Consider the following 144,179-nt stretch of genomic DNA (forward strand, 5'->3'; position numbering starts at 1 on the left):
CAATGACTACGATTTCGTGATCACATTTCGGCCAGGGAGAGAAAATGCCAAGGCCGATGCCCTCTCGCGGATGGAAGAAACTGACAACGAAGCTGAGAACACCGAGCCTGTTCCTATCCTTGCCGAGAAACACTTCCAGGGTGTGGTGACGTCTTCGGGCTTCTTATCTCAAGTACGGAAGGACACGGAGCAAGTCGACCTGGAGGGACTGACGGATGGACACACAGACGTGTCATACACGGACGGATTGCTGTTTCATGGAGACCGGCTGTATCTACCTGGGGGGCCCAGTCGGCAGGAAGCGGTCCGCCTATGTCACGATCACGTTTTGTCCAGCCATCCCGGTTTCCATAAGACACTAGAGCTCTTGCAGAGACAATTCTGGTGGCCGACCATGGTGGCCGACACAGGACTTCATGTGAGGAGCTGTACCATCTGTCTCCTGAGTAAGAACGCTTCCGTGCCTCCGGTGGGCCTTCTGCGTCCCATTCCGATACCACCGTATCCATGACACACCATCTCCATGGACTTCGTGGTGGAACTTCCTACCACCAAGACAGGGCACACCACGATTCTCACCATCGTCGACCATCTCTCCAAAACGGCGCATTTCGTGCCTTTGCTGAAGGTGCCCACAGCTGTGACCCTGGCCGGAATCTTTGTGCAAGAAGTAATCCGCCTCCATGGCATTCCATCGGTGGTCATAACAGACCGGGGATCGCAATTCGTGTCCCACTTCTGGAGAGAGGTGTGCAGAATCCTCGAGATGGACGTACGCTTGTCCACAGCGTACCACCCACAAACGGACGGTCAAGCGGAAAGAACAAACCACACCATGGAGCAGTACCTCCGTTGCCTGCTGCTCATGGTTGACAAAGACTGGTCCGAGGTCCTATGGATGGCTGAGTACGCCTACAACAACAGTAAGCATTCTGCCATCGGAATGTCTCCCTTCTTTTGCCTCCAAGGCCGTCACCCCCGCACCTCTGCCTGGGAAATACCCCGGGACTGCTTCTTGCCGTCAGTTCGTTCCTATCATGCTGCCTTACGTGCTATCTGGCAGCAAGCTCGATTTGGGTTGGCCAAGGCAAAGGACACCTACAAGGCGCATGCTGACGCCCATAGACAGAAGGAGCCCGAATACCGCATGGGTGACCGGGTGTGGTTGTCTATCAGACATCTCAACGTGCATGGCCCCAAGAAACTGTTACCCCGTTATGTGGGTCCCTTTGTCATTGAGAAGGTGGTAAATCCGGTGGCTATGAAACTCACGCTCCCTCCGCACATGCGGATCCACCCCGTTTTCCATGTCTCTCTTCTGCAAGCGGTCCGCCCGGATGGCGGGGTTCCCTCTCCTCCGTCTCCAGTGGTGGTGGAGGACCATGTGGAGTACGAAGTCCGGGCCATCCTGGGTTCTCGTCGTACCAAGGGGAAGTTGTTCTACCTGGTCGATTGGAAGGGGTACGGCCCGGATGAGCGGTCTTGGGAGCCTTTGTCCCATGTTCGCCATGCTCCTGTTCTGGTCCGTGCCTTTCATCTCAGTCACCCCTGCAGCCCTCGCCCTGCCGTCCCTTTTTGAGCCCCTGGGGGGGGAGGGGGGGACTTATTTTTGAGGGGGGGTTCTGTCATGTTACGGCGCTTGCCGTCCCCCTCCACGAAGACGCACACACAGAGACGACCCGGAATACTCACTTCCGGGCGGAAGTCGAGGTACCGGTCTAGTCATCCACAGGGGCACTAGGGTCAAGGAAGCGCTTCCGGGGGAAACGCTTATACGCCGCGTTTCCCGCCGGCTCGGCGCTTCGTATTCTTTGGAGTTCCGAGCTGCGAGGAGCGAGATTGACCGTCCTGAAGCCGAACGGAAAAGAACGCCGTCCCTCTCCACTGGAACCAGTTTCTACCTTCGTCCACGCTTCGGAACCAGTCCTGGCTTCTCAGGTTTTTTCTAACCCTTGCCCCCTAGCCTTCCCGGGCTGTTGAAGGGTTCTCCTGTGCTTGTGACTGTGTGGGAAGTGAGCCTGCCATTGCTGATTTTGCCTTTGATGTTTACCACAGTTGGTTTTGCCTAAACGCGCATAGCGCCATTTCTGATTTTCCATTGCTGATTTTGCCTTGATGATTTTGCCACAGTTGGTTTTGCCTAAACGCGCATAGCGCCATTTCTGATTTTCCATTGCTGATTTTGCCTTGATGATTTTGCCACAGTTGGTTTTGCCTAAACGCGCATAGCGCCATTTCTGATTTTCCATTGCTGATTTTGCCTTGATGATTTTGCCACAGTTGGTTTTGCCTAAACGCGCATTGCGCCATTTCAGATTTCCATTGCTGATTTTGCCTTGATGATTTTGCCACAGTTGGTTTATCCTAAACGCGCATTGCGCCAATTCTGATCTCCATTGCTGATTTTACCTTTAATGATTTTGCCAATTAGTATGTGCTGAATTACTATTGAGGAGTTCCATTGACTTTTTCGCTGTAGCGCCTTGCTGTTTGTTTTCTCTACTCGGAAGCAGGGGTTAAACTCTCATTGCCGCTTCCAGGGTTATTATTGGGAAACTAGATTGATTTCCACTGTCCACGGTGTGAGAGCACCGACATTTGCTTTACTGCATAGCCTGTCCTTGGCCTTTCACCTGCGCTACGGCCGTGTAGCGACCGGCGTTCCGGCAGTACGGGTGAGTGCTTTGAGTCTGGGACAGGACATAGCTCTGTGTGTGCTTCCATTGTGGTTGTGGGTTCTTCACTGACCATAGTCTTCCTCTATCGCAGGTCATTCCGAGATACCCTGCACCCCTACCCACCGCTTTCATTCAGGCTCCTTTCCCTGCGTCCATCTCATCCCTGCTGGGCTCTACGGTCCACGAGGGTCAGGTGGGTGCGGGGACGGGCGCTCCTGTCGTCTCTGCGGAATCGCTGCACAAGCAGAGGTAAGTCTTGTGGAGCAACTTGACACCTTCCTTTCCCACGGTCTCCGCCACTGGATTGTGAAGCCGATGTTTCCTGTGAAGAACGAGGAGAGCGTTGTTCAGAAACCTTAAACCTATCAGGAGACTTAATACTAGATCGATCGCGCAGATCATATGTGCGTTCACTAGACGACTGTACTGGTGAGGCAGGACGAGACCCCTGTTTCTGTTGCTGCTTCCCCTGTTTCTTTGCTCGTCAATTTTGTTTAGGAAAATTAGGGCGTTCATCTTTAGTAGACTAGCTCACCTTAGTTTGCTGTACTATATCAGGAATTATCACAGTAGGTTTAACACCTAAGGCACTGCGGCCTATTGTCCTATAGGCTTCCGCAATTATTTTACCGAACTCCTTAGGCCTGTTGAGTTCGTCCACGCGGTCCATCTTATTAGCTACTTGGAACTGCATGGCATCGCCTTTGAGGTTGGCCATTACCATGGAAGCAACTACATCGAACACTCCAACAAGCCTCATTCCCAATTCAACAGCAGCCTCCGCTCCGTGATTCTCTTGAACACGTTTAATGACGGAGGGTAGTACAGACATAGACGGAGTGCCGAAGCACTTCGAGTAGGTCGCGGCAAAGACCTTGCCCCAGTTTGCGCAATCGGCCATATCTGGGACCAAGTCTTTCGGCAAACTAATGGTGAGAATCCTGTGTTTCTCCACAGGAGAGGTATGCGGAAAAACCGCCTCCAGTTGGTCAAATTTCTCAGCAAGCCAATAAGGTAAATCATCTTTATTTTGGGGGCGCTTGCCCATCACCGAATTAACCATAACAGGACTAATAACCACCGCGTGGTGGTCCGTTGGTTGTCCCGCAACAGCAGGTGCCCCCACCTGCACATTGCGTCACACGTACTGCACTAAAGCCCTATGAACTGTAATCAGGGCTGTGTGTAGTACCCGCAACTCAGCCACCGCCACCGTGAGATAGCGGGGATGAGGCGTAAATCCGGCTAGCACCGGCCATGTGGCCCCTGCAATAGACAACGGGCCCATTCTAGCCGGTGCAACCGCATGGGGAAGGGCGCCATTAAACCAAATGGTATGCTGCCAGGCAGAAATAGGAATTTCTTGTGTCCTATACGGCGTATAGATCGCAGGTAGCTGCGTGGGAGTATAGGAACGAAACGTATCATCGTCTGCATCCACCGCCGGAAAGGTCACCCAAGAGTAAAACAACTCATAAGGGTAAGACGCATCAGCGCTCACCACAAAAATAACAGCCATCCCATCATCCGGCACCCCATACGTCGTCAAATGACGGTGCAGAGGTGCACGACTATGTGCGGCTATATCAACCGCCATAAGGACACACTAAAGAGTATCAACGATATCAACAGTAGCACTGGGGTTCAGGAAAAATAACCTTTTTAATGATCAAGCTTGAAAGAACCTATTAGTCGAAACACAGGTAGGTTAAACCTGTCACTCCCGTTAACCGGAAACAAGAGTAAGGGGGTTGTGGACTAATATAAGCACTACTAAGGCGTTTCAAATCAATCGACCAAACGTTAGGTGCGCCATGTTGCAGGGATTCTGCTTATGCACAGAACTATGCACAGGAAACCAGGACCTCAGTGAATTGTGGTGTACCAAAAACTCACCTCAGAACCCAGAACCCCTTATCCGACCAGCATCAGTGTCCCATTCGTTATCCGAGTTTTATCTCGGCGGTCCCAATGTATAGACAACCCGAACAAGCGACTTAGGGTATTTTCAGGAATGGTGGGAATCGGAAATACCTGTTCGTAATTATTCTCATATCAGTCCACAACAGAATAAACAGAGACACAGTAAAGTTTAAAGAGTTTATTTTATAAACCTCGTGTCCTAAGATGCAGTACTTTGGCTAACATAAGCAGACAAATGATTAAGATCAAAACCATCAGCATAGTTACAATACCATAGAAAATGAAACGAGTAATCATAATAAAATGACAGTGGATGTCAGCCACCTTCCTTTCGCTAGTAAACTAATATTATTATTATTAGACTAATAAAAGGTCTCTAGGCTTGAATGGGGAACCCCATACCGTAAATATCAGCTTAGTGGAATCACATCACAGGATCAGCTAGACTCTGCTCCTGGGAAAGCTCTTCTTCCGAATGTGTCTAAAGCATGCAGCCTGCAATATTAAAAGCCCTCGACTTTCAGGTATTTGCAGCTGCGTGCGTGTTATGGCTAAATAGTGGGCCAATCAACCCGAACCCAACAACATGCACCGTCTAGCGACCCAGACTGTTTCTTTACACAATGTTCAGACCAAGGTTGCTGCTCACTGTTAGGGATGTGAACAACAGACAGTTCTCATGTGAAGCAAAGGCGAGCAATCATTTCTCAATTAATAACATGTAACTACAGTGTCGTGCGCAAAAGCAGCAAAAGTGGCAAGATGGCTTTCTAACATCTAACGCGGTTGTGCTAACTTAGCATTGTACGTATATAAATAGCAGTCTTCACTAAAACTGCCCACCACACGGTCCCCTTACAGTAAGCTTTTTTTTTTTTTTTTGCCACAACGACAGTCTACTCGTCAGTGAAGGGAAACCCTCCTGCGTGCAACACCAGTCATTACTGGTGTCCCTTCTCGACCACCTTGTTTGTACCAAATATCAAAGCGCTTTACATGAGCACGAACTGTGTTTCCTACCGCCACCAGTACCCAAGTCCGCCCAGATCATTACACGACCATCCTCTACCCCACCAAACAACAACGTCCTACGTAAACCTGGTTCTAACTCGAATTGGAACCAGCCCTAGCCAGTGAGCAATATTATCCCCCATGCCTTTATCCCCTTATCCCTTTAACTTTCACCTGTAGTTGTACTATTTGTGTTCCCACTATCTTTCCGCAGCTTTTTTTGTCTCCACATGCACCCAACTGTGCTGCATTATACCGCATACTTTGCAGTTTTTTTGCCGCATAATTTTTTATCCCTGCCGCATAATGTTGCCCAAACCATAGTTGCTGCTTGTTTATCTTATGCAACTAACAACCATTGACAACGCCAATAGACCCGACTTATTGTCAGAATGCTGCTACTTCCTGTATCATCTATCTGGATGCAATGATAGAAACAGCAAAATACAAGTCATGCGTCACAATCTAGCTTTTCCGTTAGCTTCTCTGTCACGTGACCCGAAAGTATGGCGGGCCCTATGCTACAGTGCTGGATGGATCTTTGGCTTACAGGGCAAAGGAAGTACAGATGCTTTCAAATTAAGTCAATGCTTTAGCCTCTGTTTCTCCCGATCTGCGGAAATAACAATAAACTGAGGTAAGAGAGTACCATGGGCAGAACCGACCAGGCATCCCGAGTGTAAAATAAAAGGGGGGGGGGGGGGGGAGTGCTTTTTTATCAGGGCGGAATGGGGGGGTTCTAAGTAAGGCATTCTATTCCTGCGTGCACCAAGGCGGGGTCAGCAGCAACTTGTCACAGCATACATACAGCAAGTTTTAAAGGGTTATAGTAGTACTTGGCCTCGGAATGGGTAAGAACTGCACCACGATCCCTAAGCATAGTCGCTTCGTGCTGTAAAAGGGGGCTGAGTGGAGAGTAATTATTATTTATTTATTTTTTAGTGGTATGTGTTTACTGGCAAAAGTAGCTCGAGCAGAGGTAGGAAAAGCAGAGCAGCGCATGCTGCACTTGGACCTACAGCGGACAATTGTAGCTCTCATGCAAAGTGCAGGAGCGAGCAGTGCAGCATTCACTGACTATCTTTCGCCAGCTTGCGCCTCTTTGGTCTCCCCCTGCCCCCAATGTGCTGCATTATACCGCATAACTTCTTCTCTTTTTGCCGCTTATCTAACGCTCTTTGCAAGGCACAGAAGGCATGTGTGCCGACATGACAACCCTCCCGATTCCGGCGGGAGACTATCGATTTCACGGCTAGACTCCCGACCTTCTTTTCATGCAAGCAAAACCCAATTCCTTGGGGGTTTAGGCTGACAGGGCTTGTTATTGTGTAACGTGCTAATGCTTCAAGCAATAATCCGTGTAGCGATGCAGGGTCTCTAGAAAGGGTGAAAAACCAACAAAGCCTCATTAACCAGTAAATGGTCAGTTAAAGACCTGTGAAGTACTCGGGGTGGCTGTGTGTCTGCCCGGGAAGCTGTTTTAGCACGGGCTGTCACACTGGGGTTGGGGGCGGGGGGGGGGGTATGCACTGCCAGCAACCCACCAGGCGGGTACACAACACTTTGCATCACCCGCTCTCTAACTGCGATTGCACTCCATGATGTTGCCGACTGGTGCCTCTATGCCCTCGTGAGCAAATTACTCCAGCCATTTAAGAAATGGCGCCAATCCCTGCTTTCTGGAAAACAATGTTGATCCGCAGCAGCATCAAGACTCTCCTGGAGCCCCCACCGCCCAACTGGGTGCAGCCTCTGACACCCCTGCATCCCCATCTTCACCGCCTGGACAGCGGCAATTACCACGACCTCAAACTCACTCAAACACCCCATCGAACCTGTCCCCTTAGCACGCGATGCACTCTCAATGCCCCTGGACCACATCGTCCAACCTCCACTGTACCCGCCGCTGCATGCGGACCGCTGGCGGCAATTAACACGGCCTCAAACCAGGCCCGGCTCCAGGAATTTTTATTTGGGTGGGCCAAGGGTGCATTTGGGTGGGCCACTGCGGGCTCGATTTGTCGCATATATGTCTGGGCAGGCCTGCTTCAGGGCCCTCCTTTATCTCTCCTTAGTCTTACAAGGCCCAGTAAAATGCACTCTTTTCCAAATCTTTTTCTAAATATTATCACTCTCAAAAAGTGTTTTTTTTCCGTGTAATGTTCCTTTGATGGGAAGAGGAGGTTTCTGTGGTGGTAGGTATCAGGCAAGAGACACTTCTCGGGCTCCCTCTGTGCGAGCCCGAGGGAGAATCCCTCTTCAATACTACCTCCGCCTGACCCCGGACTCTGCAATGCACTCCCTTACAGGCTTGATTATCCACTACTCCTCTCCAGTGCACCTTATCTCACAGCTAACCTTGGGCCCTAGCCCCATATCAGGCACCATCGGGCTCCACTTTCATTTTTCCCGGTAAAAATCTTAGTAAAATCACCTTCAAACTTAAAACATTAGATATAGCAGTGAATCTAATTAGCACACGCTTTAAAGTACGTTCCACAGTAGCCCTTATGACCCAACTGCTAATTAAATCAACAAAAAACAGAAAGGTCATGACAGGGCCAGCTTTAGCGCTGATGTGAAAGTATTTTTTGGCGCCTCACCAATAACCTCTTTCTCTGTAAATACCTTTATACCACCTTCCAACAGTGCCCCTCATCCCTCCATTGCCCCCACCTATTGACCTCCTCCTCGGATTCCCTCACTGCCACACACAAGTGCCCCTCATCTCCCCATAGCTCCTCCCCTCATGACCTCCTCCTCGGATTCCCTCACTGCCACCCTCCACCAGTGCCCCTCATCTCTCTGTAACTCTTCCCCATCATGACCTCCTCTTCAGACTCCCTCCCTACCACCCTCCACCAGTCCCCCTCATCTCTCCCTAGCTCCCCCTCCACCCCATGACCTCTTCCTTGGATTCCCTCACTGTCACCCTCCAACAGCACCCCTCATCGCTCCATAGCCCCTCCCACTACCTCCTCCTCGGATTCCCTCACTGCCACCCTGCAACAGTGCCCCTCATCTTTATGTAGCCCCTCTCTCATATGCATTTCATTTGTTGTATAGCGCTACTCATATCATTGCAGTGTGTGTCAGTACTTTACACCACGCACACATTATACAGAGACAATGAGTCATACAAGTATGTAAATCAGTCTACAGGGAATGTCACATAAGCCAATGAGGATTACAAGGTGTAGGTATCACATGTCATCCATACTGGTGGGCAGTATATTTTAAGAGGGTTTGGTCTGGGGAAACGCAACCTTAGGATTTAAAGAGTATTCCATGGGGGTCAGCTTTACTGATAAAAATGTATATCTGCCCAAACATACTCATTTTAGCAAAATTAGAATAGTGAAAGACTGAGGAAGTTCTAACTATATCACAAAACAAAAAAAGCGAAGTTTTAACTATACCATTCATGTTTGTATGCAGCTCTTTGATGACAGTTCATTGGTCACTGTCCTATGTTAGGATTGTAACTTCTGAACTGCAAGTAACACAAGGATCTCTGTGACAAAGGCAGTAACCCACTGAGCTATCCACATAAAATACAGTTCATCTGCATTTAAAAACTACTAACAGACAAATGGTTGCTCTCCAGCAGGATCATTAATCACCAGCGTTATCTGGGCATTTTGTATTGTCTTATTGTTGTCCTGCATCAGCCATAATAATGATAAAAACTGTTCAAATGAAGCACACACGAAGTATGTGTCCTGCTGGGCCTGTGCAGGTTTTAAAAAGAAAAACAAATAGTAACACATTCTCTTACCTACTCCATTAGTCAAACTTTGTGTCACAGCCTGGTGTAATAAGCAGCTGCAGGGGTCAGGAAAGGTGAATATGAATAAACAGACTTCTTTTCTCCTGCGCTGCATAGAACAAGCATTTGCAATGCAATAGGTCTCGCATTTACGCGCATTTGAGCTATTAGCATTGTAAATGACAATGCGTTTTATTTATGTTTTGGTTTTTAAAACATAAATAAAAGGCATTGTCATTCATAATGCCAAACTCGCGTAAATGCGAGACCTATTGTATTGCAAATGCTTGTTAAACCCGCCCTGAATTATATCGGCCACGCCCCTATGAGAGACCCGCCAGTTTTTTCATCCCACTTAAAGCCCTGATGTTAATACAAAGTCTCTGACTGCAGTGCCTTTGGGCTGATTTACTGTTTCACCCTGAGAGCCGACTTCAAAGCAGGAATGTCGCTCTTCAGTTGAGCTGATTTTCTTTTCCCCTTGGGAACTGCGAAGGCTGGCCTTGAATTGCCGAGATAAATCAAGCACAGAGGGTGGAACGAAAAAAAAATAACGTGAAATGTAAAATTAACACAACACTGGAGCCCCCGGCACAGAAGAAACAGGACAGGAAGGAATTTTGTTCATAATTCAATATGTATGGAGTTAAATTAAGAGAAAAGGGAGAGTAAGAACGAAACTGAAATGCAGAGGGAGGAAGTATTAAATATGCCAGAAGGAAGAACGACCGGCCCGTGCAGCGATTGAAGAAAAGCCAAGTGGGCCTGCTGGAGAAAATAAGGCTACGACAGCGTGCTGAGAGGAGGAGCGCGAGAGACCTCAGGCAGATGCTGTCCGTATAGTGTGAAGATAGGAGACGCGCTGTGGAAATAGGAGATCAGCTTGGATGCTGGTGCATTTTTGATTGAAAAAAATATTTAACAAACAAACAAAAAATTATCATGTGCCCAGAAAAGGGAGAGAGGAGGGACGAAGGAGAGAGGAGGGACGGGGGAGGGGGCGGGAGCAAAGGTAAGACGGACGGGTACTGCTCGCGCACGGAGCACATTAATGATATTTATAAAGGGAATGAGCAACAGCGGGTAAGCGAGAAACTAGTTTTATATAGCGCTAACTACACCTGAAGGTATCTGTGTGCTTATATGAGCACTAGTTGCATTATCGACACGTTGGACGGCCCTGGCAGCGCCTGAGGGAGATGGCGACAGGAGGATGCGGCACCGTGCATGGGGTACGTAAACAAGCTGTCGCCATTGTGAAACAAGCAGGAAGTGGGATAAGGGAGGGGGTGGCAAATGGTGTGCACTTTCGCGGCCGCTTTGATGTTCTCAGTGACCGCGCGGCTCACTGAGAACATCAAGGCGGCCGCAAAATGATCACGCAGGCTGCCAAATGGTGCGCGCGCCCGTCGCACATGCACTGTAGTTGGCGGCCTGAAAGCACTAGTTTGCACTTTCAAAACCCCGTTTACAAAAGCTCTCGCGAGAGCAGCGCTAAAGCGCTGGCTCGGGCGAGACCTAAAAGGAATATCCACGCAGCACAGAGGACAGTAGGCAAAGGTTACCGTTGTCAAAGTAAACAAAGCCTCGTTAACATGTAAATGGTCTTTTAAAGACCTGTGAAGTACTCGGGTGCCGCTGTGATAATCTCTAAAACTGTCTGTGTGTGTGTGCGCCGGGAAGCTGTCTCAGCCCGGGCGCACACACACACAGACAGCCCTTTGAGCCCAATAGCGTTGCGCGCCTGCCTTCAAGCCCTCACTGCGAGGGACAAGATTCCTGTTTGGGTGGGCCAGGCTCATGTTTGGGTGGGCCTGGCCCACCCGCTAGAACCGGGCCTGCCTCAAACTCACTCAAACACCCCACCGAACCTGTCCCCTTAGCACGCGATGCGGTCTCAATGCCCCTGGACCACATCGTCCAACCTCCACTGTACCCGCTGCTGCATGCGGACCGCTGGTGACATCCTCACAACTTTTTTTTTTTTTGCATATTTATATAACGCCGACTCGACGAAGGTATCGGAGCGCTTTACTCGAGCACCGTATTTACCTTACACATTCAGGCATGGGGAGATAAAGTCATTTGCCCAGAATCACCGGATGTGGACGCGACCCCGAGGCTCGAACCCTGGTTTCCAGACCAGCACCAAAGTCGGCAGTCTAGCCGACGGACCACATCCCCTCCATTTCACACCTGCTGCGCTCGCACAATACATGGACAACTCCCGTGCCTATCTCTCCCCTACTGCCCAACTCCGACCTTAATGCGCCCCCCTTGCCTCACACCAGGACGACATATTCTCTCCAATTCCCTTCCGCTCCGAAGTCGGCCGCTCCGAGCACCCGGCCCCCACTCTATACCGCCGTACTAGTGCCGCCATGCCCCCCGTGTGTCCCCTGACTCCTGCTACCAAATTAATGGCGCCAACCACTAACTCTGGGAGCCAAGCCCCCTGCTGTGCCCCGCGTTGCAATCCCCCCACCCGATGCGAGGTAACGCCAATTGGATCCCGGGCATGGCCCTACCCATCCACCCCTCGCCCAAATTCCTCCTCCTGGGCAGGCCAAAGACCTCCCCCCTTACCTTCGCAGTGAAACCTCGCGCCGCCCCCCTCCCCCATGCTACCGAGCCATGGGGTCGGCTCCACTGGCCCCCGCCACCATCTAGGGCCCCAACCCTTGCACTTCTTCAACACCACTGCATTGTGAGCATAAACCGACCACCTAACCCTGAGGGCCCCTAGCCACCAATGAAGGAACGTACCCCCCCCCCCCCCCAAAAAAACCTCTGTCGCCTTGCCCACTCCTGGAGCCCAGCATGTCATTTAATCCTAAATCCTCCAAACGCCATCCGTCAGACCCACCCTCTTTCACAAGCGAAGGCACCCCGAGAGCCCTGTAGGAATCAAGAGCGCCATGCCGGCCCCCCCTCCCTTTCACGAGCGGAATAAGGAAAAAAAAAAAAAGATGAGACGAACATATTTGCATACAAACGTTTCTTTAGCTACTTCCTGGATATACTATTGCCGTGTACGTGCGTACTGCCTAGTCCCGGCAGGCTCCGCGCTGTTCTAAGATGGCGGCGCCCGTGGCCGGTACTTTCGGGGCCATAAGCATGGCGTTTCGAGTTTGGCTATGCCGCACCTCGGTGATGAGGCCGGGTCTCCGAGGCCATCTGAAATACTGTACTAACTCGTCCGTTCCGCTAGTAACTTCCTGCCCCGCTGTACTCCCCCTGCTCCTCCCCGGGGGTGTACGGCTGTTCCGAGACTTTCTGAACCCTGAGGAGGAAGGATCCCTGCTGGCGGAGCTTGAGCGCCCTCTGGCAAAGGGGCGATACCAGGACGGTCACTGGGATCAGGTGAGGGAGATAAGATGCAATGATAGAAACAGCAAAATACAAGTCATGCGTCACACTCTAGCTTTTCCGTTAGCTTCTCTGTCACGTGACCCGAAAGTATGGCGGCGCCCTATACTACAGTGCTGGATGGATCTTTGGCTTACAGGGCAAAGGAAGTACAGATGCTTTCAAATTAAGTCAATGCTTTAGCCTCTGTTTCTCCCGATCTGCGGAAATAACAATAAACTGAGGTAAGAGAGTACCATGGGCAGAACCGACCAGGCATCCTGAGTGTAAAATAAAAGGGGGAGTGCTTTTTATCGGGGCGGAATGGGGGGGTTCTAAGTAAGGCATTCTATTCCTGCGTGCACCAAGGCGGGGTCAGCAGCAAGCTGTCACAGCATACATACAGCAAGTTTTAAAGGGTTATAGTAGTACTTGGCCTCGGAATGGGTAAGAACTGCACCACGATCCCTAAGCATAGTCGCTTCGTGCTGTAAAAGGGGGCTGAGTGGAGAGTAATTTTTTTTTTTGTGGTATGTGTTTACTGGCAAAGGTAGATCGAGCAGAGGTAGGAAGAGCAGCGCATGCTGCACTTGGACCTACAGCGGACATTTGTAGCTCTTATGCAGAGTGCAGGAGCGAGCAGTGCAGCATTCACTGACTATCTTTCGGCAGCTTGCGCCTCTTTGGTCTCCCCCTGCCCCCAATGTGCTGCATTATACCGCATAACTTCTTCTCTTTTTGCCGCCTATCTAACGCTCTTTGCAAGGCACAGAAGGCATGTGTGCCGACATGACAACCCTCCCGATTCCGGCGGGAGACTACTGATTTCACGGCTAGACTACCGACCCTCTATTCATGCAAGCAAAACCCAATTCCTCGGGGGTTTAGGCTGACAGGGCTTGTTATTGTGTAACGTGCTAATGCTTCAAGCAATAATCCGTGTAGCGATGCAGGGGCTCTAGTAAGGGTGAAAAACCAACAAAGCCTCATTAACCAGCGAATGGTCAGTTAAAGACCAGTGAAGTAGTCGGGGTGGCTGTGTGTCTGCCCGGGAAGCTGTTTTAGCCCGGGCAGTCACACCGGGGTTGGGGGCAGGGGGTATGCACTGCCAGCATCCCACCAGGCGGGTACACAACACTTGCATCACCCGCTCTCTAACTGCGATTGCACTCCATGATGTTGCCGACTGGTGCCTCTACGCCCCGTGAGCAAATTACTCCAGCCATTTAAGAAATGGCGCCAATCCCTGCTTTCTGGAAAACAATGTCGATCCGCAGCAGCATCAAGACTCGCCTGGAGCCCCCGCCGCCCAACTGGGTGCAGCCTCTGATACCCCTGCATCCCCATCTTCACCGCCCGGACAGCGGCAATTAACACGGCCTCAAACTCACTCAAACACCCCACCGAACCTGTCCCCTTAGCACGTCATGCGCTCTCAATGCCCCTGGACCACATCGTCCAACCTCCACTGTACCCGCCGCTGAATGCGGACCACTGGTGACATCCTCGCAACTTTTTTTTTTTTTGCATTTTTATATAGCGCCGACTCGACGAAGGTATCGGAGCGCTTTACTCAAGCACAGTATTTACCTTACACATTCAGGCATGGGGAGATTAAGTAATTTGCCCAGAATCACCGGATGTGGACGCGACCCCGAGGCTCGAACCCTGGTTTCCAGACCAGCACCAATGTTGGCAGTCTAGCCGACGGACCACTTCACACCTGCTGCGCTCGCACAATACATGGACAACTCCCGTGCCTATCTCTCCCCTACTGCCCAACTCTGGCCTTAATGCGCCTCCATGCGCACCCCTTGCCTCACACCAGGACCACATATTCTCTCCAATTCCCTTCCGCTCCGAAGTCGGCCGCTCCGAGCACCCGGCCCTCACTCTATACCGCCGTACTAGTGCCGCCATGCCCCCCAGTGTGCCCCCTGACTCCTGCTACCAAATTAATGGCGCCAACCACTAACTCTGGGAGCCAAGCCCCCTTGCAGTGCCCCGCGTTGCAACCCCCCCACCCGATGCGAGGTAACGCCCATTGGATCCCGTTCATGGCCCTACCCATCCACCCCTCCCCCAAATTCCTCATCCTGGGCAGGCCAAAGACCTCCCCCCCCCCCCCTACCTTCGCAATGAAACCCCGTGCCGCCCCCCTCCCCATGCTACTGGGCCACGGGGTCGGCTCCACTGGCCCCCGCCACATTCTAGGGCCCCAACCCTTGCACTTCTTCAACACCACTGCATTGTGACCATAAACCGACCACCTCACCCTGAGGGCCCCTAGCTACCAATGAAAGAACGTACCCCCCCCCCCCCCCCCCCCAAAAAAACCCTCTGTCACCTTGCCCACTCCTGGAGCCCAGCATGTAATTAAATCCTCCAAACGCCATCCGTCAGACCCACCCGCTTTCACAAGCGAAGGCACTCCGGACCCCCTCCCCCCGAGAGCTCTGTAGGAATCAAGAGCGCCATGCCTGCCCCCCCCCCCCCACCCTCTTTCACCCGCGGAAGAAGGTAAAAAAAGATGAGATATGAACATATTTGCATACAAAAGTTTCTTTAGCTACTTCCTGGATATACTATTGCCATGCATGTGTACATGCGTGCTGCCCCTAGTCCCGACAGGCTCCGCGCTGTTCTAAGATGGCGGCGCCCGTGGCCGGTACTTTCGGGGCCAGAAGCATGGCGCTTCGAGTTTGGCCGTGCCGCACCTCAGTGATGAGGCCGGGTCTCCGAGGCCATCTGAAATACTGTACTAACTCTTCTGTTCTGCTAGTAACTCCCCCTCCCCCCTGCTCCTCCCGGGGGTGTACGGCTGTTCCGAGACTTTCTGAACCCTGAGCAGGAAGGATCCCTGCCGGCGGAGCTTGAGCGCCCTCTGGCAAAGGGGTGATACCAGGACGGCCACTGGGATCAGGTGAGGGAGATAAGATGCCGAGTGGGCGTGGAGGTGTAATTGGGTAATGTTTATGTAGACGGTTGTGGCACTGGGGGCCAGTTATGGGTGGGTTATCAGGATAGTACTATCAGATGACGCCATCATCAGGGGCTCCCTTATTCAGTGGCCGAGCAAACAAGGAGAGTCGGGCCAGTGGTTTAGCTTGGCCCGTGCACAAGCGTGTTACATACTATGGTTAGTTAATATGACTGTTATGCAGCTTTATGATTTACTGTTGGGGTTATATGTTTAAGGTGATGTGATTTACTGTGGCAGCGAATGATCATTGTCATAGCACTCTGGATTTCTTCTGTATGAAAAATTCCACGCAACGGCTTTCTGTGGCAATTGCCTTGGGACTCATACGGGTGGTTTTTCTCCAGTCGGCTCCTTATTTATGTACGAATAAACCCATTTTAACTACTACTCGGTCGTGGGCGAATTTTAACTATTACTCGGTCGTGGGCTTAATGTTTCATAACAGAGCAAATACATGATAATGTTTGGTATGTAATTTTGGAACAAACATCATGTAAAAATTCATGTAATTGTTTGAAATTTCCCCCAATGTTTTTTTTTTTATATATTATTCTGAAGCGTTTCAGATCAGATGATATCACTGCTGTTTACTGGTCATCTGTAACACAATGTTTCCTTATGTAAAGCGCTCTGATACCTCCGGGTCTAGCCAGCGCTATATAAAATGTAAATAAATAAATCTTTGGCGTGAATTCCCCTGTCTGTTTGGTTTAGACGTCCTGTTTAGGTCAAGCCTAGCAGTGTGCGCTGCTCTATAAGGCATGTTGTACTCTGTACATGAGCTTCAAGCCGGCCCATCGCTTGTCATTGGTTGTTCTGGGTGCCCTTCTAAACTCCCCACTTTTGAATGGTAAATTGTGCCCATTTGTCCCTCTTGTTGGTATGTCGTTCCCTCCCATAGCTACTGGCCCTTTTACAGGGCTCATTTCGCTTCTATTTCAGTTTGTTTCACGCACTATTTTTCCAATTGCCTGCCTCGTGTTCTGGAAATGTTGAAAACTCGAGCAGCTGCCCATTGCAACTGCTTTCCCCTCTCACCCACAGTTTCTCTGTGTGTTCTCCCCTTCACACCTTGGCTTTCATTTATGAGCTACAGAGTCTGGGTCACTGAAGATAGAGTTGAGAAGTCACAAAGTTATAATGTTAGAAATGTTACTTTACCCGCTAGCTCTCTTTCACCCAATCTTTCGTTTTTAGCATTAATTATATTTCACTCACTTGGACATTGCTCCTGTTCTTTAAACAGGGATGTAAATCTTGTCCCTTATCTGTTCTCAAATGAGGCTGCTGTGTCTCTGTTCCCAGTGGTAATTCCCTATTCTTAGTTCTCTAGGCAGTGCTGCAGCTGCGTCTCTGTTCCCAGAGGTAATGTCTCATTCTTATTGCTGTAGACAGTGCTGTAGCTGCTTCTCTGGTCTCATCGGAAATTCCTCATTCTAAGTCTTCTAGACAGTGCTGCAGCTGGTTCTTTGGACCTGTCAGTAATTCCTCCATTCTAAGTCCTGTAGACAGTGCTCCCTCCAGCTGTGCCTCTGTTCCCATTGGTAATTCCTCATTCTTAGTCCTCTAGCCGGTGCTGCTAGCTGCTTCTCTGGTCCCAGTGGTAATTCCTCGTTCTTAGTCCTCTAGACTGTGCTGCAGCTGCTTCTCTGGTCCCAGTGGTAATTTCTCATTCTTAGTCCTCTAGTCACTACTACTAGCTGCTACTCTGGTCCTGTCTGTAATTTCACATTCTAAATCCTCTAGGCAGTGCTGCAGCTGCGTCTCTGTTCCCTGTGGTAATTCCTCGTTCTTAGTCCTCTAGGCAGTGCTGCTAGCTTCTTCTCTGGTCCCATTGCTAATTACTCCTTCTAAGTCTCCCAGACAGTGCTGCTAGCTGCTACTCTGTTCCTGTCGGAAATTCCTACATTTTAAGTCCTCTAGGCAGTGCTGCAGCTGTGTCTCTGTTCCCAGTGGTAATTCCTCATTCTTAGTCCTGTAATCAGTGCTGCCAGCTTCCTCTCTGGTCCCGTCTGTAATTCATCATTCTAAGCCCTCTAGACAGTGCTGCAGCTGCTTCTCTGGTCCGAGGTGTAATTCCTCATTCTAAGTCCTCTAGGCAGTGCTGCAGCTGTGTCTCTGTTCATACATCCACTACACTCCTAACCAAAACATAGATGAGACATCGTCAGTTACAACGCCAATAGTTCTAACTGACAAATCCGAGACCTATTGCATTGCAAATGTTTGTTTGACTGCGTGCTGAACTTCGTTTTTGCTGGTTTTAGGGCTTTGGGCACTTTACCACTGCTTACCAGTGGTAAAGTGCATGTGCTCTGTGACTAAAACGTAATGACATATGGTTTCTCCATGATTAGCGTATCTGATTTACTAGTAAGTCCCTAGTACAGTGCACTATGTGTGCCCAGGGCCTGTAAATCAAATGCTACTAGTGGGCAACAGCAAGCATTGTGCCACCCACATGAGTAACCCTTCAAATATGTCCCAGGCCTGCCACTACCGCGCCTGTCTGTGAGTTTTAAGCTGCCCCGTCGACCTGGCCAGTCCACCTACTTTCCAGGCCGAAACCTTAACTTTTATTACATGTAAGGCACCCTAGGTAGCCCCATGGGCAGGGTGTAGTGTATTTAAAAGGTAAGATATGTATGCATCGGTTTTACATGTCCCGGTAGTGAACATCTGCTAAACTCGTTTTCGCTACGGCCAGACCCATCTCTCCATAGGCTAGCATTAGAGCTGGCTTGTAACAGCTTCCTAACGTATCTACCAATTGGGAGCAGATACAAAATTGGGGTTTGGTGTCTCTGGACTCACAATTTTAAACCATATTTTTGTTGTGAAGTTGGTTTATAAATTACAGGTCTGAAAATGCCACTTTTAAAAAGTTGACGTTTTCTTACTTAACCATTCAGTGCCTCTGCCTGTTCTTAGACTACACATCTGGGTTGGATGACGGTTGGGCTTTATGAATTCACTCTAGACAGTTGCACACCAGGAGCTGAAGTGTGCCTCACATATCTTGATGGCCCATTACCAGGCTGATGAGCCTTCCTGAGCTAGAGTGGTGGGAGGGGCTGACACTTGCACCTGAATAAGGCTATGCCTATCCTCACACAAATAAGTTGCCACCACATGTAGTGTGTCTGGAGCCAGGGCAAGGAACAGCAGGGTCCTGTGCACCACAAAGACCTTTCTTTGAAGTCTCCATAAGTACTGGCCCTCTGACACCAAATACTCGGATCACTTCTGGACTAAGGACATTCTGCCAGAAATAAGAGCTGTTGAGCTGCCAGGAAGGCTGCCAATTTGCTGCTTGCTTTGCTGTGTTTGCCTGCTGTTTCTGTCCTGGGAGGGAGAGAACTGGGCTTTGCTCTCTACGTTCTGCTTTCTAAAGGTTCTCCAAGGGCTTGAGTTGAGCTTGCCTCCTGTTGGAAGTCTTGGGGCCATCGAAGACTTCACCTGTAGCAACTGGGCTCCTGTGCAGGGAGTCCGACTTGCCAAGTGGGGCCAAATCCAGTTCCTGGGCCTTTGGAAGTGAGTGTCTGTGCTACAAGAGGAAACGGATGTCGAGTGACTTCGGAACTGGCGCCTGTATGTAACTTTGATGCAGTGCCGCTGCCTGCACCAAAACCGTGATCCCTGCATGATGCACAACCGCAACTTACTATGCAGGTTCTGATGGCACCGCGGTAGTACAACCACTGCGAGAGTCTCAAGCACCGCCCCCCTACATCCATGATACACAGCTCTGACTCCGGCGCTTCAGCTGTGGCCCAGTGGTTTGACTTTGACGTCGTACACCCAAAACCTTGCGGCTTGACCTCTGGCTGCATCATGGACCCCGCCGAGGGTCATCCTGGCACCCGCCACATCAACTTTCCTGTGCCCCTCAACGTCCCCGGGTGTCAGTGACTCCCCGATCTGCACTGTTGCCAGGAACCAACGCCTCACTTGCTTCAGTGAGGCATCCCCTCCTTCGCGCAACGCACTCTCCTTGAGTTCCAATGTGCCAATGACCTGCATAGCAGTAAGGAACCGATGCTGCACTTGCCTCTCCAATGCCTCGCCTCCCCTGCGTCTTGCACAGTCTTTGATATCTTGCTACTGCAAGATATAGTACCCGGGTCTGCGTGAACCCCCCCCCCCCTCCTCCGAACACCAATCCTCGCTCCCTGAGGTCAGACTGACTTTTTGGAGTAGTCAGTGTCAATCGCAACCAGATAGCCCAGTTGGAGCGATTATGTTTTTCAAAGTCATACTTGATCTAATCTTGGAAAACTCGTATTCTGATAGGTGTATGTTGAATTCTTTTTTTTTTTGTCGTTTTTGGTCTTGTTTTACTCAGATAAATAATAGCTATTTTTCTAAACTGGTGTAGAGTACTTTTTGTGATTTTTTTCACTGTATTACTGTGTACATGCGCAAATACTTTACATATTGCCTCTGGGAATAAGCCTAACTGCTCTTGCCAAGCTACAAAGGGGGTGAGTCTGGGTTATTCTTAGCATGTACCTTACTTACCCTGACCTGAGTAAGGGTCCCTACTTGGACAGGGTGCAAACCACAGCCAACTAGATACTCCATCTCTAACAACTGTGTTAACAGTCATTTATTAAAAGGTATAGCTTTTAAACATGAATTTAAAAATATTCTCCCTAACTCCTCCTCATGCGGATGGCAATGTTAATAGTGAGTTAAGAGGCAGCCCATTTGCACTCTGAATTATTATGTGAGGAAAAATGTTATAGACTATTAAAACAAACACACGGGATATTTTTCTACAGCCCACATCCTGAAATAGCATGTTTGAAGATGCGGTCATCTGGAATATTGCAGAAAAAAGAAATGGTCAAACAAAATATTTGCTTAATATCACAAAGTTTAGTCAAGTAGAGAAGCTAGGACTGATCCCAGTTTTTCTGGTTTCTTGTGTGCTTAAAGAGAACTAGTAGTCCCCTAAAAGCTAGTAATAGAAGCCAGTCATTCAAAGCGATATTAACTCTATGCTCCTTGGAAGGGACAAGCACAAGATTGACTAGCTGGGACATGAATAAGAAACGAGGAAATCAGAGTAACAGTAAAACCTCTCAATGGTAAGCAGTGCAATACCTGCAAGCCCCTGTATGTTGTTTGTTAGCCCCCGAAGCCTTTTCACACCTAGAAAACTTGAGTTTCTGCTAGGCTCAACCTAAAAAGGCGTGAAACTGGTATCCCAACTTTTATTTTAACCCTAGTTTGATGCTATCAATCAATCACTCACATTTATAAAGCGCGCTACTCACCCGTGAGGGTCTCAAGGCGCTGGGGGGGGGGGGGGAGGGGGGGGGGGTCACTGCTCAAAGAGCCAGGTCTTGAGCTGCCTCCTGAAGGAGAGGTGGTCAGGGATGGCGCGAAGGTTGCTGGGCAGAGAGTTCCAGGTCTTTGCTGCCAGGAAAGAGAAGGATCTTCCTCCGGCGGTGGCTTTGCGGATGCGAGGTACGGCTGCCAGGGCATGTCCGGTCGAGCGTAGGGTGCGCGGAGGAGTGTAGAAGGAGACGCGGTGGTTGATGAGCTTTGGTCCGAGGTTGTGAAGGGCTTTGTGTGCCTGGGTGAGGAGTCTGAAGGTGATCCTCTTGTTGATTGGGAGCCAGTGAAGTTTCTTCAAGTGACCGGAGATGTGGTGGTGGCGGGGTACGTTCAGGATGAGTCGTGCGGCAGCGTTCTGGATCCGTTGAAGTTTCCTCTGCAGCTTGATGGTGATGCCGGCGTACAGAGTGTTCCCGTAGTCCAAGCGACTGGTGACGAGGGCATGGGTGACGGTCTTTCTGGTATCGGTGGGGATCCAGCGGAAGATCTTGCGGAGCATGCGGAGGGTGTTGAAGCATGCCGAGGTCACCGAGTTGACCTGTCTGGACATGGAGAGGGATGAGTCCAGGATGAAGCCGAGGTTGCGTGCGTGGTCGGTGGGTTGGGGAGTGCTGCCTAGGACGGGAGGCCACCAGGAGTCGTCCCAGGCGGAGGGTGTAGGGCCGAGGATGAGAACCTCCATCTTCTCTGTGTTCAGTTTCAGCTTGCTGTCTGTCATCCAGTTCGCTACTTCCTTCATGCCTTCGTGTAGTCTGGTCCTTGCTGAGGTGGGGTTGTTGGTGAGGGATAAGATGAGCTGGGTGTCGTCGGCGTAGGATATGAGGTCGAGTCCGTGTTTTCGTGCGATGTTCGCCAGGGGGGTCATGTAAATGTTGAAGAGGGTGGGGCTGAGGGAGGATCCTTGGGGGACGCCGCAGATGATCTCCGTGGCTGTAGATCTGAAGGGGGGGAGGCGGACTCTGAGTTCTTCCGGAGAGGAAGGAGATGATCCATTCCAGGGCCTTGCCTCTGATGCCGGTGTTGCTGAGGCGGTGTATCAGGGTACGGTGGCAGACCGTATCGAAGGCTGCATAGAGGTCCAGGAGTATGAGGGCCACGGTTTCTCCCTTGTCGGTCAGGGATCTGATGTCGTCCGTGGCTGCGATGAGGGCGGTTTCGGTGCTGTGGTTAGCTCTGAAGCCGAACTGTGTGGGGTCGAGTGAGTCGTTGGTTTCGAAGGCAGTGGTGAGTTGAGCGTTGACGATTTTCTCAATCACTTTGGCGGGGAACGGTAGGAGAGAGATGGGCCGGAAGTTTTTGAGTTCGGTGGGGTCTGCTGTTGGTTTCTTTAAGAGGGCGTTGAGCTCTGCGTGTTTCCAGCTCTCTGGGAAGGTGGCGGAGGTGAGAGATGCGTTGATGACGTCTCGGAGATGGGGTGCAATGATGTTGTCGGCTTTGTTGTAGATGTGGTGTGGGCAGGGGTCGGATGGAGATCCAGAGTGGAGCGAGTTCATGACGCGGGTGGTTTCCTCGGTGGTGGTTGGGTTCCAAGTGAGGATGGTGGTGATGTCGGTGGCGGGTTCCGGGGGTGGGTTCGTGTTGGTAGTGGTGAAGCTGTTGTATATGTCGGTGATTTTGTGGTGGAAGAAGGCTGCGAGGGAGTCGCAGAGGTCCTGTGAGGGTGGGATGGAGTTGTTTTCTGCGTCGGGGTTGGAGAGCTCTTTGACGATGCCAAAGAGTTCCTTGCTGTTGTGGGCGTTGTTGTCTAGTCTGTTCTGGTAGGCTGATTTTCGCGCGGAGGCGTTGGTGGTGTTGGCGGGTGGCGTACTTGAGGGCTGACATGTTCTCCTCGGTCTGGTTGAGGCGCCAAGTCTTCTCGAGGGTGCGGCATTCTTTTTTGGAGTCCTTGAGGTCGGTGGTGAACCAGGAGTTTTTCTTGTGGTTGTTGGTGTTAGCTTGGGTCTTCAGTGGGGCCAGGAGGTTGGCGCAGTCTGAGATCCAGCTCGTGAGGTTGTTGGCGGCTTCGTTGGGGTTAGTGGTGCTGGTGGGTTGGTTCTGGGAGAGGGTCGATGCGAGCTGTTCTGTGGTGACTAGATTCCAGTGTCTTCTGGGTGGTTGCTGGGTGTGGTGGTGCATGGTGGTCTTCTTGAAACTGAAGTGGACACAGCTGTGGTCCGACCAGGTGAGTTCGGTGGTGTGGCTGAAGGAGATGTGTTTGCTAGAGGAGAAGATGGGGTCGAGCGTGTGTCTGGCGTGGTGGGTGGGGGTGTTGACTAGCTGTTTCAGTCCTAGGTTGGCGAGGTTGTCCAGTAAGGCTGTGGTGTTGTTGTCGGTGTGGTTCTCCAGGTGAAAGTTGAGGTCCCCAGACTAAAGTGAGAGGCTTCTTAGGAATTACAGGCTACTACAGAAACTTTGCTGCAAACTGCAGGGCAATAGTTGCACCATTGATGACTCCGACATCCACAAAGCATCCTAAGAAAGTGATCTGGAATTCGGAGTGTCTGAAGGGCCTTAGGGACTGGAAGACAGAATTATATAACACACTCGTGTTGAAAGCACCTGCCTATGGTCAACCCTTAGTCATACAGACTGATGGCTCAGTTAAAAAGTTGGAGCAGTACTGGCTAAACTTGATGTAGAGATTCGACAGCACACAGTGTCCTTTATGAGCTGCACACTATCTCCTAGACAACATTACTGGGCTGCCATTCTCTTTTTTTATTGAAAAAGAATCCTTCGCAACTGTGTGAGCTTTGGGGAGGTTCCAGCCTTACTTGTTTGGTGCCAGGTTTGTAGCTCCAGGGAGGTCACAAGCCACTCAAGTCATTGATGGCAATGAAAGGAAAGAATCACACATTTCTGAGATTGTCTGTCTCTTTACAATGCCAGAAAGAATCATTGTTTTGCAGATGGACTTTCATACAGTTCTCCCAATCTGACAACTATACTTTTCCAATGGTGGAGTGAGCTTCTGGGGTAGTCTGATCTGGGAGGGGCATCTGTTGGGACAAGAATGTCTGCTGCATGGTAAACATAACAGTGAATCTTTACCCAAGGGGGTCAGTAAATTATGCTCTCATTGACAGATGAAAAATAGCTATAGCTGTGCTACAAATTCACAAAATATGGCATGCTGGTGTCCGTTTTTCGTGTTGTACGAAGGGCTTGAGCATCAGTCCCCTGCTTTCTATGAAGGCAGCCTTGGTGCATTCGTGTCAGGTCAGGACAGTCCCAGGACCTCACATCATCAAGGACAGGCCTAAGCCGCTGTGCACACACTGTTAGTGAATTATTAATTGGGCTGGATGGGGGGGGGGGGGGGGGGGGGGTCCTTCACAAGTAATATAGTCACTAAACTGTTATGTTCTGACAGGTTTCCGTAATTTTAACCAGAGCTCAATCCATGGTAGCTATATTGCGCAGAGCAGACCTATTTAACAAAAATGAGAAGCACCAAAACAGTAACAGTCAAAAATACAACACAATAAAATCCCACTCCAATTTAGAAAAAAAGAATACATTTTAATAAACAAAAGGACACCCTAATAAAAAAAATCCAATGAGGGGAATCTGAGATATTAATTTTTAAAGATGTAAGTTAAAATAGCACCCAGAAGCACCAAGCACCAATGATAGTCTATTGAAGAAGTAGACCAGGATCCAAGTGTGATTTCAGGCCGACTGCGATGAAGCACGGGTCGACAACACTAGGCAGGTCATCCCAGTCTGAGGTTTTACATTAGAATTTGATCTCTGAAATGGAAGTGGAAATCCTTCAGCGGAGCAAGGCTGCAGGCTGTATCAGGGAATGGGTTCCACTGGCCGGATAACTTCTTGAGAGCCCGCTGAAACAGATTTGCTGCTGCTGAGAAGCTACAAGCGGGAGAACCCTGGTTCTTCAGTCCAGTGAAGTCGCTTCTTTGATGGATTGGCTCGAGTGGTAGGTCCCCGTCCCTTGGTGGCTGTAAGTTCGAATTCCCACCGCTTTTCAGAGATTGTAGGAAAAGTCCATTTAGGCACTGCCAGGAGTCCCAGTACCTCAGAGACAGCTCTTGGAGATCAAGGCTCGTTCCAGTCAGCAATGCCGAGTTCAGGTCCAGTTACAACTGGTCAGGTGGCCACTTCAGGGAAAAGGCCTCTTGCTACTTTTTATGTCCCTGTAGCCACAAAGGATTTCGGCCAACTGATCCTTAGAGACCACTTCCTTGTCCTATGCACTAGGGCAAGCAGGTCCAGTACTTTAGGTCTCCTCACAGCTCTGTGGGTAGCTCCCCTCCCACTGGGTTTGGAACCAAACGTTCTTGAGGTATAAAAGTTCGCCTTCTCCAGGTCTCACCTTGCATTTACTTGTGAAAGGGTGGGTCTGTTATACGTTAATGAAGTTCCTGGCCCACACTACTGGTCTTACTTCAAGGGGAATTAAAATACTTCCCATACCCAATTAAATATGCCAGTCGGAGATAGGCCAATTTCTACTTGCATTAGGGGGTAGTACACATACAATGGGAACTGGGCAAGTGCTCCAGTGTGCAGAATTTAACAAGCATTTGCAATGTAATAGGTCACTCATCACAAAAATGTTGAGCTATTGGTGTTAATAATAATGCAACAGCAATAGCGCAAACATTCAGCAATGCAAGACCACTTGCATTGCAAATGGTTTTTTATGTAATGCGTGGTTAAAAGAATAAAAAAGACCAAACTAATTAGCATGTCACGCACCCTCGGCAGAAATACCATTCCTGCGAGTAGCAGGGTATTTCAGTGAGTTTTATGAGTCGTTTTCTTTATAAAGCCTTTGATAGTTTGTCCACAGGTGAATAATACCTCATACAGGAGCCTCAGGCTGAACTTAGTGTAATTGAACCACTGTTTAATGGCTAAAATACAAGGAGTTCTGATTTGTTGATTAGAAAAAAAGATTGCCGTACTTTTTCCATTAAAACGTGTGTTTGAGGGCAGGGTACATAAATCGTGCGGGTGGTACTCCATTACGAACTGGTATTACCCTATTACATACATGTAATTGCATTTATATAGCGCTTACTACTTCCAACGAGGGTTTATATGTGGAAGGATGCGTTGTTTTCTTGCATTTCTTTTTGAAATAGCAATTTCATTTTATTGAAAAACTGATTTATATTTGCTGGTGCAAAAGAAGAACGTAGTGGTGCAATAATAATTGAAACTATATAAAATCCTGCCCTTACAATACGCAACATAGTGCTAAATAGTATCTTGATGTAAATATGCACCTTAGTGGTTGATATGATGGCAGCTTGGTGCTTAAGAGCGCTCGCCTGCAGATGCCTTATTTTATGTTTTTTTTAACACTTTATTATAAGAGCTTTCTCTGCAATGCAACAGGAGCGAAAATGCGTCGCAGTTGCAATTAACATCTAGCATCTACAAGTCGATGGTAAATGATTTATAGTGTATAGTTAATTAAAACCATTACACATTTTGCCTTAAAATCAACAATTTGACAAAACATTCCTATATACATTTTCAGTATCCAAAAAAGAGAGACCTAAAACATCTTAAAATCCAAGAGAGATATAGGCTATTATACTGATTGATGCCAGGTACTAATCCTCCACTATTTCCTATTTTGAGTTTGAGTGCAAAATTGCAAATAAACGTACTGCTGTAAACATGATACTGTCTAAAGTCAGCTGAACTCTAACACAATTTTAACAAATACAAAGCTATACCACTTTGTTGATCCCTCTATGGCTACCAATAAAAATGTGTGAAAAATTTTACAGGTATTGCGATGACCAAATATTAATACACACTGAGATGAGCATTATATAATTGTTCTTTGTAATAGTGTGCTGACTAGTTGCAGAAATTTAGCTGCCCTACGTGAAAACTGCAAAGTCTGGCTGTTTAATAGTGCCATTACAGCTGGTCGGCACGATCTGACTTGAAGTGAACGGAAAGCATGGAGTAAAAAGTGCCGCCTCAGGTTGCTCACAGCTGGGCAAATCCACAAAAGATGTACGAGTGTCTCTTCCGCATGTTCGCAAAGTCTGCACTGGGTGGTCGGCCACGTTTGTTTCCATGCTGGAACTAAATCTTTTGAGCAAAAAACTCCCAGCCGGATCAGAAGTAAACAGTGCTGAATGGATGGATTTATGTGTTGGACGAGATATGGCTGTGGGGTGCCTGTTTCATATGAGGATAAAACCATCCAACCGTGTTTTTTCTTTCAGTTTAGCTTTATCCATTAGCCAGGCTTTTTGTTTTGCTGCCTTGTTAGCTATTTTTAGGTCTCGCCTGGCGTTGGAGCGCATGCGCTCCTAGCCTGCGAGGGCTATAGTAAACAAGTTACTTTTGAGAACGGGACTCAAGCCCCGCCCCTCATTTCCATTGGGTAGCGTCAGCGTTTATGGTAAACGCTGGCTTCCCATTGGAAAGGAGCGTTTTTCATTGCCTCCCTTTCGCTTTTTGCTGGACTGGCTCGCCTGATTCACGGCTGTGGTGAAGACTTTTCTTATCTGCTTGTTTATTTAACAAGCAGATAAGAAAAGGCTTCACGACAGCTGTGAAGCAGGCATGGAACTCGGAGGCGCACCGGGAGGACAAGGCAATGGCGAGCGCTTGTTTTTCCTGCCCCTGTTTCCTTTCCTGGAATGCATCTCCCTTAAGTGAAGGAAAAGGAAGTAAGGCTGATTTTAAAAAGCCCCTCTATTGTTAGTTGAACTTGAAGGCTGTGTTAATTGGTGGTGATGGGTAAAGGAGTGCTTGCTGTCTGTCTGACTAAAAGCAGCGCTTTGCCTGAGGTTTAAACTGCGCGATAGCTGTGAATGCCACATATGTCGCTTCTCAAGAGGAGCATAGGAAGGTACTATATTTTTGTTATCTCTTCTTGAAATTTCATGTCCGGCATTTCGCAAAGACTTTCTGCACATGGAATTAATGGAACTATTAACGGAACTATTAACTTGGCTTGTATTTGGAAGTACGCCTTTACTCATTGGGGCATTTAAGAACTGACTAACAAATGTTTGTTACCCGATTTAAGGACACACATTTTATCGACTTTGGAAGAATGAAAGGCTAGGCTGTGGGATTCGAATCTGTGGCCATAGGGTCAGCATACATTCCTCAGTAGTCTGTAGACAAAACAGTAGATCTCACGACAGACTAAAAACCCTGAAGGGTCAGTAGGGCTGCTACAGAGTTAGTATTATGTGACGGACTCCATACCAGTTCTTCTTGCCTCTCCGGTTTGCTTAATTCCGATATAGTTTAATCATAGTAGTCCATGGCATCCTGCATGACTACTTCCATTGCTGTTTGCTCCTATGCGCCCCTTTTTATGCAGAGAGTCCGTCTGTTCGTCCGTTCTAGTCTCTTTTCTCCTGCAGACCTTTTAATGGTCACCAAGGTCCTTATAATTTCCGACCGCCACCTCCCCCACCCCCAGGGTCCTCTCTCTCCCCCCTTCTATTTAATTTGTACATGGTCCCTCTTATCCACTCCCTCCGCAACTTCGAGGTAGCTTGTTTTAACTACGCTGACGATCTCCAACTTGTGTTTAACATCAATACCTTCCCTACGTCGGTTGCCAGCTTTCAGGCCACCTTATGTTTCATTAGGGATTGGATGAACGCCAGCCAACTCAAGCTTAACCCGGATAAGACCGAGCTGATTTTGAGCGGTACCTCCAATCCCTGGAACAACAACTTTTGGCCTCCTACATTAGGCAACCCCCCGTTACCTACTAAGTCCGTCAAAAGCCTTGGAGTGACTATCAGTAATGACTTGACCATGAAATCTCAGATCAGCGCTGTTACATCTTCATGCTTTTTCCATCTTCGCAGAATCCGCAAGATCTCGAGATTTCTAACCACCGAGGCTCTTACTGTGGTCCTCATGGCTCTAGTCATTTCTCGGCTAGACTATGCCAACTCACTCTATGTTGGTATTCCTGTGTATCAACTCCACCGCCTTCAATTGGTCCAGAACCAAGCTGCTCTGCTTATCTTTCATCAACCACGCTCTCCACACGTCCGTCCCTTGCTGAAACGCTTTCATTGGCTTCCAGTGGCCAAGCGCTGTCTGTTCAAACTGGGCTGTACCACCTTCAAAGCCTTAGTCGGTCTTGGTCCGGCCTTTATTTCCTCCTTAATATCTTGCTACATTCCTTCTCGGGCCCTTCGCTCATCTCATGCTAACCTTCTCACTATTCTACGCTATAACCAGAAAAAACACGGTGGACTCACATTTTCTTTTTTGGCTCCCCATATATGGAACTCTCTTCCCTCGGAGCTCAGACTTGAAACATCTCTTCTGCGTTTCAGAACTCTCCTGAAAACTCTTTTATTCAACCAGGCTTACCCATAATCTCTTGGTTCAGTACACTGTTGCCACAGCGCCATGAAACCGCTTTGGTGTACGAGCGCTTTACAAGTAATTTTAACATAACATAACATGACGAGTGGTGGCAGCATTTGCAGAGAGGCCAAGGTTTGAATGGGCCTTCAGAGTGCTGAAGTTTATCTCTGAGTGTTGTGTGCTCTGTGGACGAGTGTGGCCCGGGGGCAGTGTGAGTAGTTGGCAATGCTTTGACCAACACCAAAAAGCATGAACTGATTCTGGCCAGCTCCTCGAGGCGATTCTGCTCTAAGTCCGCCTAATGAAAGAAAAGTAATAATTCCTTATCCTGATAGCAATAACACCATGCTAGCAACAGCGCTGTGCCCCAGGGTTTTTATTTAAGCGCCTACGGCATTCTGAGAGTTGTAGATAACTGATTGTTCATGTATGTAATCCAGTGTAAGTCACGGCAGAAAACCAATCATTTGCTTAATAACAGCACAGCCTTTCGACCGGGGACATGCAGCGGTGCTGACGCAGTCATAGATGACTGGCGTCATCTGCAGTAGTTACGCGATGAAGACACAATCCCATAAAGTGCATTAAGATAAAAACACTCGCACTCGTCGAGAACCAGGTCAGCAGAGCCGTTCTGTAGCCAGAGAACCAGGTCAGCAGAGCTGCTCTAGAGCCAGAGAACCAGGTCAGCAGAGCTGCTGTAGAGCCAGAGAACCAGGTCAGCAGAGCTGCTGTAGAGCCAGAGAACCAGGTCAGCAGAGCTGTTGTAGAGCCAGAGAAACCAGGGCAGCAGAGCTGCTCTAGAGCCAGAGAACCAGGTCAGCAGAGCTGCTCTAGAGCCAGAGAACCAGGTCAGCAGAGCTGCTCTAGAGCCAGAGAACCAGGTCAGCAGAGCTGCTGTGAAGCCATAGAACCAGGTCAGCAGAGCCGTTGTAGAGCTATAGGACCAGGTCAGCAGAGCTGCTAAAGAGCCAGAGAACTAGGTCAGCAAAGCTGCTCTAGAGCCAGAGAACCAGGTCAACAGAGCTGCTGTAGAGCTAGAGAACTAGGTCAGCAGAGCTGCTCTAGAGCCAGAGAACCAGGTCAACAGAGCTGCTGTAGAGCTAGAGAACTAGGTCAGCAGAGCTGCTCTAGAGCCAGAGAACCAGGTCAGTAGAGCTGCTCTAGCAGAGCTGCTGTAGAGCCAGAGAACCAGGTCAGTAGAGCCAGAGAACCGGGTCAGCAGAGCCACTCTAGAGCCAGAAAACCAGGTCAGCAGAGCCGCTGTAGAGCCAGAGAACCAGGTCAGCAGAGGCGCTGAAGAGCCAGAGAACCAGGTCAGCAGAGCTGCTGAAGAGCCAGAGAACCAGGTCAGCAGAGCTGCTGTAGAGCCAGAGAAACCAGGTCAGCAGAGCTGCTGTAGAGCCAGAGAAACCAGGTCAGCAGAGCTGCTGTAGAGCCAGTGAAACCAGGTCAGCAGAGCTGCTGTAGAGCCAGTGAAACCAGGTCAGCAGAGCTGCTGTAGAGCCAGTGAAACCAGGTCAGCAGACCTTCTCTAGAGCCAGAGAACCAGGTCAGCAGAGCTGCTCTAGCAGAGCTGCTGTAGAGCCAGAGAACCAGGTCAGCAGAGCCGCTCTAGAGCCAGAGAACCAGGTCAGCAGAGCCGCTCTAGAGCCAGAGAACCAGGTCAGCAGAGCCGCTCTAGAGCCAGAGAACCAGGTCAGCAGAGCCGCTCTAGAGCCAGAGAACCAGGTCAGCAGAGCCGCTCTAGAGCCAGAGAACCAGGTCAGCAGAGCCGCTCTAGAGCCAGAGAACCAGGTCAGCCGAGCCGCTCTAGAGCCAGAAGACCAGGTCAGCCGAGCTGTTGTAGAGCCAGAGAACCAGGTCAGCAGAGCTGCTCTAGAGCCAGAGAACCAGGTCAGCAGAGCTGCTCTAGCAGAGCTGCTGTAGAGCCAGAGAACCAGGTCAGCAGAGCCGCTCTAGAGCCAGAGAACCAGGTCAGCAGAGCCGCTCTAGAGCCAGAGAACCAGGTCAGCAGAGCAGCTCTAGAGCCAGAGAACCAGGTCAGCCGAGCCGCTCTAGAGCCAGAAGACCAGGTCAGCCGAGCCGTTGTAGAGCCAGAGAACCAGGTCAGCAGAGCTGCTCTAGAGCCGGAGAACCAGGTCAGCAGAGCTGCTCTAGAGCCGGAGAACCAGGTCAGCAGAGCTGCTCTAGAGCCGGAGAACCAGGTCAGCAGAGCTGCTCTAGAGCCGGAGAACCAGGTCAGCAGAGCTGCTCTAGAGCCGGAGAACCAGGTCAGCAGAGCTGCTCTAGAGCCGGAGAACCAGGTCAGCAGAGCTGCTCTAGAGCCGGAGAACCAGGTCAGCAGAGCTGCTCTAGAGCCGGAGAACCAGGTCAGCAGAGCTGCTCTAGAGTCAGAGAACCAGGTCAGCAGAGCTGCTCTAGCAGAGCTGCTCTAGAGCCAGAGAACCAGGTCAGCAGAGCCGCTGTAGAGCCAGAGAACCAGGTCAGCAGAGCCGCTGTAGAGCCAGAGAACCAGGTCAGCAGAGCCGCTGTAGAGCCAGAGAACCAGGTCAGCAGAGCCGCTGTAGAGCCAGAGAACCAGGTCAGCAGAGCCGCTGTAGAGCCAGAGAACCAGGTCAGCAGAGCCGCTGTAGAGCCAGAGAAACAGGTCAGCAGAGCCGCTGTAGAGCCAGAGAAACCAGGTCAGCAGAGCAGCTGTAGAGCCAGAGAAACTAGGTCAGCAGAGCTGCTGTAGAGTCAGAGCCAGGTCAGCAGAGCCGTTGTAGAGCCAGGTCAGTAGAGGCGCTCTAGACCCAGAGAACCAGGTCAGTAGAGCTGCTGTAGAGCTAGAGAACCAGGTAAGCAGACACCAACAGCACCACCAGTACAACAACCACCAGTACCAGCAACACCAGTACAAACCCCATCAGTACCACCACCACCACCAATACCAACACTACCACCACCAATACCACCCCACCAATAACACCACCATCAGTACCACTGCCACCAGTACCAACATCGCCATTACCCCCAATACCTACTCCACCAGTACCACCACCACAAATACCACCACCACCACCTCAGTGCATGTTATTTACTAATAATAACAGGGGCACTATAGAAATCCAGAACTACAACCAAAACAATACATTCCTCCCTCCAACCATTCAAAAACATAACCCACCCTGCAACGAAAATTTAAGCCAGGACCATACTACAGCTTCAACATTTATTAAGCAAAACATAGCAATAACATTACATATTTTTTTAAAACACATAAATAAAATGCATTATCATTTACAATACCAATAGCTTCAACTCTCATAAATCCAACACCTATTGCATTGCAAATTTTCAATCCAATAGGTCTCGTATTTGCCACACTTCCAGCTACTGACATTGTAAATAACACACCTTTTATCTAGGGGAGAAAGTGAAAGCGCGCGCGTGTTACGGCTGACGTCGTGCAGGGTCCCTGGCTTATGTTTCTTTTTTTTTTTTTTACACTTTATTATAAGAGCTTTCTCTGCAATGCAACAGGAGCGGGAATGTGTCGCAGTTGCAATTAACATCTCGCATCTACAAGGCTTGCATTCTAGAGTTAACACCTTTTTTATTCTGTCGCATGAAAATATACACTGCATCCTTCACAGAATTGGTTTGCACACATAAGACCGGCTGTACAGAAACACAGAGAACAACAAAACATGTTCAATACAGAAGCTACGTGGCTATTTATTTAAAAAAAAACTAAGCCACACAGACAGACAGAGAACAAGGTGGAAGAGACGGGGATTAGTGACTTGCCCAGAATCACAGAACAGTGAGCCAACTCCGAGACTGCTGACACCGTGCAGGGCCCCCGGGAGCTTCCAAGATGATCTGGAGCAGACGGGGGGGAGGGAGAGAAAGTGAAAGCACGCCATGCGCGCGTTACTGCTGACGCCGTGCAGGGTCTGTACGCGTGCACATCTCCTGTCCCCCGGAGGAAAAATAGACGATAATAGATCTCGCCAAGCGAGCAGCGCATGCTCTGCATTGCTAGGCGAGACCTAAAAAACAAGAGGGAAATTCAGGACAAAATGGGGTGACCATAAAATAAGGGACATTTTCTCAGTTTGATTGTAGGGTCAAAACAATAGTCGGGATACCAGTTTCACATGCAGTGGAGCACTCAAAGCAGTAGTACGTGCCTGTTTGCTATGCAAGAGACATTCCTGTCCCAACAATGGTGCTAATCAGTTGTACAATTTTGCATCAACTATAGTATATACTCTGAGGAGGCCATCTACGAGCCAAAAGGAGGACCCAATAAAAATGTTTATTGTACCTTAGGCTATTTTATAGACTCTGAGAAGTCAGCCTAGGAGAGATAGGAGGTGACCATTCTACGACCAGTTGCAGTATGCCTTCTGAAGGCTCAAAAGCAAACAAATGGAGATTACACCACCAATCCTAGTATTTGCCCTCATTGGTCCAGTCCGGATTGTTAGGGAGCAGCAACATGGATGGGAATACAACCAGTCATAATCTATGATGAGGAGTCCACTCTGCAGTGGCAAGGAAGCAGCCCATAGGAGTTGGCACTACGTATCAAGCTATAGTGTATACTAAGATGAGTCCACCCAGGAGTGGCAGAAGAGCCACTCTTACAAATTGCAAATTATACAACCAGCTGTGATACAAACTCATGAATCTGCCCTGGTGTGGCAAAAGATCAATACTTTACAGTTGCCATTAAACAACTAGTTCCTAGGTGTGTCAGAGGAGAAACCCTTTAAAATGGACGTTAAACAAATAGCTTTCGGGTTAAATTTCAATCCCTGTGCAAACCGAAGCTTGTAGAGGGATCACAGTTTTTTCCCTTGATAGATTCCTGTAGGTCAGACCTGTCGAAACGTATCTGGGAGGGAAGGGCCAGGAAAAAAACATGATAAATACAGCATGATAAATACTGAATCTGTATGTTGTGTCTCATTTTCAAGTTGAATACTCGCAAGAGGAGGTATTTACCACAGTTGGTAAATACCTCAGACCGTAATATTGGTATTTACTAGTTGTGGTGAGATTCTGCACAACTTGCAATTAAAGTCTTGGTGTACGCTCAGAGTGGCTCCGCTAGGGTCGGCAGGCAGGGTCGGACAGAGATAGAAATTAGACACGGGCATCAAAATGGGAATGGCCCACATTGGTGAATTACATAGCCAAAAAAGAGGCCCATGTTTGCAAATTGTGGCAGTTTTGAATGTGCAAAGGCACACTGACTGTGTAAATGTTCTGCAAGTTATAGGAGACTGCATGGACTTATGCTTGCTGCATCACAATGCTTGTTTGAATATCAGGAAAACCAACAGTGAAAACTTATCCAGCAGACCTTAAAACAGGCCCACAACCAGCCAAAACTAGGATTGACAATGCCAATAAGTTTCACCTATCCTATGCGAAATCTACTGGCTTTGTCAATGTGTTTTTAGACCTGTAAAAAGAAAAGTACTATAATGCGGCCAGCGCAAACTGTCATAGCGCTTTTTCTCCTTTAAGCCATGTTCCACAGCAGCACCTGCTGCTGTGTGATGTGTGTAAAAACAGCACGAGGGGGCAAGCAGCAGGAGGGAGGAGGGCGGGTGTGGAACCAAGCTGCAGACAGTGAGAGGATAGCGAGGAGGTGGGACAGCGGGAGAAGCGCAGGGTGTGGTTAACCGAACAGCAGAAGAAGGGCGGGGGGATTGGACAGTAACAGGGTTGCAGAGGTTGTTGAACGATGGACAGCGGAATGGGTGAGGGCGAAAGAAACAACATTAGTGGGAGGAGGTTGGGGGAAGAAACATGAGGGAGGGAGCATTAACAGCAGGAGGAGAGCAGGGGAAGGAGAGGGACTGCAGCGACTTGCACTGTATAAGAGTGCTTGTTAAAAAATAAAAATAAAAAATAAGAGTACTGCAGAGGCCTGTGGCCAGCGAAAGAACACTGGCCAAAGGCAGGGAGCTGTGCTTGGTCCATGCTCCACAGCAGGTACACAAACGAAGCCCCAGGATGAAGCCGAAGTGAAACGGGTGTAGCCATCATTAGTGCAGCATGTGAAATGGCACTGGTGGTCGGAGTTAAAAGTGGCACACTGCAGTCCATTTATGGTTGTCGTTTTAATCCCCAAACATGGTGCAGGGGAGGCTCTTTTTCATTGTGGGCCTTTGGACCTATGTCACCCTTGCTGTGCTATTGCACTGAACTGTACTGTGAGCTTTCGGGACAAGTATAAACGGTCAACTTCTAGAGTGTCACTGAAACGCCCTCAAAGAGCCAAATCAAACTTGCCCTCTCCTCAACCTCACAGTAGTGATATTACTCACTAGATCCTAAATATCTACCAAACGCCATATAGCCCTCCACGTAAACAACCTCACCCTTCCACATCAAACACCTATCAACTTTCTGCACTGTGCGACCAGTCTTTATTCAACTATCATGTCTGTTCCACACCTTCTACCAGTTTTCAACCCAAATAGCAGCCCTCGCTCCTCTTTCACAAACCCAATCACAAACATTGCTTTGATACACAATTAGATCTTCTAATGCTGTGCAACCCTCTCACATCTTAGGCAGCCCATGGTGCTTTGAAACCTGACCTATAGCAGGCGTGTACTATAGCAATCCCAAATAACATAATAAGAAATGTGATGTAAGAATCACCAGTTTGTGTAGTAGTGATGATGGCTGAAAAACCAGGACTCTCTGAGGTCCCACTCATTACATGGGGTTTGTTGGTGTGGGGTGCTTGATCCAGGTGAGAGAGGTGGAGTGTATTAGGATACGGAAAGTAAGAGGGACACTGGGACCAGATGATTGGGGGGGGGGGGGGGGTGAGCATCCAGTGAGACCAGGAGGATGTGGGGCACTAGAGCCACGTGAGGAGCACTGGGATCATATGCGCTAACGGTTGCTACCAGGAGGCGCTGGCGACAACTGAAGGAGTGCTGGCACAGGACCAAGTGATAGAGGAGTCAATGGGATACTGAGCGTGGGCAACTAGGAGGGTACTAGTTGTAGGTGGTGGAGGGGTGAAGAAGGGGTGTACTGAGACCGGGTGTGATGGTCTAAATAGAGGGTGGGACATTGGTGGTACCAGGTGAATGAGCAAGGTCTACCAGTTACCTGCACTGATCAAGTGAGTGGTGGGATCTGTGACCAGTGAGGGTATTCCACCAGGGTGATACTGGGACCAGTTGAGTGATGGGGTAGCAAGTGGGCAGTGGAACCATGTAGGCGAAAAGGGAGGCTACTTCAAAGTGGCATTGGGAGCAGATGAATGAGGGCACAGGGACCCAGTGAGTGGGACAGAGTAGGGATCCATAGGCAGTTGGTACCAGTTGAGTACGAAAGATGGGTTGGAGAGCAGCTCCTTGATGGATCAGAGCAGGAAACCGTGGACCCGATGAGTGCTGAGGGGCACTTGGAAGGGAAATGTGAGCGGAAGGGCACTAAGGTTGGGTGAATGGATGGACAGGGGTGGTCAGCTTGTATTTTCAGAGGAGGAAGGCACAAATCGGACATTTGAGTTAGGATCCGGAGGCACTGGGCCCTGCGGTTACTCAGATAGGGCCCAGGGGTACAGTAAGACCAGGCCATGCGAGTTATGAGTGATATAATTTCCGCTAGACACATTCGCTTCCCATGAAGCCCTTTTCATAGAACATCTATATGTCAACCCTGGGTAAGAGGCCCTACCTCTGAAGTTGTTCTGTAATGTAATATTGGGCATGAGAATGCGTGACAGGAGTCATTAATAAAATATAAAAAAGTGTTTTGCCCTGGTATGTGGGGAATATTGCACACTTCTCTGTTCTACTAACATCACGGTTCACTCTAAGGAAAATGTAGGAGTGTCAAGCCTGCTTGTAACCAGCCCCTGGATCTATGCAAGCTTTTTCACCAATGCATTTCCCGTCCTTTTGTCCCTTGAAACCCGGCTTCTAGACAAATGAAAATAGCTTGGCATTACCTATTAGTTTACAGGATCAAGTCTGTTTGTTGTCCCACTGTGTGCTGCACGTTTTTTTTTTTCGCCATACACGAGGTCTCTCCTCTTAATACCTCTCGTTTAAAACCCAATAACCGGTGATCTTCAAAGCATTACAGTTGGCCTGCTTTTATTCTTTGATCCATTGCTTCCAGTGCCTACCACACACCTTCAAAATGTCCTAGCAAATTAAATATGAACACTTTTGTTCCCTAAAAATATTTCATACGTAGCTTTGCCCTACATAGAGTAATGTTTTTATCATCTATGTGTAAGGCAAGTGCAAGTTTATTTTTATACTGGTCACCAACGTGGCTTAAAATACAAATCCAAAACAGCAGTTTTATTGAATTTGAGTGGATTATAGCGATTTGCAGAATATCTGTAACCCAGTGTCTAAACTAAAATTTTGCAATGAATTTAAAACATTGTAAGGTATAATAGAGAAACTAAAACTGTGACCAGTCTGAGGTCCTCTTTGCTGGTTATTTCTCCATTTCCTTTTGGCCTGATTCTAGGCGTGGTTTTCATGTGCTAGGGCAGTAGTTCTTAACTTGTGGTTCGAGGATCCATTTGGGTCTTCGACTTTTTACAAATGTAATAATACTAAAATTAATTTTAAAAAATAGAAGCAAAATTGAAAATGGGAAAACCTTTTCTAAATTCGATTGTGAATTAAATACAATATTTCAATATTTGAACATTTGTTTGGTGTATACTTGTTTTTGTATTTTTCTGTATTGTTCTGAGGTTCAAATCAGAAATTGCTTATGCCAGAGTTCCCGAGCATCTAATAATGACTCAGTGGGGGTCTCCGGATTCCAGTAATGCTTCAGTGTGGGTCCACAGAAGTTAGAAGGTTAAGTACTGACATTTTTCATTTTAAAGTGTGCATACGTCCCTCCTGTCAGTCATTAGCCATGCCTCACTGGCCTTGCAGCAAATATTCCTCTTAAAACATGTTATAGGCAGTTTTGCCATTGCCTTTAGAGTGACTGGTCGGCAGAAGTGGGGATGCCTGTGCGTGCTCTATAATGTCTGAGGCAGGGGCATGTTTACTTCTGCTAATTCTGAGTCCTGAGTGAGCCATTCAGGGCCTTTAATGGAGAACCTAAACGCTAATATCTCATCTAATCCTGAACTCATATAGAGGCGGGCTGCCGGCCTTTCGTGAGATGTGTTGTTATTTAATTGCCCAAATTATTTTACCTTTGCAAGGATTTCCAAAACTCTTTTCTCTTCTCAGGCGATCCACGGCTTCCGGGAAATTGAGAAAGCCCATTGGACGGAGCAGAACACACAGATCTTGCAGCGAGTGCGCGATGTGGCTTTCTCATCAGATGTCCCACAGCTGTCCTTGGTGCATGTCCTGGACCTGAAGGCAGATGGTTACATCAAACCACACATCGACAGCGTAAAGGTATCTGGTAAAGAGAGTAGCTATATTAGTAAGGGTCTGAAAAGAGACTATTTGCCTGCCCTAGAGGGTGGGGCGGTCCTTTTCAACCTAAGAAAGGAGAGAGGGTATACTCCTCCCGTAGTTAAACTAACAATACCTATAGAGTATCCCTCCTAACTTTACAACATTGGGTGCAAAGAGAGAAAGTGCTCGCCACACCTAAACTCCACTCAACCTGAAGTGGGAAAGGAAAGAATTCCTTTTTTTTAAATATATATATATAGCCCTCACACACTCTTTTAGCGTTATGCTTCATCATCGGGTTCACCCTGACTCCTAAAGGTCTGGGTGGGCTCAACTGTGTTTTGGGGAGCTCTTAGGAGAAAAGGGAGACCAGGGGGCATAAATACTAGATAAAAATCCCTCATCCTCTCCAAGGTATCTCTTTATTAGCGGAGCGGGTGGGGACATTTAAAAATTAAATATGGATGGTGACTGTAGGATTCAATTGTCCTATGACCCTTACTCAATCAACATTTTTCAGCCCTACTCTATCAGGCCTAAAAAGGTCCAGGGCTTTCATCCGGATGGATTCTGTGGTGGAACACTCCCCCAGTTGTGCAGCTATTTGCATGTTTAGAAACTCATGTTTTTTTTAACTGTCCCCATCCGCACCACTAATAAAGGAATACCTTGGAGTGGATGAGGGATTTTTATCTGATATTTATGCCCGTAGTCTCCTTTTTCTCCTAACAGCTCCCTGAAACACAGTTAAGCCCACCCTAACCTTGATGAAGCATGACTGATCGAATGTGTGAGGGTTATATTTAAAAAAAGTAATTATTTCCTTTTTAATTTCAAATTGAGTGGAGTCTAGGTGTTGTGAACACTTCCTTTCATTGCACACATTGCTGTAAAGTCAGGAGAGATACTCTACAGGTATTATTATAGGAGTAAGGGATTAGGAAAGAGACAGAATTAAATTAATTCTGGAATTTCTGCAGCCATATTCTATCTCTCTGGCTTTCTTTCTTTGCTTTGTAGTCATGAGGCTCACCCCATGTCCCTTTGTCTCCAAGTACCTCTATCGGAACTACAGTTTGCAGCACTAAGGCTGACTTTTACAATCCAAGGACTCTGCTTTCTTTTTTTCTCTGCCACTAAGTCTCCCTCATGTTGCTGGATAAGTTGTTCTAATGCTGGACCTGTATTTAGCAGGAAGTGGTATGTAGCAAAGTTGTTGCTGTTTCGGCTTGTAGCAAGGCTTTGTGTTGTCCTTGATATAAATGGGCTTGGAATACAAAGCAGCAGAAAAGACAGTTGTGGCCTGTAATCGCCGCACTCTATTTGTCCAACTTCTTAAAAAGTGCTCACTCTTCGGGTCAACCACACAATTGAGGCATAAAGCATATATCCTACATTCATAAATAGAAATTTATTTTTGCACATGAGACAACACAGCCACTTTTTCTCATAGAAACGGAAACTTTTAGTGTGCTTATATTGTCTTTTTTTTATATTTGTATGTCTTCATATCATTATACAAAAACACAATATATCCAAGACACAGCCTACGCGTTTCGTCCCAACCTCACAGGACTTCTTCAGGGCTGTTAAAAGATACACATAAAACATGAATTTAGAAAAATAGCCTGTCAAGATACATCTAACACAAACAAGATCACAACAGAACAAATTGTCATTTACATTAAAAACTTAAAACAAAGGTGAGTATAATCAACAATTCTTGTCCTACAATTGATTCCTAATGGACAGAAATGAGACACATGCAACTTCCAAATAATTAATTACACACAAGTACAGTTCAAGAGTACAAGAAAGGGGAGTATAATCAGCAAATTGTGTCCTACAATTGATCCCTAATGGACAGAAGTGAGATTTATGCAATTTTGAAATAATTCATTACACATGAATACAATGTCCCAGTAACATAGTTGTTACATCACTCAGTATACAAGATACTCTGCATATTATTGTTACTGGTTGTATTCATTGTTTTCCCTCACGTTAATTCGTGGAAATTATGATTACTATACCAAACATCCAAACTAGGACTTATTCCTGCCCCGCGTGGCCCGATCTATTAAATTGGGACAGGACCTCCCATGTAGACAGTTACTCGTTCAACATTGTCCTTTAATATGAAGTGCTGCCTCAATTAGAAACGAAGTTGTAGTGGAATTAAACTTATTGGTATGCCCATATATTCAAAGTTCTAATGAAATACTACATAATATTTCACCATAAGTGCAACTCACTCAAAAAAACTCCATCTAAACAACACCGAGAACTTACCAAAAGTTAAATCTTGGATAATCCAAGTCCCCAAAGCAAAAAAAGCGTCAATCCCTCAAAGCTTTCTAATCCATATGCTTAAGGTTGGAATAACAAAAGAAGAAAAAGGTACATGAATAGATCGTCCCAATGTGTTCAAGGTATATAAATTCTACTAAGTGCTAAATGACCACCAAGACTGCCCTTACCAAAAGGCACATAATCCATGACAACAAATTTTGTCAGCAGCCACTGCGTGTTCCCATAGCGCATTCAAAGCATGCTCAAGTCTGGTTACACAATTCATTAACTTCCGGTTTGTTTAATCAACCTTCCCCGCAACCTGCAAATTAAAAGGAAATGCAACTGGTTATCCTTTCAAAGAGCCAGATCCCATAGTTCTTTAAAACAACAAAACGTGTGCTGGCAAGGTGCGTTCCCCGTTCTCCACGGAGTGATTTGAATGTTTCTCTTATATTCGTCTTGGTGTTTCTCTCTTTCTGTTTTCAAGTTTAGGGACCCCCAACGGCAAGAAGAACACCTATTAAGGCGTCTAGTATTCCCTGAAAAGTGCCAGAAGACAGACAGATGTCATTTACCACCAGTTCCCAAAACCGTTGTCAACATTACATCAATGCACCTAATTTCTAAAGCTTTCAGTGAATCTCTACTTCAGTGGTTCCCAAAAGCAAGAGCGACACCAAAACAGGCTTCAGACATTAGCTTTAAATGAAACAAAAAGAAGCACAAATGTGTGTCTTTTCAGAAGCGCCAGAAACGGAACCACGTGACCCTAAATAACCCGATACCGAACCCATCGCTGAGTTTCCCTCTCGTTAACAGCATCTCACCTGGTCGGAGCAGGAAAGGCCATCCAATTCCACGATCTTGAAATAGATTGAACATTTCTGAAGTCTTTAAATTTCCCACCAAGCAAACTGACTGTTTGGTTCGCGATACCTTCTGTCAACACAAAGAAAGGACCAATATCACACTGAGAGTATCAGCCATCTTGTAGTGTGTGCCTATACAAACAAACTCTTCTCAAAAAAGGTAATTAAAGTCTTAACATATGCAAATCTGTTAATACTCTTAACTGATATATACATGAGAGCAAGTTACTATTGTCTAAAAATGCCTTTTATTACCATCAACCGTATTGATGGTCTATGACAGACAAGAAGACGGCCATCCCAAGTCAGGCAAGTCAGGTTACCAGATAGCCAACAATCATGCTTGCCGGGGACATAAACAACAGACTGCCACCCTGTAAAGGTGTCTGCCATCTTATGACACGTTCCCAGTATTGTATTAGTGATACTCTCAAAGTTACCATAATTTTAAAAAGCACCCAATTACCGATGAGTATATCAACCCACAATCGTCACTGCACCAGGGGTATGAACCTAAATCCTCACTTGATTTAGTGGAAACCACTATAATAAAACGCTAAGAAAGGTTTCAGTGAGCATGAACAACAGACTGTCGCCCTGTAAAGGGTTCGGCCATCTTGTAATGCGTACCTGTATTGGGCTAGTAATGCTCTTGAAGTTACCATAATCTAAACAACTACCCGCTTATCAATTGACATCACCAATGTCAACGAACAATTGTCACTTCCCCAAGGGTATGAACCTACATAATCAATTGATTCTGTGGAAACCACTATAACATAAAACCAACAAATATCTCTGTGAGCACTTCCTTAGAATTATAGCACATAAACATGTATTGTAGGCTCACTCCAAAAGACGGGTCAAGTACTCTATAGCATGAAAGTAAAAGCCATATTCCTTAATTTAGCAACAATTCAATTAAGAACAACTCTAAACTCGAGCGGGAAGAGCCAGAGTTCCTAAAAAGATGCTAGAAAAAATGCCAACCTGCATATAACAGACAGAGTATCTAAGTCAGCTTGCATTCCTTCAAGAGATAACTATAGAAATTTTACTATACCCGTGCTAAAAACAAGGGAGAAAGATAGACTATAAGATGGTGAAACTCATGCTCTGCATTAAGACCTGACTCCAAAGTGTGTGAACGTGAAATCCACTTGGATTCCCTCTGTCTAAATAAAAGCTCCCTATCACCGCCTCTTGTGTTCATCTTAACAACATCTTTCCCATGGAATCCAAAAGGCGAGTCCTTATCCCTATCACACGTATGTGTTGAGAACGGGTACGAGGCTTCCCTATTCTTGATTGATCTCAAATGCTCTGCAATTCTGAACCTTAGTTCCCTCGTGGTGCTGCCTATGTATACTTTTCCACATGCACAGATGATGGCATAAACAACAAAGGATGTGCGACAAATGATAAAACTATTAATTCTATATTCACACATTATATTAAATCTGAACCTCGTCGTATTATTTATGCCCAAATGGCACATGCTGCAAGTCTTACATGTAAAGAAACATTTCTGTTTAGGGGGCAGTGTCGTGGTGAAGAATGCGGGCATAAGAAGACCATTGTGTGCCCAAAATAGAGGCCCTGATCCAGCATATTGTGGAGCGCCAGAAAAAACTCGAGTGGGCTGTGGAAAGACAAATGTCCTCGGCCCAGGCAGACAGAGACATGTTGAAGGACATGATGAAAGGCCAGTTGGATGCCTTACAGAAAGCGGGTGAGGAACCGGCCCAGGGCGGTAGTGGACACAAGCTCAGCAGGTGTTTCCCCTCCGCCCCCACAGTATCCTTACAGAAGTATATACCTGGGGAGGACCCGGATGCTTTTCTATTGAATTTTGAGAGAGCCGCAAGAGCGTCAGGGTGGCCTGTAGCCAAGTGGCCTTTCCTCCTTGCTCCTCTGCTGACAGGCGAAGCCCAGGCGGACTACCAAGTTGCCAATTCGGGAGTCGTGACACCCTATGAAGGAGTAAAAGCGGTCATCCTAGACCAAATGGCTGAAACCCATGGATCGGAGTAAGGAAGAGATCATGAACTCCATTTATCTCGAGCAGTTTATTTAAGCTCTCCCTTACCCCACACAACGTTGGCTCAGGCAACATGCGAACCTGACACCCGAACAAGCAGTGGATATGGCTGCGTCCTTTTCCCGTGCCCAACCCTGTGGATCCTTTTGGGAACCAGAAAACCCCCCACAAAGCATACCAACCCCGAGAAAACCCCTACGTCCCATAAAGGAACCAGAGAGAGCAAGGATGCCAAAACCTGATACACCGACTTCAAGGGGGCCGCAATGTTTCGAATGTGGCGACTGGGGCCATATAGCCCGGGCCTTCCCCAGAAAAAGGACGGAGGAACCAATGGATGTAAGTTGTGTCCCGAGGAACCGGCTGTACACTGAGGAAATGGGAGCATGTTTTTACGTAAATCTACAGCTTAACGGGGACGCCGTCCCTGCTCTCCTTGATTCTGACTGCAGGCAATCCGTGATCAGAAGTGAACTAGTCGGACCCGAACAATATCTCCCGGGGGGACAAGTTCATATACGATGCGTCCATGGGGACATCAAAGCATATCCTACAGCCCGAGTTCCTCTCAAGTGCCTAAGGGGGTCCCTGTCAATAGTAACAGTCGGTGTTCTTTTTAACCTCCCTGAGAGGCTAATCCTCGGTACAGATAACCCCAAATTTATATCCCTATTTCTAGGCAAGGTACGGGAGGAACAAGTCAAGGCTACCGATGCCAAAAAGAGTGTCTCACAGGCCCTACTCACACAGGAACCCTGGAAGAACGATAGGGATTTCAGGTTGGCACAAACCAATGATTCTACCCTAGCGGGGGCTTGGCAACAGGCCCGCACACCACTCACCACTCCGACCCCTGTATATCCCTCCTTCCAGCTAGTCAAGGAGCCACAGTTATTGGTGCCTCAGGATTTCCGCTATCAGATATTGTTTTATGCCCAGTCCCATCTGCTGGCCGGACACGTAGGGGTGCAGAAAACGACCCAAACCTCCTGCGGTATTTCTACTGGCCCGGTATCTGTGCCCAGATCAAGAAGTGCTGTCAGGAGTGAATTATTTATGCCAAAAGAAAAACCCTTACAAACCCCCAGCGGTACCTCTACAGCCATTACCAATAGTAGGGTAACCCTTTGAGAGAATCGGTATGGACCTCATTGGCCCCTTAACCCGTTCCACAAGGGGGTTCCAGTACGTCCTCGTACTTGTCGATTACTGCACCCGATTTCTGGAGGTTTTTCTTTTAAAAGCACCCACCACCGCTAACATCACAGATAAGCTCCTTGAATACTTCTCCGGGGTGGGATTTCCCCAACAGATCCTTACGGACCAGGGTACCCCCTTTGTATCTAAGCTCATGTTGGAGGTCTGCCGGATGTTGGATGTGAGACACACAAAAACCTCCGTCTATCATCCGCAGACCGATGGCCTGGTGGAGAGATGCAACGGGACGCTGAAACTTACCTTGAAAAAGATGCTGACGGATGAAGGGAGACACTGGGACCGGCTCCTACCCCCGCCTTGTCTGTCATAAGGGGACAGGTCCAGAGTAGCCTTGGCTGTTCATCCTTCGAGATGCTATACGGCAGGCAACCCCGGACACTGTCGGAAATGACCAAAGAAGCCTGGGAGAAGGAGTCCAATAGTACCACCGAGCTTCTCGAATATACCCAGCATCATAAGTCCAGGTTGGGGAAGCTGTGGGAAGTGGCACATGCCAACCTTGAGAACAGCCAGAAACAGCAAAAACAACACTACGATAAGGGGAAAAAGTGGAGAACCCTGCAAGTAGGTGACTGGGCCCTAGTACTCCTACCCAGCTTGTTAGCCAAAGTCAAAACTGAATGGAAGGGGCCCTACAAAGTTGTGGAAAATATCGGTAACACCACCTACCGAATCCAAATGAGTCCCAACCAGTTGCAGACGTTCCACATTAATCTCCCCCCAAAAAAGCTAGGCCCTCCGCCCACCACCAACCAGCTTGCCCTTATTCCAAATGTAGAAGCCTGCACGCTAGAGCACCTTGTAGTTAATGAGCATTTGCCGGAGGAACAGCGGGAGTCCCTATTAGACACACTAGAGGAATATGCACCCCTTTTTTCTGACCTCCCGGGGAAAACCTCTCTAGTGGAACACTGTATCGAAACCCCTCCCGGTAAGGTGGTACGCTTACGACATTACAGGATACCGGCCACCCGAAGGAAGGCAATATCGGCGGAAATCAAAATCTTGTTGAAGATGGGAGTAATACGCCCCTCTGAGCGGTTGGTCTTCGCCCATAGTGCTAGTTCCCAAGCCGGATGGTAGTATCAGATTCTGTATAGATTTCCGTCACATAAATTCCATCTCCAGACTGGATGCCTACCCCGCGTTGACAAGCTCATAGAAAGGTTGGGGGACGCCAAGTACATTTCCACCATAGACCTGACCAAGGTGTACTGGCAGGTTCCCTTGCGCAAAACCAACCAAAAGAAAACCGCCTTTACCACTCCAGACGGTCTCTTTGAATTTACGGTATTGCCCTTTGGTCTTCATGGGACCCCCGCCACTTTCCAGAGGCTTATAAATAGGGTCCTGTCTTCGCATCATGCATACTCCTCAGCCTATCTTGATGACATCATCATCTTCAGCCTAACTTGAGAGAAGCACCTAGAACATTGTCATCTGATATTCCGAGAGTTAGAGGGCGGGGCTCCACGTCAACGCCAAAAAGCCTCGCATGGGATTCTCCAAGGTGAAATATCTGATGTATTTACTGGGAAACGGGTGCATCGAACCCCAGAGAGAGAAAATCTAGGCTATCACTGAAGCCCCTCTCCCTACCACAAAAAAAAGAAGTTGGGGCCTTTTTGGGTCTGTTGGGATACTACAGGAGATTCATCCCACGGTACTCCGACCTAGCTGCCCCTCTCACAGATCTGTTAAAAAAGGGGACCCCCAAACACAACCTGATAAACCCTCCTCCATCTATCAAAGCAGCATTCCAGAAACTGAAAGACGCCATAACCCAGAGTCCGGTTCTCATTTCACCAGACCACACACGCCCTTTCATACTACAGACCGATGCCTCCGACGTTGGTATTGGAGCGGTTCTCTCCCAACTCTCTTGAGGATGGGCTGGAACGCCCCGTCCTGTTTGTCAGCCAGAAGCTCTTCCCTCGGGAACAGAACTATCCTGTCCTCGAGGGAGTGTCTAGCTGTCAAATGGGCCATCGAGAAGTTAAGGTATTATTTGGAGGGAAACAGGTTTACACTTTATACCAACCACGCTCCACTTGTGTGGATGAGCAGAAACAAAGGGAACAATCCACGGGTGATACGTTGGTTCCTATCCTTACAACCTTTTGCCTTTGAAGTACGACATCGAAAATGTACTCTAAATTCCAATGCTAATTTCCTGTCCCTGTTTCCATTCATCCCCGAGCGGGAAGACACTGGGGGTGGGATGTGTCGGAGAAACAGAGAGAAACACAAATACGAATATGAGTAACATTCAAATCACTCCGTGGAGAACGATGAGCGCGCCTTGCTAGCACACGTTTTGTTGTTTTAAAGAACTGTGGGATCTGGCTCTTTGAAAGGATAACCAGTTTGTCGGAACCCACTGGCCTCGGGCCCCGATGTGAGTCCTGACTCACCCCCACAACAAACCGGCTCTCTCTCTCCCTTCCAGTTGCCGGATGCAGACTGCAATCTGGGAGACCAGGTTCCCCATTACGCCTCCCCGGACTGGCCCTTTAAGTTTTCTGTTGACGAAGAAAGCCACGCCCCCAAGAGGATGGATGACTACAGCCTCTGCCAGGATAAGGCTGGAGAGGCCAGCGAGAGGTGTGTCATCGACCGGAAGGAGGAAGCTGAGGAAGCCCAGACGACCGAAGAAGCGAGATGAGTTGAGAGCAAGGAGCCCGGGAGCACAACAGAACAACCGGAGGACGCTGCGCCCAGCCACGGCCCTGGAAGGACATGGCTACAACAGGTGCGTGCCAGGATTAGAGGATTCGGGAGTGGGGAGGGGAAGCTTGGGTCCACCATTGAGGTCGGGAATCGTGCGAGGGTAGGCTGAGCTGTTCTGTGAGGCCCCGCACTCTGACTCTCGCCTCTCTTTCCTGGTGTTGGTCCCCCCCCCCTCTTCCTGCACACTCCCTTATACTCTGGTGCATGCCCCTCACTTCTTGTTCCCGTAGCTTGGTTAAACCCAGCACTAATATCGGTTCCTTTCTTTTGTTTATTTGTCCTAAGATGGAAACCGAGGAGGACGAGCGCCAAGGATGAGACGCCAATTCCCTGAAGAAGATGCCATCGGACTACCTCATTGAAAGAGTTAAATCCCTGCTTAGTTACTTGGGACTCAATAAAGTACCCCGAAGCATAACAAAAACACATTTTTCAGAGTGGTCCCTTCTGCTACTGACACAGTTGCATTTCCTTTTAAGTTGCGGCGAAGGTTGATTAAACAAACCGGAAGTTAATGAATTGTGTAACCAGACTTGAACATGCTTTGAATGCGCTGTGGGAACGCGCAGTGGCTGCTGACAAAACTCGTTGTCATGGATTATGTGCCTTTTAATAAGAGCAGTCTTGGTGGTCATTTAGCGCTTAGTAGAATTTATATACCTTGAACACGTTGGGACGATCTATTCATGTACCTCCTTCTTTTGATATCCCAACATACAGCATATGGATTAGATAAGATTTGGAGGGATTGACGCTTTTTTACTTTGGGGACTTGGATTATCCAAGATTTACCTTCTGGTAAATTCTCTGTGTTGTTTATATAGAGTTTTTTTGAGTAAGGTGCACTTATGATGAAATATTATGTAGTATTTCATTAGAACTTTGAATATATGGGCATACCAGTAAGTTTATTTCCACTATGACTTCTTTTCTAATTGAGACAGCAGTTCATATTAAAGGACAATATTGAATGAGTAACTGTCTACATGGGAGGTCCTATCCAAATGTATTAGTTAGGGCCACGTGGGGCAGGAATGAGTCCTATTTTGGATGTTTGGTATAGTAATCATAATTTCCACGAATCAACGTGAGGGAAGACCATGAATACAACTAGTAACGGTAATATGCAGAGTATCTTGTATCCTGAGTGATATAACAACTATGTTACTGGGACATGTGTAATAAATTATTTCGAAATTGCACGAGTCTCACTTCTGTCCACTAGGGATCAATTGTAGGACATGATTTGCTGATTATACTCACCTCTCTTGTACTCTTGAATTGTACTTGTGTGTAATTAATTATTTGGAAGTTACATGTGTCTCATTTCTGTCCATTGAGAAACAATTGTAGGACATTAATTGTTGATTATACTCACCTTTGTTTTATGTTTTTAATGTAAATGACAATTTGCTATGTTGTGATCTTGTTTGTGTTAGATGTATCTTGTGTGACTATTTTTCTAAATTTATGTTTTATGTGTATCTTTTAACAGCCCTGAAGAAGTCCCGTGAGGTTGGGACGAAAAGCGTAGGCTGTGTCTTGGATATATTGTGTTTTTTGTATAATGATATGAAGACATACAAATAAAAAGAAGAAGAAATAAGGACACTAAACGTTTCCGTTTCTATGAGAAAAAGTGGCTGTGTTGTCTCATGTGCAAAAAGACATTTCTATTTATGAATGTAGGATTTATGCTTTATGCCTTAATTGTGTGGGACTCTTTGATGTCAGTTAGTAACACCTATGGTTACTTTGCTGCTCTACCCTTGTAATTATCCATAAATGGGCTTGGGTCGGGTTAGTATTTTGTGGACCATGTGGAAAACCCCTCCATTTCCCAGTTTTATGGAAGTAGCACCTTTGTCAGTCAAACTTGCTATTTTCTGAAGTGTTGCGAAGGAGAAAAGGAAGGTATGGATGTTGGGTCAGTCACACCCCTACCTGTCCATCGGGTTTTGTGGAAACACCACTGCTGTTAGCCATTGCCTCCCAAGGTGACTAGTGTGCATGGGTAATTATGTGTTGTATGGTAGGCCTCTGTTGTTGAGTTTTCAATGACTTGATTTACACCTAAGCCACCCATGCAGTTTCATGGAGCTGTGTTGTAGAGAATGTGTTAGTGTTGTTGACCCATTTTCACTACAGACCTTCTTCTCCCCCCCCCCCCCCCCCCTCCCCCCCCCCAGTTTTGTGGGAGCACCATTGCAGGGCTGAGTCTTCTGTCCTCCAGCATAATGCGACTCGTGAGTGAGCAGAACAAGGACCACTGGGCCGACCTCTTGCTCGAGAGACGCTCCCTCTACATTCTCAGGTAAGAGCCTGGCTGTGAAACAGGCTGACCTAGTACAACCTCCAGTGAAGAGGTGGGCATAGTCCACTCCTGTGCATCATCTCTCTCACAGCCTGTACCTGTGGAGTTGACCAGACTTTACATGCAGATCCTCCACTGAAGTGCCAGGGGTAATACTCTCCTGTACATCAGTCCTCCACCACATCTTCCTTTCTCCTGGTTATGGCTGTGGGTACAAGAACTGGTAAGAGTGGGGCTAGAGATGACAGACTTCTTGTATTCCAGTGAAGAGCCAGGCACAGTACCCTAGTGTAAATTACCACTCCTGTGCTCTCCCATCTGCCTCCTTTAGTCCACCTGCCAATGGCTGTGGCAGTGAGTGTGTCTTTTATGTACTCTGGCAAGAGATGGACTGTGCAGCAGTGTGTACCTCCTCATCCTCTGTTGAAGAAGTGGACACTTATGCACATCACCCGACCTCCCTCACCTCCACTCCATGTTTAACGTCAACGATGTGGGCAGAGTGTTTACCTCTACATACTCTGGCAAGAGGTCGATTTTTGTGCAGAGTGTACCTGCACATCCTCCAGTGAAGAGCCAACCGTAATCCTGTTATGTACATCACACCTCCTCATCCACTCTACGTTTAACAGCAGGGTTTTGAGGGGAGAGAAAGTACCTGTACCTGCTCTGGTAATTGCTGAACTGTAGAGCTGTAGAGCAGGCTACCTGCACATAGTCTAGTGAGGAACCAGGCATAGTACCTCCCTGTACATCACTTAACCTCCCCCATCTTCATCTTACCATGGCTGTGGGAAGACGGTGTACCTGTACATAATCTGGTAAGACCTGGGCTGTGGCACAGACTGTAACTCCACATCCTCCATTAGAGGATAGCCCATATGTGTATCATTCTTAGTTATGTTCTGAGTGAGAGAAGACCATGAACGTACGCAGCAAAGGAGGGAAAGGTTTCGGCAAAGGGGGCATAAAGAGGCACAGAAAGGTGCTGCGGGGCAACATACAGGGCATCACCAAACCGGCCATATGCCACTTAGTGTGCTGTGGAGGAGTTCTCCATGCAGCCTGCATGGAGAACATGCAAAGAGCGGCCGGTCAAACATTCACGTGCCCTTTAGGGAGTGCAAACCACTCCTCCCCTCCCCTGCGAGCAGAGCGCCCCGTCTCACCCGCAAAGCTGCCGCAACAAGTAAAAAATAAAATAATATTAACTTAGAGTTATTGTAAGTTTATTTTTCCTTTAGTGACACTGCTTAAAAGCAGCGGGGCGGTGCTCCTCTGCCTTTGCTGAGGAGCTGCCACTGAGTACCGGCCTATTTAAAGCACTGCATCGCGGTCTTCAGAATTATATATTTGAATTTCTGTGCCTTCCACAAGTAGACAATTTAAGGACTTTACTTTTCTCTGTTGTTATAGGATGTTCATCAGGGTTGAGGGATGATTGAGACTGTAGGAATGGCTTGACGTTATCCTCACAGTCACAACTTTGTACAATGTAGCAAACCTTTGTATGTGTGTCAGAGTTCAACTCTGCACAGCATGTTTATGGCTGTAAGAATGACTGAGTGCACTTTTAGGGCAAGTGTTACTAAGGTGAAAGAGTTCATACCCCGCCGGGCCATTCTTTTTTTTTACTTACCAAGTTTTATTACGTTTAACAATACACAGCTTCATCCACTGAGGTTTACAAGTAGGTATCGGAATCATTTTGAACCACAGCATCAAATAATTATAAGCACATACCACAGTTGTACAATTTACATGGGTAACCCATAATAAGTACACCACCAATCCCCATATTTTCTCATGTTTTCAGGGACATCCCGAACCTCATTAATTGGCTGTTCTTGGCATGCACACCAGTCGACACTTCTCTGCCATGCCACCAGGGTGGCGGGGGGGTGGAATAGGAGGTTTCCTGTTAAGCTCAAAATCGTGTTTAGCAATCAAGGAGGCCCCCCCTATAAAAGTCTGTTCAGAGCGGTAGTCACCAGTTTCCTCCAGGAGACCCAAAAGTGCCTCTGGAGGCCCAAGCTGGATGCGGTGACCCAGTACCTTCGAAATCTAATGGCTCTCTGCACTCCAAAAGGGTGTCAAAGCTGGACAGGACCAGACCATATGGTAGAAGTCAGTAGTGGGAGCTGAGCAGCGCGGACATATGGCTTTGTGCGTATTACTCATCCGCTGTAAACTGCTGAGGGGATAGGTATGTCTCATGGAGATAATCTGGAACATCCGTAGCCGCGAGGAAATTTCTAGTTTGCTTTGGGCCAGGCATTCATCTACCCTGCCCTCCCACCAACGCTGGAGTGGAAGGAAAATATCCTGTGCATTAATTATTAGCAAATTATAAATTGCTGAGATTGCACCTCTACCCAGGTGCCCCATTATGAGTTTCGCCTCAAGGAGGCTGCATTCAGGAATCTGCTCGGATGTCAGGAGGTGGGCTTGCAGCGCATGGCGCAGCTGAAGATAGTGAAAATATTGTGTGCGGGCCGGACCATATTGGTCCTGCTTTCCCTAAAAGACCATCTAATATTTCTGCGAACTTCCCTAGATAAGTGATACCTATGCGGTCCCAGTGGGAGAAGCCCTCCATACCCATCACCTGTCTGAGCAAAGTACCGCGCCACAGTGGCATCATGTCCGTGAGGCGATGAGTCCAGTGGGTAAGGTGCAAGGCTGCTCTCCAACAGAGCAGTGACACTCGGAGCAGGAGGGTGTCCTAGATGGTAAGGAATGACCAAAAAGTAGGTCACGGAGCCAATCAAAGCCCAAAAGATGTAATTCAAGTGTATATGCTGGATCATCCCAGCCACCAGTAAACCATTCGTTCACCAGGACCAGGTGCACTGCAAGGTAATAGCCATATAAATCTTGCGAGCCGAGGTGAAGGCCACACAATGGTGCCCAACCGCCCAGACAAAAGATGTAAATTTCAAGGTAAAGGACCGAAACCACGCTCGTGGAATAGGATGAGGGTAATTCGCCAAGACTTATAGATACCGAGGGAGACATCTCATCTTAAAGACTGCAGTTCGCCCCATCAGATTAAACGGTAGACTGGACCATTTGCGTAAATCATGATCCAGTATTGAGGCAAGAGGGCGGACATTTATGGACCATGCCAGGTCTGGAAGGCTAAATATGTGAATCCCTAAGTACATAAAGGAGTTGCTTCTGATTAGAATATCAGGACACCAATATCCTGCACCATCACCTGCGACCTCCACCAGCACGGACTTACTGGCGTTCACACGCAGACCAGAAGCCTCCGATTAAAGTTGGAGGATCTCAAGACATCTAAGACCCTACATCCGCAGTTCAATGAGGAAAAGCAGGACATCGTTTGTGTAGTGGGCGATCTGGTCCTCCACTCCACCCCCATTGCCACGCCAACTTGCGTGTCACACCGAATCAGGCTTGCCAATGGTTCTATGCAGAGGGAAAAAAGCAGCAGGTACATGGGACAACCCTGCCGCATCCCTCTGCGGATTGGGATGGGTGGTGAAGAGCATTCCATTTACTTGAACCTGCGCTGAAGGGGCTCAGTATAGCAGCCCCACTAGTCTACAAAAGGCGGACCCGAAGCCTGCCCTGTGGAGGACAGCCTCAAGAAAAGAGTAGGAGACGGTGTCGAACACCTTTTGAAAATCACTAAAACAGAGGGCCAGACAGCCCTTCAGTCGGGACGACTTGAGAGAGGGTCAGCTGCACTCTTTGGATACTGTGATGAGTGCTCCTACCGAGCATGAAGCTGCAATGGTCTCGGTGTATGAAGTAGGCCAGATCTGTATGATCGCCAAGACCTTTGCAAAGATCTTAATGCTTAATGTTGCCGTTGATGAGGGAGATCAGGTGATATGAGGAGTAAATGTCCACCGGTCGCCCTGCCTTGGGTATGACCACAATGGTGGCAGGCAGTATCTAGGTCTGAAGGAAACTAGCCCCCCTATGAAGCCTCTATATAGAGGGCCAACAGATGAGGTGTCAATATATCGCAATAACAAGAAATTTGATGGGCAACCCATCGGGTCCCAGGGACTGAATATCAGTTATGGCTTGTCTAATCTCTTCTGCTGATAGCAGTAGGTCCAGCTCTTGGGCCAAGGAGGAAGGGATAGACGGCAGAGGCACATCTCTAAGAGGGGGATGCACAAGCTCACTGAGTGGGGTTGGGCATGCCGTATACAGATCTTGGTAAAAGGTTGCAAATGTTTGGGCTATCACGAGCAGCTCCTCGTGAAGGGCACTGGAAGAGTCTCTAATAGCTGGGACCACCCTGCTGGAAGCCCCTCTAGTCACCAGCCAATATAGCAGCTTGCCTGATGTGTCTCCCGAGGCATGTACCCGTTGGGTAGATGCCCTCCAGCCTAGATCTGAGCATCTCCAGAAGGCACTGTACGTCTCCCGAACTCACGCCGCCAGTACGTCGCTCTAAAGCAAGGATCTGGGCCTCCAACTCCGATACCTGTGCCTACTGCTGCTGCTGCTCCTCCCCACTCCTCATGTAGCCCTTAATATGACCGCATAAGGCAGCTTTACTCATCACCCATAATGTAACTGTGGAGGTTACTGAGCCTGTATTGTTCTGGAAGATGAGATGAAGTTCCTCCTCCACAAAAGCTATGCAATTATGATCAGTTCAGTACCACGCATTAAACCTCCACATTGGGTGGAGGGCGCTATTGGGGATACCCCACTGAAGCAGGAGGGCAGCATGATCGGAGATGCCTCTTGGTAAAATCCAGATGCAGGGCAATCGCAGCAAGTCATAAGCCGGCGGCCACAGATGGTCAATTCTGGATTCAGTTTTATGAGGTACAGACAAGTGAGTGTAGGACCGCTGCGTGGGGTTCCAGGAACACCGCTCATCACAGAGGCCCATAGAATCTGCCCAGGCAGTAAGGCTCACAGAAAGAGCCAACCTGCCCTGTCGCAGGGTGTCCGACGTGTCCCGCACAGGATCAGGGACCGCATTAAAATCTCCCCCAATCGAGATCTGTATCTGTGAGACCAGTCTTTTACTACCACCTTCTTCACATCTGGTTTCTAAACTGCTCACTAAAACGCTGGCCCAGCTTGTGTTTTTTTGCCTCCACAGTGTGCTATGTGTATGGAAGAGGTGCATCTGATGCCACCCCTTCCCTCACAGACATTGAAATGCACTTTATTGCAGCCAGATCTATGAGCCTCATTCACCCCTCCTCTTCCCAGCTTATACACACTTCCCTCTGTTGAACATCTCATATTTCAGTTTCCAGGACTTCTTCGTATTGTTGGGTGAGAGTGGAGTTATGCCTGGTCTGTTGAGAATGAACATAGCTACTTATCATGTGACATGTCAGTGGAGGGGAGTCTTGATCGGAGAGTTGATGTCTGATATCTGAAAGAAACACGTTAGTTAGATTCCTCACCTCAGAATATCCCCAGACGTCAGGCTGGATCCGGAAAGATTTTTCGTCCGCAATACCCTTGCGTGTCGCTAGGCGTCGTCTGTGGCTCCGCGTCCTTCGTCGGCGTCGTGATCGCCGGTATGATGTCGTCTGAGTACTTAGACGCCTCCCTCGCGCGCTGACTTCAGTTCTTCTTTTTTCCACGCCAGTAAGCGCCGATCCGGGAAGAGCATACCCTTTTAGTCATTTTTTGACTAAACTTTTTTGAACTCTTTTGGTTCCATTCTTCGTCGACCTCGACTCTGGTGCCGATAGGGATGCCTGGCTTCAAAGCTTGTCGGTCACGGATCACCACCGCCTGTGCCTCTATTGCCTTGGGGCAGACCACGATGCCGAGTCGTGCCTCGACTGCCGGGCCTTGACTTCGAAGGCTAGGCGGGAGCGGTCCCGCAAGCTGCTCGAGTTTCGACAGTCTGCTCCGCGCCGCTCAAGGTCCCGGTCGAGGAGGAGGTCGAGGGACCGGTCGTGGAGCCGCAGCCATCACCGCTTGTCGGGTTCGAAGTCTTCGCGATCCGGTAAGTCGAAGCATAGCAAGAAGTCGAAGAGGCGACATCGCTCTTCTGGCTCCCCTCGCCGGTCGCGCGACTCTGCTGAGGGTTCGGGTGGCACCACCCGCGCAGCTCTGTCGGAGCCGCAGGAGTCCAGTCAGACCCCATACCCTCCGGTCCCTGGGTCTGACGCGACTCCGGCGGAGGTCAGGGACTTCCTCGTGGCCATGAGGAACCTGGCTCCGCCGTCGACGCCTGCTGGCGCGCCTTCGGGCCCCGCAGGCTCGACTGGGAGGCCTAGCGAGCCGGCGGCTCCGGCCCCGGCGCTGTCGTCGACTCCGGTCCCGACGCCGCAGGCCCCCAGGGGATCCAGGCCTGGATTCCAGACGGCGCCATTCCCCGGTTTGGTCCGGGCCCGGCGTCGGAGCGACGCCACCCGGCGTAGCATCAGCGACACCCGGCGCCGCATCCGATGCAGATGGGTGACGGGTTCATCTTCAGCCCGGCTCCAATCCTTCCACCTGTATACCAGGAATCGGATGATGGTGACCAGGGCCGGACTGAGACCAGCAACCATCCCTGGCAGGTTGCTTCCCCACCGGCCTGGGTAAGGTGAGGGGAGGGGGTTGTTAGCCGCTAAGCACTGCTCCTGCTTTTCTTACAGAGGGATGATTTTTCAGCGCTGCTGCAAAACCGGCACCCTGTAAGAAAGTCTCCCCCCTGCGGCCACAAAACTGGCCCCCACCCCTCCAGCCCACCAGGGAAATGCCCGGTGCCCCCTGCGGCCTGTCCGGCCGTGACGGTGATGACTGGGAGGGGTCTGAGGACCCTCTGGCCCAGGAGGGCCAGTTTAACTCAGGACTGAGCAGACGAACTGGGGGATGCCAGTGGTCTTGACACCTCCCCAGACACTGGCTTCATCTCTCCTCCGACCGTGGCTTCGGAGGAAGGTGCTACATTTTCTGTGGTGCTGCGCAAGGCGGCCAAAGCCCTTGGGCTGGAGCTGCCTGCGGTGGCCGTGAGGACTAATCTCCTCACTGAAGTGCTTCAACCGTCAGCAAGCTCCTCGGAGCCTCTGCTGCAGTTCAATGAAGCACTGATTGACGTTCTGAAGGGCACCAGGTCCAAGCCCTCCACAGTTCCTCCTGTGCACCGGAACGTGGCCCAGCACCAGTGCCACCGCCCTGCACCGGACAACCCCAGTTTTCTGTTGCTGCACCCCACGCCCGAGAGCTTGGTTATCCAGGCCTCTACCTCCCAGACCTCCTTCCCGTCCGCTCCCCCGGATCGGGAATCCAAAAGGTTGCAACAGTTTGGGAAGAAGCTGTTCTCCTCCCTTAGTTTGGGGTTGCGATCTATCAACACCGCGTGCCTTTTGGACCGTTACTCCCACTCCCTATGGGATACGGTGTAGGACGTGCTGATCCAGTGTCCGAGGGAGACCCGGACACGCCTCGCCCAGGCTCTTGCCGAGGGGCGGGATGCGGCACGGCATGCAATCTGATGTGGACTGGACACAACGGACTTGCAAGGCAATGGCGACCACGGTGGCGATTCGTCGCCACGCCTGGCTGAGGTCCACAAGTTTCTCTGGGGATGTCCAGAGCACCCTCCTGGACATGCCCTTCGATGGCAGTCGCCTTTTTGGCGACAAAGCGGATAGTGCGCTGGAGCGCTTTAAGGACTCCAGGGCTAAGGCCAAGTCCTTCCACTTTTTGCCGCTTTCGTGCCCAAGGAAGGAGCGCCCCCTCACGTCCGCCTAGCCACAGGCCGCAGAATCAACCTCAACGCGGATAACGCGGTCGCGGACGTGGATTACGCCGAGGCGGAGGAGGGACAACAAGCCGGTCCGTCCACATCTACCCCAGCAGCATCCGCCTCAAAGCCCTCCTAGTCCGAGCTTTTAGGCCCATTCCATGCCAGTGGGAGGCAGAGTTCGCCATCACCTGCTCCACTGGCGTACCATCACATCGGACAGGTGGGTGCTGCAAATCGTCCGAAGGGGCTACTCCCTCCCCTTCGAGACGATCCCTCCAGCCATGCCACTGCCGTGCCACCGGATTTCGGGGATCACTTGCTACTTCTGCAGGAGGAAGTTACGGCCCTCTTGGCCAAGGGGGCCATCGAGCACTTTCCTGGTCCAGAAGTAGGTTGTGGTTGTTATTCCCACTACTTTCTGGTTCCCAAGCAGGGCAAAGGGGACCTATGCCCTATCTTGGACCTCAGGAGCGTCAACGCCTTCCTCCGGAAGGAGAAGTTCAAGATGCTCACCTTAGCTCCGGTTCTGGCTGCCCTAGACCCTGGAGACTGGATGGTAGCGTTGGACTTGCAGGACGCTTATTTCCACATCCCCGTCCTGCCGGGCCACCGGCGTTACCTGCGGTTCACGGTGGGCCAAGAGCATTTTCAGTTTGCCCTGCTCCCCTTCGGCCTCACCAGTGCCCCTCGGGTGTTCACGAAAGTGATGGCGGTGGTCGCAGCTCATCTGCGCAGATTAGGGGTTCCAGTCTTCCCCTATCTCGACGACTGGTTGTTGAAGGCAGGCTCGCCCCAGGCAGTCGTCTCCCACCTCCAGACTACGGCGGATCTCCTGCATTTGCTGGGGTTCTCCATCAATGTGCCGAAGTCGCATCTGAGTCCCTCCCAGAAGCTCCTCTTTATCGGAGCGGTTCTGGACTCGGCGCAGTTCCGGGCCTATCCTCCGGAACAGCGGGTCTGGGATCTTCAGGCTCTTCCCATCTTTCGGCCTCTATCCCGGGTTTCGGTCAGGTTGGTGCTGCGGCTTCTGGGTCTGATGGCCTCCTGCATCCTGTTGGTGCATCACGCCAGATGGCGGATGCGGGCTCTGCAGTGGGACCTGAAGTTTCAGTGGGCCCAGCATCGGGGCAACCTGTCCGACCATATCTTGATCTCGGAGGGCACTGCAAGACAGTTGCAGTGGTGGCTCACGGACCGCGATTGGGTCAGTGGCAGATCCCTCTCCCTACCCCAACCGGAGCATGTAGTAGTGACTGATGCGTCCCTCCTGGCATGGGGGGCCACATGGGAGAGGCGGAGATCAGAGGCCTCTGGTCTCTAGCGGAGTCTCGGCTCCATATCAACCTTCTGGAGCTGAGGGCGATCCGACTTGCACTGAAGGCATTCCTTCCCTCTGTCCGGGCAAGTGTAGTGCAGGTGTTCACGGACAACACCGTGGTACTGCAACAAAAAGGGCGGGGTGGGGTTGTGGACCCTTTGTCAGGAGGCTCTGCGCCTCTGGACATGTCTGGAACATCAGGGCATCACCCTGGTCGTTCAACATCTGGCGGGCTCTCTGAAGGCCAGAGCAGACGAACTCAGCTGCCGGTGCATGATGGATCACGAATGGCGTCTCTACTCGGACGTGGCGCAAGGCCTCTTTTGGCAGTGGGGAGAGCCTTGGTTAGATCTATTCGCCACCGAAGAGAACGCGCAATGTCAGCAGTTCTGCGCGTTGGAGTTTCCAAGGCGGCACTCGCTCTGAGACGCTTTTCGTCGAAAGTGGAGTTGCACTCTGTTGTACGCCTTTCCGCCTATACCACTTCTGCCCAGAGTGCTGAAGAAGATCAGGCGCGACAGGGCCCAAGTCATCCTGGTGGCTCCGGATTGGGCACGAAGATACTGGTATCCCGAGCTACTCAGTCTACCGATCGATTCCCCCGATCCGCCTTCCTCTACAGGAGGACCTTCTGTCGCAGAGACGGTCCTTCATCCGAACCTGTCCAGCCTCCACCTCCATGCGTGGAGATTGAGCGGCGACAGTTGATGCCATTTGACTTGCCACCTGAAGTCTGTAATGTTATTCTGGCAGCCAGGCGTCCCTCCACAAAATCGGTATGCGCCTGCAGGTGGAACAAATTTGTGGCGTGGTGCACAGCAAAGGCTGTGGATCCCCTTTCCGCCCCTCTTTCTGAGGTTCTCCTCTTTCTTCTTTCCCTGGCCCAGCAGGGCTCTGCTCTGGGTACCCTTGAGGGATATCTTTCAGCTATTTCTGCTTTCGTACGGCTTCCTGATCAGCCTTCTCTTTTCAAAACCCCTGTTTCTCGATTCTTTAAGGCACAGGTCTTCAAACTGTGGGGCGCGCCCCCCTGGGGGGTATGGATGGGTTCCCAGGGGGGCGCGAAGGCCTCTGCAACCACATGTTAAATGAAGACGCCTGGAAGTGCAGCGATGTTTATTTGCTGCATTCCCAGGCTGTCTTCATTTACTCGGAAGCCCTCAGAGTGCTGTGGGGCCAGAGGTCAGTGGGTGTGCTGCTGGGGGCTCGGCTGGGCATTGTCTGGAGTCTTATTAAGACTCCAGCACGCCCCGATTTTTCACAGGTCTTTAAAGACCATTTGCATACCTTTGGAAACTGGTTACGGAGACTGTTTTTTTTCTTTTTCCAGTATCCCCTGGGCCCCGACTCTCCTTCTTTCATTTGTATTTTACATATACTGCTGTAGTGTGAAAATGCATTTCATGAAAATGAATATAAAAAAGGCTTGCCAATAGAAAAAATGCCAGCCATGTATGTTTAAAGAGCCTGCAAAGACCTTGCTTTGACACTTAATAGGGTCTTAAATAAAAAAGTATGTATTCATTTGTAATTTGACTTTCTGTCTGTTCCTTTTATTTTCAGTCATGAAACATTCAGGCAGCCCTAGAACACATTTAAAAGTGGTTTATATTTGCTTTTCGAAGTATGCACAGATAAGTGCTGAAAATAGGGCTTTAGGTGACTGTTTATTTTTGTACCGTCTGCAACATCAAAATAATGAGCTGGCAACCCTAATCATAAGACTGGAAGTTTGTTGCAGGATCAGCACATTATTTATTTCCTTCACCCTCGATTCCCTGATTTAATTCTATAGTAGCAATAATTTAACTTGTATCTGAAACCCTACGTCCCGTCAATAACATGCTGATTAACTTCAAGTGTCTGGGAATTCACCCTGCATTCAGACAACTCACTCCTCATTCTCACCCTTCACTTTCACACTCACTGTGCACTCACAGCGCATAGTTATGGTTTTCCCACATTTGCCACACAATCCATCGTCTGCTGTATAATTTGCAGATTGAAAAATGCAGCAACACATGTTACCTCACAGTGGAAGGCCCTTTCTAAATGTTGATTGGTCACCTTTCTGTTGCTTACTGCTATATGTGGGTGTTAATGTGGTACTTATGAGGGGCAATAAAGGCCAGGACAATGTTAACAAGTGTAAAAATAGTGCAGTAATTTGCCTTTGCTTGCTGCAGAATTTAGTCAACCATGCTGCATAATTTGGTCTTCTCCTGCCGGCTATTTCCAATGGCCCTGTATATAGTGCTATGAGGTCCCAGCCTGTGGCAGAAAGCACTGTGAATATGTAAGTCATTATTTTAAAACAGTATTTACATACTGTAAGCCAGGCAGCGGCAACATGATGCAGTGATTGAGATAAAACGAGTTCTTACAAAACATACTTTTTAGTAATAAGTAATCAAACTGTATCAAATGCAGACATTTTTGTAATTGTCTCCACTACTCAAGATCCCAGCTGATCACTCCTTTACATTACATCTTAAAAAAAATAGATCTTTGCCACCATAAAGCTTTAAGCAGATCCACTGGAATTATTCAGCAGAAGAGGACAACATTATAAGGCAGGTTTGGCTAAATTATGCAGCAAGAAAAGGTAAATTATGCGGCACAATGCGCCACATTTTGTGGTTAGCATTACTTCATTATTTTGTCATTTTAACTCACGGTAACACTGTCAGGGGAAATATTTCACCTCATTAGTACCAGTGTAGCACCCAAATACAGCAGTAAGCAACCACAAGATTACCAGTCAATCTTTGCAAAGGGCTGTCCACTGCTCCGGAACACTTTGTCACGCTTTAAGTAACTTTTGTTCCGTTTGAGCCAGAATCAAGTTTTTTTGTTGTTGAAATCTTCAGATTATGTAGCAAATGCAATACACTGATAATTATGTGGAAAACGTTGCTGCAGAAACTCATAATTCCATGGTTTCTTTTTTAACTTTCTGCACTACCAGCCGCACTTCAATTTCAGGCAGAGGCATCTCAAAGTCAGTATTAACCATTCAGGGGCAGTTTTTTTGTGAAAGCTGAGTCCATGGGGTAGCAGGTAGAAGCTTACAAACCAGAAGTCCAGAGGTCAAAGAGCTACAAAAACACAAAACAGAAGGACTAGAAAAACCTGAATGTACCTAAACTCAAGCCGAGCTAGAAAAGTCCTCAAAAGGAGGACGGAATCCCATCACCCACCGAGGTGGCATGCTTCATCATATGGGATCCTCTCACCCGAACCTAGTTTGGATGAGGAGCTGCTACTCCGTGTGTGAACCTACAGGAGGAGCTCGCGGATGTTTTTATTCTACGCTGATGGACTGTGATCTCCTAAAGATCGATGAAGATGCCCTAAGTTGGGTGAAAAATGAAAGTGCAGTGTAAAAGAAGTGTATTAAAATTGACTACAGGAACATAACACAACTTTAATAGAGAGTGTCCCTGTGTCAATATTAAGAACAAGGTGGTAGCGCGGACTGGCCTAATAACCGAACGCACTAACACCCAAAACCAAGGGTCAACATGTTTCAGCCTATAACGATCAAGAAATTTTTAGAGATCTAGGCTTTCATCAGGACCGAAAAAACAAGAACTACTGCACTTAAGCAAAGTGCACCGAACAGAAAGACCTAAACTAAAGTCTCAGTGTTGGCAGGCCGATACACCAACCTTATATCGCAGGATCAAGTGGAGTAGTTGCCAATGTCCTGTCACGCAAAGAAGGTACGTGCCTGTATAAATATCGGGGCTAAGTCTGCCGCTCCTGGTAACCACTCAGGGCGTGAGACAACGCACTGTCCGGCGTTGCCCCGGGCCTCCTTCCTGAATGATAGTAGCAGGTAGAAGGCCAGCAGGGTTGCAATCAGATGCAGAGCCCTAATCCTCTCAATCCCTGGGGGCCTCACAGTAATGGTCTAGGAGACAGAGGAAAGGAGCGAGATTCATAGATATTGTCAAAGAGAAGGCCCAGAATAGGGAGCACTGAATGCAGACTCATTTTTATGTTTACAAATGGCCAGAGACTGCTTCTTCAGCGAGATACCCCAAAGAAGGGGACAATATAAGTGTTTTTGGTTTTTTTAAAGGGACATTCATTAGTGAAGCTGGTACTGATGCCAAGTGTGTAAGTGGCCACTGCTGGTTATCATAAAGGAGCAGATGCAGCAGGACTGGGGCCCATGGATGTTGGGGGGCCCACTGCATCACAATTATGACTGTCTACCTTTAAAAAAAGGGGCATCAGAGCTTATTGTCCTTTCAAGCATTAGGACAGAGGTGATGATCCATCATGGAGGGGAAGAGGTAAAAAAGGCAAAGGAGATAGCCTGCTACTCAGGACTTCAGTTATCATTAGTGCAGCATGTATAGTTGCATTGGGGTCAAAGAGTGTGAGGGGCTCACAACACCCCAATTATGGGGAGCAGTTTGTTTGGGATATCTGTTTTTGTTTGATGCATTTGCTGTTTTATAAGTCTCATATTTGGTGCAGTTCATAAGCTATAGAAAAAGTATTCCTGAAATCATCTCATAAGCCCCGCTCCCTGCACGCAGCCATGTCCCTCCCGCTCCGCCAATCCTTGTCATGAAGTTTTGGAGGGGGGCCTGACCTCAAAACATTTTGCTTAGGGGGGGCTCAGAGTAAAAAAGTTTGAAGACCTCTGCTTTAAGGGCATTACTCACATGTTTCCTCCTGTCCCTTTCGTAATACCTCAGTGGGATTTGAATCTAGTATTGACCTATGTGATGTGCGCTCCCTTTGAGCCACTTCATAATTGTCCCCTTCGTCTTCTGACTCTTAAGACTGCTTTCCTGGTTGCCATCACCTCTGCTAGAAGGGTGAGTGAGCTCCAGGCTCTCTCTTCTAAGCCTCCTTTCCTTACCGTCCATCCGGACAAAGTTGTTCTCAGGACTCGTCCTTCCTTTCTCCCTAAAGTGGTAACTGCCTTTCACATCGGACAGTCTGTTACACTGCCCACCTTCTTTCCGCCTCCCTCGAAAGAGGAAGAGAGGCTCCACCGCCTGGACCCAAAACTGGCGCTGTCCTTCTATCTGGACCGCACCAAACAGTTCCGGGTGGATGACCAACTCTTTGTTAGCTACGTGGGCGCTAAGAAGGGGCGGGCGGTGCACAAGCGAACCATCCCTCGGTGGGTCGTTTTGTGTATCAAGGCCTGTTATTCCTTAGCTAAAAAGGAACCTCCTGTAGGGTCTAGGGCCCATTCCACTCTGGCCACAGCGGCGACCACTGCTCTGAGCCGGGGAGTCCCCTTGGAGGACATTTGTCAGGCAGCAACGTGGGCCTCGCTGCACACGTTTGCCAAACACTATTGCCTGGACAGCAAAGTCCGGAGAGACGGCTTCTTTGGCCGTTCTGTTCTCTAGGACTTTCTGGTGTGATCTTGGTTCGCAGACCCACCACCGGGGTTGATCTTGCTGAGGTATCTATTCTAAGGTGAGGAATCTAACTAACGTGTTTCTTTCAGATGAACAAGTTACTCACCTTCGGTAACGATATATCTGTAAGAAACATTAGTTAGTTAGATTCCTCACCGCCCCACCCATCCTCCCCGTTCTGCGAACCGATATCTAGGGTTGAGGTCATCCCTTTCAGGGCCCTAGAATTTTTGGCACCAGTGTCGGTCTCTTACATGGCTCTGTGTTCCTGGCACGGAAAGCTATGTACAAGAACTGGTGTCTGCGCGCGAGGGCGGCGTCTAAGTACTCCGACGTCATCCCGGCGATCACGACGCCGACGATGGACGCGGAGCCGCAGACGACGCCTAGCGACGCGCAAGGGTATTGCTGACGAAAAATCTTTCCGGATCCAGCTTGACGCCTGGGGATATTCAAAGGTGAGGAATCAAACTAACGAATGTTTCTTACAGATCTATCGTTACCGAAGGTAAGTAACTTGTTCATTGGGTCACATCTTGTTTAGGGATGATGGGACGAAGCACATTTCTCTGTCTCTTCTCTTTAGATCTTCTCCGATTGGATAGGTAATGTTTGGGAAGATCCAAGTATAACTTGTCATAAATATATGTACCTGAACCTAGACTTATGTTCCTCTCCCTCTGGGAGGCACCCAGCGAGCTCCTATTTACCGGTGGACCTACATGGGGGGGGCGGTGTGTGTGTGTGTGTGTGTGTGTGCGTGTGTGTGCGCGCGTGTGTGCGCGCGTGTGTGCGCGCTTGTGTGTGTGCGTGTGTTTGTGTTTGTGTGTGTGTGTGCACACAAGTGGCAGCTGCTGGCAAAGCAGGGCACAGGTGCCAACCTGGGCTGATCACGTCTACTCTTCTTCTTTCCACAGTGGCAGAGCCCGCTACGAATTCACACATGAAATTCTGATGGACGAGCAATCTGTTTTCAATGGGCAGCGGGTCCCCCGTGAGCGCCGGATCGCGGTGATCTGCCGGAACCTTCCAGAGGCAGAGCTGGGGGACAGTGTATTTCCAGCATCCTGACAGCACAGACACTCATCTCAGTGGCGCGCGCCCTTAGGTGTGGGATCTTGAACAGTCCCAGAGATTGCCACAGCACCCAGAGGTGGCAGGCCTTGGATAAACCGAAGGATGCAAGTGGCGCCATGGGGTGTTTGGCCTTGTAAGCACCCAGTTTTGTTTTTACTCTCAACATAGCAAAGTCAACACTCGTTCTGAGTGGGCAAAAAAACAGCTAACGTTGCCTACTTTTCACCATGTACTCCCTTGGCCCCCACGAGGATATGTAATAAAAGGGTGTGTCCTTCTACCTCTAGAGATGGCCCTTCTCCACCACCTCGCCATCCTGTGGTATGGACAAGGTTCTCTCTTTTCACAGAAGTTTTATTTTTGTACTACTTTAGTTTTTATGATAACAGAAGAGGCACTGACAACAGACTGTATAAATAAAATCATGTAGGAGAGAGCACTTTAATAAATAAATAAGTTATAAAACATAAATAGCTCTTATCGTACTGTACAAGACTGAGGTTTTTATCATAATGTAGAGAACTGGGACACTTGAAGACAAAGCCTGTGAGGGATGCACATATCCTGCAGTGGAGTGACACTGTTTACAGCCATAGTCCACGGAAAGGTAACAGGAGCTGTGGGTGGAAGCAGGGACATTTTGTTGCTAAACCTCCAAAGGGGTCAATGCAGGTCTAAAAGCTAGCGCCATGCAGGTGTCAGGGCAACCAGTAACCTTACTTGGGTTAGAATTTATCCTTTGAGTACGTGTAGGTTTAGTACTACTTGACGGAGGTGCTCAGAGTGTCTCCCATTTCATCAGTCTATAGACTTCTGGCGCTGTAACCGAGGTTTAGTTACGCACAGGGTTCAAGCAAGCTTGCATTAGTGACTCTTCATAGACAGAAAGCAGTGTCAGACTCTCTTTTGAGGTTGCAAACCTTATATACCTTGTGGGGCGTTGCTTTTTTTGGGAGCAGAGTCCATTGTCATTTTGGAGTCCTTTAGAAGCATCTGTCCTTGTTTTTGGGATCACAAAGTAATCTGAAGCAGTCTGGCTTTTTGAGGTCTGCAGCAGTTCGACCTTTACTGGTCTAGAATGCTGTGACCTCTTGTGGTCCCACCTGGGTAAGGAGTATCCTGGCCTTTTGGGGTCCATAGCAGTTTGTGGATCCTGAACCATCATATACTTCAGAATCTGGAGTAGACTGAGGCATCTCGTAACAGAGAGACCCTTTACTGGTGTCTCTTCAGCCCACGCAGCCACACGCTGAGGCTGAGAGCTTCTCCACGGTGCGCCACTGGTGGCTGTCATCGAGGAAGACCACGTCCTCGTAGTGCAAGGGCCGGCAGCAGGGGTCACTAAAGATCTTGTCCTCGATAATGGCTGGGATGTCGCTCTTTTGCAGCAGTACAGACAGCGTCAGGTCATGGTTGGTGCGAGCCCGAGGGCATGTGCCCCCGCAGAACTTAAAGAGGATGCTCTCTTCGGACTCGTAGCCCAAGCCCAGGTCCTTCACTGGCAGCAGGAGGCTCTTCAGGCGGCACTCGCGGTCCTGGCGGCTCCCATTCACTCTGCGTTTCTGGCGGTTTCTGGCCTCCAATGTGGTCACTTCAGCCGCAGCGGAAGGCTGGGGGTCTTTCCTCAGCATGTGTTGGTCTAAAAAAAGAGAGCAAGAGAAATACAATGAGTTGAATCTCGAAAAAAGCACTATCCTGAAGAAGAGTTGAAAGTGTCGCATTTTAGAAACGCATTGATGAATCTAAGCTTCAGCGATTGACACACTAACATTGGCTTGGCCTTTCAATACTGGCAAAGTATTTTGTGCAAACATTATAATCCTAACTTCCACCAAACCTCCTGTGAATGCTTCAGTTTGTTTGTGCCTACATAGGAGATACACAGCTAGGGACCGGGTCAGAAGGCGTGTTTCTCTGACTAGTACCATTCTGAATTCATATCAAAAAGCAGAAAGTCTTTGTCAACTAACGGAATTCAGGTGGAAGACAGCCAAGCACTGCGGAAGTTGGCTCTAGTTCAATATTTAACAGCAGTTCATTCTCCATCATTTGCTACTGTGAAAGAGTTGTTGTTTTGAGTTCTTGCAGTCTTGCTACTACATTTTTAAGTGGTGGACTGGCAACCGTCCCTGTGGCCAGGGAGTCCTTTAAACCAACTTCTGTATCTCTGTCTCTAGGAAGTTTAAAGAGGAAGAGGCAGAGGTCCGGTGCTTTGAGGGTGATCATTTAAATGTAATGTATTGGCAGGAGTCACTACACTGCATATCCTTGCTACTTAATGTGGCAAGTAAGTTGAATGTAGTCTTTTAGAGAGATGGAACTACACCAGGCTAGGACACCCTGCCTTTGACCTCAGCCAAGGTGAAGTTGTTATAATCCGTGCGTTCCTAGACTGGAGATCTAGAGGAGATCATAGCAAAGCCCCATAGCTGGTGATCTGGGTACCAGCTTGGTGCCAGAATTGTGAGGATGGTCTATTCCTGTGTGTGCCAAGTGTCCATCTCCAGCTCTGTGGTAGTGCCCATATGTGCAGGAGTGTCCCAGCACAACCAGGGTATAACCTATGCGCTATTGGCAGAAGCCCACATTAGTGGCTAAGATGGAACTGTCTATGTAGCTTAGGACTTTTTCACTCTGGTCCAGTGTCACGGTGGCATTTTTACACACAGTCCATTCAGAAAGAATAAGGTCATTGAGTATGGGGAGGAGATGTGACTTGGTACTCCATGCATTGATAAGTGGCCCTCTGAATCTGCACACTTGGCACTGTCCTTATTTACTTATGTTCTTATATTACAGTCAGCATAAGCACACTTCACAGTAAACCAACCATTGAGAAAGAAAATTCACCCGCTTACAAGTAACTTCAAATAACACAATGCAGATGAACAAGGGCAATTGCTCCAAAAGTGAACAAATGTAAACTTATAACTACAAATTTAAAAAAAAGCAAAGCCAATAGGTCTCGACTTTATATGTGATTGCAGAGCTGTTGGATGAGCCAACATTGGTAAAGTATTGCTTTTAAAAAGTTAAAGAAAATGGAATGAAAACACCCAAATATAATATGGTACCTCACAAATTGTACATCAAATTAAATGGTATCAATCTTTATAAATGGCATGGTTAATTTTTCAAATACTTTTCACTCAGACAGAATGTAAAAAGAATAAGGAAGTGTCTAAATGTAAAGGGAAACTCTTGTCTAGGCCAAATTTGCTTTCCACACTATTTAGCCATTTGGTCCTCTGCAGCAGCTTAGGGAACTCCTGTATGGGCCTCCATGAGAAGTGTCATGATAAGTACATATTCTGTGCCAGATGCTTGCTGATGAGTGCAGCAGATGGCCTTCCCCGCGCCATAAAAGCCTTTGTGTGCCAGCTTGTGCTTTCATGCAGTCTATAAAATGCAGGAGATAAAACCAAATCAACCCTTAAAATGTGCTTGTCAGCCAAACCCCAGCAAAAATATCTCTCTTGCTGTGCTGGGAAGGTGGGAAGTGCATTGAGGGAAGGGGTGGAATGAGCACATGAGGAAGATAACTAGAAAACACATGCACTCTCACAGAGTCCTGGATGAAAAAGAAAAAAAGTTGTTTCCTAAAGGTGAGTTGGGGAAGTATATTAGTACCCAATCAAAAGGATCGTAAAGAGGCCATGCTTCAGGGAGGGACAAACACAAGAACAGGAAGGAAAGCCATTGAATAAGAAACAAACAAATGAGTGACAAAACCAAGGATAAGGAGTGGGTGCTGCCTGGCAGGCGAGACATAAAACCTTTCAAAAGGGGAGATAGGAACGGTTAAGGGATAATAGTGTTGAAGAGCGGGAAGGCGGGGTGGGAGTAATGCGAAGGACGAATTGCCATGACCGTAGAGAACAGAAGTTTCAGAGTACAGAGACCCAGAGGTAGGAGATAGAAGTGATACCTAAAGAGTAAGAGTCGGGGAGGCGAAAGGAATAGGAAAACGCAGAATGCCAGGGTTCAAATAGTGTTAGGTTTAGGGGGTTCAGAGAGGAGCCATAAAGTTAACCTTTGGGTAAAAGAGGAGGAACAAGAGCGATACATATATACTGAAGTAGAGAAAAGATGATGATGGTGTGGGTAAACAGAACATGGGTTGTCTTGGGATTCCATGCTTTGCGCCCACTGGGCTAAGGAGGTATTTAGAGTTTGGCGGATGTCACATCTGTCCTATTTAGAAAGTTAAATACACCAATGTATACACTTTTAATTGGGTGGTTGGAACATTTGACAATTTTGGTGGATGTCCGGTATCTGCCTAAATCTAAATAACCCTTCAATTTTGCCTTGTCTTCAAAACTGTTCAGAGCAGATCCGAAAGATTTAAACGGGCTATTACAGAGACGCCATCAGTACTGGCGTAAGCGACAGAGCAGTACACAGAGACTAGCACAGCAGGCCTGAGAGGTTCTCAAAACAGCAGCGAGCAGCAGAGACAGACCTTGAGGAGCAGACAGATGAGGACGGGCAGACTGAGCAGCTCGCGTAGACACATTTAGATTTCTAGAGACATGAGTAAGGGCCGACGGAGTGGCTGAGTACAGAAGAGACAGACTGAACGGCACCGGCAGAGCAGAACAGATTGAGCGGGTCACAGACATGTACAGGCAGACATAAAGTCTCTGGTAGATCGCCACAGACTGAATAATTCAGACAGGATAACACATCCCAGATTGGGCAGACTGGACAGCTCAGATGGAGCATTACAGACGTGGACATCGTTGGGGATCGCATCTGCAACCCCTAGCTTGCGATCCCTGGCACTGCCTTTGGAACCCTGGCCTCAGAGGTGGCAAAATCAGTGAGAGGAACACAGGGGCGGCTGTACTTATGGACGTCAGGTGGGGCTCCAATTTTATTTGTTTTGTCAGTTTTTTTTACTACGCTAATTGTAAATAATATAAATAAAAAATGAAGTACAATTAGGTGGAGGATAACTCCCTGTCAGCTGAGGTAAGCAAAAATGCTCTTAAATGTATGTTGTGTGCGTGCTTGTAGGTGAGAGTGCGTTTGTGATAGTCATTGTATGTGTGAACAGGGCCGGACTAGGAACCGCCACCAGCCCTCACAGATTGCTGCGCGACCGGCCGCGGGGGTAAGGGAGCTTGCTAGTGAGAAATACTGTTGCAAAACCGGCCACCCATCCCTCCGTCTCACCAGGAAAACGCCAGGTGCCTGCTGCGGCCAGTCCGGCCGTGTGTGTGAATGTATGTGGAAGCATGTGTGAGTGAAAGTAAACTCATGGCATGTGATGGGCTTCCGCTACCCCTGACATTTTGATGAATTGACGTTCATAATTACAGACAGACCGCCACAAACGGAGTGAACAATTCAGTCAGGACTGACAACCCAACTAGGACAGACTGAGCGGTTCAGGCAGCAGCCCGATCCAGCGAATGGTTAGAGAGCAGTTCAGACAGACAAGCTGGACAGTCCAGGTTGAGCAGGTCATAAGTGCGACTAGGCGGGTCAGGATGAAATATCCAAATGCAGAGTTGGATATGTGTGGACATGCCACCATGTACGCCGGTGCCAGTAGGCACAGGCTTTCACTATGGAGTGCACAGGAACACCTGGTATTATGTGTACATCGGATTCGAACGATACCCGGGCCTGCTGGCACCCTCGCTGACACAAGGAAAACATTACTTTGACATTTTAAGGGCCATTATATAATTAAAAACGTATTTTTTTTTTACATCATAAAGTTTTAAATGTATGAATTTTATTGTAAACACTAAAAGATGTATTGAATTTTAAGGATTTGTTACTATTTAAAGTATATGTAATGGATTATTGTATGAATTTGTTTTATTGTAAGATTTTAATTAATCAAACAATAAAGATATCTAACCTCAAAAAAAAAATAACATCATGAAACAATTCCAAAACTGCCTCTAGGCCCTTGCATAATAGATGTCATTATTACCCAATCGGTGGTAAAGTTATATCGACCTCAGAAGGATGAAAGTCTAAATATGTATTTCTTGGATTCGACCTGAGAGACAGAAAACCTCATTGCAATAAGCTGTCAAACCATCTGTCTATAAACTGCACCCGAAAATAAGAACACATTATTTGCTGCGTCCAGCCACATAGCTTTTCAGGTTTGACCTCTGAAGAATTCCACATTCTAAACAATGCAGACCAAGAGCTTCACTCGAGAATGCCTATTTTTATGCATCAGTGCATTTAGGATAGTCAGACTGTGTTAAGAAACTGATAGAGGCCTCGCATATTATTCGGGGGTACTGATCGAGGTCTCGTGGTGGGGAGATAGAAGCCTGGAGTCTACCCACACGAGGTGTAATGTGACGAATAAGGGAGTGCACAGAAGAAGCGGGATTATTTTATTCAGGTTCTTTATACCTGTAGTTTCAGAGTACGTGGAAGCAGTGGCCTAAGCCAATAAGGCTATCAAGACCTATAACTTTGCAGTGCACGGACCAGAGTCATATAACCATTGTGTGCTTTATGACCTGGGTCACCACTGTGATTTAGAAGCTATGTCCTACTGGCAACGTGGTTCAATACAACTAACTTTAAACTTCTTGAAAGCACGGTTCTGCCAGTGAATAGTGACGTAAAGCTAATTTGTGGATACAGTTAAGCAGGTTTCTTCCTGCAAAATATACTAAATTACTTAAATTAGAGAGCGCCCAAGAAAAGCTCGACCCAACGAGATGCTGTATTGAGAATGGGGAGTGTTGCTGTATGAGGTGCGGTATACCTATAATTTGGAAGCGCCTACACAAGTTCTTCCTGTGTGATGTGCTGTATACCTGTAATTTGAAAGTGCCTACACAGGTTATTCCTGTATGAGGTGCCGTATACCTGTAATTTGGGAGTGCCTAGACCTGTTCTTCATGCATGAGGTCCTGTATACCCACAGTTTGGAAGTGCCAACACAGGTTCTTCCTGCATGTGGTGCTGTATACCTGTAATTTGGGAATGCCTATACAGGTTCTTCCTGTATGAGGTACTGTATACCTATAATTTGGGAGTGCCAACACAGGTTCTTCCTGCATGTTGTGCTGTATAGCTGCAATTTGGGAATACCTATACAGGTTCTTCCTCTAGAAGGTGCTGTATACCTATAATTTGAGAGTGCATACACAGGTTCTTCCTGTATGAGGTGCTGTATACCTATAATTTGGGAGTGCATACACAAGTTCTTCCTGTGTGATGTGCTGTATACCTGTAATTTGAAAGTGCCTACACAGGTTATTCCTGTATGAGGTGCCGTATACCTGTAATTTGGGAGTGCCTAGACCTGTTCTTCATGCATGAGGTCCTGTATACCCAGAGTTTGGAAGTGCCAACACAGGTTCTTCCTGCATTTTGTACTGTATACCTGTAATTTGGGAATGCCTATACAGGTTCTTCCTGTATGAGGTACTGTATACCTATAATTTGGGAGTGCCAACACAGGTTCTTCCTGCATGTTGTGCTGTATAGCTGTAATTTGGGAATACCTATACAGGTTCTTCCTCTAGAAGGTGCTGTATACCTATAATTTGAGAGTTCATACACAAGTTCTTCCTGTATGAGGTGCTGTATACCTCTAATTTGGGAGTGCATACACAGGTTCTTCCTGTATGAGGTGCTGTATACCTATAATTTGGGAGTGCATACACAAGTTCTTCCTGTATGATGTGCTGTGTACATGTAATTTGGGCGTGCCTACACAGGTTCTTACTGTATGATGTGCTGTATTCCTGTAATTTGGGAGTGCCTACACCGGTTCGTCCTGTAATTTGGGAATGTCTATACAGGTTTTCCCTATGTAAGGTGCTGTATACATGTAATTTGGGAGTGCCTACACAGGTTCTTCATTTATGATGTGCCGTATACCTGTAATTTGGGATGTCCTAGACATGTTCTTCATGCATGAGGTCCTGTATACCTACAATTCGGTAGTGCCAACACAGGTTCTTCCTGCATGTTGTGCTGTATAGCTGTAATTTGGGAATACCTATACAGGTTCTTCCTCTAGAAGGTGCTGTATACCTATAATTTGAGAGTGCATACATGGGTTCTTCCTGTATGATGTGCTGTATACATGTAATTTGGGCGTGCCTACACAGGTTCTTACTGTATGATGTGCTGTATACCTGTAATTTGGGAGTGCCTATACAGGTTCTTCCTGTAATTTGGGAATGTCTAAACAGGTTCTTCCTATGTAAAGTGCTGTATACATGTAATTTGGGGGTGCATTCACAGGTTCTTCATGTATGATGCGCTGTATACCTGTAATTTGGGAAAGCCTAAACAGGTTCTGCCATCACGAGGATTAAATACTTCAAATTTGGTAGTGGATAGAATTATTCTACTTGCCGAATGTCTTCTATATCTGGAATTAGTGAGCGCCTAGAAAGGTTGTACCTCCAGGAGGTATTACATACCTGTAATTTGTGAATATGCAGGTACAGGGTTCTTCTGTTTGGGAGTATTATATGGTGGCAGGGTTTTTTGATGGAGATCGAGGGCTTGACTGTTAACTTTGAATCCATTTTTCTTAGATGAATTGACTCTGCTTATGATATTAACAGTTTCTCAAGACCATGCTAATTGATTTTCCATCCATCCCTCTGCATTCCCAGGTATTTTCTGAGGACGCATCAGGTCATGAAAATACATCCAGCCACGTTTCTAGTTTATTTTAGTTCCACCGCCTCACCTACCTACCTACACATATGCATACAGACGTATGGCTTTGTTTCTATTTATTTGGAAGGCTTGTTGCTTTACATTGACAATTGTATTTCGCTGAACCACGCAAGGCTTGCATTCTTTTAAACTGAAGCAGGTTCCCCTCCAAGAGAAAGTACCAGATTTTGGCACCCTGTGCAGCGCTACGTATCCCAAGCCTCGCGGAGAATTTGCTGCAAATCTAATTAGACTGTTGAAGCACACCAGCAAAGTCAGTGAGATCTGAAAAACATGGTAACGCCATGACTTAAGGCCAAACATGGCACTTAGCTACTCTTTTGAAATTTTCTACGATGTCGCTTATTTCACCACATACCCGCCTACACTGGGATGGATTTTGCAGAAACGCTGCCAGTTGTGCTCGCCAGATTTGTTTTAGCGAATTTATTTTGAGTGCTTGGACAGGAGCATTTTTTTATTGCAAGACCATAAAGCAATATTTACCAATGTTTACTAAGTCCTCAAGGACAGACTTTGGGCCTGATGTCAAGAGGCCTATGTCTGATGCGATAAATACAATACTGAAGTGTTAGGAATTTATCAAAAGCGATAATTATCGCCTGGATTACTTATTTGGGAATAATCTTTAGATTTCAATGCTTACTGCACCAAAAATCTGCATGTCCCTGTAAATAATGGACCTTTTTTCTCGTTAAATTCTAAAGGTTTGACCTGCCGAAATGTAACAGTGGTGCAGTCTTTATCATAACTGGTTAGTACTAGGTGAGGTAAATATCGAACCACTTTTATTTGAGGGTCGCAAATTAACAGGTCTGTTGTCATCGGACTAATAGATTTAACAATTTCAAAATCATTAAAAAACTCAAAGAAAAAGTAAGTGACTGAGAGAACGGTGTAAGGACAATGACATTGAATTTTTGATCGCGGATGTGGAAAACTGCATTTCGTATAGCTGTATCATGAGTAGAGCATTTTCCTAAAAAGTATTATCATGAATTTGGATTTTTGCCGTCACTGGTAAAATCTGCTGCCTTACTTGAATTCTAGAAGCACTTTAGGAAAATGGCAAACATAGCTTTAATGGTATACCTTTCATATTCATGTGTTTGAAAAACATACTTAGCTCGATAGCATATGGTTTTTGGACCGGCATATATCGTATAATTTTGTACAACAATTTTCTTTGCACGGTGAGGGGCATCTGCATGCACACTAAAGGCTCACCTGCAATTGATGTGAAAGATTTGAACACACTACCTGAGGTCATCAAACAAAGGGTCATTTGGGAATTCGAAGATGAATTATTTACATTAAAACAATAGTTGTTTTTTATTCCAAAATAACCTTAACCAGACGTCAATAGAATGAGACGTTTTAGAATCTGCAAATACCCAACAGATGCAGTCAAATGAAACCATTTCTTGAATACAAATCTTGCTGACCATGTCAAAGTGAGACACGTTATTGGCACATCTTGAGATACAACTCTTAATCAGACACCAACAAGCAAAGGTGCATTGAATCCAACTCCCAACAAGAAGACAAACCAAGGACGGTCTGAAATACAAAGCCCAGCAAGACACCAACAAATGACTTTCTCGGCCACTATGACCAAAGGCACATTCTTGAAAATAAAACTGAACCAGATCAAACCAGATGTCATTCTGGAACCAATTCCAACCAAACGCCCTCAAAGAATTAGCATTTTGGATCCCAAAAAACGCAACCAGAAATCATCAAAGGCATCCTCTGGAAACCATATCAATATTATTAGAAAATGTGCTGATACATGGCTCGGTAAAGAGTACTGTGTTTTTTTCCATTGTCCTGGATGGCCCCTTTATGACCGTACTCGCGGCACAAACTGTTATGTTGGGTTTCTTTGTAGCACTTTATGACACCTAATTGCCACTTCAGAAATTTTAGGAAGGGAACAAAATGTTGAGGAGCAAATGGAATGGAAACCTTGCGAATGCAATGAACTTCCCTGCAACGCCTGTATCTCGCTGAATATTGATTGATGGTGTGCTATTGGTAGTCATGTCTAAGTGTTTGATTGGCTGACTTCTAAGGTGGGAACAGGAGATTGAAGTGTTTAGATATCTTGGATGGCTGTCACTTAAGCATAAAATACCAGGCCTAACAAAGCCTTTGATATAATGCTCGATTCTCAGAATGATTCTGGTGAAAGCCCGAATGAGGTGTTTGGGTGCTCATGGAAGTCGGTTTTGTGGTATTTTCATGTGGGTTATTGCTTGTTTTTGTTCAGCGACATGTGTACGTGATGCTCCTGATAACCTCCCATCCTCCCACAACCAGTTCATATACCCTCCAGATTCTTAATCCAGCTCTACCCCAACAATGAGCGAATGAATGGATGAATGCATTGCGTCATTCTGCTGTAGGCAGCTTCTTGAGACAGTGAAGCTGCAAGGGCAGGTGTAAGTCTGGAGACTGTGTAGCATCTGTGTTGGAAGATGAGGCAGAGCGTGCACCGACCAGTACATGTGGTGGACGATCTCTGCCGTCACTTTCTGTTTTAAATGTTTGGCTCCTGCGCCTGACCGTCTGTTTGGGCAGGATGTTTTCATTTGATGGATGGTCAAGACTGTTTGGGAAACGATGACCAGATGTTGCCAGAAAGCATTTAAGCCTCAGCGAGTCGGTTTAGATTATTTATTACATCCCTGAGTATCCGTGCATTACTCCTGTTTGATTAAGGCTTTCCGCTAATTGGGGATGCTGGGTACTCTGCCAAGCGTCAGATGTTTGACTGCAGTCTAATGATCTTGCATTTACTCATTCAAAGCTGATAGATTCAAATAAGTAAATATTAAGCGCTCGAGATCTCAAAACTACATTTTCACAATTGAAAATAAACAGATTTTGGAGAAAATTTATTTTCTGCCTTTAATTACATACATTGGGTTAATTAAATAAAAGGGATACATAGTTCGTTTTCTATATGCAAAAATATTTTTTTGTCTGTTATTCTGCTTGCCCAAGTATGGGGTTTAAAGAAGCGTAGTAAAATCTGCAACTCACTACAACCCTGATTACATACTAGACTAGTCACCTGCAGCTCCACAACAGTTTGTAGAATTAACATTTGTCTTTGACAACGGACCCTGCAGGTAGTCCCTATGGCAGACCCACTTTTCAATGGACAGTCCACATAGATAACATGACTAAAATAAAGGGTATTTCAAAATAAGCATAGGTTAGCACCAACAGCCAGCTAACTGGCCCCTGATCTTCCAGGGAAGGGCAGAAAATGCTTTACCTGACAGTGAGCGCAGTAGGTGCAAGAAGCTCCGGGGCGACTCCCTTGATGTCGCACTGACATTGACCAGGCTGGCCAGGATCACGACAGCAATGCTGAATAGCACTTCGGGGCCCATGGTTGCTGCCTGGTTTCATCTGGTGTGTGAGTGAAGAGGAAGCGGTCCGGGCTCCCAGAATTTATATCCTTCCCTGGAGGCGGTGGTTAACCCCCACAGCACCAAAACATCCTTGGGGTTGTATCCCTCATTGTCCGACAGGAGAGGGTGGATGGTGAGATGGACCACCAAACTCAATCCAGCTGATGAACTCCAAGCTGCTTCTCTGGGATGGTCATTTGTGGGCACACACAGGTCTGGATTCGAGTGTGGAAGACTTAACCTCTGACCCACCCAACCTATATATTACAAAAGAAATGGCGATCCCCCCAGCCCACATTAAATACAGTATGCAGTGGAGCCAGTATGAAAACCCTTTTTGAGGCAGAGCTTGTGTGGTGTGTCTGCATGGTGACCAAAGGGGATTTACAGATTGGGTTCCGAGTCGGGGCTTCTCTGCAGGTCTAAAAGGGTTAAACATCCCTGAAGGCTTGGATGTTTGAATGGAATTCCAGAGCTGATCACAGGCAGGTCTGGGATGCCTTTGGAAAAAAAAAAAGCTTGACAGGTCGAGTTATTGCATAAATTTGGAGAATTGCAGAAATCCACATTTTTTTTTAGATGTTTCGTTTTGGAAGGAACTGGGTTGCGTTGCCATTTGTTGTGGGAACGTGATGCAGACAGTCTACAGGCGGTGCAAGAAAAGGTTCCATCTTTACGTACCTTGTCATGAGGCTTGGGTACAGATACCTCCTCTTGCACTAGGAGAACCAATATACTGTCCACTAGGCCACAATAAACTGATTGGCTCCGGAGCAGCAAAAACGAATGTGTTGCAGTAAACATACTGTCCTCAGGGGTACAAACTGGTAGGCTCCCGGGGCATAAAACAAGCCTGCACTCATCTAGGATAATAAACGCACAGCCCTCAGGAAGACAAAATAAAACGGCACCAATGTGGCACTGCCCAAGGGGTAAAATTAACTGAATGTCCACTAAACCATTACAAAACGGCCGGCCTTTTAGGGCAAAGTGATTAGACTACCTCTAGGATGGTACACTGGAACTATACAATACTATACAGAATATTTCTGCGTAGTATGGATTTGCCACATCATCCATCAACTGCCAAATAAGTTGCAGATTTCACTAAAAAAGGCTTCTACCGCAATCAGATCAAAGGTTACTAAATGAAAAGTGCCACATGTGGTTCAGTGCAGGAGCAGACCCTTTACAAATGTTAACTTGTCACCTTTCAGCTGCTGATTGCTGTGTTCAGGTGTTAAACCAAAACGAATAAGTGCGCCTTTCCCCAGACAGTATTAATGGTTTTTATAATAACAAAAAACACGGTAATGCAGCTCTGGTTGTGCCACATTATTTCCCTTTTATTATTGCATACATTGGTCAAACCTGCTGTATAATTTAGTCCTCCCCTGCTGCATGACCCCAGGTCAGAAAATTACATCAGTAATACAAGATTTGCAAGCTAATGTGAAGTAAAGTTTCAATTCTATTAGGGACCTGGAGGCAAAGCTTAAGCAATATTTTCTTCTTTATTTTCTTGAGCAGCATGTTAAGCTTCAGCATACACAAACTACATATCTCAAGAAACAATGAGTACAAACAACAGTTTCTTAACCAGTCAGTGCCCTCCTATTCCTTAAATAGGATCTCCAGTCACCCCCCTTCGCACTACAGGCACCCATGAATCCACAATGCCCTGACCCCATGGCATTCTAGTGTTGTTGCATACAGCAACTGAGCCATATTTGCCAGCCTGAACAATATTGTTTAACCATGTTTTCTGTAAGAGTTCCTCAGCTTGTACAGATAGATGTGGATTCTTCCAAGTGTCCCCGGTAATACACTATGCCATCAATCACAGTCTGCCATCCGTCACTAGGTGGTGGGGAAGACCCACCGGATTCTGAATCATATAGAGACGTAGGGGAAAGGCAGATTGGTGAATCCCAGGAAAGTTCCAGTAGAAACTGCATTCCACACACTGCCCCCCTGGCATGGGCTATGACCCTTGAGATCATGGCGAAGGAAGGAAATGCATATCCCTTGTCCTGGCTCCAATCTTGCAGGAAACCAGCCATTGCTGTTGCTCTTGGATCTAGTCTCCAGCTGGAGGATTTGATGATCCAATGGTCCAGCAATGATGCAAACCGTTCAACCATGACAGGACCCAGGTGTGGTCCAATTTGTGGAAAACGTCTGTGTCCAGCTTTGAGATGATTAAATCTTGTACGTGTTTAGAATGCCTGTCTACTACTCTGTTCTTTGTACCAAGAAGGTACTCCACCATCATCACCACCGGATTGCCAGGCAAAAGTGTCCTTGGCTATCTCAGGATTTTCGATTTTGTTGCCCCCGAGGTGGTTTATTTAGCTTACTGCCAAAATGTTGTGCATTTTGAGGAGTATACAGCATTATGTCCTTTCCATGGTCTAGCACTTGACCACAAAGGACCCCACTAGGAATATCAAACAGTTGATGTGAAGGTTCAGCTCCTGTTTAGGTCAACTGCCTCCTTTAGCTAACTCCCCACGTGGTGTACCATCTTATGACATCTTATTCGGTTACCACATCAGAGTCTGATCCGAAGACGGCTTGTCCATTCCATGCATCTATGTGGGCCAGCCACCAATGGATTTCTTTTTTGGCTTGCTGCAGAAGTGGAACTACTAAGTAGGTGGGGCCTCTTTGGTGAGAGACCTTGAGCCTCTGCAGAGCCCTGTAGTGGACCAGTCTTGGGAAGAGTGTTTATATCGAAGAGCGGAGCAGGCCCGCAATCCTTGCGATATGATGCAGACCAGTCTGGGTTTGGAGTGTGTCCTCCTTAACTCTTGTTGAATCTGAACTTCTTTAAGGCAAGGCTGAGTATAGTTCTTGCAGAGTCTATTATCAATCCCATAAAGGCTACTTCGTGGGAAGGGATCAGCAGGGATTTTTCCTTGTTGATGACAAACTCTGAGGTCCCCAGGATGGGAACCGCCCTCATGAGATGGACCGTTCGTTTCTTACGGCACTAATCCATCAGAAGGCCGATGTCCAGGTATAGGATGAGGCAGATGCCCAGGGTTGGGCTCTGAATGCTTCCATCACCAGCTTCAAGACCTTGGTGAAACACCATGGTGCATAGGATAGGCTGAAGTGAAGAGTTTTGAATTCAGACGTGTTTTTTCCGAATACACCTGATGAACCTGCGGTGTGATTTGAAGATTGGGATTGCCCAGTACGTGCTTGAGGGAGGTCCAGACAAACTATCTAGTCCCCTTGATGAAGAATGACCCAAGAGAGGTAGATGCCCTCCATTTTGAAGTGGTGTAACAGCAGCAATTCGATTAACTGCCATAGGCGTGACAGGGTGAAAGATTGTTTACAAATCCTCATGGATGGAGATAAGACCTCGAGATGGTACCGTTCTCTAGATCCACCACCTCTCTGTCTATCAGGAGCAAGTCCACCCGGTATGATAGCGGGTGTGGCCATGAATTCGGACTTTGTGAGCCATTGAACTCTACATGAAAAGTGTTGACTGTCTATAAGACTGAAGCATTGCTTGTTCACTGTCTCAAATTGAGGATGAACTTTACCAACCTGCCCCCTACTCTTACACACGAAGAAAGGAGAAGACTTACAGGATCAGTGTCCTGTGTTTGTGCTCCCCTGAGCCTCTTGGTCTTGCCACTCCCTTTCCGGGATAAAAACGCTGAACCTGGTTTGCTTTTGCCAGTAGCCCTTCTTGACCTATTGTCCATGTTGGGGAGCATTGTTGTAGAAGCGGCCAGCCAAGTGCCCCTTCCATGCCTCTCTCCAGGGAAAACCATGGGGCAGTGACTTCCTTAATGGAAGCCTAGGCTTTGTCCAGGGAGGTCAAGGTAGATACAAATTTCTCCAGCTCTTTAATGAAAGGATTGCCAAAGAGGCAGCTCCAGGGTTACTGCGCCTGCCTCCGAAGAGGCTAGGTCGCCCTGCTTTGCATCTACTTTTATGTGGAGAGACGTATGCTGCTCCGTAGCTATAGCACAGTTAGCGTTCCCAAAAAATATGATGACACTTTGTGCCCACCACAATGGGATCTTGGGGGAAATTAACCCCTTCGCTGCTGCGGACATTCCGCTGCAGCGCTGGGGGGGGCAGGGGGGCAGCGCGGTGGGCCTGTGCTCATGACGGAGCCGCTCCGTCATGAGCCACAGTTGAGCTGTGCTCATGACGGAACGGTTCCGTCATGACTCCGCCCATTTGCGTTGTCCCCCCGCACAGGCGGGGAAACAGCCCCGTGCAGGCGGAGCGGCCGCCAACGGGAGTGTCATGACGGAACCGTTCCGTCATGAGCACACGCCAACCGTGGCTCATGACGGAACGGTTCCGTCATGAGCAGGGAAGGGGTTAAGGAACTGGATTTTGTGGCCTTCTTTGCCAAATCTAGAACTTTGCTCAGAGATCCTCCCAAGTCTAACAACTTATCCTGGCAGGACCACCAGGAATGATCAGTGCACTCACTTTTTTGGATCTTAATATACTTGGTTAGAAAGGTAGCAATTCTGGAATCAATATCTGGCATTAAAGCCACCTTACCCTTCAGAGTGGCCCTGGGGCTCTGGGCACTGGGCTGTGAGCCAGTTCTAGGTCTCCTTATTCAATGGCTTTCGGAATCCGCCTGCCACACAGGAAGCCACCTTGTGCAATGGGAACCTCTCCGTGAATCGAGGGTGATAGATCTCGTTGGGTCCATCATATTACAGGGAGGAGTAACAGCGGTAGAATCATTTTCAGCAGAAGGGCACTGCTGTTTAGGATTTTTGTTGGGACACCAAGGTTCGAGCGTATCCTGATCACCCTTTGACTCCCCTGGGGAGTCCTTGGTCAGGTTGTAGACCTTGGAATATGCCCCAATCACCAGTAGAAGTAAAGGGATTGGCTGGATGTTTCTTCTGAACAACTTTGAGGGGCAGGGATTCCCCGGCTAAGGATTTATTTACTCTATCAATGGTTTGCCCCAAATCCCTGGGGCGTTTGTAAGTAACCTCCCTGGAGGGGCGCAGAGGTTTGAGGCCTCAGAGGTTTGAGGACCCAAAAGGGTCTCCCTGTTCTTTTCTCCAGTTAGGGGGGGGAGAAGGGGGGGTCTGGATGGCCTCCAGCCAGTCTTTTAAGTCTCCTCTCCAGGGACGCTAGTGCATTGAGGAAGCCTTTTCTACAGAAGTGTCAACTGCTTTTACCAGGGTGTCGTCACACAAGATCTACTCAATCTCCTCTTCTGTCTGTATGTAGGATGAGTGAACCCCATGCATATTAAATGGTCTGCTGGGCAGAATTCGAAGTGCCTTGAGTATGCGTAAGATGGCGACAACTGATCTATCCCAATGGAGGGTATATGGAGCACTGACAAATTCAGTATTTTACGGGCAAGCCCAATGGTGGTAAGGGACACTACACTCCAATGTCACATGGGCCGGGCCTGGACTGTGTCCCAAGTGGCATCAGAATTATGAGGCTTGGGAAGCCTTATAGAGACCCCATGCAAGGGGGAAGTCCAACTCCAAGCCCTCCGGGGAAGAAGCGTTCACTTGTGTTGAGAGAGAGAGAGAGAACCATAACGTTTGGTCAACAGCCTGCCCAGTCAGCGTGGACCTGAGTGTTCTACTTTTGAGTACCACACCGACCTGCAGAGAAGACAAAAGAATTTGCTCCCCTTTCGGGCCTCCGGAGCTCTGGTGCCCTCTAGTGTCAGAGGACCATCATGGAGGGGATCCAGGCGCTCAAAATGTGGCGTTCAGTAATGTGTGAGATGATATCCCCTCTTAGGGACAAATGATGAGTCCGTTTTTAGATGGGCCTTCAGGATTATTTTTTATTTGAATACAGTGAAATGTGAGGCCTTGTATATTAACTTCAGAACCCTTTCAATTATGAGTGAATAAGAGTCATTAGACTTCCCCTTTTATGGTCTTCTTCACTTAATTTCTTCACATAGGGCCTTTCTAAGGAAGGGTCTTCTGCTGTAAATAGAATAAAAAGAGTGACCATCAGTGTCCAACCTACCACTCCAGAGAGGTTTCCTGAAGACTGCCCTCTCTATTTATTTTACTTTTATAGGTGGGGCTCCGAGCCCTCTAATAGCCACCTCCTGTTGTGATTGGGCCAGAACTAATAGAATCCCAACCCATCTGGATCGCCTTTCTCTGTAACATGATTTCCTTTTGGAACTGTCTTTTTCATCTCTGTCCTTTTTAAAAGGTGAATGCCTCCAGACCTGTAATCTGAGTGGTTGGCCATGGTCTCTTTGGCATTTTCTGATTCCGTCTGTTGGGTTGGCTGCTCCCCTACTGAAATAAAATCCTGCTGCACCTCCCTGGGAGCCAACCTCAACCTGACCGGTCTGCTTTGTTGCAACACAGGCCGCACATAACACACTAGAAGTGGTCTGTGTCTTGTATTCCTACCTCCTCCATCCATTTCAGATAAGTGTTTTGTATTGATGCCAGTAGTTCTCTTTAGCAGAAGCATGTGTTTTTTTCCCTTCAATCTCGGGGTTTGTGTGTTGGGTGGGTGGGGTTTATGGTGCAACCAATCTCCCAGCTGTCAAGGACTGTAGGTCAACCCCCCCCCCCCCCCCCTGTACATTTTGTAGGAAGTCCGGAGACTTCCCAGTACATTTTTCACACCCAATTTGCTCACTTACATTTAAGGCCCAAAAAGCTGGTGCAGGGTTTGGTGTTTTTTTTTTTGGGGGGGGGGGGGCATAGAGCATGCACAGCCCACTGATATCTGCATTGCTTGGACTTGTGTTTACAGGAGGGCTTTTCAGTTGTATGGGCTCTGTCCTGCATGATGTACTCTTTCATTTTCCAGGGTCTCTGTCATGCATGGTGTGGCCCTATAGTGTAATCTCTAACAGCCATTCTGCGGTATACAGCCCTATGATGAGGTTCTCTCAGAGATCCGACTCTAGTCAATCCTTGGTCTATGCCACCCGCTGGTGTCTGTACATCTCAAGATCATGTCCATCAGAAGGTCCTTTCTTCTTCTAATCAGGGTATCTCTGCTGTCCATCATCCACCCTCTATTACCAATGAGGACCATTTCCATCATCTGATGGGAATGGCACAGGTCGATTCGGTTGATCGCAATAGTTTGAGAGGTAAATCTCTGTAGAGTGCAAGGGTTGGTGTGCATTTTTTTTTGTTTACGGCCCTCTACCATCACTCTGGGATCTCAATCATCCACATGGTTCGGACTTGTTATTAGAGGGTCCTTATTGTCATTTGGGGCTTTGGGGTGACATGGGTCACCTTAGTCTATCATGGTCTTTTCTCCATCTGGGGGTTTTCTCTATTCGAAGATGTATGCATATCTCATACTCGAGCCATTAGAGGATCATTTTAGTCAGTCACCAGGACCTAGATACCCTTGTGGGATACTTACCAGCAATCAGGAGTTTCACACCCATCAGGTTTCCATCGTCATTTGAACAGCTTTGATCATATACCACTTTTTGCATGTTTCACTTGTGTCAATTAAAGGGCATTTATTGTCAGTCACAGAGTCTTTGTCATCTGCTAGCGGGTCTATTTCATCGGCTGTGGTGTCTTGATCATCCACTGATTCCTGCATGTCTCGTACTTGTATCCATAAGTTGGTCCTTAGTGCCTGAGTCATGGTTTTATATAGGTAGAGGATCTCCTCTGTCTGTCAGTCTTTGCACATTTGCCTTTTTTCAATCAAAGGAACCTTCTGGTCGTGTGGGTCTCTTATGAACCTTGAGTCACAACTATCGGTCATTCAGTGCCTCTATCATGAGGCACAAGTAGGGGTGGAATCTTTCAGTCCACAGCAGTTCTCCATCCTCCGTTGCCGAAGCTCCTTTGATGTGCCTCATTTGCCAAACTATGCATGTCTCAAACTCAGCATATCAGTGGGTTCTGGCATTGAGAGCGGCACGTCTGTTGTTTTCCGCTAGGTCTCAATCATTCTTTAGGGGGACTCTATTATCTACCAGTGTATGCCTGTCTCAGACTTGGGTCCTGAATCCACATCGTAAGTCACTGGCCATGGGGGCCCCTGTCGCGCATTATAGGATAGCAGTCATTCGCTGATGGATTGGGGCGGGGGGTCATCATTGCGCTTCTCAGAGTCTATTATCCATCAGAAGTCTCTTGTTCTTCAGCAACTGCATGTCCCGGGCATCCTCAAAGCACTGCAGCGAATGTATTTCTTATTGCTTCCAGAGACCTGTCTCTGTAATTTAATTTACTGGAAATGTGCTGTTTTTTGCGATTATTGTAAATCAGAAAGTACTTGACAGATTTTGCTTAATCCTGGAAACAAAAAAAACATCTTGTTGAAGGAATCCGGCAATCTGGCTTCTTGCTCAGAAAGAAACCTCAAAATAGCATTAATATCAAAACCCGTGACAGGAGGACAAAACTATGTGGAAATGAGGAAGAAAACAGCACATCGAGTGTTCTTAAGGTTTGTGTTCAACGAAGACTTTCCAAGTCTTAAGGGCAGAAAGGTCTTAAGGGCAGAGGAAGAGCAGTCCGGCCTAATTTCCTGGTGCTGTAGGTATATTACACATTTCACTCAGACACCAACTTTACCCTAGATGGCAACAGGGCCATCAACTAGCAGAAGCATTGTACCCTACTAGATAATTCCACATTAGTTTATCTAACAATTAGGAGCTGCAGTGAATGGGCTCCTTAAAGTATCTCTCTCTTGTAGGTCAGCAGGCCAGGCATAGCAAATGAGCAAACACCTCAAGCAAGCTCAGCGATCAAAATGATGTCGAGAGAGGAAGGCGGATCCCCCCAGAGGGACGGCTTCCCCGCAATGGTAGAGGAGCATAGCCCCACTGCCTGGCTCAGAGCCAGCAAATGTAAAATAAAACTATTCTCTTGCATCGTTTTATATTCCATTTGCTGGCTCTGCCAGCGGTGTTGGGATGGGCGGGGCTTAGGCATGGGAGGAGGGAGGTGGAGTGCTACGTGCACTCCACTCCCTAAGTGCGCATGTGTGTTTCGGCTGGCCGTCTCTGGCCAACCACAACGCACATGCGCACTTAGGTTTTCTCCAGCCAAGCTGCATTGAGAAGCCGGCCGGAGAAACCCCACAGACTCCCTGGTCTGAGCAGGGCATCTTTCCTGCCTGTTCAGACCAATCCCAGTGCTGCTCTGCAGCACGGGGATTGTATAGGAGGGTACCAGTGGCTGCTAGGACCCTGGAAGAGGAGAGGCGGCAAATGCGACATTGGAGGTGGCTGGCCATGGCGGCAAAAGGTACATTTTTAAATATTGTATCCCCCACCCCTCCGCATGACTCCTCCCACACGACCCCACCCACCTCACCATCCTTTGTTTATTGCGGCTGTCGCTATGTAGTTGGGCAGAAGGGATACTCATGTATAAAAGCCACTCTAGTTTTTGAGAATCATTTTTTCTTTGACTGCTTCCACTGGATTTCTCTCTGGGACATAGCACTGGTCACAACCCAGGGATCATATGTGTCCTAAGAACCTCAGACAGAAAGAAAGCCAAGACTTGAGACTTGCACATGCTTCCATACAGTAGTGCCTAGTCAGATGGAAAACCTAACACCACCTACCACACACATAAGTTGCAGCTTGTTCGTGCTATTAGCCAAACTACTTTTTCATTGCAAATTCACATAGTTACACTCTGACCCCTGTCAGTGGACTGTCTGGGGCCTCCTGTGTTTTGTTTTTTTAGTTCCTTACACAAGAGGAAGAGAAGTGGTGGAGAAGTGTAGCTCACTGGTTAGAGGAGGCATACCCTGAAGCAGAGATCAGACCCGGGACCTGGGTTCGATTCCCGACGCGGCAGGGTCCAGAGCCCAATCGTCCACGGACTCGATAATTCTCGCTTCGGTGCCCACTCTAAGCACGAGTTCACACTATGCAGCTCTGGGCAACAAGCCTGCTTAATCTCCACAACGGCCCCCCGCGGCGGGATGCCTGGCTTTCACCTTGGGGATGCCCAGTACGGGTTATCTTACAGGGAAAAACCAGGACGGGTTCCCAATGCAAGCGCCAAGATGCCCGTAGGGTGATAGCTGCGCTCTATAAGTACATCAATCAATCAATCAATCAATCAAGAGTGATTTACAACAGTTATGCCAGTGCTCACGCCACATCATGGTTTATTCTGATGGTCCGAGCAACCTTACTGAAGATAATAACAAAAAAGTATAGAAGTATAAAAGTATAGTCATGTATTTAAAGGCGAATTGCATTCGAGAGGTCTGGCACTTCACAAGTGTAGTAGGCTCTTTATGTGATCTGTGGAAGGCAGTGCCTCGACCTGCCTTTCACCATGCAACGTCCATTTGATAACAACTGGTCCAACAATAGGTAGGCGACCAAGAGTCGATCTGGATTAATAACGTGGATACTTACTGGCAACCTTACCCAAGTCCATGTCTTCCATGCCACATTAATTGCACTATGGGTAAATATCCAGTCTCACAATGTTTTCCTAATCAAGCTAGAACAAAAAAAAAATACATCTTTCCAATATGGCGTCCTCTTTGTTGTACCCTCAACTCCTCCTGGGATACAAAACGAGGACGCAGTCCCCAGAACTTCATGAAATAACATAGTTGCACATAAAGGATCATGGTTAAAAAATATATATATATATATTTATTAAGAATGGGATGGAAAAAAAAGGACTGTGATGAGGAAGAACTGGACTTCGAGTAGTGAGGATTACAGGTAGGTAACTTGGTCGTTACCTACTCGTACCAGACTTTATGCTATGAGCCAGTGCCTAAGCAGGTATTATATGGTCCAATTGGACTTTTTCCTTTAAACAGAGATAACAAAGCAAAATCATACAAAAATAAATTATGATTCACTGAAAGTAACACATGTGAACCAAACTCTGCAGACCGAAACGCCCCAGCAGAAGACTATAACGAGTCATGAAAGTGGGGAGGATATCCATGTTGTTGCACTGCAAACGTCCTTGACTGATGCCCCCCAATAGACAGCCCAAGAAGTTGATGCTCATCTTTGTTGACCTTCCCTGAACAGGACAAGGAAGCTCAGCACCTTCAGAGGAATAAGCTGGGTAAAATAGCTAATATTAGTCATGAATAAGCAGTGAAAACCCTTACCAGAAACACTAAAAGTAATAAAAAGAGAATTTACTTGTCTAATGTTGATGTATTGGGTCAGATAGATTGAAGAGCTCAGCGAAAATCGAGAGTATGTAAGCTCACCTCCTTTTCATCTGTACAGAATGAATAAAACTCTGGTAATATCAGATTATCCAGTTATTAGAAACCAGATTGATCCGGACATATTACAACTTTGTGTGGAAAAAACAGCTAAGATGCCTCTGACACCAGAACAGCTCCAATTTCTTAAATGCACCTGCCTGAACAGGTGGCCACTAAATACAAAATGTTGGCCAATAGAACCACCTTAAGTTCAGAAGATTCCAAGAAATCAAAAAGAGCATTCTGAATGCTCCAGAGAACTGATGCAAAATGAACCTTCTCTCTGAGTCTCTACATGACTGTATGTCTGCTTGTTGACTGTGCAGAGAACCCTTCAGGCCCAATAAAAAAAATAATTCTGATGGATACGTCCACCTTCAGATTTCTCATGTGTAGAACAATCCCCATGCGACAGACTGGATCCGGAAAACTTAAAAGATGCCAGTCTGGATCTAGAAAAAATCAAAGACACAATGATGCCGGTAGAGGGCGCTGGACTCAGTTGGCACCGGAAGTGACATCAGGCGATGCCTCTGAGGCCATAAAGCGCCCGCCCTAGCACATCAACATCACGTCCATTTTTTCTATGCCTTTAACCCTTAGCTGAAGCTTTGATCGCTGAGGACATTTTTCACACCAAACACTTACACTAGCAGTACCAAAATGTCTCCTTCCAAAAATATGCTGGGTTTTAAACCCTGTCAGGATTGAGAGGAACAGATGACCAACATGAACCCCCACTCATTTTGTTTCTGGTGTCTCATCATGACTCCAAGGACTGTTCCTAAGCATAATCCCCAGGGCTATCATGGAGCGGGAGACCAAATCCTTAATAGGTCAGGGCGACGGACAATCACCGGTGTCCGAAGCGTTCCAGATGTCATTCCCACTTAACGTCTTCCTCATCCACTCAACTGCAGAAGCATCACAAGAAGTCGAAGACTGCACAGACATTCTCCAACTCCCACAGGACCTTTGTCCTCGGAGTCGAAGTTAGTTGAAATTCTGCAGCCCTACTCCTCCTCTGAGCCCGACTCCGGGTCGACCTCCGCTAAAGCCTTTGTCCTCAACGTTGGCCATACATCATCCTCTGTTGCAGCAATTTCCAAAATTCCCAGCTCCGGGCTCGAATCTGGCGGCATTCCTCTATGGCATGTATAATATCTTTGCTAAGGCATCAACACCTTATGGAGCCCCTTCTGGGCCATCCGCTCCACCTCTGCTTCCAATGTTTTTGCCCTTCCAGCCGACGCTTGTTGGTGCCGTACTTTCAGATTCAAATCCTATGCTTCCTGCTTTGATCCAAAGCTTTGCTTTTCAGTGCCACAATCCACTCTGTGGACGCCGCCACCACCTTCATATATGGATCGACCGGCTAGGCAGTCTGATATCAATCCAAAAATCTATTCCTGTAGAGAAGCTTAACGATTGCTTATAAGGAGGCTTGTAAGAAACACCTCAATTACATTTTTGACACAGACTACGACCCTGTGGAGCACCTACTTTATGATGACCAGGACCATGACCCCCTTCAAGAATTTCAAGGTCTGTCATGGACAAGTGGCCAAGTGGCCTGGATAGCTCACCAAAACTCACCATGGAGCTCCCGACTGGCCCTCAAACACTGCAAGTGGTGTACCTCGATAAAATTATGCTAAAAGCAGTAGAGCCCTTTGATTTGCAGCTCCTATCAGCAGAGATGAAAAACAACATTCTTACTGAAGTCCTATTGCCGTCATTAGCAACAGCAGAACCAGTGCTGCCATTTAATGAGGCTTTACTAATACCTGTCCTGGCGGCTTGGGAGAAGCCCTCATCTTGACCAGCAGACTTGTGGCCCGCCGCTTCCGCTCATGGTCAGGTCATCCACCGTTCTGTCCACGCACCCGTCACCAGTGATCTTGGTTATAACAAGCTTCTCTCTCCAGTACTCAGCTGGGTGGTGCTTTACCTACTGTGCCTTTGGAAAGGGAGTCTAAAAGACTGAAGGCGGGGGGCAAGAAAGCTTTCTTGGCAGGGAGTATGGCATTAAAACCCTTTAACACTTACTGCCTTTTTGCTCGCTATACCCATGCCATATGGGACATGGCCTAGATGATGCTGACACACATTCCCTTCTAACATGAAGGAGCATTTTCAGGAGGTCATTGCTAACAGCCAAAATGTTATACTTCACATAATTAAATATGGTCTTGACACAGCTGGTTCCGTCGCCCTTGCTATGGGGACTTACTGGCTGCAGACGTCCAACTTCTCCTCTGAAATCCAATCCAATCTGATGAACCCTCCCGTAAACAGGTGCATTTCCGGTGACTAGGCAGATTCTGCACTGGAGATATTTAAGACATTGAAAGTCATGGCATGTTTAGTTGGTCAAAATCAAAAAAATGGGGGAGGTAGAGGGAAATGCTAGGTCCACCCTCCTGTCATATGTAATGAAAAAATCCGAAATCTCAGATAGAGAACCTAGCAGGAAATAATCACACAAATGTAGGCGAAAAAAATGGAAAGAAGAAGGAAAAATGTCCTTCCTTGAGTCCCCTCACTCACCAGGGTTTCGCCACGGTGACATGCTTCATCATAGGGGTCATCTCAACCCGCTGCGGGTTGAAGCGTGCTACGACTTGCGGAAATACGTAGGAGCACTGTTGTGAGACTATGTGTGGTGTAGTAGTGTGTATGGAGTGGAGTGAGTTTTTTAAAAATATCACTAGGGACACCTGACTCATTATAACCAGGCCCCCTAGGGACTCACCCCTTTTTAATATATCAACTAGGAGCAAGAATAAAAGTTATCAAGCCCACTAGTTAGATATTCCTGCTAGGTTCTCTATCTGAGTTTTCGGATTTTTTCATTACTGTTTAGTTGGTCTTCAACTTCCGCCATCATCTAGGGACTTGCGATTCTTTTGTCATTTTTGTGGATTCAGCAGAGGCTCCTCCCTTCAACCCAGACAATACCAGACACTTCAATAGCAGCTTAACCCCCTAGCGGTCACTCTGGCTGTGGATCCTTCTCCTCCTCCCTCCCTCCATCTCCTCCCTCCCTCTTCTCCCTCCCTCTCCTCCCTGTAGGAGGGCGGGTGTTCATTTTCTTCCGGCCTGGAAGTTCTATTACTTTGGACCACAGAAAAAGGTCATACCTTTCCCTTTCTTTGGGTTGCACCCCCCATTCAACTTCCCCCCTCTTTCCCACCCCCCAATCGTATGGGCATCTTACAGCAGTAGGTGGCAGCTATCCTTCTGAAAGGGGTGGTGTAGTTGGTGCCAGACAAGGAAATAGGCAAAGAATGCTACGCACTTCACTTTGTAGTACCCAAGAAGGACGGCTGCCTGTGTCCCATTATAGAACTTAGAAACCTGAACTTCTTCGTCAAAAAGGTGAAGTTCAAGATACTGACCGTAGCTCAAGTTCTACTTGCATTGGAGCTAGGAGGCTGGATGGAGTCAATGGACCTGCAGGGTGACTATTTCTATATTCCTATCCTGTGGTCCCATCGGAAGTACTTGCGGTTTGTGATGGGTTCTGCTTACTAGCAATTTGCAGTACTACTCTTTGAATTGACATGTCCCTCGAATCTTCACGAAGCTGATGACAGTGGTAGGGGGCGATCTCCTCAGGTCGGTGACTCTTTCCCCGTACCTGGATAGCTGGTTCATAAAAGCCAGCTTGCAGGGGAAGGTGTTGCATCATCTGCAGTAGATAGCATCTCTGCTCTTTGACCAGGGCGTTTGAATACCAAGCCTAAATCTCACCTGCTGCCCTCCCAATGACTCCAGTTCATAGGGTTGGTACTGGACACCACCCTACTCCGCACGTTTCCTCCTACACAGAGAATTGCAGACATCCAGGAGATGGTTCCTTTGTTTCAACCAGTCAAGAGAGTTCCAGTCCTGAGAGTCTTACGATTCCTGGGCCTACTAGCTTCCTGTATTCCCCTTGTCACGCACTTATGTTGACAAGGAGGGCCCTGCAGTGGTGCCTCTGTGGGCAATGGCTCCAGTACGAGGGAGATCTGTCGGTCTCCATTACCATCTTCCCCAGCGCTGCAGCAGAAGGGGCTTGGTGGGGGAACAAGGCAAACCTGATGTACAGGATGGCCTTCACGTCCCCTCCGTCCGCAACAATAGTAGTGACTGATGCCTTCACTCCAGGGTGGGGTGTTCACCTGGAGGATCTGGAGATCAGAGGCCTCTTGTCTCGAATGTGTGATGGTATTCTGCAAGCCGGAATCAAGTTGTGCCTTCAAGTGCCATCATTAGAACTAATGCTTCTTTAGCAAGGGGGACTGGGTTCTCACCTCATTTGTGTGAAGGCGTGGAGATCATGGTCTTGGGCACACTGTCAAGGGATCTAGCTCACCACCAAACACATGGGGGCCATATTATCAAGAACGGTGATAACATTATCGCTGCTTTAGCGGCAAGAAACTGCCGCTAAAGCGGCGATAAGGGGCTTGATAATATGCCCTAGAGAATTTCAATAGAAGCCCAGGTTTGTGGTCCTTCACACCAGAACCTGGGCTTCTATTGGAATTCTCTAGGGCATATTATCAAGCCCTTTATAGCCGCTTTAGCAGCAGTTTCCTGCCGCTAAAGCGGCGATAATGTTATAGCCGCTCTTGATAATATGGCCCATAGTGGGGTTTCTGAATGTCAGAGCAGCCCACAGCCTGAGCCAGCGTTATTTTGCCGATCATGAGTGGTGTCTTCTACCAGAGGTATTCTAGAACATTTTCTCTCAGGTAGGGACTCTTCAGGTGGGCTTATTCACCTTCTTGGCAAATGCTCAGTGTCCGCAGTTCTGCGTCCTCAAGAAACCCATTAGGGGGAGTCTAGAGGGATGCATTTCAGTTCAGGTGGAACTTTCAGCTACATTGCACAATACCCCCCCTCCCCTGCCCCCTCACCCTTGATTTCTGGGGTCCTGAGAAAGATTTGTCAAGACTGGGATTAAGTCATTCTCATAGTCTCATATTAGCTGAGAAGGCTGTGGCGTGCAAACCTTCTGCGCTTCTCGACACGCCTTTCTCTCTGCCTGCCATTCAGGCCGGAACTTTTCTCCCAGTCGGGGGGGGGGGGGGGGGTGTTCCTGCACCCCAATCTCTGATGCCTCCACCAACCTGCTTGGAGATTGAGTGGGTACAACTGAGTTCCTTTCAGCTGCCACCGGAGGTGCTTGACTTCATTTTATCTGCATGCCTCCCCTTCACTAAGTCGGTCTACTCTGGCAGAAGGAGCAACTTTTTTGCGTAGTGTGCAGACAAAGGGCTGGATTACTTGCAGGCCAAGTTTTGCCAAGTGTTCAAGTGGCGCTTTCCCTTGCTCAAAGGGCATGTGCCATTGGCATTGTGAAGGGCTATTCAGCCGCCTTGTCTGCTTTCCTCTGTCTGCCAGATCAGCCATCCCTGTTTAAGTCTCCTCTTGTCATGCATTTTCTTAAGGACCTGACTAATTTCTTTCCTCTTACTCAATTCGTAGTGCTTCAATAGGAATTGAATATGCTGCTTACTTTTTTGATAGGGAACTTCGCTTGAGCCCCTGCACAGTTGTATCCTTCATATGTTGACCCTCAATACAGTGTTTTGAGTTGTCATCATGTCTGCTAGAAGGTTCAGTGAGTTGCAGGTTCTTAGCTGTGGCCCTTCTTCCCAGACAAGTTTGTGCTGCGAATCAGGGCTGTTTTCCTTCCTAAGTGTGGCACTACCTTTCACCTAGCCCAATTCATCACACTTCTAACCTTTTACCCTCCACTTCATCCAACTAAGGAGGCGGAAGAGTTGCATCATTTAGATCCCACGGGAACGGTCAATTACTACCTGGACTGCAACAAGGAATACCGGTCAGACAATCAGCTGGAGCCAAGAAGGGGACGGCTGTCCAAAAGATGACCCTATCCCATTAGACCATCCTCTGGAGTTAGACCTGCTACGCCCTAGCCAAGAAGACGCCACCTAAAGGGATCAGGGCCCATTCCGCCAGAGTCCATGACTTCTGCTAAAGGTCGGGGTGTCACGATTACTGAGATTAACAAGGCGGCGATGTAGTCTTCCTTGCATATCTTTGCTTAGCATTATTGTCTTGATGCGGAGGTTTGAAGGGACGTGGTCTTTGTTAGATATGTCTTGGAGGATTTTGTGGTCTACAAATCATCAATTAACCCTCCTCCTGGGCAGGATGTTGCTGAGAAATCTGTTCTACAGGCGAGGAACCTGCAGGTAGAAGTATTTAACAGAACAAAAAGTTACTTGTCTGCAGTAACTATCTTTTGGGTGGATACTGTACCTGCAAGTTCCTCTCTGACCTGCCTGGCTCCCCCCTTTGATGAATGTTTATAGGTTAAGGTATTAAGATCCCAGTTATAAATGTATTGGTACTGCAATTTCTCACGATCTTAATCTCCCTCGAAGGCTTGGAAAAAATGGAGGGAAACTGACGATGTGCCAGACGGTCGCTTAATGCCTTGGAGGCGTCACCTGATCTTACCCGCACCCACCGAGTCCAGCAGCCTCTACCGGCCTCATCATATCTTTTACGTTTTCTGGATCCTGTCAAACCCCTTGGGATACTTCTACAATTGAGGAATCTGCAAGTAGATAGAGTATCCACCAGACAGATTGTTACCGCAGGTAAATAACTGTTTCATCTTGCAGAAAGTTTAAAACCATTGGTGTATCACAGCAGGAAGGACTATTAACCTTCTGAGGCACACCAGCCTTCAAAATGAAGACCACCTACGTTGTGCAAGTTAAACATTGGGTGATCCAGGACCTTTTACCTCCTGATACTTGACTAAATCTGAAATATGGCTACTGATGAAAGATGGGCGTAAACAGCTCCTGTCTGAAATGTACGCACTTGAGCATTTAGAGACATGAAAGAGGAAATTGGGAAGGTCTCTCTGAGCCAAATAATGGATGGATATATAGATATATATATATACAGGGCTCGAAAAAATCCACTTGCCCACTCGCACTGTGGAGCATAAGTTATTCAGGAAGAGTTATTTTTAGGGACTACTCGCTCTTTCTGGGGAGTTGAAAATTCTCTAACTTAAGTAAATATAGGAAGGCAAACAGACTGTTGACCTCTGTCTCTGAAAGCAGAGCAAATGTGACAAGATAACAAGTTTTAAAGGCATCTTTATTGCTCACAAAGGGAAAGAGCAATAAAAATGCCTTTAAATCATATTATCTTGTCACATTTGCTGGCTTTCAGAGACAGAGGTCAAAAGTCAGTTTGTCTTCTTACATTTAGTTTACTTTCTGTGACTAAAGTTAGAGGATTTTGTAAAGTAAATATGTGCCAAGCATGTTAAATGAAAGTCTGTTAGATGTCAGCCTTTTTTCTAACACAACACTGAAATAACTAAGTGAACTGTTCAAACATTTCAAATATATTTCATTAGCTATGAAGACCCATTTTTGTAATTCTTTGATAAAAAATATTGTTATAGGATCAAAACAAATTAGAACACTTTAATTGGTGATGTGCAAATTTGAAATATTTGTGCTGAAACTCAATTTCCAAACATTGTGAATGCGCTATTTTTTAGTAAAACTACATGTTAATTGGAAAGTTTTGTGGCCATTTCCATGGAAAATATGCTAACTGTAAATGACTGTGCACTACCACAACACACTTTGGTAATATATTTATGAAAAGTGAGTTTTTAAACCTGAACTGGGAATTATTACTGTTGCTGCCCAGATGACAATACTATTAGTGAACTGAGAGGCAAGCCAGGGTTAATGTGTACCCTATATATGGGCTCGAATCTTGCTATACATTGAGCAACCAATTAATCTAGTAAATAAAGATTTTTTTTGTACGGCAGAAATAGTGAACTTGCATATTTGAAGGTGCTCTCATGTGATAATAAAGAACAAAGCGGCTCCATAAGACAAAACACTTCCTTATGATCACACAATTTGAGACCAGTTCACGGGTCAAGTACATTACAGTTAGGTCGAGTAGATTATTAAAGTTACTAGACCTGCAGGTCTAGTAACATTTTTATGATTTTTCAATCCCTGATATAGATATATACACACAGACACATATATATATATATATATATATATATATATATATACACACACACACACCAAGACAACAGCTAAATTCATTTGTGATAGGGAACTAGTCACACAAATTGTTATATATTGGTAATACACTTTAGAAGTGATAAATAAATGAAACCCCAATATATCTGAGTTCTGCTGAAGAGGCTGCTGGGCTGCAGACACCCTTCTTCATTTTCTCTGGCAGTTACCCAATATCACTTGTTATTGAGATGACTTACTGAACGATGTTGATACTGTTTTTGGGGTCCAAATTCCAAGATTCCTCACCTACACTTTACTAGGCTTGCCCAATATGCTAACATGCCCACTACATTCAGTCAAGGGCAGGCTGATGACAATGGCTCTCAGTGCAGCACTACAGGCGGGGGTGGGACTGTGGGGACAGAGACACAGCCCTGAAACACCGTAGTTGGATCTTTTGACTATGGGAGTTCTTGGGTATGGAGAAAATTTCCATGAGCATTGGGCAAACAAATATTTCCTTTGAAAAAGTATGTATTCTGTTTTTGACCTTCTTGGAGATGAATTCAGGGAACTTACATGCCCCAAGACCTAATAATATTAAACCTAACCAACAATACACAGAGCAATGAGGCTCAGCAGTCACAAGCCAGAGAATAAAGCAAGGGTCCCGGATTTAGCTTGCTTCTGGTACAGGCTAACCCAGACTAGATGAGTCACCTTCACAGGAGGAGTAAATTCTTTATTTCATTAAATGCCATACTTTAAACTGTCCAGTAGACAGTGTACTCACATTACCTGGCCCTATTTTTTGGGTGGGAGGGTGTCTATATTTTTGTTTTGCCTGTTTTCTTCATTCCTCACTCTGCCTTCATTCCTACTTCCTTGCCAGCACTGAATGTAAGTGAGCATATGTGTTTCAGAAAACCTTTAATAAATCAAATTGAGCAATCAATCAACCAGAGGCTTGTAAAGGGCGGCTACTCACCCGTGAGGTCTCAGGGCGCTGGGGGGATTGCTGGTCCCTCTGGGTGTAGGATCATTTGAAGAGCCTGATCTTGATGTCCTTCTTGAACTGGGTCGGCGATAAGGATTGCCCTAGGTGGAGGGGCAGGGTGTTCCAGGTCTTGGCGGCGAGGTAGGAGAAAGAACTTCCACCGGTTCTGGGCTTGTGGATTCTGGGGACAGAGGCTAGGGCGAGTTGGGCAGAGCGGAGTTGTCTGGCAGGCATGTGGAATGCTAGGCGGTGGTTCAGGTATGCATGTGTGAGGAGCTGGAAGGCGATTCTCTTGTTGACTGGGAGCCAGTGGAGTTGTTGGAGGTGTTACATGTTGTGGCTGCAGCGGGGGGAGTCGTGAACCAGTCTGGCTGCGGCGTTTTGGATGTTCTGTAGTTTCTTGAGCTGTTTCTGGCTGACACCAGCGTAGAGTGTGTTGCCGTAGTCAAGTCTGCTCGTGATGTGTGCGTGGGTGACCATCTTTCTGGATTCTGTGGGGATCCATCTGAATGTCTTTAGGAGCAGGCGTAGCGAGTGGAAGCAGGCTGAGGAAACTGTGTTGATTTGGCAGTTCATTGTAAGTAAAGAGTCCAGTATGATGCCAAGGTTGAGTGTGTGGTCCGTCGGTGTGGGAGGGGTATCCCAGAGTGGCTGGCCACCAGGAGTCATCCCAGGCTGATGTGGTGGGTCCAGGAGGAGTACTTCAGTCTTGTATGACTTGAGCTTGAGGTAGATGTCTTTCATCCAGGTGACAATGGCCTTCATTCCGCTGTGGAAGATTGTTCTGGCGGTTGTGGGTTTGTTGGTGAGGGAGAGGATCAGCTGGGTGTCGTCGGCGTAAGAGATAACGTTGAGCAATAAATCAGATTTTATAAAAACAAATTTTCTTTATACTGCCCTGTCAGGCCTTTACCCTCACATCAGAAATTCTTGTTGCTGGTACCTAAAACCTGGACCTGTAAACACGGCAAAGTTGTGGAACTCTTTGTCCCTCCCTCTCCTCACAATTTCTGACTTTGGTCAGTTCAGGAAAAATTAAAAGCTTATTTGTTTTGATCTTCTCTACTTTCCCGCACATTAGATCGCTTCTAGTATCAATCAATCAATCAAAGACATTTGTACAATTTGCAGCTACCTCGACTGAGGCGTCCCGGCACTCAAAGCAGGGCTGAAAAATAGACTTGGCCAGAACAATCTAAGCTTAATTGAAGAGACATGTATTTAAATCTTTCCTGAATCCCTGTTCTGACTCAGCCATGCGGACGTGGATGGGCAGGGCGTTCCAAAGCTTGGCTGTACAGCACCAAGAAACCCCTCTGGTAGATATTTGTACTAATCCTAATTCAAAGCAAGCAGAGCAGTGATGGCCTCTCTCCAGCGACCAGTTTGAGGGCAGGCACAGATGTTCAAGTTACAGAATCTTGCCCCGAAATCCTGTCAGATCTAGAGGCTAGCCCCCACTTGCAGTGTCTTAATGTCAGCATTGGGTGGTCACATAAAAAGAGGAAGCATTCAGGTTTGATTTTGTATTATACAAGATATGAGCTTTACAGGAACATTTCATAAAACTTTACACAATCACATTCTTATAATACACAAGTCTCAATATATAAATAAAAAGCTTATTTTTTGTTTTTTTCAAAGTCTAAAACATAGACATTCAGGGCCTAGCAACTTTTCCCTTGTCATATGTTGTTGGACTACTACTATCTTCAAAAAGGTTAATCCCAGACTAGGACCTACATTTGAGGGAAAACCACCATCTGTCTGTTCTGTGGCTTCTGAAGTCACTTTAACAAAAGTAACTAATGCTCCACCAGACTCCACATGCATCCTTGGTCGTGAAGAGGTGTCCATGATGTCAAACCCAAGGTCCTCTCGACCAGAATACTGGTGGGGCCCGGCCCATATACAGAGCGTGAAACTAGATGCTGATTCCTGGCTAGAGATTGACAGTGTGAAGTCCTTTGATAATTAAGTCCTTTCTTCACTCGGTGTTTGGACTTACATTTGCGCCATGTTCTGAGTGTGAGCCAAATGAAAGGGGCATATTCTAGAAGCCAGGTCTAGCGGTTCCCCCAGAATGGAAAACTTTAAGGTTGACCCCAGATCAGTGCACAAAGTCCCACAGCCTCCTAGCATGGCACGAGCAGGCCAAGGCAGATCCAAGGTGCTCCAGCTATGTTGTATACCTAAGGCCCTTCCAGACATCGGGGCACATGGAATGAACAGACATGCTTCTGGGTTAGGTAATATACACACAATGCAGGGCTGTATGAAAATTCGGTGAAAACAAATTATGCAGCACCAGAATAGCTTCGATTCGAGTACATATGTCATTATAGGCCTCACTAACTCAAAAATACCCATTAGCGTGCCATAAATATTGTGCTATGGCACCGGTCAGACGTATCTAGATTAATTCTTATGTGAGGTACAGCCTCCAGTACAAATTCCAACATAACTGTCAAGTATAGAGCCATGGAAAATATGCCCTTTTTGCAGAAATTGCACCTTATTCTTAGGAATATCCCATAGCATTCTGTTTGCCGCTTGGTGTCTGTTAGCCTTATTATCTGCTGCAAACCCGGTAATACTAGCTCAGTAGGCCAGGCTTTGTGTCAACTCCTAATGGTTAATGTCCTGCTGCCAATGTTCCGCTCTATTTGCGTACATTAACAAGATGTTACTGCTCTGCCACACAATATTGTTGGCAGTGCATTCACAACTGTTGTTGTGTCCTCAGATCTAAACCCACCAGATGAAAAGATGGCTGCAAGGATGGTGTTGGAATGAAATTGCAAGAGAAGTAGCACTTTCATGTACTTCAAGCGCGACTGCCCACCAACAAAACTTGAAATGTTCTTGTATGGGAAACCCTTTAACTGTCAAGTGACCACAACGAAGGGTACTTTTAGTTGACCTTGCTTTCTCAGCCAAAAGCACTGAGCATCTGGAAACCTGTAGACACCAGCTTGTGTATTCCGAACAGTGAAACCACGATGCCTAGTGCTACTGCAAGGGCTTTTTTTTAAGAAGCATGGTCGGATTTTTTGGTTTATCAAGCCAGTAGGGAACAATAAGTAAATCGCTTCAAAGGTGTGTCAGACTCTTCTGCATATTTTTATTGAAGCAGACAGAGACAGAATTATTGCCATGTTTAAAAAAAAAAAAATACAGCGATGCAAGTAATTCTGTCAGGACTGGAAGCACCGATTATGCTTCTCTTCTCTTTACTGAAAATCTTCAGCAGCCAATCACATTCAAATAAACAAAAAAAACTACATTACCCATGTAACCGAAATCCGTCAGATATCACGCGCCCCACTCACCATAGCGCCCCCATATAAGCACAGATGACTCAATTTTGTGCCCTCTTTCTTTGTTGCTTTATAGCCAGAAAAGTATATTTATACGTTTTGTTGATATCTACTTAATGTATTAGTGTTATTAACTGTTGTCGTCTGGTTATTGCTGAGCGCCACCCTGTTCCAGCACTTTGCGACTGATTGCGATCTTCGCTGATCGTTATTTCGCCATGATAATGATGAGCAGATAGAACTGGACTTGGTGAACACTCTTGACTGCAGTGGGCAGCAAGCAGTTAATAAAGCCCTAGTCTGAGCTTTGGGCCCCTTTACTAATCATTCACACGACATGCGTGCCAACAGGGCTGGCGACCTAGATCCCTTTGACAGGGAGCAATGCCACTCCTATACAAAAGGACAAGGCCAAAGCGAAGACACAGGTGAAGTTGCATGTGGATGCATTTGAGGAACTGCGACACAAAAGAGACACTCAACAGGACTATAGCGCCTCCCCTTAGGAAGAGGCCGCTCACAACTCCCGAGACTCTGTCCCTTCTCCCTCGGAGGACAACGTAGAGGAAGATGCACCTGGTCCTAGCAAGTAGAAACTCTCTTTTTCATCCAAAATATATTGCGTACTTACCTTTGAGCACACAAAAATTATATGACCCAGGGCTTCAAATTCTGCCTCAGGAGGTCGTAGATTATGTCCAATTGCACCTCACTCAGGAGTTCGATAAGGAGGTCCAGGCTTGACTGTGAGCAGAATCCCTTTGCCCAGCTCGGTTTGGTAAGGTCGCAGATACCCCAGAGGTGGACTCTGCATTCTTTCTCATAAATGTGACAATGGTAAAGGGCCCTAAGAAGGGTCTAGACTGAGCATGGTGTAATTGCCAGGACAAGCTCCTGGACATGTCTGGCCCACTGACAAAGATACTCGAGGTGGCTTTTCATGCCAAAGAATCTAACACCCCAGTGGATCTGGATGTCCTAGTGGGTTGGGCAAAGATGGCCATTTCCCAAGTAGGAAACACCAACGCACTAGTTCCACAGAACAACAAAGATGTGGTCTCATGAAAATAGTCCCCAAGCTTAATGATTAGGCCACCTCTGAAGCCAGCCCTGCGGCCAATGGACTGCTGTTTGGGGGTCAATTTGCTAAAGAACGCATCATATTTTGATCCACATATTCCACACTGGACACGTCCCAAATGTTACTTACAAAAGTGTTTTGAAGGAGCCTTTTGGGTGGACATAGCGCTTGGGTGGGCACGTGTCAGGCCAGGGATCCTATCAAGGCGCTTAACAGGGATACTACCCTCGAGACAGGGGTGGATCGTATGGGGAACCAGCAGACCCCACTTTCTATCTAACCCGTCCTTGAGGAGGATGTCCATACTTCCGCTGTGGCAATCGCAGAAGAGCACAAGGAGCGATTCAAGATGCCGAATATAACTGTGGCAATTATCCCTTTTTCAGAGGTAACTTTGGTGGGAAGAGTAAGGTTGTTCCCAGAACAATGGAGACATTACCCAAGATCAGTGGGTCCTAGAGACTATTCTAGGCTTCAAACTAGAGGTCTATGACACACCAGTCCAAGCATGTCCTCCAATCCAAATGTATTTGTCCCAGAAAGAACAGTCTTTTATAGACTCAGAAATTCTAAATTTCTTGGACAAGGGGGCAGTATGTTTTTCGGTACCTCACTCAAAAGGATTTCTAAGTCCCATTTTCTAGGTCGAAAAGAAGGGGGGACTGGCTACCGTTTAGTTGTAAATCTAAAAGATTACCACGTCTGTATATTATACAGACATTTAAAAATGGAGGACATTAATTTGCTAAGGGATATCCTTCAGGAAGGCGATTGGATGGTCCGACTGGACCTGAAGGATACCTACCTTCTGTTTCCCATCTACACCCCTCACAGGAGATTTGTACAATTCCTGTGGTGGGTCAGTGCCTGGAATTCATGTCCCTTCCTTTCTATCTCACATCAGCCCACGGATGAAGCCGGTGGTGGAGTCGCTGAGAGGTCAGGGAGTTCGCTTGATCGTGTATCTAGACAACCTTCCCTTGATGGCACAGGATCCTCAGATGCTCAGGATTCATCTTTCATGAATCACTCAGCTTCTGCAATATTTGGGTTTCATTGTCCACACACAGAAGTCCGTGTTGTCTCCTGCACAACAGATGCAATTTTCGGGATTCCACATAGATTCAGTCCAGACCCAATTGATCCTTCGTTTCCATACGATTCAAAACATCAAGAGAGAATTGAGGTCTGCATTGTGCAGCCAGCCTGTGTCGGTGAGATCGAATGCCAGAATTGTGGGTCTGCTAACCTCGTCGATCCAGGCCATTTTTCCGGAACCGCTCCATACAGAGCCCTTCAGAAATTGAAAATTCAACATTTGAGGAAGGGTTTCTCTTATTCGGAACAGGCCTCCCTTTCGGATGAAGCCATGACAGAGATGAGATGGTGGTTGGAACACATGGAATCCGGCAATGGCAAGGCTATTTTCAGCACTTTCCCAGAAGTGGTGATTTTTTATTTATTTATTTTATTTATAAAGTTTTATATAGCGCGAACATGACCCACGGGGGTATCATAGCGCTTTACAGTACACTGTTATCACACACATTTTTTTTTCATACAATCGGAAATCGCATACAATACAAAAGAGGTAGACATTGGTGTTTGGATACAATCCGTGGCAAAAGTCATCAGAAAGTTAAAGTTTTAGGATGTTAATTTGTTCATTAGAAACATTTTTGCTTCTTTTTTGAAGGCGGCTAAGGAAGAGATTCTGCGTATATCTGGGGGAAGGGTGTTCCAGATCCTCGGTGCAATACCTGAGAAAGCTCTGCACCCAGTTCTCTTTTTGTGGAAGGATTGGGGTTTTAGTAGTAGTGAGCTCGCGCTTCGTGAATGTCTGCATCCACCCGACCGTTCCAGATTTTTTGCTAAATAGCTGGGGGTGTTCGCATGTAGGGCTTTGTGTCATGCAGGCGATCTTTAGTTGTATTCTCGACTCGTAGGGTAGCCAGTTCAGAGCCTTCAAGGCCGGGGTGATGTGGTTATTTCTTTTTATTCCGGTGACCAGCCTGGCAGCAGCATTAAGTGATGCCCTGAGCTGTGCTAGCTTACATTTAGGAAGACCGCATAGAGTGGTGCTTCCATAGTCCAGTCTCGGTAGTACTAGTGCTTGTACCGCCATTTTTAGATCATCCTGTGGGAGGAAGGGTTTAAGATTCCTTAGGATACTCAACAGGTAATTGGCTCCCTTGGTGGCATTGTAGATTTGCGCCTGCATATTTAAATGTTTGTCCAGGGTGACTCCCAGGGATTTTGCGGAGTCAATGATGTGTGGGGTGCAATTGAAGGAAGTTAGATGCTTCAGCCATAAGTCTATCTTGGGTGTGTGATTGGGAGGGGAGATGAGGAGGAATTCAGTTTTCTTGGCATTGAGCATGAGGTGGTTGCCATTGAGCCATCTTTGGGTATTATGAAGAATGGCGTTGAGGGAGATGAAGTCATCTGGTGAGGAGACTTTCATAAATAGTTGTGTGTTGTCCGCGTATAGGTGATATAGAATGTTTGCAGAATTCAGATCATTGGCGAGGGGTTCCATGAGTAGATTAAAAAGGATTGGTGATAGTGCTGATCCCTGTGGAACTCCTAGGGTGACCATGGATGGTTGAGATAATGATTGCTTCATCTTGATTCTTTGGGTTCTGTTGCTTAGGAAGGAGGTGACCCATTGTAACACTGGACGGTTAGGCCCATCCTTCGTTCAAGTAGGGACAGTAGATTGCCGTGTTTAACCGTGTCGAAAGCGGAAGATAGGGCCAGGAGTATCAATAGGCACGATTCATTATGATCTAACATTTTTAAAATGTCATCCATTATGTGGGTGAGTGCTGATTCGGTACTGTGGCCTTGACGGAAGCCGGGTTGGTGTTTGTTTATCAGGTTGAAGTTCTCGATGTGGTTGCAGAGTTGAATTTGTACACATTTTTCCAATAGTTTCACCAGAGTGGGGATGTTGGCTATAGGGCGATAGTTGTTGAGGTCTGTGGAGAGGGAGTTGGCTTTCTTTAGTATAGGTGTGACCTGCCCTATTTTAAGGCAGTCAGGTATGGAGCCTTGCCTCAGAGAGGCGTTAACAATTTTTGCCCATAGGGGTAGAATAGAGGTCTTTATCATTTTGAATACGGCTGGGGGTAGGGAATTGGAGAAATAATTGGCAGGGTTGATCGCTAGCAGGGTGCTATAGATTTCGTGTTCCGGGATGGGTGAGAAGGAGTGCCAGTTGGCATTGTTTTTTGGAGCTTCGATTGGAAAGTTAATTTCCCAGTCGTTGGGGCTGGGGAGAGAGGGGTGAATCCCTTTCAATGGGGGATCATTGCTCAGAAGCAGAGCTGAGTCTCCATATAAATTGCCTGGAACTCCTGTGGGTTCCTTCGCCATCATGAGTCTTTCTCCATCAAAGACAGATTGTTGCATCTTGCTGAGGACAGACAACATCCCAACTGTTCAATACATCAACAAAGGGGGGTGGGGGCATGCAGAAACACACTATTTCTGCATGAACTGCAGCATGACAATCATTATACTCTATCTCTAGGGGTACTTGAACATGGTGGGCGTGCCCCACCACCTCATGAGATAAATAAACATCAATTCATGAGCATAAAAAACATACTATTGTTCTCCTGTTCCTCCACCTGGGAGACCCTAGTATCTCCACAATAAATAATGAAATTTAAGAATCAAAATAAAATCATTAAAAAAAAAACCAATCATCCCAAATATAAAATGCACAGAGACACGTTTATATGCATCTAATCATAGAAAAATCGAGCATAATAAAAATATATATATTAATTAAGAAAGAATCAAAATTAGGCTAACTATTAAATTCATTTTGTCTTTTATACAATCCACTTAGCTCCATTCATAATTCAATTAATCCATTGTTCGGAATATAAATTGTGATAATGAGACTCTTTTGGCGTAACTGAGGGGGCAATAATATATTTCCACTTAAGCTCTTGCTACCTTAGTGTAAACAGTACCTTCTACCCATGCATCGGGACAGTGCCCATATCACATATGGTATTAGCCTACATCAGGAACATTCCTGAGGAAGAAGAGAGACACATGGTCAATTACATGTGAAACTTCACTTTAGTTTGAATTTATCCCTCTTTTTCCACATCTAGTCATTCAATATCCTCTTTTTTCCAACTCTTGAGAAAACGAAACCTCAATCAAGCATCATCTACTTTTCTTAATATCCAGTAAATTAGGCTATGTGTACAGTTTCTCTCTATATCTGACCTTGCAAGATATGTTTAGAGATAAATCTGTACCGCCCCAAACGCCCAGGAGGAGGACTGGCCATCGTACACAAGAGCTCCCTCAGACTCTCCACCTCCACCATGAAGGACTCCTTCCCCACCACCGAACACCTTCACTTCTAGATCCAGACCAGCTACAGAACCACCCTCTGCGGCACCCTCGCCTACAGACTCCCCAGACCCCACACTTCATTTGCCACTACAGTCGCTGACCTCATTGCACCCCATGCCATCGCCTCCATGGACTATATACTCATTGGAGACCTGAACTTCCACCTCGACAACCCCAGCGACCCAAACTCTGCCACCTTCCTTGACAACCTCGCCAACATCAGACTGAAACAGCTCGTCATCATGCCCACCCACAAGGCAGGACACACCCTCGACCCTATCTTCGCAGGAGGAAACAACATCCACTTCAGCCACACCACGGAACCCCTATGTACAGACCATCACTGCGTACACTTCCACGTCGACAAACCCATGTCGCCCAAACCTGCACCACGCCCCTCACGAAGGAACTGGAGCAAAGTCACTGAGGAACAACTCAACCCCACCCTCAACCGCGACGCCGCCACCATGCGACCAACGCAAACCTCACAGCCAAAGGACTCCACAGATGGATCTCCAGCAGCGCAGACAAGCTTGCACCACTAAGCAACCCCTACAGACACTGCCCCAGAAAAGTCACTTGGTTCCCCGCTGACCTCCAAGAATCCAGACGCACCTGCAGACATCTTGAGAAGAACTTGAAAAACAGCAAAATGCCAGAAGACCACACCATCTACAAAACGCCATGACGGAATACCACCAACTCATCAGATCCACCAAAAGGACCTTCATCCAAAACAAGATCCTCGCCAACGTCGGCAGCTCCAAGCAACTCTTCAGCATCATCCAGGACTTCACCAAGCCCCCCAGCGAAACCACAGACATCACCACTTCCCAGGACCTCTGCAACAGGCTCAGATCCTACTTACATCTGAAAATAAAGGCACTCTATGACAACTTCAACGACCAGACACCCAACTCCGAAATCACTTCCTGCTCCAGCAATGCCATCCAGCCCACCATCTCCTCCTAGACCTCAGTCACCACCGAAGACACCACTTCGACCATGAGAGGCATCCACTAAGGGGCCCCCACGGACCTCTGCCCACAGCACATTTTCCACAGAGCCACCACTGCCATCGCACCCGAGCTACGACACACCATCAACCCCACCTTCAAGACCGGCATCTTTCCCAACGACTGGAAACACGCAAAAGTCAGACCCCTGCTCAAGAAGCCATCAGCAGACCTCAAGAGCTCCCTCCTCCCCTTCTCAGCCAAAGTCCCAAAAAAAACATCAATGCACAACTAACCAAATAAACCGAAGAAAACTCCATCTTCGACCCCTCCCAATCCGGATTCTGCGGCAACCACAGCACCGAAACCGCTCTACTCACCGCCACAGACGACATCTGCACCCTCCTCAACCAAGTACAACCGCGGCCCTGATCCTACTCGATCTCCCTGCAGCATTCAACACCGTCTCCCACCGCACACTCACCGCCAGACTCCACAGCGCCGGCATACAAAGAACCGCCCTCGAGTGGATCCGCTCATTCCTCACCGGCAGAACCCAAAGAATCAGACTAACACCTTTCCTCTCAGAATCCACGGAAATCAACTGCTGAGTGCCCCAAGGATCATCGCTCAGCCCCATGCTCTTCAACATCTACATGGCCTCCCTCGCTGCCATTGTCAGACAGCACGGACTGAGCATAGTATCCTACGTCGACGACACCCAGCTCATCCTCTCCCTCACCAAGGACCCTATCACCACCAGACTCAACTTCCAGGAAGGAATGAAGGACGTTGCATCCTGGATGAGCAGAAACTGCCTGAAGCTCAACTCGGAGAAAAGAGAAGTCCTTGTCCTCGGACCCTCCCCCTCGGCATGGGACACCTTGTGGCCTACGGCCCTCGGCAGCCCCCCACACCCACAAACCACGCCCAAAACTTCGGCATCATACTCGACAGGTCAATGCCGTTGCCTCCAGCTGCTTCAACACCCTCCGAATCCTCCGAAAGACCTTCAAGTGGATCCCCCCCGAATCAAGGAAGGCCGTCACCCACACTCTCATAACCAGCAGACTAGACTACGGAAACGCCTCTACTCCGGGATCAAAAAGCCTCTGCTCCTCAAGCTCCAAACCATACAGAACACCGCAGTCAGACTCGTCCTCGGCATTCCTCGACACAAACACACCTCACAACACCTATGGAAACTACACTGGCTCCCCGTTGAGAAGAGAGTCACTTTCAATATACTCACCCAAGCCTACAAATGCTTCCACAACACCGGACCCCAATACCTCAACGAGACCATCTCCTTCCACATACCCAAGAGAAACCACTGATCCGCTGCCCTTGCCGAAAACCCTGTGCATCCGCAGAGCCAGAACAGGTGGAAGAACCTTCTCCTACATCGCAGCCAAGACCTGGAACGTGCTCCCGCTCAAAATCAGACGCCCCCCTCCCTGAACATCTTCAGGAAGATGCTCAAGACCTGGCTTGTCGACTGATTGGGTGAGTTCATCTCCCAAAGATTTGCCCTTTCTATAAGTAATAGATGGGTTGGCTGGCAAATCGGGCCCGATCACCTCATTGTTTTTTTAGGATCGTCCAATGTTTACGCATTACATTTCTCACCTGGTGTGAAGATGAGTCATAAGTGGTTATGAATCTAATACTTTCACCTTCTTTTTTCTTGATCGCATTTGGATGGAGAAGCTGTACCATCGTCAGGGAGTCTGCTTTCTTATTAGCCACATCAATACTTTAGGCGTATAGCCCCTCTCTCTAAATCTTTTACTACTCTGTGAGGTCTGGTTCATTACTACTACAAATTCTTTTTAACCTTAAAGTTTCAACAAAAGGGATACTTTCAATCGAATTTTTCAGATGTTGACTCTTGAAGTATAAAGTACTGTTTACAGCTTTGGGCTTGAGATGTATGGTGGACTGCAGTTTTTCCTTCTTGCACTTCTAATTGTATGCTCAGGAAAGCAATTTTTAGCAAGCTCATTGTAACCGTGAATTTCAAGTTACATCAGTTTGTTAGAATATAAAAAATGTCTTCGCTGTGTTGTTACATATTGTTCTGCATAAGTTAGCATTCGCGGCACCATATTATGTTTGACCGCCATTTTGATCCATGAGCGAAACTAATCTCCCCGTCTCTCTCTGCCCCTGCGAGAAGCAGCTTTTGTAATTTTCCTCATCTCCAACGTTGGGCCCTGCTGTACTAATGAATACACTGTTCTTATTAGTGCATACCTTTCCCACTAAAAAGAGGCCTGCTCCCAGTAGTCCAGCGATGGATGCAGGCAGAACGACTTTGGCATAGAGATAGTGTGTGCCCGGTCTCAGGTTCGAAACTTATCCGTCTGTACCTCCTTTGTCTAGCTGCCTCCATATGGAAATTTCCAGTATGGCCGTGCCTTCATTTATTTCTGAATCGTACATAATGTATCACAATGTTTTCTGATGGCAGTCCTCTCTGCAGCACCCTAATCGACTGGGCAGACGGGACTCCGCTTGAGTGTACCTGAATAAACATATACTTGGTTTGTATTCTCTACTGTCTAACCGACTTCATTTGTGTGGAAGGCTGTGAGGTGGTCGCAAGTGACCAGGGTGGCCCTAATTGGGTCACTTCCTTCAATATGCACCCGAACAGGGACCCCATTGGGTGACCCCTCTCCTCCCGTGGACGGGGGGGAGGTCAGGGCTATCGTCGGGTCGGACAGACGGATCAGGAATCCCTGTACGAGGAGCATCGTATGCTTGCAGCTGCCCCTTCTGTCCCGCCAGACGGTGCCCCGTCCAGCAGTCGCCCCAACTGGGGTCCTGAACAGCGAAACCCTTGGATCTGACCATTTGGTTCAAAGAGTCAGCAGTGGAGAATAAATTTGTTTTACCTGTGTGCACCAGATGAGTTTGTTTGCTGTTTTGTGGATATGGTACAATTTTGATTTGTATTTGGTATGATCTGAGGGCCGATTTTGGGTCAAAGTATTTGTGGACACTTTGCCAGGCAACATAACGAATTAGGCTTACTTTTGAAAATGCTAGTGTTCAGCAGATTCTTGGTTTCTTGTTGTCGTTGGTGCTTTGCAGATGCGCTATTGGAAGAAAGTCAGCTGGCGCCTCCAGAAGGCCCTCCTAACTTTGATATGTATGTGAAGCATGGCCTTGGCCCTATTATGTTCAGTACGCTATGGCACAAATATACGAGGGACAATGCCGAGTTGAAGTGGCCGTTGGTCCTCAGACTGGTGGTGCAACTTTCTGGAAGGAAGCCACTGCGTCATGGACACGGAATGCAGTCCCCCGAGACAGGAGTCAGGAGTCACCAGCAGCCCTGAGCAGGTTACTTAAGAGTTGTGATGGATGGATGAGTGTGCTGAGGAAGAGTCAGTCACACCCAGTACGGGTTTTGCGTGAGACCCGCGGAGAGCACATGGGGCAGCGGGAGCAGCGGCGGAGGTGCGGGAGCGGGAACAGGCCGTGCGGGACCCGAGGACCACGAGAACCACGGTCTGAGATATGAAGCCGCCTTACCTTGCCGTGAGGCCACGCTGGCGCGTTGGGGCTGCACTGGTGCCGCGGGAGACCCCGGCCCTCGGAGGCTGTGTGAAAGTGCCAGTGCCAGCGCTCTGGTGTTCCGTGCTCTGTGCTCGGAGAGAAGCAGAGCGGAGCGGAGAGGAGTGGTGTGAGGACTGAGCGGCAGCAGTGAGCAAACAGTGAGTAAGAGCACTGCAAGAAACACCGCAAACGCCGCAAACACTGAATAACGGACGGCGCCCCCCAGACTGGCGCTCCCTCACCTGAGGTGAGGCGATTAGGCGTTTTTTAGGGGGGAGGCATTTCAGTGCCGCGATAGACTGCGGAAGGAGATGCAGTGGGAGCAGTGAAAGAACCTGCTTAATCACACACAGAGGGTTGCCAGTGCCGAAGTTACACTGCATGGCGCGGTAGATCCGCGAAAATTGGTCCAACAATTGCAGTGTTACACCAACACCAAGTCCACCACCTATTCCAAGTGAATAAAGGTCACCAGTGGTGCCCCCAAGGGCCCCCAAGGGGATACAAGCCAATATTGCAACAAAGAAACATGAGATCTGGGAAAGTTCAGCAGGCGAATATAGGCAAAAACAATAAAACCAAGACTAAAAACATTACAGAGCAAGGGCCAGAAAAAAGCCCAAAAAGCAAGGCCCATAGACAGAGAGAGAGGCTAGTCTCGGCACTATCGCCGGAAATAACATCCCTTAGCCCTGGTAACAATACCGGGATCCAGAAATTCTTCTTACTAAATGACCCAATGGCCGCCATTTACGCACCAACTGTAGGGACAGCACGTCTGCCGTGTCCCATAGTACCAGTAAAAAGGGTGAACAAAGGTTACGATAATTCAGGAACAGTCGAGCAACAGCAAAAGTGTGCACCTACCTCCAGTAAAACAAGTCCCCCTTCCATACAGCAAGTACCCCCAATACACAAAAAACCAACTTCAGACTTACAGAAACCAATCATGGAAGAGCAAGTAAGTAGATTGGTAACAGCAATAGCCCAGATACACCACATCACCACGTCAACAAACCAAGCACCAGGGGGAGGCTCAAATGAGGACAACAAAGACGAGCACCTGGAGGAAACAAAAAAATAAACAAGATGATCAGGAAACGCAACTGAACGATGCCTGGGCAAGCTCATTTTCAATATCAAATGATGCCAACATGTTGCAAATACTAGAAACCAATACCCAAATCCAGGAATCCCCGAACGATGTAATTGAAGGGAATATCGCATCACCGCGTATTGAGAAGGGAGCATCGGGAAGAGCAGGAATGGTGGTATCCACTCCATCAAATCAGATTCAAAGAAAAGACCCACAGACAAATGCACAGGAAGAAGGAAGTTTGTCAATGAAAAAAAATCAACTTAACTTATCATCAATTACAACTTCATCGGTCAGCAGGATTGACAAACAGGTGAAAGCACAGGAGGAAGGAAGCTTTTCTACGAATATAAATCAATTAAACTTTTCATCTCCGATAACAATTTCATCTGTAAGCAGGAGTGATCACGAGTCTAAGGATATTGGAAATTCCCTTGAACTGCATACGGCCCCATGGAGTAATACTCTGCTAAGCACACTCGAACAAGCAATCGGGGTTCTGAACTTTCAATCAGGTAAAATGGAAGTCCAGATTGACCTTATAAACCTAATTGCTGGTCACATTGCAGGCATAAACACCAAGCTGGATTCAATTACTTCCCTTGTAATGCGCAGAAGAACCCCGGAACCACAAATAAACAATCGTAACCAGCAACTCCATTGCGGCTGTGGTAATATAATAGATACATTGGCAAAACTGCCCGAAATATTAAGTGATATCCTAGGGGCAGTGCTGAAGTACCGGGTTTTTAGAACCCCGCGGTGCAGGGGAACACACCCTTAGACTTCGGATTCTTCCTGTTTCAGACCCACAGAAACACAGAGTCTTCTAGGTGAAATCAAAGATCGTATTTATTGGCTGCAGACCAATCACAGGTATCCGAGAAGTACAACACGATGTATGTTCTCAGGAGACTGCTCCCGAACCAAAAACCAGTCTTTACTTATATACACAAAATTATGCTTGGGGGCAATACCGCCCCTATTTTACAAGTGGTCATTCACATATTTTAGTTTCAAAGAAACGGCAGAGCCATAATGACAATCCCACATTTCAGTTCATTAAGCATGCAGTCATTTTACCCAGCAAGGTTCAGAACCCTCATCAGATAACAGCAGACCCCAATAAAACGGGCACCTCCTGCTCGTAAAACAAGCCATAAAGTAGGAAACAGAGTCAGGTGTGAAAATAGCTCAGTCAGAGATCGTGTGTGAACAAGGACTTTATGATGGGTCGAGCCCTGATGCTAATCGCATTAGGCCGCGGGAAAAGGAACCGGCCGGACACGATTGACCCCGGGCAGCGGAGTCAGTTTGCACAGGTCAGAGAGAAGTCACAGAAGGTGTACGTGTCCTTTAGGCCTCGGCAGGGCCTTAGTGCGCAGCCTATGTGAGGGCAACCACAAAATGGCTACTGTTCTAAAATGGAACCCAAAGGGTTCAATATGTGATATCGTATGCAAGGTGAATTCATCAGTGAAACACTCATACATACCCCGCATTACTCATTTGCGGTTCGTTGATACCAAAATTGGCATAGTGGAACCATGCCACCTACACGGTTCCGGATTTTACAGTACCACAGACCCTCCTTTTGCCCTTACATAGGCAAGAACTATACTAATCTGAGTCCAAGTCTATGTTTTTAAAGTCATGGAGATGTTGCTGTAGCATCATCCTATTGCTTAGTTCGTCCCTTGATACAGGTTTCCTTACACATGATGTAACGCAGAGGCTACATATTACAGGAGCACACTGTATACATAAACAGAACAGGAAAAGAATGGCTAAAATCATCCCAATGGCAATTAGAATCTTCCATCCCCAAGCTATCAGTCCCCAGAACCATCCCATCATTGACCAATCTCCTTTATCCACGTGAATGGATTCGGAAATCTTATGTAGTTTGGAAATGGCCTGGTAGACTGTCGGAGCATTATCTGGTATGAAAATACAACAGCTCGATTGGATAACCTTGCATACCACACCACGGTCTGCAAGTATGACATCTAGAACCATACGGTTCTGCAACGTCATGAGGCGATCCGCTTGAAGCTCAGCTGTCAAGTTACCAAGGGCACCCGCCGTTACATTAACAGTGGTTTCAACTACACGAGTCAGTTGTCTCAGGTACCGACTATTGACCATTGGTCCCCAAAACGGCAGGAAACCCAGGAAAAAGTCTCCCGCTTCCTGACCGGCAGTATCTTCCTTACTAACAACGCCTCTCACAACTCTGGTCTTGTGATAATCAGAGGCAGCAGTAAATGTTGGCAGTAGCAAATTTGCAACATAACATGTGCCCGAGAAATCAGGGGGCAACCATGTATATGCTCGATCACTACAGACAAAGTATGTACCCTTGGCAGCCAAAAACGCGGGGGAAAACTGGGATGGGAAAGTGTATGTTTCAGTACAGTTACTCTTTCCTAGTTGAGCTCTTGGATTTCGACCATTGCCTTGTAAACAAAGGCGACCCATGTGTGGTACAACCCAAATTGGAGATGAACTTTTGCGCTGTTTTTCGCCCAAGCTAATGCTATACCCTGTCGCGTTCCAACCTATATAAGCTCGCAACTCATCCTTGGGAATGGATGTATATGCATCGATATCTCTACTCATATCTGCAACTCCTCTCATCAAGGCTTTATTGTTCGAGTTAAGTCTAGTGGAACGCGGTGGTCGCTGGGAGTAGGTTTCAAGCGCAAAAAGAAACCTGGTCTGGAATGCCCATGATGAACCATTATAGCTAAACGGCAGTACTAGATATGGGATACCCTTATTAATGGTGTGCGGCATCAAACCACACACCCAGCAGTTTGTTGTATTCATAACTAGTTGGTGCTGGTGTAGGAGTTGAATGAACAAATTATTCACGAACTCAGAACGTCTAGCTTGTTCATGTTCTGGCAGAGGGTGGAAAGAGTGGGGGAAAACAGTAGGAGGAGGTGTGGGCTGCACAGTGGGTGTAAATGACACTTGGAAAGACAATAATACACAACCTACAGAAAACATCATCATGCTAAATAGTATAAACAGGCACAATATTACAAAACGTTTGCTATTCAGTATTTTACATATTCCGCTCTTGAAATTTACTTCCTCGGTGGGCCTCTCCATCTTGGAAAACTCCATCCTCTAATCGTGCTGCTCGCGGCGGATGAGTATCTTCTGCTTAAGGAGTACACCTGTCAGTCCAGGGAACGCCCTAGACCAACCAGAACCGTAGACCTAACGTCTTCGGCTTGTACCCCAAAGTCTTGGCACCGCGACCCTGCAGCTGAACCCGGATGGTGGTTCGAAAAACAAAAAGTCAAAAAGTTTCTCAGATGAGAGAGCTGCACCTTTGGAAATAGTAAAGAAAAATAATTTTTATTTGTCCATAGTTCTTGGCCTCAAATTATACCTGTTTTTCCCAGGTACTGTCTGGTCTTGAAACAAGAGTTCAGGCTCTGTGGTGTCCAATCGAATTGATGGCGATGTAGCTTCTTGCAGAATGTCGTCACTTTCTTGTTCTGTATTTGTTCCCTTTACACGCGCATCGCTAAAAGGCACAAAACGAGGCACAGGCTCAGCCTCTGAGTCAGCGATCCCCTCCCGGACCCACCGATCATACGGTAGGGGCAAAGGGATCCTCTTGCAATGTATTCCGTGTATCCAATTCTTTTTCCCTTTCACCCGAACCGCTGATCTTGTTGATAGCAGGACTAGGTGGGGGCCGATCCAACGGGGCTCATCATTTCTTGTACGTTGAAAATTCTTAATCAGCACCCACGTTCCAGGATTAATAGGATGTCCTGGAGCTTCAGAGGCCTGGGGCAGAGTATCGTGAACCTGTTGGTGTAAGACACGCAATTTAGCCGTCAATTCATACAGGTAATCAAGCAATACTGGATGTTCGATTTCACTAAATTTTGTTGGTCTTGGCACACCCCATACATTGGCCGGGCGGCCAAATACTATTTCATAGGGACTAAGTCCCACTCGCGAATGCACAGTCATTCTTGTTGATAGGAGTGCTAAGGGCAGAGCGTCAGGCCATTTAAGACCGGAGCTCGCCTGAATTTTGGCTAACTTAAGTTTCAAAGTGCCATTGTAGCACTCTACTAATCCAGCTGATTGGGGGTGATTTGCAGCGTGAAACTTCTGCTTAATGCCTAGTCCCTCACACACATCCTTCATCACTCGACCTACAAATTCACTCCCGTTATCACTCCATACCATCCTTGGCATTCCGAACCTAGGGAAAAATTCTTTGACAAGGGCTTTAGCTGTGGATAAGGCCGTATTGTCTTTTAGGGAATAGGCTTCTATCCATCTTGAAAAAGCGCAAACAACAACCAGTACATATTTCAAATTGTTGCATCTTTCCATGTGGATGAAGTCTAGTTGCAGAACTTCAAATGGATATGATGGAGGCGCAAAATGACCAGGTGGAGTTGGGGTTCCCCTACCAGGATTGTATTTCAGACATACCATGCAATTTTTGACCACATTCTCTGCACATCTAGGGATTCCAGCATTCTGCCATACTGGAGCCAACAACTTACAAATCCCTTTCACACTGATATGTGCCATTCCATGCGCCATCGTAACCACTGGAAGCACATATGCATCGGGTAACAACCATCGCCGGTGTTCTGACAAATCAATCCAACAACCGTTTTCATCTAATTTACCCTTACTCTCTTTCCACATACTCAATTCTTTCTCTGTGGCTTCAGCTTGAAGAGACTTCACACTCTCTATCGTGTCTTCACACATTCCAACATCACCAACCCATCTTGCAGGGCCTGCAACATACATTCGAGTTGTCATATCTTTTGCTGTTTCTTTCGCGGTTTCATCAGCAAATGCATTACCACGCCCAACATCATCGGCAACCTTTTTGTGTGCGCTGCATTTCACAATCGCAACTTGTAATGGCAAGGTCAGTGACTCAAGGAGCTCATTCACTAACTGACCATTCTGAATCTTAGCTCCATGCGAGGTCAGGAAACCACGTTCTTTCCACAAACGCCCAAAACTATGGGCCACGCCAAAAGCATACTGACTGTCAGTATATATGTTCACTTTCATTCCTTTTGACAACACGCATGCTCGAATTATGTGGTATGTGTGCAGTTTCAACAATCGTGTGCAGAGTCGTGACAGCATATGCAGCAGTTGTATCACCATTCGGAAGCTTGAAGCATGAACCATCCACCCATAAGATACCATCACATTCAACCAGGGGAGTATCTTTAAGATCCACTCTCCCTTTTGTTTCTTCTTCTGTTCTGAACAGACAATCATGATGTTCAACCTCATCTGTGTCTGCTGAAATTGGTAATAATGTGGCTGGATTCAGCGTGTTGCACCTTTTTATGTGCACATGGTTTGCTAACAGTGTCAATTCATACCCTGACAATCGAGCATTAGTTAAATGCTGTGTCTTGGTCCTGTTTAACAATGTGTCCACCGCATGGGGAACCATTACAATCAATGTGTTATTCATCACTAATCCAGCAGACTGTCGAATAGACGCAGCTGCTGCCGCTGTGGCTCTTAAACAACTTGGCAATGCCCTCGCTATAGGGTCCAAAGTCGACGAAAAATACGCGCATGGACGCGGTCTGTCTCCAAAAGGCTGTGTTAGCACTGACAATGCGCAACCGTCCTTTTCATAAACATACAAGGTAAAAGGCTTACTATAGTCGGGGGTACCCAACACAGGAGCTGAACATAATGCCTTGCGTAATTCCCAAAAACTTTTCTGACACTCTTCAGACCATGGGACAAGATTCGGTATATCTTTATATGTTAATGCTAGCAATGGTTTCGCCAGTAAAGAAAAACTCGGGATCCAGTGCCTACAAGAAAGCACGCACTTCTCTCTTTGTCTTTGGCACGCTTAATTGTGCAATGGCTTGGATTCTTTCTGGGGTCAGCTTCCTTCCCTCCTTCGATAAGAGATGACCTAAATAGGTCACTTCTTGTCGACAATATTGTAGTTTAGAGAGAGACACTTTGTGATGAAAGGCAAACAAATGACGCAACAAGTATCTTCGGCGATTAATAAGTCGTCAACATATTGAATAAGGGTAGCACCGTTAGGTAAAACAAGGGCATCAAGCTGCGCTTTTAAAGCCTGACTGTATATTGATGGACTTTCACAGTAGCCCTGTGGAGCGCGTTTAAAACGGAAGCTCCGACCTCTTAAACAAAAGCCAAAAATATCCCTGCTCTCCTCTGCAATCGGGATACTAAAAAAAGCATTCTTTAAATCAATCACTGAGAACCAAGCAGCGGAAGCTGGGATCATAGTTAACAAGGCAGTTATATCAGGGACCACTGGAAACTGTGGCACAACCACCTTATTGACCTCTCTAAGATCGATCACAAATCTGTAAACAGGTGGCTGAGAAGGGTCAGTACGTTTTAAAACAGGCAGAACCGGACTATTGCAAACGTTGCCTCTCGTCTCTTTAATTACATCCTTGTCAATTAAATCATAGATAATTGCTAACAACGCTTTTTCACCTTCCTTAGAGATCTTGTACTGGGGAACGCGGGGCAATCTGACATTGGCTTTTAAAGTGACAACATACGGCGGTATTTCCAAAAGGCCCACATCATTAGGGCCAGTGGCCCAAAGGGCATCAGGAAGAGACGACAATTCAGCTGGCAGTTCATTCTTTGACAAATACATGGGAGAAATCACTTCCTTACCCAGCGTAAGTTGTACTCCCGAGGGGGAACAATATAATGTCGCATGTAATCTCTTCAACAAATCCAAACCTAACAGGTTTTCACCACATTCTGTTGTTAGGATGAGGGGTGCTTTCAGCTCACAAGGTCCAACAGAAAGGGCCATAGGACTTGAGATCGGGTTCCTAACCGGGGCGCCAGAAAAACCTACTGAAACATTCATTTCGCCAGACAAAGGCGCGCCAGGGAGTTTTGAGCGCATAATAGAACTCTTTGCAGCACCAGTATCCAGCAGAAAGGGCTCTGTTACACCCGCTGTAGTCACCTTAACATATGGTCCGCTCTGATCCACTGGCACTGAAACAACTCCCTCTCTCTGTCTATGGCTGTCCTAGTAATCATTACCTTCCGTATTATCGTCTTCTACATAATAGTCATTATTATAGTACTGAGCCGTCTTGCCAGTTGCATTGGCTTGCTGATCAAAACTATTCATCGTATTTTGAGGCGGGAGAGGACGAGCGTTCTGGGGAACATTTCCACGCCCTCTACCTCTTGGAGCTTGCTGGCCACCTCTACCTTGTGCGCCATAAGCATTATTCGTGCGCTGCAACAATCTAAGGCAATTATTTTTAAAATGACCTTCCTCCTTGCAATACGAACACTGATTGGGACCGATAGGGACACGTGGTTGGTAATACCCATACATTTGCTGATTATTCTGAAACTGTTGGGGTTGCTGATAGATACCCTGGGTTTGCCTATAATTATTCTGACCTCCACGTGGAGGATAAGCCTGCTGTAAAAGAACCTTCGTTTTCAATTCTTTCGTTTTCTTGTCTGTTCTATCCTTCTCATCTTTATCCCTATTTTCGTAATACTGTGCAGTAGCCAGTATTTGTGCTGAGGAGGAAACGGCCCAAGAACTCTCTGAATCTTTTAATTTATTACACAACTCTGGAAGCAAATTATGCACAAATTTATCAACAAATAACCGTTGGCCACCTTCTGTACTCATGTCTTGACCACTGTGGTCGATAAATGTTTCTTCAAACCTAGTGAAGAAATCGGACACTGTTTCATCTTTCTTCTGTTTGCATGCGGATAATTTATCCCAATTCACACGTATTGCGGGCATTAAAGTTTTCATATAGTTAATTATTCTACCAGGGAGTTCTGCTACCGCGGGCTCAGGCTTGGCACCACCAACCTGTCTATTGTCTGCATTAATGATATTAGCCCATGTGTCACCTAGTTCTGCAGCATGATCTGCATTACGAATCAATCCCCATAAAGGCTGCGGAACAACATTCCCGAACAACATATCTATGTCAGCTAGGTTCATGACACACGATTCTGCAGTAACTCCTTATAATATCCTGCAGGGTTTTTACGGGGGTCAGGCAGAGTCTGCTTAAGGGCTAAGACTTCAGATCGTTTCCAAGGAACATGTACCCAAACACGCTGAAAATGTGGCAGAACAGGTGGGTTAGCATTCGCATCACCAGGTCTCCAAACTGGAGGAACCTCACGCATCGGGTACTGTCGCGCTTTTGCCTGTTTCCCTTCAGGGAATTCCTGTTCAAACAACGACTGCTGACAATCCCCATTCCTGAAAGACAGCAGTGTCGCTACTGCTTTCTCAACATCAGAACCCACAATCGTACCTTTTCCAAATTCAAATCTCACTTGACACAACGCTTGCGGACTGGAGTCTAAATCATTATCTTCCAATTCCTCACATAGGATTTCACACATTTTCTCAAAATGTATCTCTGTTGGGGTGCTTCCCACTGATGAAAAACATTCACAACAGATTCTACATTATATCTAGAAGGATAAACAATCCATCTACGCGCCAGGTGGTCCAGTTCTGCTTTCTCTCTAGAACCAGGTATTTGACTACGTAACTGCTTACGTTGTGGACCAGGGGTCGTACTGGACGACCCAAAGAGGGGCGACATAAGACTAGTGACTGCACTAGCTATTCTTTGTCGTGCAGAAGGAGAAGTTGAGGCAAGAACCGGGGGAAAAACAGAGGGAAGAAAAACGGGTGTAGATACAGATACAGGAGTAGTAGCAGGTAGGGCACCAAGGGAGGCAGCTGATGTGCTAGGCAAAGTCGCAGGGAGCGCAGAAGTGGTAGGTGTCCCTTGGGAAGGCTGTGCTACCGGGACAGGAGCCGGCTGAGGAGGAGCTGGCGGCTGCGGGAAAGCTTGCGGTGCATTAGCTGGAAGCTGTACATTTACGGGTTGCGGAGGTGCTGTAGCATTTTGCGCATACGGGGGTGGCGAACTTAGCAAATGCGACATTAGGGAATCTTTCTCTTTCTCTTTTGACTCATCTTGTTGAAGGGGTGGCAAAACTGGGTAACATTTATCAATAACTAGTTTGCGTTGCCTGTGCAACTGCTCATTCATTTGGTCCTCTTCATTATCTTTAAACTGCAAAGCTGCTTGCATTATCGACATACCTCTCTCTCTTTTATTCTTCTTTGCTAATTTAATTTCTTTTTGTTTGGCTTCCTTTCGCCATAGGCGGAAAGAATCAAACATCGCCGGCCGGGCTTTCTTCTTGAACAATTTAACTTCTAAATTATCTAGGATCTCTGTGTCGAAACTACCATTTTGGGGCAATTTTAAAACACCATTCTTCCTGGTGTATCGGATCCATACTTCATTATACGCAATGGGGCCCACGCCATGTTTCACATAAAGCTCATAAGTGGGAGTTCCAATTGGAGGAACCGGACACGAATCCTCTAATCGGGAATCCCTTTTACAACCAAAACAAAACAAATTTCCAAATATACTAGAACCAGGCATCCTGCTCACTAGTCTAGTTTCAAACTTCAAAGAATTATCGAATACGATAGTCTCGTGAATACACAAGTCCTCTGGCTTTGGCACTTGCAAGACCCAAATCAAAGCGATCCCGAAGGATACCAAAATCCCGAAGGATACCAAACAAACTGGGAGACGCTCCACTTATACTTAACTGAGGTATCGATGACTTCACCAGAAGACTCTCTCAATTGTTTCGCTCTACCAAATCGTCAAGGGTCCAAAACAGGGCGACTAATCAGGGCAGCAGTCCTTCGTAGCCGTCGGGACGCGGAGAACCTCGCAGAAAAGACTTTCGGACCACGTCGACATGCAGGGGTCGATGAAGTGGCGGCCTTCCTCCAGAATTTCCACACGAAGCTCCTCACGAACCTCTGGCTTGGACCGGTACCGCTGAAATCGCCCCGAGTTGGGCGCCAACTGAAGTACCGGGTTTTTAGAACCCAGCGGTGCAGGGGAACACACCCTAAGACTTCGGATTCTTCCTGTTTCAGACCCACAGAAACACAGAGTCTTCTAGGTGAAATCAAAGATCGTATTTATTGGCTGCAGACCAATCACAGGTATCCGAGAAGTACAACACGATGTATGTTCTCAGGAGACTGCTCCCGAACCAAAAAACAGTCTTTACTTATATACACAAAATTATGCCTGGGGGCAATACCGCCCCTATTTTACAAGTGGTCATTCACATATTTTAGTTTCAAAGAAACGGCAGAGCCATAATGACAATCCCACATTTCAGTTCATTAAGCATGCAGTCATTTTACCCAGCAAGGTTCAGAACCCTCATCAGATAACAGCAGACCCCAATAAAACGGGCACCTCCTGCTCGTAAAACAAGCCATAAAGTAGGAAACAGAGTCAGGTGTGAAAATAGCTCAGTCAGAGATCGTGTGTGAACAAGGACTTTATGATGGGTCGAGCCCTGATGCTAATCGCATTAGGCCGCGGGAAAAGGAACCGGCCGGACACGATTGACCCCGGGCAGCGGAGTCAGTTTGCACAGGTCAGAGAGAAGTCACAGAAGGTGTACGTGTCCTTTAGGCCTCGGCAGGGCCTTAGTGCGCAGCCTATGTGAGGGCAACCACAAAATGGCTATTGTTCTAAAATGGAACCCAAAGGGTTCAATATGTGATATCGTATGCACGGTGAATTCATCAGTGAAACACTCATACATACCGCATTACTCATTTGCGGTTCGTTGATACCAAAATTGGCATGGTGGAACCATGCCACCTACACGGTTCCGGATTTTACAGTAACACAGTGCAATTAACAACAAATTTCAAACAAAAAGGGGTAACTCAAAAATACGACGAGGGAAAGGATCCGGTCAAAGGAAAAAATACATCCAAGGGGATACGTGTTACTGACAAAGGAGAAACAGAACAAGAGGAAACAGAGGATCTGGACTCTGAAATAAGGGACCAGCAAATCGAAGTTACACAGAGCTCTAGTGATACTTCAAAAACTACAAAACTTACAAAAAGACAAAGAAAACGTGCTGGAAAGGGTAGGGCAAAACATAATATTCACTCAACTACAAAATTAAAGAAAATCTTCCCTATTTTTACAAATCAAAAAACACAAAGGAAAGAAAATAAAGCGTTGATAGAAGGTACAATGGAGGATCCAATAACGGGCCCAGATCAACCAAATCATACAATGGATTGTAACAGTTTCAATACAAAGCAAAATGCACCAAGAATTCTGGCCGCGACTTCCAAAGAGAATATGAATCAGACGCTGCATATAACATCTAACTATCGGCCGACCGCAGAATCCGCGCCAAACCCCCGGAATTTTAAAAAGGCAACTAGAACAGACCCAACATACTGAAAAGGGAGAAGGGGCGGAAAAAACATGGCAGGTCCAAATAAGAACTAGATCTAATGAGGAAGGAGGTTCCAGCCCAGAAAACGGAACACAAGCTGCCAGTGGGGAAAAGGAGGACAAAGCAAGGCAATTAAAACAAATCCAAAATACAGAAAAGGGAGAAGGGGCCAAAAATACACCGCAAGTTCAGTCTAGGATCATATCCGAAGACGAGAGAGGTACCAGACCAGAGAACAGATTGCAAACAGCTAGGAGGGGAAAGGGGGCAAAAAAACTAGAACAATCGGAAAGAAGTGAAATAACATCAGGGAACAAGGCGTACGAGATAACAGACAATAAAGAACATAGTAGCCAAAAGTCAATAAAAATCACAATAAATAGAAAAGGAAGATTATGTAGGATGCCCTCTATCGACCAGCAAAGCGAGCCAAAAGGGCCAGTAATACATATAGAAGCTGGAAAACTGGAGCAAGGGTCAAAAGATGTAAATAAGCCGGAAACTTTGCAGGAACAGTTCAGCAAAGAACAAAGAAGTCAAGAAAGACAGATTGATAATGAAATCGCGAATACCAACAATATACAGGTAGGAAAAGAGGATAGTTCGGAAAGTGTCAGCTGCTCTAAAAATAACTGGAGGGAGAACACTTCAAAGTTGACATTTGTACCAGAATATTGCACTAAAGGAAGGCAAGACACACTAAATAGAGGCAATCTTTTAAGGTTGTTTAAAGAAATTCCTGAACTAAAGGGAATACCATCGCATGACCTGTTAGCCGTGGAATTTATTCCCCAGAAAACCCGGAAATTGAAGAGACCTTGACTACCTGGTCATCAAAGGATTTAGTGGACAGGATATATGCAACCAGAACAACATTCGAACTCTGGGGAATCATACTGAGGCCGTATAAACACCCAAGGTACCCTTACCCCTTCCTAATAAACCAGAGGATTCAAAAATTGGAAGAAGCATCTGCGAAAAAGCAAAAAACATGCTTACACGGAGCCCGATCCAACACGCCACGGGGCCAACAAATTCAAAACAGGGCAACGAAACAGCGAGGCAGTCAAACATTGATCACTTTACAGTTGACAGTACGGACTGGTCTTGGGTGCCAAAAGCACTAAGCAATACACGTACCTAATGAACAGTTAAACTCCCTTACGATTGACAAAAGGTGCGGGCAGATAGTTCCGGCTAAAGAGCTGGGCTGTGAGTTGAAGGATGGAAGTCAGAACACGATAAAAATCTGTTCATGGAACGTCCACGGATTTCAAAACATGGGTCATGACCACAAAACTCTGTCCTTCCTCGAACAACAAGATATAATACTCCTTCAAGAAACGTGGCTAATGAAACCAACAGCAATATCTGGTTACATAGAACATCACATCCTAGCAGTAAAATTCGCAAGATTTGGTCACCCGAGGGGAGGCTTATCAACATATATATCACAAAAATATGGTTGGCTAACAGAAGAGTTAGATGCCGGGGTAAACTGGCTGCAAGTTACAAAAGTTACCGGAAAGCGAAATTCAAATAAAATAGACTGGCAACTAATTTTAGTCAACGTATATGTTCACCCTGCAAAAAAAAAAAATCAGAAGGAAAAATTCACAATACTAATAAATCTGATTATTGCATTGTAAAAGTCACACAAATTTTGTCCTTTGATCATTTCAGGGGATTTCAATAGTAACCTTCTAAAAACCGAATAAAATAAAGAGGCAGGAGGACTGGAGATATAACGCGAGAGTTAGAAAGGTACGGCCTGTGAATCCTGAATGGTAACACTGCAGGGGATAGACCTTCAGCCATAACGTACTCCAATGGAAAAAGTCGATCTACAATAGGTTTGACCATCATCAGCAGTAACCTAGTCCCAAGAATAGACTCATTTCAAGTCTTCACACGTATAGAAAGTGACTACCAACCGCAAATTACAAATCTTAATATAAAGCTAGCCTGGGCGCAAAAAATAAACACGCTGGGACAACATGTAGAAAAGTTTAACCTGAGTAAACTAAAATGGCAAGGACAAAATATGCCGATCATAATGGATACCCGCAAAGAACATATGACTCGAACAGGTCCACAGATAGAAGAAAATCGAATAAAAATTTGGGAAGATCTATGCCTCTTCCTTACCCGATGCTTTCCGGCTAATAATAGAAACACAAAAAGAATAGACATCAGAAGAGGATCCATTTTTTAACCTCTCCCTACGAGATGAAAAGAGAAGGATGGCAAAAGAGGCACGAATTAAAGCCATGGCGGTCAAAATGGGTAAGAAAAGAGACCAGGATACACTAAAGGAGTTACAGAAGAATTACAAGAAGATGCTGAGGGAAGCCAAGACAGAATATAAAGAAAAAATCTGGACAAAACTATTGTGGGTAAGTACATTGCCAAACAGCAGGGAATTCTGGGGCATCATAAATAATTTGACCAAGGGTAGAAAATTACAACAAGAAGCGGGAATTGGCGAAAAAATCTGGATGGAGCACGTACATAACAAGTACAGCAGTGCGAGGAATGACAAGCATGCAATGGCAAAACCCCTAAAGGATCTAAGACCGAAAGTAGAAGAATATACCGGTCAAGCAGTAAGCACCAACGACTCATACGATCTGATCGAGATAACACAATTGAGAGGAATAATAAAAAGATTGAAAACGGAGGGGGCGGCAGGCCCGAATGGATTGCCCAATGCACTATTCAAACAACGTCCCCAAATCTTGGAAAGGGAACATCATCCACCCAATATTCAAACAGGGAGACAACAATAAACCAGAAAACTATAGATTGATATCACTGATTGATGTTGAGGCCAAACTATACGGATCATGCCTATTACTTCACCTTCAAGACTGGATGGACGAGACAAATATAATTCCAATGTTTCAAACCGGTTTTAGACCAGGGATGGGTACCTTAACAAACCTGGCCACGTTGGCACTCTTAATTGAAAAAGCAAGAAAAAAGAAAATGCGTTATTGGCATGTTTTGTCGATTTGAAAGCCGTATTCGACAAAGTAAGCAGAAATTGCCTCTGGGAAAAATTAAGGGCATGGGGGCTGCCGAGCAAATTACTGGATGCAATAATAGTCCTGCACAGTGAAACCTGGGCTAGAGTGAAACTAGGCAATGGACTTAACACCACCAGCAGTATCCACACAGAGCAAGGCCTAAAACAAGGCTGCGTCCTTGCCCCGAGCCTATTTAATTTATTTATGGCAGATATCAGTAAACACATGCAATCAGCCGACTGCCATCTGCCAAATTTAGTCAAGGAGCCAGTACCCTTCCTACAGTACGCAGACGATATTGTGGTACTGAGCCAAAGCCCCATCGGGCTACAAAGAGCGATTAAAAACTTAGTCATCTATCTGGACGGAGACTGCTTGGAATTAAATAAAGATCAAACCAAGGTTGTACGTCTTGTGGACCCAAAAAAACCCAAGTTTAATGGTACATAAAAGGGACTCTAATAGAAGAACAAGCGGCCTATAAATACCTCGGTTTAAAACTAGGGCGAGGCACAACACACAAGGAACACAAAATGGATTTAAAGGCAAAAGCACAATCGTTAATCTTTGTGTACAGACTCCTGAATAGAAAACTGGGTTGCCGGAATCATGCACATCTTTTGAAAGTGATGGCAGCACAAATTGTACCAACATTGTCATATGCCCTAATAGTTTGGCGCGGCAAAGAGGCGGAACTGCTAAACGATCTTCAGACAAAGGTCTACAAAGCTGTTTTTAATTTACCAAAGTCCGCCGCTCCAGCTCAGGATCGGCTGGAATTCGGCCTTCAGAATCAGAAATTCCGGAGCATGAGCGGCTTCGTGAAACTATGCTACAAATTTCGTGCATCTGAGCCGGGGTCATTGAACAATACATGCTGGAAAGAAACCAAAATCCAGATGGACCAAGACATTCCACATTCATGAGGAGCATACCTGAGAAAATCATTAGCGGAACTTGACATACAAACAACATGGGACAGCCAGTTAGACCGGGTAGTTTTTGGTAAATTGGTAAATAAGACAGCAAAGAAGAAGTCTTTCCTAGAAGACAAAATAACAACCTCGAAACGCAGACTCAGACATGGGTGGACCGTGATTAACTCTTACATATCAATAAAGCCTGAGGCATATTTACTAACACATTTCAGTGCCGATCTAAAAAAGAGTTTCACCAACTACCATTTGGGCATGCATGATTGGAAAGATCTACAACCGTCCTGGCGAAGCAACCATCAAGCAGCACACTGTCAATTATGCGGCTTTTGTAACGAAACGCTAACACACCTGCTGTGTGCTTGCCCGGTAGTTAAGGATATAAGGAGGGGGCTTTTAAAACCAATTTTTAATGAATTGAATCTTCGCACTTGCAGGCAAGCAGTGATACGTTGGCTGGAAGGTTCCTCTATAATCTTGGCTTGCCGGGGTGTTAAATGCCTGTCAAAAGTAAGGAAACTTTTAAGGCAAGCCGATTTAGAAGCCACGAATAAAGCATGAACAAGGACGGCAGGGGCTTCTCATATATGGCACACCCTCACTAGCCCAAGCAGCAAGCGGAAAAGAATCCAAAATCCACAGGATAAAGGGAACAACATAGAAAAATTGTTACGTTTGGAATTTAACATGGACATTTTATCTCGAACAGGATCTAGCCAAATTAATCCTGGACATTTTCAGACACTTGAGCCCTTCTGAAAGTTTTTAATAGAACTCGCACAGATTGTTTAAATTGTTAGATAACATTTTATGTGCATTATAACGTTATTCAGATTTAAAAATTTTGGCAACCGTGTCACTGAAAAGTAGTATTCAATGGAAGATAAAGTTTAATATATTTTTAAAGTGTAAATTGTAACGATTTTAAGTAATCATATACAATAAACTATTTGACTTGACTTGACAGTGGCCGTTAATGGGCACTATTGATGCACAAAACATTGGGTTTTTATAAGAGAAGTTGTTTGCAAGAAGAAGTTGACAGTCTATATTTGATTCTCTTCGAACGTGGAAACAGGCGGCTAAACAGAGGTGGATGAAAGCAGAGAAAGAGGCCTGGAAGGGGAGAATGCAAACATTGACTCAGAAAGCTGTAGCACATGATAGAGAGAAACAGGAGATAGGAATAGAACGTGAAGATAGGAGGTTTCAATTGAATATTGATAAATCTTATGTGGCCCAAGAAGAAAATGATACATTTGTGGAACAATTGTTAGATACTCTACTCCCACCCCCATATGCCCTGCAGAGAGTATATCCCGCTCTTCCTTCACCGGCTCAGCTACCCGGTTCTTCTGTCTTAGCTGTCTCTGCTTCTGTTCCTGTTGATCGGACTGCCTTGGCCATGGCACCTCCTATCTTTTCCTTACCCTCGCAGTCTGTGGCAACCATGACTCTTAGTACTCCTGCAACACCTATTGCTTTGGCGTCTCTTTCACCAGCTTTTACACCTATGACCTAGCCGGCAGCGATGTTACTGCCTGCTACTTCTGTTACTACCCCCACTGTGTTTTTCCATCCCTTGACATTACTGAATAGTGGGACACCAGGATGTGGATTTGAAGATAGAGACTGGGCGAAATTTAAGGAACATATGGGCCGGTTAGTCCAATCTGATATGGGAGATGAGGAGAAAAAAGGTGGTGGCTAATCAGGCTGCGTAGTGGGCCCGTAACCCCATGTACAGTGTGGAGGACGTGTAGAGTGTAATGTAAGATTATGAGCCTTTTGTACAACAGCATGACCTTAAGCACATGTCCGCTACTTTGAGTGGTCTTTGGTAGCAATGTTTCAATGATACAGCGCCCCAGATTATATATGATATTAGGGACTGTGAGAAGTTGGCCTGGTATATGATGTTCACTAGTTAAAGTGACCACCTTGTACCATGCCAAGCAACCCTTATGGTGTGGTTGTAAGTCAACCTTTTCGGACTAGCTGCCCTAGTGGTAGCGTAGGCTAAACAGTCTTTGAGGCTAAACTCGTGAAACGTGTTAAGCAAGCTGTTTTACCAAATGTAACCCCCTTTTATACCAATGAAATGACACCACACAGATATATATTCAAAATATATATGTATTTATTTCTCAAAGTAACCCCTAGTCTCTTTATGAGCACAGGAGCACAAATCGTCAAACAAGATTACAGTAGAATACACAGAAGTTGCACTTTATATGGATAGGCCCTGGTGGCCGCTCAAACCATATACTAAAATAGTGGTATAAGTACCACGAACAGAAAAGGGAAAAGGCCTAGGGCCTCTAGAATCGCTGGGCCTTCAAGGAGCTAACTTCAGTTAGTGACCAGGAGGTCCACGGGTTGCGTGTGCAGAGCAAATAGTCACACGCGCGCTCCCATAGGTTTTCAATGGGTGCGTAAAAAAGTACAAAGTTACTGCAAAAAGGATCTTCCGGATGGACTATGAACTCAAGATTGGAAACACAGACACTAGAGATGATACTCTACACTTGGGCACCGGAGTGCCAGCTTTACCTCACCCACAGGAAGCGGGTGCGTAGGTGTCGAAGTGCGTCAGGTTTCTTCTATCTGTTCAATGGAGCCTGTGGACAAAGATGCTGCAGGCGGTTGGTCCGGAAGAGATGCGGTGGATCCAAGAGTGGATCGGAGTTGTAGAAGACCTGTAAGCAGAGGGGACAGTGTTCACAGTCACTAGCCAGTGACCGGCGTGGCACCAGGTGGGTACCAGGCGATGTCGGGTGCAAACAGGAAGAAAGGTGTAGCTTGTCTCTGCAGCCACGTGGTCCCTGGAGGTCGACGACGTCCAGGAGTCGGTTCACGAGCTGTCCCACGCAGGCTCTCGCTGTCGGCGGTGTCGGCGACTTGATCGAAGCAAACAAACTTTGGCAAAAGCAATTGTTGTGGAAAACGAAATAAGCTGATGGTTCTGACCAGCAAGGTCAGAGGGATTGCTCCTTTGGAGGGGAGCAAGGGCCAGTCTGGAGCAACCAGACCAGCGGTGTAGTTCTTGAAGTTCGTCGCCAAGATGGCCACTAGCCAGCGGGCCAGCAACCGGTTAGGCGCGTCGAGTGGCAAAATGCAGCAGGGCCCCACGCAGATCGTGGAGATGCTGGAGGGCTCACCTTTGGTGCAGATGCTGCTCGGGTGTTGGGCTTCTCAGATCCCAAAGCACAACTTGGAGGGAGCCTCGGTTGTTGCACTTGCAGCTTGTCGTGGTCTTTTCAAGATGGCTGGCTCCACGTGTCTCGGTGCCTCCACGGGTTCCTTCTTTTCAGGGACTGTGGATCGGGCGGTGAGAGGTCTGGAGGTCCAGGTCTTGTCAGTCTCTGGGCTCCGGCGGGAGGCGGCGGCAAAGCAGACGTTGATTCGCTGGATGGTGCTTGCGTTAGCAAGGTGGTCACTCCCTGACCACAGGGGAGATTGGCTTCAGTCCTCTGTGCGGCAGAGCGTCGAAGTTCCCGTCTTCTTCTTGTAGTTAAGTTGATTCCAGGATGTCTGAAGTCTTAGGACACGGCTCCTACCTTTAAGCGGATTCTAGGGGCCGGACTACCTGCTAGGTCCCTCCCTAAGGGTGGGACCAGGAAGGGGGGTGGTTACACCCCCAATCCTTTGTCCAGCTCGCCCCAGGCCCGGGACTGGTGTGCCCCAGGACCGGTTTGGACTGGCATATGCACCGAGGCTCCTTGTGAGCCTCAGGCATGTCTGGTTTCTTTCAAGCCCTACCTGACCAATACACAAAATCCTGTCTGGGGTGGTGCACGCACCTCCCCTGGCAGGAAACCCTTTGTCCACACCTCCCAAGCTGGAAGGACTCCCAGCAGCAGGAGGGCAGACTTGTGTCTGTGGTGGCAGCATCCATTTTGTGGAGCTGAGGCTATGTCTGATTTTACCCGGGTTTCAGGTACTGTACATGTCGTGTCCCTCTAGAAGGGTGGAATGCTAACCCCGTCGCCAGAATTGGCGAGGGGTTAGTATTCCAATTCGTATGACACCTTACTCGACATGTTTTGATAAAGCCAAACCAAAGATAGCATTTAACCGCGAGGTTCATAATGCACTTAAGAGTATATGGTATGACGATATCTGGAAACAGTAGAAGGAAGTGGTTCCGACCACTGCAGACAGGCTCAGCTCATGCCAGAGCACCATCTCACATGGAACCAAGCACTCTGCCTTCAGGACTGTCAAGGCCTGCTATAGGAGTGGCTGATAGGTTACCATGTGTTCCATTTAAGGTTAGGTATAGGTATACTACACCTTAGTAAGAGGTGGTTACACCAACTTACCCCAGCTGAGTGATCAGCCAGTTGTGTCAAATTTGTTAGGCCAGTCCAGGGGTGGCATAATACATGCTTCAGCCCCTGGTAGGCCTTAGATACACCAATGCCCTGGGTACCTAGTGTACACTGGTACAGGGGCTCACAGGGTGATCCACTTCCAATTGGTTATGCACCTAGGGTGCATAGTGTGAATTTAGTAGAGAGAACAGCAGGCTGGGGTCTGATTGGCAGGCCCACAGCCTCAATATGTCAAAAACCAGTGAAGCAAAAAGCAAAAATTTGGGGTGACCATAGGATAGCAGACCCTACTCTCCTACACAACCCCCCCCCCCCCAAACGCAGGGACATTAAACTAGCCTTGACCAGTCTCGTCTTCATGTCCTAAGTGGAAGTACCTGGAGAGACCATCTGCATTCCCATGGTCAGTACCTGGCCGGTGCTCCACTGTAAAGTCCATCCCCTGTAGGGAAATGGACCACCTAAGCAGTTTGGGGTTTTCACCCTTCATCTGATTTAGCCACAAGAGGGGCTTATGGTCGGTCTGAATCTTGAAGTGAGTGCCAAACAAGTATGGCCTCAGCTTCTTCAGGGCCCACACCACAGCAAAGGCCTCCCTCTCAATAGCTGACCAATTCTTCTCTCTGCGGGTCAACCTTCTACTAATAAAAGCAATGGGTTGGTCTTGACCATCTACATTAAGTTGTGACAGCACAGCTCCCACACCCAACTCAGAAGCATCTGTTTGGACAATAAACTCTTTGGAGTAGTCAGGACTTTTCAGGATAGGTGCAGAGCACATGGCCTCCTTCAGGTCATCAAATGCCTTTTGACAGCTTACTGTCCACTGAACCTTTTTGGGCATCTTCTTGGATGTCAGATCATTAAGAGGAGTCACAATGGACCCATAGTTCTTAACAAACTTCCTGTAGTACCCAGTCAAGCCCAAGAAAGCTCGAACTTGAGTCTGGGTGGTTGGAGGAGACCAGTCCTTGATGGATTGTATCTTACTCTCCAGTGGTTGAACTTGGCCTCCACCTACAAGGTGGCCCAAATACACAACCTTACTCTGCCCTATCTGGCACTTAGTAGCCTTGATAGTGAGGCCTGCCCTTTGCAGAGCCTCAAGAGCCTTCTTCAGGTGGATCAGGTGATCCTCCCAGGTGGAGCTAAAGACAGCAATGTCATCAAGATATGCTGCACAAAAGTCATCCAACCCAGTAAGGACTTGATTCACCAACCTTTGGAAGGTGGCAGGTGCATTCTTCAGACCAAAGGGCATCACCACAAACTGATAATGCCCACCTGGGGTTGAGAATGCTGTTTTGGCCTTAGACTCCTCAGCTAATCTGATTTGCCAATAGCCAGCTGTCAAGTCAAATGTGCTCAAAAACTTAGCAGAAGCTAGTTTGTCTATGAGCTCATCTGCCCTTGGAATAGGGTGTGCATCTGTCCTGGTGACAGCATTGAGTCCTCTGTAATCCACACAGAATCTCATCTCTCTCTTGCGTTCTTTGGTGTGAGGCTTGGGGACCAGAACCACTGGGCTAGCCCAGGGGCTCTCTGAGGGTTCAATGACACCTAATTCCAGCATTTTGTGTACCTCAGCCTTTATACAGTCCCTGACGTGGTCAGGTTGTCTGTAAAGCTTGTTCTTTACAGGCAGACTGTCACCAGTGTCCACCACATGGGTACACCAGTCAGTTTGGCTAGGTATTAGGGAAAACAGATGTTGGAATGATTGTAGAACTTGTCTACATTCAGTCTGCTGATGGGCAGTGAGGTTGCCTCCAAGGGTCACTCCTTCGACTGAGCCATCTTCAGGGTTCTGAGACAACAGGTCTGGGAGAGGGTCACTCTCTTCCTCCTGTCCCTCATCTGTAGCCATGAGCAAGCCCATGTCTGCCTTGTCAACATATGCTTTTAACCTGTTAACATGGAGTACCCTGTGGGGACTCCTGGGAGTTCCTAGGTCCACCAAGTAGGTGACCTCTCCCTTCTTTTCCAGGATTGTATGGGGTCCAGACCATTTGTCTTGGAGTGCTGCTGGGGCCACTGGCTCCAACACCCATACCTTCTGTCCTGGCTGAAACTCAACCAAGACAGCCTTTTGGTCATGCCAAGCTTTCTGTAAGGCCTGGCTTGCCTCAAGGTTTTTGGATGCCTTCTCCATATACTCAGCCATCCTGGAGCGGAGACCAAGTACATAGTCCACTATGTCTTGTTTAGGCTTTTTGAGAGGTAACTCCCATCCTTCCTTCACTAAACACAGTGGGCCTCTTACAGGGTGCCCAAACAACAATTCAAAGGGGCTGTAGCCAACCCCCTTTTGTGGGACCTCTCTGTAAGCAAACAGAAGGCAGGGTAGAAGGATGTCCCATCTTCGCCTGAGCTTTTCAGGTAATCCTTTGATCATACCCTTTAGGGTCTTGTTGAATCTCTCAACAAGCCCATTGCATTGTGGGTGATAAGGGGTGGTGAACTTGTAGTTGACACCACATTCCTTCCACATAGCTGTCAAGTATCCTGACATGAAGTTGGTACCTCTGTCAGAAACCACCTCCTTAGGAAACCCCACTCTGGAGAATACTCCCAGCAGGGCCCTGGCCACAACAGGTGCTGTAGTGGTCCTAAGGGGAATTGCCTCTGGATACCTGGTGGCATGATCCACTACCACCAGTATAAATCTGTGCCCAGATGCAGTGGGAGGATCCATGGGACCCACTATATCTATTCCCACTCTTTCAAAGGGGACCCCCACCACAGGTAGTGGTATTAGGGGGGCCTTTGTTGTGCCACCTGATTTGCCACTGGCTTGGCAGGTTACACAGGAGCGACAAAACTCCTTGGTATCTTCATTCATGTGAGGCCAGTGAAAGTGAGGGACAAGCCTGTCCCAAGTCTTGTTCTGGCCTAAGTGTCCTGCTAAAGGAATATCATGGGCCAAGGTAAGAAGGAAGCCCCTAAATTGCAGAGGTATAACCAACCTCCTGGTGGCACCAGGCTTGGGGTCTCTAGCCTCTGAATAAAGGAGCCCTTCGTCCCAATACACTTTATGGGTACCTTGAGCATTCCCAGCAGCCTCAGCAGCAGCCAGCTGTCTGAGGGGTTCAAGAGAGGGACAGGATAACTGAGCCTGCCTCAAGTCAGTCCTTGAAGGTCCCCCTGTCCCCAGAAACTCAACCTGATCAGGTTCAAGCTCTTCAGGGACAGTTCCTTCAGGGTTCTCTAATCAGCTTCCTGGGAAGGTTGATCATCACTCTGAGGCAGGGGGGAAGGCACTGCCTTAACCCTCCTGTTCTTCTTCTTGGTAGGTGCTTGGTCCATTGTTCCAGGATCCAAGACCTGAGGTTCAGTAAGGCACTTTTTGGCCTGTGACCTGGTCACAGCAAGGACATGTGGTGATATACCTAACATCTCTGCATGTGTCCTGTACTCCACTTCAGACCATAGAGAACTCTCTAGGTCATTGCCCAACAAACATTCTACTGGGAGGTCTGCACTAACCACAACCCTTTTGAGGCCAGTTACCCCTCCCCATGAGAAGTTAACAACTGCCACACTATGTGAAGTAGTGGCATTGCTGGCATTGGTCACCAGGTAATTCTCACCTGGTATGTACTGTCCAGGGTCCACAAAGCCTGGTGTCACCATAGTGACACTGGCACATGTGTCCCTGTAGGCTTGAGCCACTTTTTCATTTATTAAAGGAGTCTGTCTGTACTTGCCCAGGTTACTGGGGCTCACAGTCAGGGACAAATCTATGTCCCCATCACAGATCAGGACTGCCTGTGTCAGGGTTCTGTCTAAGTCAGAATCTCCTTCAGTTCCCATAGTGATTCCCACTACACCCTTTGTCTGGGGACCAACACTGCTAACAGTAGTACTGGGAGCAGGTGCCTTAGGGGCAACAGTGTTGGGGGCTCCACCCTTTTTACAATCACTAGTCCAGTGAGTTGTATTCTTGCAAGAATTGCACCAGGGTTTCTTTTGACCTTCTTTCTTCTTCCCTTTAGGCTGGGACCCACCCTCTTTAGTACTAGTTTGGGGCCCTGTTGAAGACTTCTGGTCTTTAGATTTCTGATCTCCACCCTTTTGGTCTGTTTTCTTCTGATCACCCCCTTGGCCCTGGTTCTGGTTATTTTGCTTAACCCTGGTTCTGACCCATTTGTCTGCCTTCTTTCCCAATTCTTGGGGACAGGTCAGATCAGAGTCAACCAAGTGTTGATGCAGTTGCTGGTTTTGACAGTTATCTAAAATCTGTTCTCTCATCATCAAATTGTACAATCCTGTATAATCAGATACCTTACTTCCCAGCAACCAACCCTCCAAAGCCTTAGTGGCACATTCAATGTATTCAGACCAGTCCTGAGTCTGTGTCTTCTGGGTGTCTCTGAACATTAACCTGTACTGTTCAGTGGTTAAGCCTAACCCATCAACTAGGACACTCTTCAGGACTCTGTAATTTCTGACATCCTCTTCTCTAACAGTGAGGAGTCTATCTCTGCCTCTTCCTTCAAAGGAGAGCCAGAGGATTGCTGCCCACTGGTCTTCAGGAACCTGCTGCACTTTGTAGGCTCTCTCAAGAGCAGTCATCCATTTGTGGATGTCATCCCCACTTTTGTAGGGGGGCACAACCTTAGACAGGTTCCTATTATCAAAGACCCTATCTTTGTCCTTAGGGACAATGCTGCCACCAGTGGGTATAGACCCACTCTCTTTATGCTGCCTAGCCTTGCTCAGTTTCTCTTCCATCAGGGCTACTTCTAGCTCCTGCTTCCTGATCCTCAGGTGGGCTTCTTGCATTCTGGCCTCATGCTCCCTCCTCTGAGGGGTGGTCATCCTTCTCCTGGAATGACCTTGAGAGCCTCTAGAGGCATGAGAAGCATTAGATTCACCTGAGTGATTCCTTTGCCTCCCAAACCCCTGGTTAAGTCCACTGGGGAGATCCAATGGGAGGATCCCATTCTCAGTCCCCAATAGCCTTAAGTTAGCTGGGCCACGTATAACACTTGGCACTGGGCTAGTTCTCCCTTCATCCCCACTACCTTCTGTATCAGTACCCTTCTCACTTTCATCCTCTGTAGTATGCACCTCATCTAAGGGGTGACTATTGGAAAGGGGTACCTCAGTAGCATCTTCAGAAGGGGGGCCACCTGTTACTGTCCCTAAGGGGCCTGACTGGGAAGCTTTCTCGAGCTCTTTCTGATTTTCATCATTCTCTAAGAGTTCTCTGAGCTCAGCAGAGGTAGGGTTCTTGGGCTGTTTAAGGCCTCTAAGAGTTGCCAAATGCCTGAGCTCATTCTGGTTTAGGGTAGCAAAGATGGATGGTGCCCTCTTGGGGTCACTCTCGACAGAGATGGGTACAGTGGACCCCTCTGCCCCAGCCATTGCTCTTAAGTGTGGGTGGATGTGTTGCAATCTACCTACACTTGGGTTTACCTACTAAACCTATCTAGTAGTTGTAGTCAGGGTGTGCTACTCCCTTTGCTCTACAACAACTAAGTTCAGTAGAACTTAAGTATATCTAATCTTGTTTTATATGTACCTACAGGTACCTATGTGATCTTTCAATTGGTAACCAAGAGATTACAATGGTAAAACACAGCAAGCTCAAATCCAACCGCTGCTCACCAATGTGAGAAGTTGGCCTGGTATATGATGTTCACTAGTTAAAGTGACCACCTTGTACCATGCCAAGCAACCCTTATGGTGTGGTTGTAAGTCAACCTTTTCGGACTAGCTGCCCTAGTGGTAGCGTAGGCTAAGCAGTCTTTGAGGCTAAACTCGTGAAACGTGTTAAGCAAGCTGTTTTACCAAATGTAACCCCCTTTTATACCAATGAAAGGACACCACACAGATATATATTCAAAATATATATGTATTTATTTCTCAAAGTAACCCCTAGTCTCTTTATGAGCTCAGGAGCACAAATCGTCAAACAAGATTACAGTAGAATACACAGAAGTTGCACTTTATATGGATAGGCCCTGGTGGCCGCTCAAACCATATACTAAAATAGTGGTATAAGTACCACGAACAGAAAAGGGAAAAGGCCTAGGGCCTCTAGAATCGCTGGGCCTACAAGGAGCTAACTTCAGTTAGTGACCAGGAGGTCCACGGGTTGCGTGTGCAGAGCAAATAGTCACACGCGTGCTCCCATAGGTTTTCAATGGGTGCGTAAAAAAGTACAAAGTTACTGCAAAAAGGATCTTCCGGATGGACTATGAACTCAAGATTGGAAACACAGACACTAGAGATGATACTCTACACTTGGGCACCGGAGTGCCAGCTTTACCTCACCCACAGGAAGCGGGTGCGTAGGTGTCGAAGTGCGTCGGGTTTCTTCTATCTGTTCAATGGAGCCTGTGGACAAAGATGCTGCAGGCGGTTGGTCCGGAAGAGATGCGGTGGATCCAAGAGTGGATCGGAGTTGTAGAAGACCTGTAAGCAGAGGGGACAGTGTTCACAGTCACTAGCCAGTGACCGGCGTGGCACCAGGTGGGTACCAGGCGATGTCGGGTGCAAACAGGAAGAAAGGTGTAGCTTGTCTCTGCAGCCACGTGGTCCCTGGAGGTCGACGACGTCCAGGAGTCGGTTCACGAGCTGTCCCACGCAGGCTCTCGCTGTCGGCGGTGTCGGCGACTTGATCGAAGCAAACAAACCTTGGAAAAAGCAATTGTTGTGGAAAACGAAATAAGCTCATGGTTCTGACCAGCAAGGTCAGAGGGATTGCTCCTTTGGAGGGGAGCAAGGGCCAGTCTGGAGCAACCAGACCAGCGGTGTAGTTCTTGAAGTTCGTCGCCAAGATGGCCACTAGCCAGCGGGCCAGCAACCGGTTAGGCGCGTCGAGTGGCAAAATGCAGCAGGGCCCCACGCAGATCGTGGAGATGCTGGAGGGCTCACCTTTGGTGCAGATGCTGCTCGGGTGTTGGGCTTCTCAGATCCCAAAGCACAACTTGGAGGGAGCCTCGGTTGTTGCACTTGCAGCTTGTCGTGGTCTTTTCAAGATGGCTGGCTCCACGTGTCTCGGTGCCTCCACGGGTTCCTTCTTTTCAGGGACTGTGGATTGGGCGGTGAGAGGTCTGGAGGTCCAGGTCTTGTCAGTCTCTGGGCTCGGGCTCCGGCGGGAGGCGGCGGCAAAGCAGACGTTGATTCGCTGGATGGTGCTTGCGTTAGCAAGGTGGTCACTCCCTGACCACAGGGGAGATTGGCTTCAGTCCTCTGTGCGGCAGAGCGTCGAAGTTCCCGTCTTCTTCTTGTAGTTACGTTGATTCCAGGATGTCTGAAGTCTTAGGACACAGCTCCTACCTTTAAGCGGATTCTAGGGGCCGGACTACCTGCTAGGTCCCTCCCTAAGGGTGGGACCAGGAAGGGGGGTGGTTACACCCCCAATCCTTTGTCCAGCTCGCCCCAGGCCCGGGACTGGTGTGCCCCAGGACCGGTTTGGACTGGCATATGCACCGAGGCTCCTTGTGAGCCTCAGGCATGTCTGGTTTCTTTCAAGCCCTACCTGACCAATACACAAAATCCTGTCTGGGGTGGTGCACGCACCTCCCCTGGCAGGAAACCCTTTGTCCACACCTCCCAAGCTGGAAGGACTCCCAGCAGCAGGAGGGCAGACTTGTGTCTGTGGTGGCAGCATCTATTTTGTGGAGCTGAGGCTATGTCTGATTTCACCCGGGTTTCAGGTACTGTACATGTCGTGTCCCTCTAGAAGGGTGGAATGCTAACCCCGTCGCCAGAATTGGCGAGGGGTTAGTATTCCAATTTGTATGACACCTTACTCGACATGTTTTGATAAAGCCAAACCAAAGATAGCATTTAACCGCGAGGTTCATAATGCACTTAAGAGTATATGGTATGACGATATCTGGAAACAGTAGAAGGAAGTGGTTCCGACCACTGCAGACAGGCTCAGCTCATGCCAGAGCACCATCTCACATTGAACCAAGCACTCTGCCTTCAGGACTGTCAAGGCCTGCTATAGGAGTGGCTGATAGGTTACCATGTGTTCCATTTAAGGTTAGGTATAGGTATACTACACCTTAGTAAGAGGTGGTTACACCAACTTACCCCAGCTGAGTGATCAGCCAGTTGTGTCAAATTTGTTAGGCCAGTCCAGGGGTGGCATAATACATGCTTCAGCCCCTGGTAGGCCTTAGATACACCAATGCCCTGGGTACCTAGTGTACACTGGTACAGGGGCTCACAGGGTGATCCACTTCCAATTGGTTATGCACCTAGGGTGCATAGTGTGAATTTAGTAGAGAGAACAGCAGGCTGGGGGTCTGATTGGCAGGCCCACAGCCTCAATATGTCAAAAACCAGTGAAGCAAAAAGCAAAAATTTGGGGTGACCATAGGATAGCAGACCCTACTCTCCTACAGGGACCATGTATATGTTACTGATATGGCGCCTGCTCACGTCTTCAGTAATGTTGCGACGTTGGTTGCTTATCGGGGTTTGAGAAGAGTCCCACCCCGGTATCCCAGTTTCTGATGCGGGAGGTTTATCCTATCTATCATCCAGAAATACCAGAGCTAAGAGATCAGCATGATAACGTTACTAGAGGTAGGGTAGCGGCCTGTTTCCAAGAACAGTGGGTGTATAATCCATGGAAAAGGAGTGTGGTTTTGTCTCCTAGGACTCAGTTACCTCACCCTAGGAAGAATCCTACTGTATATTATAAAAAATTGACTGAGGCAGCCTCTTCCACAGTGATGACACTTGCTGATATTGAAATGTTCTTTGGTTTGCTAGTCCCGGTGGATATTTAGAGACAAGTGCCCACACAGGATCATGTTAAGGAATTAGGTGGCAAATGGGACCAAATTAAGGTATGGGATCAGGAACGGAAGCCAGGTTATAAGCCTAGAGCGGAAATACTTGCTTTGACCGGCTGTATCATTATTTACATGCATTATCTTATCCCTCCGAGAAAAGTTGATTGGGACAAGTTATCGGCTTGTCGCCTGAAGAAAGATGAGAGTGTGTCGGACTTTTTCACTCGATTTGAGGGTGTGTTTCTAGATTATAGTGGACAGGATTTGTCGATCGAAGGTGGTGTTTGATTGTTTGTTAATAGACTTGCTTCCTGAGATTGCGACCCAATTACAGGCTTCCGAGAGCACCTGGTCCACATCTTCCCCTTCTGTTATTTTGCATATGGCGCAGTATTATGAGCACAGGGAAAATGAGGATAAGGAGAGGACAGAGAGGAAGCACAAGGATTTGAAGTAAAAGGTGTTGTTCCAGCAGGCTTCTAGAGGAAATGGTAGAGGACATGGTGGTTCGGCCCCACCGCTTCCGCGCACTAACAGGCCCTCAAGTTCCACGCCTTTAGGGCCAAATCAATGTGCATATTGTAAAGAGGAGGGACACTGGCGTAGCAAGTGTCCGGTGCTGTTGCAGAAGGTGGCGGTCCCGAGAGGAAGAGGCTCTCGTGGACGGGGTCATGAAGCTGGTGGCCAGGACAGGGATCAGAATGCTGTGGCCCCGCAGGGTCGTTCTGACCAGAATGATTTTGATGATCCCCGGGAGGTCAGTATTATCATGATGATTATGACACAGATGAGGTGACGGATGTCTTACCGCTAGGAGAGCCAGGGTCAAAATGAGGGACCAGTTCCAATACCTGTAGATCAACATGGTCCGTACGTTAGTGCGGATTTGCATGGTTCAGCTAAGGAGTTTTTGGTGGATACAGGTGCAACAAACAGTTCTATTTCTCGTTCCTTGGTCCCTGGGGCAGCTCTGTCTGGCCATAATAATGTTTCGGTAGGTTTTTCTGGTGTACCGGTTGTGAGCCCCATTTCAAAGCCCCTTGTGTTGACTATTGGTCCTTTCACTGTGGATTCGCCGTTCTTGTTGACGTCTAATTGTGGAGAAACTTTGATGGGTCTGGATTTGTTGAAAAATTGCATGCCACGATTTACTGCTCTCCAGCAGGTGTTCTCATGACAATGGGTCCGGAAGTAGTGCGTGCTACGCAGTGCCTGTCCAAAGATGTGTCTTTTCCTGTGGAGTTCAAAGATGTGACACCCACTCTCTGGGCGACCGGTGACACAGATGTGGGATTGTTGCAGATACCGCCAGTTTTGATCCAAATTAAAGACAATGCTATTTTACGTCGCATCCCTCAGTATAAAATACCGCAGGCAGGTGAGTGAGCTCTGTTGCAAATTGTACAGGACTTGATTGAGAAAGGAGTGGTTGAGGAGACGACTGCTAAGGTTTGCAATAGCCCTATTCTTTCCATTCTCAAACAGATACCCTCGGGTTCCTCTGATGATCATGCAGATGTTTATCGCTTTGTTATTGATTATTGAAGTTAATAAAATAGTGATTCCCCAGTTTCCGGTGGTTCCTGACATTAAAACTCTTTTGACAATGATTCCTTCTTCTGCTACATACTTTTCTGTCATTGACTTGAAAAATGGATTTTTCAGAATTCCCATTCATCCTGACAATAGGTATTTGTATGGGTTCACTATAGCTGGTAGAAGCTTTAGATTCTGTCGCGCTCCTCAAGGCTATACAGAGAGTCAGAGTATCTCTATTCAGGCATTGAGAGGCCAGCAGGATTCTTTGCCGCTCCCCACAGGTAATGTATTGCTTCAATATGTTGATGACTTGCTCATCGTCTCGTATACTCAACAAGGTTGCAGTGACAGTACGGTTAAATTGTTGTTACATTTAGCTCAACATGGCTATAAAGTATCCCTTTCTAAATTTCAGTATTGTTGACAGAAGTTCACCTACTTAGGTCACCTACTGTCGAAGGAGGGTAAGAGATTGACCCCGGAGTGCATCAGTACCATTGTTAAAATGCCCATTCCTCAAACGCAAAAAGAAGTGCACGATTTTATTGGCATTACTTCCTACGGTCGCCAATGGATTCCAAATTATTCCATACTAACGAAACCCCTGCTCACTTTGACTACTAAAGATGTGCATGACCCCTTGCCTAGGACGCCTGAATGTCAGTAGTCTTTTGAGCAATTAAAAACTGCGCTTTGTTCGGCTCCAGTGCTTGGCATGCCTAACTAAAACAAGCCATTTGTTTTATATGTCCATGAGACGGCTGGTTGTGCGCTTTCTGTTTTAGAACAAAATTTTGGAGATAAGCAACGGTTGTGTGCTTGTTTCTCTGCGGTGCTTGATCCAGTCGCACAAGCCCTCCCGAGCTGTCTAAGAGCAGTCGCTGCTGTGGCTGTCTCCATAAGGCAATCAGCTGGACTCGTACTTGATACAGACCTCACAGTTATGGTACCCCATGCTGTGGATACACTTTTGAATAAGACCAAGACACAGCACCTCACCAGTGCACTTCTGACGGGTTATGAATTGACACTCTTTGCTTGGCATATTACGATCAAACGATGTGCCACTCTGAACCCAGCCACTTTACTAACCCTCCCTTCTGAGAGTGAAGAGATTGACATACATGATTGTATATTCCGGACAGAAAAAGAGACGAAAAAACAGGCAGACCTGACTGAAGTTCCCTTATCTGACCCTCGAGGGTAACTATATGTCGATGGTTCTTGTTTCAAATTATCAGATGGCACCACAACTGTGGTGTACGCCATAACTATGTTGCGTCCGGTAGTTGAGACATTACGAGTTCCCTATCAGTCGGCCAAGCTGCAGAGCTCGTCACCCATATTAGAGCCTGGGAGTTGAGTGAGGGACTGGTTGTTAATATTTATACTGACAGCCCGTACGCCTTTGGAGTCGCACATAACTTTGGGGGCTCTAGGCAGAGAGAGGGTTCCTTACTTCCCATGGGACCAAGATTCAGCATGGTCATCTTAAATATAGGCTTCTGTCCGCTTTGACACTCCCTAAGTAATTGGCAATAGTAAAGTGCAGCACCCACCGGAACGTTACTGACGATGTGGGTCAAGGGAACGCTTTTGCAGATCAGACAGCTAAGGAAACAGCCCGAAGTAGGATGAAAAGAATGTTCGTAGCAGGTCCC

General features: G+C 47.2%; 2 protein-coding genes across 3 annotated transcripts; one reads left to right on the plus strand and one right to left on the minus strand.

Annotated features, from left to right (window-relative positions):
• The first annotated feature begins 12,404 nt into the window (after positions 1–12,404).
• Positions 12,405–71,680, plus strand: ALKBH7 (alkB homolog 7, RNA demethylase). Of its 2 annotated transcripts, none has more exons than XR_014960475.1 (4): positions 12,405–12,744; positions 38,629–38,802; positions 47,678–47,980; positions 48,244–49,567. XR_014960475.1 is itself a non-coding variant. In XM_085600447.1 (4 exons), exons 1-4 carry the CDS (start codon positions 12,460–12,462, stop codon positions 65,757–65,759), a joined length of 738 nt encoding a protein of 245 aa, XP_085456573.1. In that variant the 5' UTR covers positions 12,413–12,459; the 3' UTR covers positions 65,760–71,680. The 2 variants fall into 2 exon arrangements, 1 of the variants encoding a protein (XP_085456573.1); XM_085600447.1 differs by lacking the exons at positions 47,678–47,980; positions 48,244–49,567 and adding exons at positions 50,148–50,272; positions 65,606–71,680 and having other exon boundaries at positions 12,413–12,744.
• On the minus strand, positions 66,995–77,863 carry PSPN (persephin). Its single transcript, XM_085599878.1, has 2 exons — positions 77,746–77,863; positions 66,995–67,404 (listed from the first exon to the last, which is right to left on the minus strand). Exons 1-2 carry the CDS (start codon positions 77,861–77,863, stop codon positions 66,995–66,997), a joined length of 528 nt encoding a protein of 175 aa, XP_085456004.1.
• Between the last annotated feature and the right edge of the window lie 66,316 nt (positions 77,864–144,179).

The sequence above is a fragment of the Triturus cristatus genome, chromosome 4_2 (assembly GCF_964204655.1).
Source record: "Triturus cristatus chromosome 4_2, aTriCri1.1, whole genome shotgun sequence".
Classification (NCBI taxonomy): domain Eukaryota; kingdom Metazoa; phylum Chordata; class Amphibia; order Caudata; family Salamandridae; genus Triturus; species Triturus cristatus.

Excerpts from the sequence above, each read along its gene's own strand:
- ALKBH7 (XM_085600447.1), top strand. The coding sequence starts at position 12,460 with ATGGCGGCGCCCGTGGCCGGTACTTTCGGGGCCATAAGCATGGCGTTT. Across the intron at positions 38,803-50,147 it reads CACACATCGACAGCGTAAAG|TTTTGTGGGAGCACCATTGC; the intron begins GTATCTGGTAAA and ends CCCCCCCCCCAG. Across the intron at positions 50,273-65,605 it reads CGCTCCCTCTACATTCTCAG|TGGCAGAGCCCGCTACGAAT; the intron begins GTAAGAGCCTGG and ends TTCTTTCCACAG.
- PSPN (XM_085599878.1), bottom strand. The coding sequence starts at position 77,863 with ATGGGCCCCGAAGTGCTATTCAGCATTGCTGTCGTGATCCTGGCCAGC. Across the intron at positions 67,405-77,745 it reads CCTACTGCGCTCACTGTCAG|ACCAACACATGCTGAGGAAA; the intron begins GTAAAGCATTTT and ends CTCTTTTTTTAG.